This window comes from Carassius gibelio, chromosome A2, assembly GCF_023724105.1.
Source record: "Carassius gibelio isolate Cgi1373 ecotype wild population from Czech Republic chromosome A2, carGib1.2-hapl.c, whole genome shotgun sequence".
Classification (NCBI taxonomy): domain Eukaryota; kingdom Metazoa; phylum Chordata; class Actinopteri; order Cypriniformes; family Cyprinidae; genus Carassius; species Carassius gibelio.
Genome location: NC_068372.1, coordinates 21,799,502 through 21,943,306, shown reverse-complemented (window position 1 = coordinate 21,943,306; position 143,805 = coordinate 21,799,502). Strand labels below are relative to the sequence as shown.

The following is a 143,805-nucleotide window of genomic DNA, read 5'->3' as shown; positions in this document are numbered from 1 at the left end:
AGGTTAAATGCCTTAGAAGAGTTGTATCCATAACTACAAGCTCTACTCTTCTGCACAGTGGTAACGATTCCACTGTGCAATGGAAATGTCAAACGTAACTGAACATTAAACATTAATAGATGCTTCCCTTCACTCAAAAACATAAAGTAGCATTTAATTTCAAAATTTACTCTCCATATCCAGCCATATGCAAAGCATGCTGGGAACTAACAATCACCTCTAAAATAAATTTGCAAAATTGAGCTAATTCACTTAAAATAAATAGGCAGCCTTCTTTCCTTAATTATTTTAGTTTAATCAGTTTCCCAATTCAAGCACCAAAACTGCTTAAGTTTCCTTAAAAAAAATGAGGAAAACGCATCTCTTGGTTTTCTTAGTAAAAAGTCCTCATTATTTTCTATACAACACTGAATCACAATTTCTTTAATGAAATCTACACATTATTTTTAATTATCACCTTAATTTTTTTAATGAAAATTACAAGACCCATGATTCATTTTTTACAGTGAAATATTGTTATACAATATATTGAATGACTTTTAATTATATTAACAGTGGATATTGTTGTCTTCCCAATGGGTACAACACTGTGTCAAGAGGTGGATCTCTAAGATTACTTTGACTTACATTAGTTTGACTTTGCTTATTTTCTAATGTGGAATCATCTCACCATTACTGTGTCAGAGTGTCAACCAACATGTGCCTGCCTGTCTTTCTCATTTTGGTTCTTCATATAGGTGAGTTTTGATTCATTTCTCAAAATCCATGACTTAAATTAATGAATAGATTGTGATCAGTTAAAATACTCTTATTGTCTTATTCAATGTCTTTTTCTTGTTTATTTCATTTAATTATTTTTGATTTCTGATAGGTAACATCCTGACAAACATGATAACGTCCCATGACTCCCAAAAACAAGTTTTAGAAGGTAAAAATGTAATACTCACATGTAACTACAGTGGAGTACCTGTTAATCTCCATTGGTACCGTCAGTATCCCAGATCTTCACCAAAGTTCCTCCTTCACATCTATGAAAGTGGGGTGATGAGTGACAACATACCACAGCGTTTAACTCCAAGAATTAATAAAAACACGAAACGAGTGGATCTGGAGATCTCTTCTGCTGCAGTATCAGACTCTGCTGTATACTACTGCGCCCTGAGGCCCACAGTCACAGGAAACAAAGCTACGCTGTATGAAAACATGAGAAATGTATAACCAGTGAAGTTTTGAGAATATATATATTTTCAGCTTCTTTTGTATATCACAGTTTTAAAGGGTTAGTTCACCCAAAAAGGAAAATTATCTCTCAGTTCCTCCATTGAAAGTGTGTGTACGGTATACTGTCCATGTCCAGAAAGGTAATAAAATCATCTTCAAAGTAGTCCATGTGACATCAGAGGGTCTGTTAGAATTTGTCGAAGCATCGAAAACACATTTTGGTCCAAAAATAGCAAAAACTATGACTTTATTCAGCATTGTCTTCTCTTCCGGTTCTGTTGTGAGCGCATTCACTGCAGTGTAGTGATGTCCGGTTCGAGAACTAACAAATGGTGTTTATAAAAAGTAATCTACTTTTAATACCAAGCTTTGCCTGTAAAATATGAAGATTCGTTTCAAGCTGTTACTGATTTTAAATCTGAGTTTCTGTCTTGTGCTCCTCCTGCTGATTTGGTTCTATTTGACTATTTTACAGAGTTTCCACTGGCCAATGTATGGGCACAGACACTTGTGATGGCTACAATTCTCCACAAGAGAGAGCTCTTCATCTAAATAAAAAAAAAAAAAAAAATCTACAAATGGTAAATAAGGGGAGGAGATTCAAGGCAATTCCTTCAGACATGCAGAGGTTTCAAACATAGTTGCTCATCAGTTCCTTGTCAGTAATGCTATTCCTATTTTGTCTGTGGTTTATCTCCCTCTTTACAGGTAAGATAAATTCAATTAATCAAACAAACACAACTTAAGAACAAAACAATATAACATACTTCACTTCTGTAGTTCTGTTCATCTCCATTCATTATTCCCATCATTCTTCCTCTCTTTCTCTTAGGTGATGCCTCTAGTGAGGGAATAGCACCAGTCTCTCCTAATGAATTTGTCTCAGAAGGGAACACAATCACCCTGTCCTGCAATTACAATGGATCAGCTACTACAGATGCTCTCCATTGGTATCGTCAGTACCCGAGATCCAGACCAGACTTCCTGTTTCTAGTTAATGAAGCTGCATTTAAGCAACCAGCGGATCCTCCAATTCCTGGAATATCTGCTAGATTAAATGAGGAGAAAAATCGTGTGGATCTGGAGATCACTGGCACTGCATCAACTGATTCTGCTCTGTACTACTGTGCCCTGCAGCCCACAGTGACAGGAAAACTTTACACACTGTACAAAAACTTGCCTAGAAAATTCATAAAAAACATGTTTTCCTGGACACATACCTTGTAAACTTCCTTCAACAAGTTAAGATACTGTAACATCTAAGATACAGTGTAACAGCCCTAAAAAGAAAAATATGTAATTATAAAAAAAGTAAAATATCATGATCTATCTTTTTACTAGAATGAATCTGCTATCTATGGTCATTTATGGTTAGTACACTTGCTGGATTACTGGTGAAATATTTATCGTGAAATTTTAATATAGGACTATTATCTACTCAAAAAGTAGTGTGTGTGTGTGTGTCTGTTTCTTTTTAAATAATAGACTGGGAATATAAGTATACAAGTTTTCTTTTGTCTGTAATTTTTGAATGTATGTGTATATTTAAAAATAAAACATCTAAAAATTTTATCTAAAAATCACTTTGTGATTGGGTGTTGAAAACACTGGCAGGGAGCTTCAGTTGTCTGAACGGAGGCTGTTAGAATAGTTCTGCAAAGCTCAGTGAGGATACCATTATTTTAAACAATGAGCTGCTTGCTACTAGTTTTAATGGCATTCATTGGTAAGATTTCAGTTGATTGATGTATTTAATGAATTTCCTTTCGTTACACATTCACAGTGTGTATCTGCTGATAACATTATGCTAACGTTTAGATGCTTTTCAACTTTAGCAAAGTTACTGAACAGAACTGAATCAACATTGAACTGACTCAAGCTGACTAGTGACAGTTTCTTCTGGAGAGTTGCTTACAGTTGAAACAGAAGTCATTTCATAACTGATTCATTTTTGAATGCTGTTATTGTGCTTTTTATTTCTGTTAAGCTGCTTCAAACAATCTGTATTGTACTGTATATTGAGCTATACAAATAAATGTTACTTGATTTGACTTGCTAATGTAACATTCTTCTCAGGTGCCAGTATACAAGACAGCATTACCCCAACATCTCCTGCAATCCATGCAATGGTCAATGAAAAAATTACGATCTCTTGTAAATACCATTACAATCTGTCAATGAATAATCTACAGTGGTATCGACATTATCTCAACTCTGCGCCAGAATTCCTGTTTCTAATCATGGAGTCAGGACAAAATCAAACGGCTACACCTCCTCACCCTCGGCTGACAGCTTCAGCCAATAAAGAAAACAAGGCTGTGAATCTGGAAATCTTTCCTGCAGATGTGAAGGATTCTGCAGTGTATTACTGCACACTGCAGCCCACAGTGGGAGGAAATGCATGTACACCAAACATAAACCTTCTCATAGCTAAACGGAGAAGAAAATGGTTTAAACAACCTACAGTATGAGGCCAAAGAGTCTGCACAAATGCCACAAGGGGGCAGCACTTTTTTACCACACTCAACAACATCAGAAGCATGCAGCGATGTTGACGTGTGACAAGTGGTACTAGACTGCTCAGAAACAAATAGGAACACCAATTGTGAACAGAGACATAGCTGATCAGTAAATTCAGGATGAGAAGATCAGTGGTATTAATTCTCGTAGCTGCGTCAGGTAGGCTATTTTTTTAAATTGATAAAAAAAAATTAAATGAATGCATCATTTCTCAATTTAAAAAACAGATTTTATATTTATGTGAGTCCTCACATACCACTTTTTACTTCCTTTCCAGTTGCTCTTGGTGATCGCATTGTCCCAGATCAAGCTGTTATTATCAGAGATGAAACCGACCGGGTCACATTGAGTTGCTCGTATGAAACAAGCAGTGAATATGTTTACCTTTATTGGTACAGACAGTATCCTAAAAGTGAGCCACAGTACATACTGTGGAAAGGTGCACGATCAAGAGATGGTTGGGGTGATACACCAGATCCTCATTTTGAATCTTCTACAAGCAGAACATCCACTGAACTGATTATTAAAGCAGCTACTCTGAACGATTCAGCTCTCTATTACTGTGCTCTTCGGAAAGACCCAGTGATACAAAGTTTCTGAGAAGCTTTACAAAAACACACATGCTTTGAACTCAAAATCATCAAAGTATTAGCCAAACCAAAATGTATTATCTGCCAAAACCATTACTGTATGTGGGAACACCTGCAACTGATACAGCAGCCAAAACCAAGAGATTCATAAATTAAATGAAGCAGCAATGTGTAGTGCACTGTGACCATGGAAGTGATGAAATGCAGTTTATATATATATATAAACTGATATACATATATCAGTTTATATATATATAAACTGATATATGTATAATATTTGGATTATTAACTCCAATTTTCCTAAAAAAAATCTGTTTAATTACTTAGAAAGATACATCTACTGTACATGTATATATACACATGTATAGTAAATGTATATATATATATATATATATATATATATATATATTACAAAAATCCAAACCATTAAAATCGTTAAAATAATTGTTATTAGCATTAGATATTAAAACCATACTTTAGAGTCTGTCACCAAGTTTAGTAACATTATGTGAATTTTATTCAGTTTTGGTGATGAATTTGGGTTTTGAGTTAAGTCTGATTCTGTTGTATAATAAAATATAATATTCAACCTAAATTTATTATGCTAATATGATCTGTAAATAATTTAGTGGCTTTTGTTTTTTTTTAACTGGACCCCCAATTCTAGACCTAAAGATTCAGATCATATCGAATTCATACGAAATCATCACCTTGTAAAAGTGGTAGGTTTTCCTGTGAGATCAGGTTGGAGATTCTAATCATGTGATGTCAATTTCACACAGACCAGCAAACATTTTACAATTTTTGAATTTTGATGCATACAAATAACATCTAAGTCCTCAATGCAGTACAGTCACCAATGACTTTAGTTTGTAGCTCTTTAAAACTACAGGTGAAGACAAATTTTTTGCATGTGCAGTGTTTTTTTTATATATATTGATCTTCTATGATTCTTGTTTGCTTACACAAAAATATATTGCATGACTTTTAATTATATAAAAAATAGATATTGTTGTCTTCCCAATGGGTACAACACTGTGTCAAGAGGTGGAGCTCTTAGATTACTTTGACTTACAGTAGTTTGACTTTGCTTATTTTCTAATGTGGAATCATCTCACCATCACTGTGTCAGAGTGTCATCCAACATGTGCGTGCCTGTCTTTCTCATTTTGGTTCTTCATATAGGTGAGTTTTGATTCATTTCTCAAAATCCATGACTTAAATTAATGAATAGATTGTGATCAGCAAAAAAATTTTTATTGTCTTATTCAATGTCTTTTTCTTGTTTATTTCATTTATTTATTTTTGATTTCTGATAGGTAACATCCTGACAAACATGATAACGTCCCATGACTCCCATAAACAAGTTTTAGAAGGTAAAAATGTAATACTCACATGTAACTACAGTGGAGTACCTGATAATCTCCATTGGTACCGTCAGTATCCCAGATCTTCACCAAAGTTCCTCCTTCACATCTATGAAAGTGGGGTGATGAGTGACAACATACCACAGCGTTTAACTCCAAGAATTAATAAAAACACGAAACGAGTGGATCTGGAGATCTCTTCTGCTGCAGTATCAGACTCTGCTGTGTACTACTGCGCCCTGAGGCCCACAGTCACAGGAAACAAAGCTACGCTGTATGAAAACATGAGAAATGTATAACCAGTGAAGTGTTGATAATATATTTATTTTTCAGCTTCTTTTATATATCACAGTTTTAAAGGGTTAGTTCACCCAAAAAGGAAAATGATGTCATTAATGACTCACCCTCATGTCATTCCAAACCCGTGAGACCTCCGTTCATCTTCGGAACACAGTTTAAGATATTTTAGATTTAGTCTGAGAGCTCTCAGTCCCTCCATTGAAAGTGTGTGTACGGTATACTGTCCATGTCCAGAAAGGTAAAAAAATCATCTTCAAAGTAGTCCATGTGACATCAGAGGGTCCGTTAGAATTTGTTGAAGCATCGAAAATACATTTTGGTCCAAAAATAGCAAAAACTATGACTTTATTCAGCATTGTCTTCTCTTCCGGGTCTGTTGTGAGCGCGTTCGCTGCAGTGTAGTGATGTCCAGTGTTTATAAAAAGTAATCTACTTGTAATACCAAGCTTTGCCTGTAAAATATGAAGATACGTTTCAAGCTGTTACTGATTTTAAATCTGAGTTTCTGTCTTGTGCTCCTCCTGCTGATTTGGTTCTATTTGACTATTTTACAGAGTTTCCACTGGCCAATGTATGGGCACAGACACTTGTGATGGCTACAATTCTCCACAAGAGAGAGCTCTTCATCTAAATTTTAAAAAAAAATCTACAAATGGTTAATAAGGGGAGGAGATTCAAGGCAATTCCTTCAGACATGCAGAGGTTTCAAACATAGTTGCTCATCAGTTCCTTGTCAGTGATGTTATTCCTATTTTGTCTGTGGTTTATCTCCCTCTTAACAGGTAAGATAAATTCAATTAATCAAACAAACACAACTTAAGAAAAAAACAATATAACATACTTCACTTCTGTAGTTCTGTTCATCTCCATTCATTATTCCCATCATTCTTCCTCTCTTTCTCTTAGGTGATGCCTCTAGTGAGGGAATAGCACCAGTCTCTCCTAATGAATTTGTCTCAGAAGGGAACACAATCACCCTGTCCTGCAATTACAATGGATCAGCTACTACAGATGCTCTCCATTGGTATCGTCAGTACCCGAGATCCAGACCAGACTTCCTGTTTCTAGTTAATGAAGCTGCATTTAAGCAACCAGCGGATCCTCCAATTCCTGGAATATCTGCTAGATTAAATGAGGAGAAAAATCGTGTGGATCTGGAGATCACTGGCACTGCATCAACTGATTCTGCTCTGTACTACTGTGCCCTGCAGCCCACAGTCACAGGAAACACACATGCACTGTACAAAATATCAGACACATTTAAATAGAAGCTGCAATGTCATTTAAGTGCTCACTGGATCATTATGCATTGATTTTGATCCAGCATTTGGGAGCAAAGGATTAAGAATGAGATTTTGAGTTTCATTTGTCTAATCATTGTCTCCTTATCAACTGACCTTATGTTCAAGAAAACAGAATACTAAAATACACAATCAGAATTTAAGGACATGCATCTAGTAAACCACTCTAACAGTTATCATCAGTATACAGTATACATTTTGACACATTTTAGTCCGAATTTTGTCAGCATATCTATTGCATTGCTATCATGTTGTTATGCTGCGCAATAATGCATTTTCTTATTTTTCTCATTACTGCATTTCAGAGTATAAATACAAAATATTAATAAATCATCCATTACTAAAGCATTAACTAAACTGTGATCTAATCACTTCACCTACTCAAGTTTGTTGTCAAGAAGTTGCCATTTTGATATGATGCCAAATTATATTAAACACTTATAAACACTTCATGCATAATAATATAGCATGTCCCATAATTGGATGTGTCATATTCCCAATTCCATACTTTCTGTGTTTCATTTTACATCAAAGATGATTTTCAGTTTTTTCTTTTTTGTTTGTTTGTTTGTTTGTTTGTTTCCATAATGAGAGGTTTAGTTGCTAAATATTCTGTTGCAACAGAGGACACAAATGTAAATTCTTTATTGCAGCCACTTGGTAGCATTATTTCCAGTCGTATATCTCATAAAACAGAAGTCTTGCCGGACTAACAGATTAACAGTGAAAATGCATAGGATTCATCCTGTATAAATTCAAATGACTGCTATGAAATCAGCAAAATCTAAAGTCAAGTATACTGTCTGCATCAGTCCAACTACTTTTCCGTAAACAGCTATTGCATTAGTATTGCAAAGTAATAAGGAAAAAAACATAACAAAATGTACTGCAGATGATTTTATTTATTTATGTGTTTGTTTGTTTGTTTTACTTATTTATTATTTTTTCAGTGGCAAAAAAGAAATGACAGACAATTTCCTCAGATTTCACTTGTAGGAAATCCTTTGGGTGGAGCTTAATGAGAATGGGTACAGCAGAAGTTAGACCTGTCCTCATCTTGTATATGATCTCCCACAGTCATAATGATTTTGTTTTACCTTAATGTTTTGGCACTTCTAACAGGTATGTAAATTTGATATAATCTATATATATATATATATATATATATATATATATATATATATATATATATATATATATATATATATATATATATACATATATATATATATATATATATATATATATATATATGCTAGGAGACTATATACTCCTATAAAAACATATCAATGAACAGATACAATTACTGAAGGTGAACTATTATAACTGTTCTTCGGTTGTCTATATTTTCTCAGAGAATGTTTTTGCGAATGCAATAACACCCCTCTTTACTGAAAAGCATGCTTTTGAAGGAGGCAAAGCGACTGTTTCATGCAACTACAGTGGAAGTAACATAAAGAGTTTTCAGTGGTACAGACAGTATCCCAACACTGTCCCCGAATTTCTCTTGCAAGCTTTTGAAAGTTTGGGTCCAGCGCAGAAGGACCGTCATATTGCTGAAGCTCAAAAAGACAAAAATCATCTGAACCTGGAGATCTCCAAAACTGAGGTGGCAGATACTGCAATATACTACTGTGCCCTGGTGCCCACAGTAACAGGAAACCCTCCAACACTGCACAAAAACCTGAGATGAGGAGGAAAACAGAAAGAAAGAAAGAAAGAAAGAAAGAAAGAAAGAAAGAAAGAAAGAAAGAAAGAAAGAAAGAAAGAAAGAAAGAAAGTTTCTATAGATGTTAAATGCCAATAAAGAACTTTTTAAATGTTCAGCTAAATATTTTGTATTATGAATAATCACATTGTTCTCTCACAGCTGATTGATTGAAATGTATTACTGCAGACACTGGTGGCATTATTAGTATCTCATAACACACTGTAGCATTGTCAGCAGTGATGCTAAGGTTTAATCTACTGACAAAAACTGATATAAATTTATTAAGATCTAAAATCAAACATTCCTTCTACATCATTCAGACTGTACTTGTCCCTAAATAACTACTGCAATTATTAGGGGTGTCACGATTTCGATTTTAAATCGAAATCGATCGAAATTAAGTCACAGTCTCGAACTTCGAATTAAAAAGTGGAATCGTCGATGCTGCCACGCCCCCATGTTGTATGACGGCAAATCAATGACAAAAATAACCGAGCATTCAACTGATGCTGGCGCGCGCGCTATATGGGCTTCCGCGAGAGGAAAACTGAATCGGATGCGAAGAAACGGAAGCCCGCGAGCTCATTTCAAACTCTCTCGCGCGCGTGACATGTATTCTGTGCGCAATAAAAGCCCTCGCGTGCGCATGCTCATTCCCCACATCCTCGCGCTCGATCATCTCACCTCTGCTCGCGCGAACAATTTTATTTTTGTCAGTCGTGGGACGGGGCTTGCTGTTTTAGTTTTTATCTCAAATGTCATTGGTTATTCCCCTTTTCCTAAAGTCAGTATTCGACGCCTGTTAGAAAATGAGTAAAAATTCACTTGACTTGACCCATGACTTCATCAGTGGACCAGATACATGCGAGTAATCATTTCTTTTGCTTGTTTAATTTATTTTTGTCTTTAATGTAATTTAATGCATTGTTTATAGAGTATATCTTTTGTAGATACTTGATTAACTGGAATTCTTCTGATTGCTAGTGATTGCAGTCTTGTAATAAGAGATACACATATTTTACAGACTGTAATGATGCACACACACACAAACATACTGTACATACATACATAATATATATATATATATATATATATATATATATATATATATATATATATATATATATATATATATATATATATAAATGAATGACAGTGAAGTGTTTAACAAGTGTTTTATCTTTAATCTTTTAAATAGATACATCGTAATATTTGAAGGTTAGTTTAGTCATTTTTTATTGTTTTTGTTTGTTTTGTTATGAACTTGAATGTCATCTTTTGTGAAGGCTGCACTTACAAAAGAGAAACTGGATGGCAGTTTATTTTAAGTTTTCAATTGACTAAAGATATAAGTTATTGTTACATTATGTTGTTAATAAAAGTTTTAAATTTGACAGTGTAATGTGGTACATTGCAAATAAAGGTCAGATATTATATTACATAAAAGTCTAGTTTGAAAAATGACAATCTGTGCTTTAAAGAGAATAAATGTAAAAATCGAGAATCGAATCGAACCATGACCTTAGAATCGAAAATGCAATCGAATCGAGGATTTGGAGAATCGTGACACCCCTAGCAATTATAATACAAACTAATTCGTAATCAGTGAAGTAATAGCATAAAATGTACAGCAGATGGCAGTGTTCACTCAAATTACCAAAGACATTTGAATCTTCAGTTAAAGTAACTGTTCAAAAAGGAAATTCAGTCAGAGTCTGTGAGTTATGAAGTTTGAGCTGCTTGTGATGATCCACGATGTTTCTATACAGTGTCTGCTTCATTCTTCTCTTTTCAGGTAAGATATGTGACCTTCATCCTTTTAAATAAACTTCACAAATATACTGTCATCAGACATTAATCATTTGTGTTGAATGGGTATTAAACTGCAATGCTCTGTCTGTTTCAGGTGATGCATGTGGAGAAGGAATAGCTCCTCTCTCCTCGTCTGAACTTGTTACCGATGGTGACTCCATTACTTTGGTCTGCAATTACAATGGGACTTCCAATAGTGATTCTCTCCTGTGGTATCGTCAATTCAGCAGCTCCAAACCAGAGTTTTTGTTTCTGGTTAGTGAAGCCAAATTCGAGCAGCCAGCTGACCCTCAAATACCTGGAGTGTTTGCTAAATTAAATGAGGAGAGAAACCGTGTGGTTCTGGAGATCTCCTCTGCTTCAGTATCAGACTCTGCTCTGTACTACTGTGCCCTGCAGCCCACACTGACAGGAAAACACAAAACACTGTACGAAATTAAGGGGAGAACAACTAAACGAACAATCTGATGAACTACACTAAATAGTAGATTAAACCTCTATATGACTGTGTCTTTATTGCATGATGATCAGGCAGACCATCCACACACTTCTCCTCAATTTACAGGAGACCTTCAAACATATTAAATGGATGCCTTTGCTTGTTTAATAAGTTGTTTGTAATGAACTAAGAAAATAAAATGTAAAATTTCCAATAATATATAGAAAAATGTTTATTTAGTTTTGCTTTATTGTTTTGGTAATTCATTAAGGTATTTACATTTGTTCAAATAAAAATTGTTCATAAATGATGAATAACACTTCTTAATTCAAAGATGCCCTTCATTTTAGTTTTTCGATGTCCAGTAAATACAAGAACATTTTCTAATCATTTTTTTTTTTAAAGAATCTCACAGGGAATATATGTATGTTGTGTGAAATATCTGTGTGCACTATTAATTTTTAAGAGTCAACAGAGTCCCACAATCTTTTGGGTGGAGTTTGGTGAGAATGGGTACAGCAGTGGGAGGCCATGTATCCACAAATCTTATTTTGTATATGATCACTAACAGTCATATAACTGACAGTCATAATGGTTTTGTTTTATCTCACTGTTTTGGCACTTCTTACAGGTATTTACATTTGATATTTATATTTGTTAATATTTCTATAAACCGTATGTCTATGAAAGGATATTAATGAAGATACAATTACTGAATGTGCACTAATTGTTCTGTTGTGATTTCCCAGAGAGTGTTTTTGCGAATGCAATAACAGCCCTGTCTTCCGAAAATAATGCTTTTGAAGGAGGAAAAGCGACTGTTTCATGCAACTACAGTGGAAGTAGCATTCAGAGTTGGCAGTGGTACAGACAGTATCCCAACACTGCCCCTGAATTTCTCTTGCAAGCTTTTGAAAGTTTGGGTCAAGCGCAGAAGGACCGTCATGTTGCTGAAGCTCAAAAAGACAAAAATCATCTGAACCTGGAGATCTCCAAAACTGAGGTGGCAGATACTGCAATATACTACTGTGCCCTGGTGTCCACAGTAACAGGAAACCCTCCAACACTGTACAAAAACATGAGATGAGGAGGAATTCATTTTATTTACATGTTTAGCTAATTTTCTAAAACTTTTAATGATATCCCAAATAATATTCTTCTAATGTCAAAGTGTTCGTCACACAGAGACAGTATTTATCAGAGAAAATGTAGATTTAGAGGGCGGAGCTCTCTCACTAAGATGCTGATTCAAAGTCTCTCTACTTTCACTGACTTCTCTGAAGATCATCCATCATGTTTCTCTTTTGTTGGACAGTTTCATTATTCTTCGGTAAGAGACATTCAAATTTTTTGTGTGATTATGATGCTAAAATCTTTAGTTTAATAATAAAAATAAATATCTTTTTTTACAGGTATTTCTTTTGCGAACACAATAGAACCATTATCCTCTGAAAAGCATGTTTTCAGAGGTGAAAGCGTGGTTCTTTCTTGTAAGTACAGTGGCAACGTAGATAATCTGCAGTGGTATCGTCAATATCCTGGATCTCGACCAGAGCACCTCATTCTCATCACAGAATATTCAGAACCTGATCTTTCACGTCGTCTGTCAGCAAAAGCTACAAAAGACCTAAAACAAGTGAATCTTACAATCTCCTCTGCTGAAGAGACAGATTCTGCTCTGTACTACTGTGCCCTGCAGCCCACAGTGACAGGAAACCTGAAAACACTGTACAAAAACCTTACAATCTTACCTGTACATAAACCTAAAAAATAAATCTGAATCCTCAGCAATGAAAGCTTGATGTTGCATGAAATAAAATACTGAATAACATTTTACAAGTGCAAACATTTGTCCAATGTCTTTCAATCAAACAGCAGCAACAAACTGAACAAAGCAGAGTATCATCTTCACATCGAAGAAACAGTGATATACAGCTGGGGTCTGAGACCACTACTAAAAAAAGCTATTTTTCATATTTGTTTAACTTGTTTTTTTTTTTTTTTTTTTTCATAACATACATATTTATTCATTTCCACCTAACTGTATCATGAAGCTGAAAAGTTTAAAACAGTCATTCAAGTTTGACCCACAAGAGGGTGCTCTTCTGAGCTGAGAAGCTGCTTCACTGTACTACAGTACTAAACTCTTATAAAGATCTTATATATAGTCACCGAAGATACCTGTATTCCTGATAAGCTAAATCTTTCATTAAAGAAAAAGTAATTATGAAAGTATGAATATAACATACTGTAGTAGCCTCAACACAAAGATGTCTGTTGTTGCCCACAGGGTGGAGCTCTGCAGTCTGATGCTCAAGCTCAGACTAAATGTGACTGACACAAGGTTGAGTTTGACACTTCAAGCTTTCTGTCTACTGAACAGTGACCATGTTTACTGTTGTCTTTATTGTATTTCCACTGCTCACTGGTAAGTAATAATTTAACACTCTCTGTTTCATTAACATCAGTACCAGTCGACTGAACATGTTACAGTAACTCTCTTCTGCATCACTATATATTCAGATTTATGTTGAACAAAAATTACTTTTAAACATTTTCTCTCCTCTTCTTTTACAGAAAGTGCTGGTGCATATACAATAGAATCTCTCTTACCAGAAAAGCATGTTTTAGTTGGACAAAATGCTGTTATCTCTTGCAAATACAGTGGCATTGGGCCAAGCTTTAAGTGGTATCGCCAATATCCAAGATCCAGACCAGAGTACCTTACTTATAGCACAGAGACTGTGTTTTCATCCGAACCTACTTTACGTCTCAAAGCAGTGGCTAAAAAAGCAATCACAGAAGTGGAACTGGAGATCTCCTCTGCTGAAGTCAAAGACTCTGCTGTGTATTACTGTGCCCTGGTGCCCACAGTGACAGGAAACCCACTTGCACTGTACAAAAACTCTGATTTCAGTGGAATCATTTTGTATTGTGATGTAACAAGTTTTTTTTTTTCTTCAAAATTGCAAATAAACTAAGATTATTACTTCAGTCTTTCTACTTCAAAGTTTCAATGTGTTGTTTGCTTTATCTTTGTGATTAATTTCTGAAATTTACAAGTAATATCTGAGTGAAAAAAAAATTCTAGACCATTTTTAGTGTGTGTGTTACTACATTTATACTTAAGTTTAAAATTTCCATGTGCAATCCAACTCCATTGTTTCCATTATACAGAAAGCATTTATTTTCTGTTTGATTTCACTTTCTTAAAATGCGATAAATATGTCATATATGTTTGCATTATTAGGTGCTACAGTAATTTCCATGTGCACAACAAAAATTTAAGAAAAATGTCAGTAACTTAATGTTTAAAATTTCTCTCTATAAAGTGATGCCAAAGTATAACCCTACAGAACAGCAATATGACGGATACTTAAGAACCTTCTAACTTGGCAGAAGTAATCATCAGAGGGTAAAAATACAAATACTGTCCAAGTCCTCAGTGATTTGTGAAAGCCTAAATGTGTTTGTTCACCCAGAAGAGGGCGTTCTTCTCTTTTCTGTGACCCTCAACACTTGTCATGAAAGGGCAAATCTTGCCACAGGGTGGAGCTCCAGGCTTCAATCACTGTGTTCCAGTCAGGAAAAAACACATCTGAGTTTGTCATTTCATTCCATCATGCTGCTCTGTGCACTTGTAATATTTTCAGTACTCGCAGGTGAGATTTGTTTATCACGTCCTCTTTTGATTTAAAATGTTAGTATTGCATTTATCTGATCACAACAGTAAATTTAGTATGTCTTTTTTAGGAGACTCTCTTGGTGATCTAATAACATCTCATGGTTCTGAAAAACAAGCTCAAGATGGTAACAGTGTTACTCTCTCCTGCAACTACACTGGCACTGTGTATAATCTACTGTGGTATCGTCAGTATCAAAGATCCAAACCAGAACTCCTTCTGTACATGACTGAATCTGGAGATCCAGTTAAAGAAGATCCATCAGCCCGCTGGTTATCTGCTAAAGTTGACAAACACAGAAAGCTCATGGATCTGAAAATCAGCCCTGCTAAAGTATCAGACTCCGCACAGTATTACTGCGCCCTGAGGCCCACAGTGACAGGAAACACTTTTCCTCTGCACATAATCTTTCTTTATATAACTCATGCTTTGTATTGATGCTTAACAAACATTTTACAGTATGTATTATTTCAGTGACTGAATGAGCCATCAGTAACACAAGCGTCTCTTAATGAATCCTTAAGGATTAATACTACACATATTTCCATAGATACATGTAGGCACAGCTTAATGTGGAATGGAGCAGAAGAGCTCAAAGAGGCTTGATACACACCTAGTCATTGAACATTACATTCAAACTTCATACAACAATGATCATCATCTGCTCTGTTCTAACATTTGTCTTGAGTTAAGGTGAGCCACAGTCTTTTGACACCTTTTACTAATTCTATTATATTAATGTACAACTTTATGATTTTGGTAACACTGAACTGTTCATCTACTTTGCAGGTGAAGCTATAAGAGTCCTATCAGTTCAGATAAAGTATATGTGTCTTTAAACGAAGGCAGTAATGCTACACTGTCCTGTACCTTCGATGAATCAGCTTACCCTCTTCACTGGTATCGACAGAAGACTGGATCAAAGTTAGAGTTTCTGCTGCTAATTGATAAATCCACTAAAGTTGTAGTGCCAGCTAGTCCAGCTCTTCCGCATACAGTATGTCCACTAGCATCCATAACAACAATCAGGTAGATCTGGAGATCACCTCTGCTCTGTATTACTGTGCTCTGCAAACCACAGTGACAGGAAAGTTTCCAACACAGTACAAAAACAATATTTTGATAATTATTTTAAATGAATAAATTACTTGTACTGAGGTTTTGGCTTATATGCAGTCCTCTATGATTCTCTGTTTATACTGCATTTCAGCAATCACAATTTAACTACTCATGACCACCAACAGGACCTGCGGTGTGACATGGTTATCTCCATTAGGGGTGCTCCGATCACGATCGGCCGATCGTTAATGCGCATCTCGTCAATAAAGCCGGTTTTCTAATCAGCGGTTAATTCCATCAGGTGCGTGATTTCACATAGAGCAGCTGTTACTACACAGAGCCGTTGTTAACTGAGAAGATGCACCAAAAAACGCTGAAAATGAAGTGGATTGGCGCATCTTCTCTATTAACAACGGCTCTCTGTAGTAACAGCTGCTCTATGTGAAATCACGCACCTGATGGAATTAACCGCTGATTAGAAAACCGGCTTTATTGACGAGATGCGCATAATGATCGGCCGATCGTGATCGGAGCACCCCTAATCTCCATCTTTAAAAAGTCATATACAGCATTTTATAATTCAAGTGAATACTTATTTTATTCATAGTTATTTAACCTCTAATCAATTGCTATAAAAAATATTAGTTCAAAACTTTATTAAAATTGTAAAGAAAAAAAATGTTGGCCACCTGGTAATTGTGATGAATGACAGAAATGAAATAAGAAAAAATAATACATTTAAAAATAAAATAAAAACGAGCAATTATATCTCCACCGTTTAATGTTTTCAGCTAAAGTTTAAGCATTACAAACTTATTATGCCTTTGCTTTAATATACACTGCTGGAGACTTTGAACCACAGGTCACATTAACTGGTTTAAAGACTAAGGTATAAAAACTAAATAATTTTCCCATAGGGCGGAGCTTAATATCAAGATGTAGAAGCATTTTAATCTGAGGGAGGATGTCAGAATTCAAAGACATCCAGTCTGAATGATACTCAAGTCTCTCAGATTCTTCTTCAGATTTCTGCTGTCATGATTATTTTTATTCTCCTCAGTTTTCTGTGGATGTGTATTGGTAAGATAAAATTCTCTCTAATCTAGACCTGGTACTTTTTTCTTATTTACTACTACTTTTTACCAGGAGTTACTGTTTGATTTATTATTTAGGCTTTTACTCTCCATTAGGTCACACAGAGGCAGACACAATAAAACCCTTGTCACCGAATGTAAATAGACGTGTTGGTGACAGTATTACTCTGTCCTGCAGTTATAAAGACTATACAGCTACTGTAAATAATTTACAATGGTACAGACAATATCCCAGATCCAAACCGGAGTTCCTCCTTTACATCTTCCAACATGGAGCTGTAAGTGACGGCAGACCACCCAGATTTACTGCTGCAGTGAATAAAGACAACAAACAAGTGGATCTGAAGATCTCCTCTGCTGTAGAGACAGATTCTGCCATGTACTACTGTGCCCTGGTGCCCACAGTCACAGGAAACCCCCATGCTCTGTACAAAAACGTAATACCTTAACAGATCTTGCATTAAAAAAAATTTTAAAAAAAAAATGAGACACCAGCTTCTAATCATGCACAATAAATCATCGCTGAACAGTTTTTTTCCCTCTCTAAATCTAATGAAACATTGTATTATATAAATGTACTTTCATTTTGAGAAAGAAAAATAGCCAACCAGGGAAGAAGATAAAGCCTCAGCTGAATTCTAAAGTGGAATGCTTGAAAGCCTGATTCATTTAGAACCATCCTGCTTTGATAGTTTTACGATCACTCTTCATCAGAAACCATTTTTCTGTTTTGTTGGATACCACTGACATTACTCATAGTTAAATATTTATATATATATATATATATATATATATATATATATATATATATATATATATATATATATATATATATATATATATATATATATATATATATATTTTTTTTTTTTTTTTTATGTATTAAAATGTATCACATTGTGAACAAGTTACTTAGCATTAATTAAATTAATACAATTGCATGTATTTTGTCCATACAGGAAATAGTTTTGCTGACACAATACAGCCTTTGTCTTCAGAAAAATAAATTTTCAGAGGTGACAATGTGTCTCTGTCCTGTAACTACAGTGGGTGTTGTATATGACCCTTTTGGGGGATTTCGACCAGAATTTCTGATACTTGTAAATGAAAATTCAGAGGTATCTGAGCCTTCTCTTCGTCTGTCAGCAAAAGACTTAAAAAAGACCTTTACAAAAGACCTTAATTCTTGACAGAAGTAATCATCAGAGGGTAAAAATGTAAATACTGTCAATTTTATCAGTGATCCTCTATGATTCATGACAGTTTAAATGTGTTTTTTTTTTTTGTTGTTTTTTCACCCAAAAGATGGCATTCTTCTCTAGTCTGTATTCCTCATGCACACAATCAGCTCAACACTTGTCATGAAAGGGCAAATCTTGCCACAGGGTGGAGCTCCAGGCTTAAATCACTGTGTTCCAGTCAGGAAAAAACACATCTGAGTTTGTCATTTCATTCCATCATGCTGCTCTGTGCACTCGTAATATTTTCAGTACTCGCAGGTGAGACTCATTTATTTTATCACGTCCTCTTTTGATTTAAAATGTTAGTATTGCATTTATCTGATCACAACAGTGAATTTAGTATGTCTTTTTTCAGGAGACTCTCTTGGTGATCTAATAACATCTCATGGTTCTGAAAAACAAGCTCAAGATGGTAACAGTGTTACTCTCTCCTGCAACTACACTGGCACTGTGTATAATCTACTGTGGTATCGTCAGTATCAAAGATCCAAACCAGAACTCCTTCTGTACATGACTGAATCTGGAGATCCAGTTAAAGAAGATCCATCAGCCCGCTGGTTATCTGCAAAAGTTGACAAACACAGAAAGCTCATGGATCTGGAAATCAGCCCTGCTAAATTATCAGACTCCGCACAGTATTACTGCGCCCTGAGGCCCACAGTGACAGGAAACACTTTTCCACTGCACATAATCTTTCTGTATATTAGTCATGCTTTTTATTGATGCTTAACAAACATTTTACAGTATGTATTATTTCGGATACAACTTAAATCATTTGTGATACTATCCAATATTTGTATTATATAAATATAAGTATAGTATAAAAATAAAAATGGTAAAAAAAACACTTGGGTCTTATTATGAAAATGAAAAAAAATGAAATAAGAAAAATGGCATTAAGAATGTAAAAATAAGCAACTAGATCTCCGATATTCAGTTAGTTCTGTATAGTTATTGTGATTTTGCAATAAAAAACAGATATGTGAGAGAGAAATAACTCTACCAATGAATGTTTTCTGGCAAAGTATTAAAAAGTATTACAATCTTCTCACGTCTTTTCTTTAATACACATTAACAGAGACTTTGACTCACGGGTCACATGAACTGGTTTAAGCATAAAGACTTTTTCCAGTGGGTGGAGCTTAATATCAGGATGATTAGCATTTTAATCTGAGGGAGGATGTCAGAATTTAGAGACATCCAGTCTGAATGATACTCAAGTCTCTCAGATTCTTCTTCAGATTTCTGCTGTCATGATTATTTTCACTCTCCTCAGTTTTATGTGGATGTGTATTGGTAAGATAAAGTTTTATTTTTTCTGTCTAGTCCAGACCAGTTACCTTTTGCTTATTTTCTACTTGCTACATTTTACCATTTAAATTCTGTCTAATTAGGCTTTACTCTCCATTACCAGGTCACACAGAGGCAGACACAATAAAACCCTTGTCACCGAATGTAAATAAACGTGTTGGTGACACTGTTACTCTGTCCTGCAGTTATAAAGACTATTCGGGTACTGTAGATAATTTACAATGGTACAGACAATATCCCAGATCCAAACCGGAGTTCCTCCTTTACATCTTCCCACATGGAGCTGTAAGTGACGGCAGACCACCCAGATTTACTGCTGCAGTGAATAAAGACAACAAACAAGTTGATCTGAAGATCTCCTCTGCTGTAGAGACAGATTCTGCTCTGTACTACTGTGCCCTGGTGCCCACAGTCACAGGAAATCTAACTGCATCATACAAAAACCTCCCATGTCATCATAAAGAAAGATGAAGCCTCAAACACTTAAATCATCCTGTCTCAAAGGCCAGTGCATAATCAACACAATAGTTTGTAATTTTGCTAAAACAAGTCATAACATACAATACAGTCATATAGTGAAAAGTTCTGACTGAAATAGTACTTTTTTGCAGAATGCGGCGCTGTTTTTTCATTCTTACATTTTGCAAGTTTGCATCTTCTGCTGCGTATGAGTTCCATTTCACATTATTATTAGATTAATTTTCTGTCATTTTTGTTATTTCACAGGTCAGATTCTGCCCCTGTATTTACGATTATTATGTATGTTTAAAGTAAGAGTTTGACATTAGTATTGTTAGACAGTAGACAGTACTGTCAGTTTGTTTCAGATTACGTTGGTTAATCTAATTGGTTGTTCCCAAGCTTACTATAAAAAGAGAGCTTGCATCAATTCTGCAGTGTTCTTGTTATTGATAATATTCCAGATACTGCTGAACAATTCTGTGAAGATCATTTCACCTATTGTTCACTTTAACAATCATCGTTTATTTTTCTTTTACATATTCTGCCAGAGGGAGGAGCTATAGGATTCATGTTTTTCATTACCCAGCTCCAGCTTTATTGAATTTTAGGAGGAAATTGATTCTCATAGTAATTTTGTCTTTATATATAAGATGTTGTTCCTGATTTTAATCATTATTTCTCTGCTCAAAGGTCAGTTACTGAATTTTCCCCCACTGTTATTATATATTCAGTGTGAACTACATTTATGCATCCTAATTTAGTCCAAATGAATAATTTATCATTTTTGATTTTTCTTCTACACAGAGAATGCTGATGATAATGCAATAAATCCACTGGTCTCAGAGAAGCACATCACGGCAGGAGACAGTGTTACCCTCTCCTGTGATTACAGTGGAGGTGTTAACACACTGCAGTGGTATCGACAATATCCAGGACCTCAATTTGAGTTCCTTATATTTGTCACAGAGCTCAATGGCCGGTCAGAGCCTGCTTTACGACTTTCATCTGTGGCTGATAAACGTAATAAATGCATGAATCTCAGGCAGAAATGGAAGATTCTGCTTTGTACTACAGTGCCCTGGTGCCCACGGTGACGGGAAACACTGCAACACTGTAAAAAACCTGATATCATTGGCAGTAGACATAGATTCAACATCAGATTTTAACCAATGTTTCAAAATATTTCTACAAATCAAAGTGTGATGACTTCGCTTGAATGAAGCACAAAGGTGATGTTTCAGAGAATAAATATGAGTTTATGCATTGATCAAGCTAGAATTTTCATTACATCGTGTTTGTGACATATGTTTACCTCTGAGTATACAGTGAGTGCTAAATCTCATGTTAAGAGGTTTGAATATAAAGACACCATAAAAAAGCAGGCTAAACTAAATAACTTTCCCATAGGGTGGAGCTTAATATCAGGATGAAGAAGCATTTTAATCTGAGGGAGGATGTCAGAATTTAGACACATCCAGTCTGAATGATACTCAAGTCTCTCAGATTATTCTCCAGATTTCTGCTGTCATGATTATTTTTACTCTCCTCAGTTTTTTGTGGATGTGTATTGGTAAGATAAAGTTGTCAAGTTTTTCCTCCAATCTAGGCTGTTGCTTTTTTACTTATTTACATATGTTTTACCATTTAATTGCTGTCTAATAAGACTTTTACTCTTCATTACCAGGTCACACAGAGGCAGACACAATAAAACCCTTGTCACCGAATGTAAATAGACGTGTTGGTGACAGTATTACTCTGTCCTGCAGTTATAAAGACTATACAGGTGTTGTACAGAATTTACAATGGTACAGACAATATCCCAGATCCAAACCGGAGTTCCTCCTTTACATCTTCCCACATGGAGCTGTAAGTGACGGCAGACCACCCAGATTTACTGCTGCAGTGAATAAAGACAACAAACAAGTGGATCTGAAGATCTCCTCTGCTGTAGAGACAGATTCTGCTCTGTACTACTGTGCCCTGGTGCCCACAGTCACAGGAAATCTAACTGCATCATACAAAAACCTCCCATGTCATCATTAAAGATAGATGAAGCTTCAGTTACATACAGTACTTCATCCTTTCTCAAATACCAAATGCATCACCACAATAGTTCATCCTTTCACTGAAACAAATCACATCATGCTTATTCACACCAAAGTACACATCTCCCCATGACTAAAAATTGTACAGAAAACATTACACTTAACCGTATTTGCCAAGAGGTGGCGCTACATGACTAACCTCCTTGCTTTAAGCGAGTTTATCTTACAAAATAATTGTTGTTTTATTCTATGGGATTTTTTTTTTTTTTTTTTTTTTTTTTTACACAGATTTTGAGCATATAATTTATTATACTTTGCTTAATGGTCAATGATTTAAATATCTGATGTGCAAGATATTTTCAGTTAGTCCAGCATTCTTGAAAACATGTTCCAAAAGGCACAGCAATGCCATTAAAAAATATATTTTTCAGTTCCCCCATTCAGTGAACTGTTCTTAAAATAACTTTTTTATTATTAGTATTGCAAAGAGTATTTTAATAATCCAAGGTAACTTTTTCTTAAAGTAAATTAATACATAAATAAAATAAGTGAAATTGGAATGGGATATCAATGGAATATCACATTTTCATGGAACATCGATTCAAGGACCTTTTTTGAAGATAAAAAAAATACACTCAGTGTAGTCTTATTGCTGAAGGAATTAGTCCGTTTTTTTTTTTTTTTTGTAGTGAAAAAAATCACATAGTTACATCTTAATTACTGAAAGATACATTTGAAAGCTGCTGATTAATTTTTTTTGGATTCCCATCCCCACTGCTTGGAGAAGAATAAAACTTTATATGTAATCCTTCAAAGCTGTCAGAAGGAGGAGCTCTTTGAGAGTGTTTTTCATTTCTGACATCTAAGTGTGCTGTCATTCTGTGACATAAAACAACATCATGTGGCTCTATTTACCGTTGCTCCTTTCAGCACTTGTAGGTGAGAATGTTTTACTTTTCATATTAATTCTTCATGCTAATTTGTCATTCAATAACATTTTAATTATTTAGATTTTAAATATAAATTAATATTTTGTGTGTGTGTGTGTGTGTGTGTGTGTGACAGGAGACTCTCTTGGTGATCTAATAACATCCCATGGTTCTGAAAAACAAGCTCAAGATGGTAACAGTGTTACTCTCTCCTGCAACTACACTGGTTCTGTTTATAATCTACTGTGGTATCGTCAGTATCAAAGATCCAAACCAGAACTCCTTCTGTACATGACTGAATCTGGAGATCCAGTTAAAGAAGATCCATCAGCCCACTGGTTATCTGCTAAAGTTGACAAACACAGAAAGCTCATGGATCTGGAAATCAGCCCTGCTAAAGTATCAGACTCCGCACAGTATTACTGCGCCCTGCAGCCCACAGTGACAGGAAACTCTTTTCCTCTGCACATAATCTTTCTTTATATAACTCATGCTTTTTATTGATGCTTAACAAACATTTTACAGTATGTATTATTTCGGATACAACTAAAATCATTTGTGATACTATCCAATATTTGTATAATATAAATATAAGTATAATATAAAAGTTCAAAAAAAAAAAAAAAATGATTTCTAACACTTGGTTCTTATTATGAAAATGCAAAAAAAAAAAAAATGAAATAAGAAAAATGGCATTAAGAATGTAAAAATAAGCAACTAGATCTCCGATATTCAGTTCGTTCTGTATAGTTATTGTGATTTTGCAATAAAAAACAGATATGTGAGAGAGAAATAACTCTACTAATTAATGTTTTCTGGCAAAGTATTAAAAAGTATTACAATCTTCTCACGTCTTTTCTTTAATACACATTAGCAGAGACTTTGACTCACGGGTCACATGAACTGGATTAAGTATAAAGACTTTTTCCAGTGGGTGGAGCTTAATATCAGGATGATTAGCATTTTAATCTGAGGGAGGATGTCAGAATTTAGAGACATCCAGTCTGAATGATACTCAAGTCTCTCAGATTCTTCTTCAGATTTCTGCTGTCATGATTATTTTCACTCTCCTCAGTTTTATGTGGATGTGTATTGGTAAGATAAAGTTTTACTTTTCTGTCTAGTCCAGACCAGTATACCTTTTGCTTATTTTCTACTTGCTACTTTTTACCATTTAAATTCTGTCTAATTAGGCTTTACTCTCCATTACCAGGTCACACAGAGGCAGACACAATAAAACCCTTGTCACTGAATGTAAATAAACATGTTGGTGACACTGTTACTCTGTCCTGCAGTTATAAAGACTATTCGGGTACTGTAAATAATTTACAATGGTACAGACAATATCCCAGATCCAAACCGGAGTTCCTCCTTTACATCTTCCCACATGGAGCTGTAAGTGACGGCAGACCACCCAGATTTACTGCTGCAGTGAATAAAGACAACAAACAAGTGGATCTGAAGATCTCCTCTGCTGTAGAGACAGATTCTGCTCTGTACTACTGTGCCCTGCAGCCCACAGTCACAGGAAATCTAACTGCATCATACAAAAACCTCCCATGTCATCATAAAGAAAGATAAAGCCTCAAACACTTAAATCATCCTGTCTCAAAGGCCAGTGCATAATCAACACAATAGTTTGTAATTTTGCTAAAACAAGTCATAACATACAATACAGTCATATAGTGAAAAGTTCTGACTGAAATAGTACTTTTTTGCAGAAAGCGGCGCTGTTTTTTCATTCTTACATTTTGCAAGTTTGCATCTTCTGCTGCGTATGAGTTCCATTTCACATTATTATTAGATTAATTTTCTGTCATTTTTGTTATTTCACAGGTCAGATTCTGCCCCTGTATTTACGATAATTATGTATGTTTAAAGTAAGAGTTTGACATTAGTATTGTTAGACAGTAGACAGTACTGTCAGTTTGTTTCAGATTACGTTGGTTAATCTAATTGGTTGTTCCCAAGCTTACTATAAAAAGAGAGCTTGCATCAATGCTGCAGTGTTCTTGTTATTGATAATATTCCAGATACTGCTGAACAATTCTGTGAAGATCATTTCACCTATTGTTCACTTTAACAATCATCGTTTATTTTTATTTTACATATTCTGCCAGAGGGAGGAGCTATAGGATTCATGTTTTTCATTACCCAGCTCCAGCTTTATTGAATTTTAGGAGGAAATTGATTCTCATAGTCATTTGTGTCTCTTTAAGATGTTGTTCCTGATTTTAATCAGTATTCCTCTGCTCAAAGGTCAGTTAATGATTTTTTTCCCCACTGTTATTATATATTCAGCGTGAACTACATGTATGTATCTTAATTTAATGAGTCCAAATGAATAATTTATCATCTTAGATTTTTCTTCTACACAGAGAATGCTGATGCAAATACAATAAACCCACTGGTCTCAGAGAAGCACATCACGGCAGGAGACAGTGTTACCCTCTCCTGTGATTACAGTGGAGGTGTTAACACACTGCAGTGGTATCGACAATATCCAGGACCTCAAATTGAGTTCCTTATATTTGTCACAGAGCTCAATGGCCGGTCAGAGCCTGCAGTACGACTTTCATCTGTGGCTGATAAACGTAATAAACGCATGAATCTCAGGCAGAAATTGAAAGATTCTGCTTTGTACTACAGTGCCCTGGTGCCCACGGTGACGGGAAACACTGCAACACTGTAAAAAACCTGATATCATTGGCAGTAGACATAGATTCAACATCAGATTTTAACCAATTTTTCAAAATATTTCTACAAATCAAAGTGTGATGACTTCGCTTGAATGAAGCACAAAGGTGATGTTTCAGAGAATAAATATGAGTTTATGCATTGATAAAGCTAGAATTTTCATTACATCGTGTTCGTGACATATGTTTACCTCTGAGTATACAGTAACTGCTAAATCTCATGTTAAGAGGTTTGAATATAAAGACACCATAAAAAAAGCAGGCTAAACTAAATAACTTTCCCATAGGGTGGAGCTTAATATCAGGATGAAGAAGCATTTTAATCTGAGGGAGGATGTCAGAATTCAAAGACATCCAGTCTGAATGATACTCAAGTCTCTCAGATTCTTCTTCAGATTTCTGCTGTCATGATTATTTTCACTCTCCTCAGTTTTTTGTGGATGTGTATTGGTAAGATAAAGTTGTCAAATTTTGACTCCAATCTAGGCTGTTGCTTTTTTACTTATTTACATATGTTTTACCATTTAATTGCTGTCTAATAAGACTTTTACTCTTCATTACCAGGTCACACAGAGGCAGACACAATAGAACCCTTGTCACCGAATGTAAATAGACGTGTTGGTGACAGTATTACTCTGTCCTGCAGTTATAAAGACTATTCGGGTAATGTAAATAATTTACAATGGTACAGACAATATCCCAGATCCAAACCGGAGTTCCTCCTTTACATCTTCCCACATGGAGCTGTAAGTGACGGCAGACCACCCAGATTTACTGCTGCAGTGAATAAAGACAACAAACAAGTGGATCTGAAGATCTCCTCTGCTGTAGAGACAGATTCTGCTCTGTACTACTGTGCCCTGGTGCCCACAGTCACAGGAAATCTAACCGCATCATACAAAAACCTCCCATGTCATCATAAAGAAAGATGAAGCTTCAGTTACATACAGTACTTCATCCTTTCTCAAATACCAAATGCATCACCACAATAGTTCATCCTTTCACTGAAACAAATCACATCATGCTTATTCACACCAAAGTACACATCTCCCCATGACTAAAAATTGTACAGAAAACATTACACTTAACCGTATTTGCCAAGAGGTGGCGCTACATGACTAACCTCCTTGCTTTAAGCGAGTTTATCTTACAAAATAATTGTTGTTTTATTCTATGGGATTGTTTTCTTTTTTTTTCTTTTTTTTTTTTTAAACAGATTTTGAGCATATAATTTATTATACTTTGCTTAATGGTCAATGATTTAAATATCTGATGTGCAAGATATTTTCAGTTAGTCCAGCATTCTTGAAAACATGTTCCAAAAGGCACAGCAATGCCATTAAAAAATATATTTTTCAGTTCACTCTTTCAGTGAACTGTTCTTAAAATAACTTTTTTATTATTAGTATTGCAAAGAGTATTTTAATAATCCAAGGTAACTTTTTCTTAAAGTAAATTAATACATAAATAAAATAAGTGAAATTGGAATGGGATATCAATGGACTATCACATTTTCATGGAACATCGATTCAAGGACCTTTTTTGAAGATAAAGTCTTATTGCTGAACGTATTAGTCCGTTTTTTTTTTTTTTTTTTTTTTTGTAGTGAAAAAATCACATAGTTACATCTTAATTACTGAAAGATACATTTGAAAGCTGCTGATGATTTTTTTTTTTTTGATTCCCATCCCCACTGCTTGGAGAAGAATAAAACTTTATATGTAATCCTTCAAAGCTGTCAGAAGGAGGAGCTCTTTGAGAGTGTTTTTCATTTCTGACATCTAAGTGTGCTGTCATTCTGTGACATAAAACAACATCATGTGGCTCTATTTACCGTTGCTCCTTTCAGCACTTGTAGGTGAAAATGTTTTACTTTTCATATTAATTCTTCATGCTAATTTGTCATTCATTAACATTTTAATTATTTAGATTTTAAATATAAATGAATATTTGTGTGTGTGTGTGTGTGTGTGTGTGACAGGAGACTCTATTGGTGATCTAATAACATCTCATGGTTCTGAAAAACAAGCTCAAGATGGTAACAGTGTTACTCTCTCCTGCAACTACACTGGTTCTGTTTATAATCTACTGTGGTATCGTCAGTATCAAAGATCCAAACCAGAACTCCTTCTGTACATGACTGAATCTGGAGATCCAGTTAAAGAAGATCCATCAGCCCGCTGGTTATCTGCAAAAGTTGACAAACACAGAAAGCTCATGGATCTGGAAATCAGCCCTGCTAAAGTATCAGACTCCGCACAGTATTACTGTGCCCTGCAGCCCACAGTGACAGGAAACTCTTTTCCTCTGCACATAATCTTTCTGTATATTAGTCATGCTTTTTATTGATGCTTAACAAACATTTTACAGTATGTATTATTTCGGATACAACTAAAATCATTTGTGATACTATCCAATATTTGTATAATATAAATATAAGTATAATATAAAAGTTCAATAAAAATGGTAAAAAAAAAAAAAAAAAAAGGATTTCTAACACTTGGGTCTTATTATGAAAATGAAAAAAAAAATGAAATAAGAAAAATGGCATTAAGAATGTAAAACTAAGCAACTAGATCTCCGATATTCAGTTAGTTCTGTATCATTATTGTGATTTTGCAATAAAAAATAGATATGTGAGAGAGAAATAACTCTACCAATGAATGTTTTCTGGCAAAGTATTAAAAAGTATTACAATCTTCTCACGTCTTTTCTTTAATACACATTAACAGAGACTTTGACTCACGGGTCACATGAACTGGTTTAAGCATAAAGACTTTTTCCTGTGGGTGGAGCTTAATATCAGAATGATTAGCATTTTAATCTGAGGGAGGATGTCAGAATTTAGAGACATCCAGTCTGAATGATACTCAAGTCTCTCAGATTCTTCTTCAGATTTCTGCTGTCATGATTATTTTCACTCTCCTCAGTTTTATGTGGATGTGTATTGGTAAGATAAAGTTTTATTTTTTGTCTAGTCCAGACCAGTTACCTTTTGCTTATTTTCTACTTGCTACTTTTTACCATTTAAATTCTGTCTAATTAGGCTTTACTCTCCATTACCAGGTCACACAGAGGCAGACACAATAAAACCCTTGTCACCGAATGTAAATAGACATGTTGGTGACAGTATTACTCTGTCCTGCAGTTATAAAGACTATTCGGGTACTGTAAATAATTTACAATGGTACAGACAATATCCCAGATCCAAACCGGAGTTCCTCCTTTACATCTTCCAACATGGAGCTGTAAGTGACGGCAGACCACCCAGATTTACTGCTGCAGTGAATAAAGACAACAAACAAGTGGATCTGAAGATCTCCTCTGCTGTAGAGACAGATTCTGCTCTGTACTACTGTGCCCTGGTGCCCACAGTCACAGGAAATCTAACTGCATCATACAAAAACCTCCCATGTCATCATAAAGAAAGATGAAGCCTCAAACACTTAAATCATCCTGTCTCAAAGGCCAGTGCATAATCAACACAATAGTTAGTTATTTTGCTAAAACAAATCACAACATACAATACAGTCATATAGTGAAAAGTTCTGACTGAAATGATATACTTTTTTCCAGAAGGTGGCGCTGTAGGAATATTGTGAGTTTTTCATTCTTACATTTTGCAAGTTTGCATCTTCTGCTGCGTATGAGTTCCATTTCACATTATTATTAGATTAATTTTCTGTCATTTTTGTTATTTCACAGGTCAGATTTAGCCCCTGTATTTATGATAATTATGTATGTTTAAAGTAAGAGTTTGACATTAGTATTGTTAGACAGTAGACAGTACTGTCAGTTTGTTTCAGATTACGTTGGTTAATCTAATTGGTTGTTCCCAAGCTTAGTATAAAAAGAGAGCTTGCATCAATGCTGCAGTGTTCTTGTTATTGATAATATTCCAGGTGTAATTCCAGTGTACTAGTCAATCTGTCCACTTGCTGTAAAAAGTTTTATGGATAATTTAGCATTTGCTAATTTTTACTTCAGACTCATCCTGAACTGTCTAAAATAACTGAAATACTTCTGTGAAGATCATTTCACCTATTGCTCACTTAAACAATCATCATTTATTTTTATTTTACATATTCTGCCAGAGGGAGGAGCTATAGGATTCATGTTTTTCATTACCCAGCTCCAGCTTTATTGAATTTTAGGAGAAAGTTGATTCTCATAGTAATTTTGTCTTTATATATAAGATGTTGTTCCTGATTTTAATCATTATTTCTCTGCTCAAAGGTCAGTTACTGATTTTTCCCCCTATTATATATTCAGTGTGAACTACATTTATGCATCTTAATTTAATTAGTCCAAATTAATAATTTATCATCTTTGATTTTTCTTCTACACAGAGAATGCTGATGCAAATACAACAAACCCACTGGTCTCAGAGAAGCACATCACGGCAGGAGACAGTGTTACCCTCTCCTGTGATTACAGTGGAGGTGTTAACACACTGCAGTGGTATCGACAATATCCATGGCCCTAAATTGAGTTCCTTACATTTGTCACTGAGCTCAATGGCCGGTCAGAGCCTGCACTACAACTTTTATCTGTGTTTTCAAAGTGTGATGACTTCGCTTGAATAAAGCACAAAAGTGTTTCAGAGAATATATATGTAACAGATATGCAGGTCAGCGATTCATGGGTTAAATTCTGTTTTGTAAATTCAGACTGTTGGTACTAAATACCAGCCTGGCTGGACTTAAATTACTTTACGATACCCATGCGAGCCTCAAAGGATACCTGAAACCAAATTCCTTAACATACACACACACACACACACAAAAAGAAACCTTTCTTTTTGTTCCTTACTTTTGTAAGTCCTTTATTAAATATGTATTTTATATGTTTGTGTATTGCATAAAATGGTTAATCCTGGGTAAATGGTTAAAGTGCTGACTTATAAGTGGAAATGCTTGATTTCAATCTTATACTTTCTCAAAAAGAAATGTTCTGCAACCCCCACACTCCTTGGTAGCTCGTAAAATTTTACGAGCTCACAGGACCACAGGACAGGAAACCTAATCCTTACAAAAGAATGATAGAATGTACTCAAATGTAGTCTTAATGTGTATAGTATTGTTTTTGCGGTACATTAGAGGTTTCCCATATAAATTGGGAATATCTGCAGTGTTATCATGTGTTAAACAAATCTTTAAATGTGTAATTCGATCTAAAAATTAGATCTTTGGTCATATATATATTATGTCTAGTCTTGTTCTAATCGTCATGCTTTGACAGACCCATTTATCTAGAGCAAAGTAATGAAAAATGTATTTAATCTGGAATAATGAACTTGCTTTAATATTCCTGATGAAATCGGACAGGCCCTAAATCATCAGGGGGTTGTCTCAACAGAGACAAAGGAACTTTCCCGCCGCTTCAGATCGCGGATGTTCATTGGGTGGTTCACGCGAAAAGAGGCGTGAACATCTCAAGCTATAAGAGTCGACCGAACAAGGTCCGCCTCTCTCTTGGCTCTTCGCTCTCTTCTTGCTCTTCTTCCCGTTCTCCGTTCTCGGACACGTCACTCCGCGCGGCCTCGGGCCGCGCTCAGTTCTCCTCCCCCCTCAGCACACGGACTGAGGAGAGGAAAGCCATTTTCATGGCTCATTTGGAAACTTTCATTTTCGTTGTTTTGTTTTCTTTTCTTTACTAAGTTTATTCAACTATTCGCCTCTCCACGCAAGGAAGACGAATTCTGGAACAATGTTTGTTGAACCTTTCAAATACCGCGCGAGGACAGAACAAAGGACCACGTGCTCCACGCTCACGCCAAGCGCAGCGTGCATGCGCGTCACATGGCCTCCGTTTCATGGCACATGGCTGTTTCAACGGGAACAGCGCGTAAAGCTCACAAGCTCGACGCCGATCTCACGCCACTCACATGGGACACCTTTTGCAAGTATCACTTTCTCTATGGAGATTTAAATGCTGCTTTAAAGTGTTGTTATGATCTGATTTGTTGTTGGCTTCTAAAAGTTACTGACTATGATTTTCATACCTGAGCTCCTTATGTGATTCCATTCTATTTTCTCTCTCTCTCTCTCTCTCTTTCTCTCTCTTTTATTTGGATTCGTTATGTATTGTATAAAGCTTACTGTTTGTATTGTCGTACGCATATTTACTCTGTGTGATTTGTAGTTTGATGTATTACTAGTTGAATTATTAAAAACCCATATATAAAATGATTGGCTTTGGACTCCACCCCACTCACATTACGAGTCACTGAGATGTGTCTGATCTATAGCTACAAGCTCTAAATTTAGAAACTAAATTTATCATAAGGATAGGATAATATTTTCATGGCCAGAGAATACTTTTCCTTGAATTATAAGGCGTGATAACTTTATTGAAAATTGATAGGTCTACAGTGGTGTGCTGGACATACCACGGTTTGATCTGCAGTAATTTACAGTAAGAGATCACAATAATTGATATGAAGAATGTAATATTGACATATTAATGAGTAAATTACAGTGCCCTGTGATTAGTATTGGTATTGGCAATTGAACTATTTTTCATAATCAATAAAATTAAATGTAACTGTCATCTGAGATATATATTAATCAAATTCTTGATTAATTATTCAAATTCCCTATATATCATTTGAGTTAATTACTATGTAAAACTCATTGTTGTTACATATATGAGTTTATGCACATAATGCACATAACACATAGTTACATCTTAATTACTGAAAGATAAATTTAAAAACTGCTGATGACTTCCTTTTGATTCCCATCCCCACTGTTGGGGGAATAAACTTTATATGTAATCCCTCAAAGTTGTCAGAAGGAGGAGCTCTTTGAGAGTGTTTTTCATTTCTGACATCTAAGTGTGCTGTCATTCTGTGACATAAAACAACATCATGTGGCTCTATTTACCGTTGCTCCTTTCAGCACTTGTAGGTGAGAATGTTTTACTTTCCATATTAATTCTTCATGCTAATTTGTCATTCATTAACATTTTTAATTATTTAGATTTTAAATATAAATGAATATTTTTGTGTGTGTGTGTGTGTGTGTGTGTGTGTGTGTGTGTGTGTGTGTTTGTGACAGGAGACTCTCTTGGTGATCTAATAACATCTCATGTTTCTGAAAAACAAGCTCAAGATGGTAACAGTGTTACTCTCTCCTGCAACTACACTGGTTCTGTTTTTAATCTACTGTGGTATCGTCAGTATCAAAGATCCAAACCAGAACTCCTTCTGTACATGACTGAATCTGGAGATCCAATTAAAGAAGATCCATCAGCCCACTGGTTATCAGCTAAAGTTGACAAACACAGAAAGCTCATGGATCTGGAAATCAGCCCTGCTAAAGTATCAGACTCTTCACAGTATTACTGTGCCCTGCAGCCCACAGTGACAGGAAACACTTTTCTCTTGTACAAAATCTTGCCACTGGTAGAGCATAACATCTAAAAGCTGACAGACTGGCTGACAATGTATTTTACTTTTATTCAACTGTTTTTATTTTTTTTATTTAACTGTAGCCTATTATATATATATATATATATATATATATATATATATATATATATATATATATATATATATATATATATATTTTTTTTTTTTTTTTTTTTTTTTTTTTTTCTCAGTAAGAAATCTGTAGCTTTGACAAAAGTATTACTATATTGTGGGGGCCTGAATTGGTCTGATAAAACAAATGTGAAAAATAAAAACATGTTATGATATGACAGTACTCATCTAAACACATTCAAACAGGGACAGTGTAGAAACTTTTCCTTTTCCTTTTGTCCAAATTGAGCAATGTCAGGACATACAGTGAGCACAGAAAAGACTTCTTCATTTCAGGCTGCAAAGAAACAAAATGTGATTATTTTAAAGGGGGTGATTCTTTTCTATACCCACCATACTATGTGGGAGGAGCTCAGTGTTTGGTAGACTCCAGCAGAACAAACCAAAGATACAACACTGACGTTCCTTCATACAGATCCTGATAGAAACCTGAACAAAAATGTTTCTCATCTATTCTGTTTTAATATTTCTCCTAAGCTACGGTAAGTAATATAACTTATATTCTACATCTCAAATTACTGAAAGAATAAGCTATTTATCAAAGAAGTGTAAATTAAATTTAAAATTAGAACTAAAATGACTTTCTTTGCAGATGGAGTATGTGGGAATGTCATCAGACCAAACCAACCGTCTGTAGTTTTAACTGAAGGAAGAAACACCACTCTGTCCTGTACATATGATGAATCAGCTTACAGTCTCCACTGGTATCGACAGAAGCCTGGATCAAGACCAGAGTTTCTGCTGCTGATCACGAAGTCTTCTAAAACTGTAGTTCCAGCTTCTCCACCGTACCCACATATGTCCATCAGACTCCGTAATAATAATGATGTGGATCTGATCATCTCCTCTGCTGCTGTATCAGATTCTGCTCTGTATTACTGTGCCCTGGAGCCCACAGTGACAGGAAAACCTACTACATTGTACAAAAACTGTTTCCTTTTCCTTGCTATACAGTCCAGTTTCTAAGAACCCTTAATTTACTGGAATATTGAATTACTTTGGATTTATTTATTTATTTATTTTGTATTGAACTAAAAGGCTTTATGGTTACTTTTGGAAAGACATGCAGTCTAATGAAAACATTGTTTTCGTCATTTTACTGCAAAATAACTTTGCAATATAGTTAATCAATACATTTTTGCCCACTTTTGTAATTATAGAAACATTCATGAAAAAGCTGTTAATGTTTAAAATGTGTTTAGTTTGCCTGATTTAAACTAGTGAGCACCAGTTTAACATGCATCTGCCAGAAGATGGAGCTCTAGGTTCAGTCATTTCAAAACCGAGCACAGACATAAACAGACAGAGTTAGCTAAGGAAAGTCACAATTTAAGGCCTTTTTGTTTCTTGCTGGTGTAGATGTTTCTTCTGGTCCTCTTGATACTTTCTCCTCTTAAGGGATGCATTTTCTCTTGTTTGGTGGGTGTGTCAGAACTGCAGTCCAATCAGCAGCAACATGTATATAAAGCACGCGGAATTAAAGTGAACTCGCACAATGGCTTCAAGGAAAATAATGTACTAATGTGTTCGTTGCAGCTCGGTATACGCAACAACTGAGGATGTTAGAAGACATGTTTGTCATAAGTTTTATTGTAAAAATATAGGATATCAACATAATGATGTAGTTGTTTATATTTTAGCTTCATTGCAAGTGAATGACATTTGGTATAGAAATAAACAATGGTAATTAAGTGCTTTTCCTAAAAATGAGAAAGAAAATACAGGGTATTAAAACCGTATGAACTACAAATAAAGTCAGTATGTGAGGCTAAATAGATGGCTCCGAAAATTCTTCACAAAGAACACAAATAATGGCCTTCTCAGCTGCCATAGTTGCAACTCTTGCGTAATCAGAACAGTGTGTTCAACGCATCACCGTTTCTGTTTAAAAAACGTTGTGCAACGTTTTGTTTGGGCTGAACGCAGCCCAGCAGTCACCATCCAGGATAAAAGAAATCCAATGTGTTCCTTAAAATGAAGCTTGGAATAAATTGAAAGTTTGTTTAAGACACATTTCTCTCTGATAAATTACTAGAATGTTCAAATAGGCAGTTTTTTAAATGGCTACAGCACAGATTTATCTCAAATATTTTAAATATATTGCCACAGGAAGGTTATTAGGTTTCTATATACTTGAGGTTTCCAGAGCCCTTGTTACCCACAGAATTATTTTAGATTCACAGTTAAGACCACATCTAGACTACTGAATATATAGTTACATTTTAGTCTGTCACGTTCTACGGTATGGCAGAAAGAGAATGACCAATGGGGTCTCCTTCAGGGAACGAGGGTTACATACATAACCTAGACGTTACTCTATAGATAGATGTGTAATTTGCTAATCATGTTTCTGTAATATAACTTTGGTTGTTTTAATTACATTTGAAAAAGAATTACATACTTAACCAGTGGTTACCACACACATTCTACACAGTCTCAGTGTTTAAAAAAAAAATTTTTTTTATACATATATAATGAAATAAGATTTACATCAGAGAGACCCAGTTATGCATGGCGTTTGCCAGAAGGTGGAGCTCACATTTACATGATTTCAAAACAAAGTGCAAATACAAACTGAGTCAGTTCGGAGGAAACTTGACTCTACAGGCTTTTTGTCTCATTGATGATGTTGCTCCTGATCCTCATGATATTTTCCCATTTTAAGGGTGAGGAATCCATGATAACAATTTCCAGATTATTGATTTTGACTGGCTTAATGTATTAATAAACCAACTATTTTATACTCTTAATTAGATCATGAATTGTAATGGTTTTAATTTGTTTTAAAAAACATTTTTTTTTTAACAGAGAATGCTGATGCTGAAGTGATAACCTCATTCTTCACAAAGCAGCATGTTTTGGCAGGAAGAAATGTTACTCTTTCCTGCAACTACAGTGGCAATGTTCGCAATTTGCAATGGTATCGTCAGTATCCCGGATCCAAACCTGAGAATATAATTTTTTATACTGAGACCAGCAGTCGGTCAGAGTCCAAGCTTCGTCTGTATGCTGTGGCCGATAAAATAAAAAAACGTATGAATCTGAGCATATCTTCTACTCAAATGGATGATTCTGCTCTGTACTACTGTGCCCTGGAGCCCACAGTGACAGAAAACACAACTGCACTGTACAAAAACAGATGATCAGGACACACTTTGTAATTACCAAACATTACCAACATGTACCACAGTGTACAATAATGAAAAGTGAAAGAAAAATGAAGAGAGCTTAAATCAACAAGTTTAAAGCTCTTTGAAACTTGTAGTTACAGTACTTTAAAACTGTATATTTTCCACATACCTGTACAACTGATTTTTTTTTATGAAATCATTATGTATGATTAAACAGCCATACTGTATTTACAAAACATTATTTTTAAGTAGATTAATTAGTAAACCAAACTGTTTTCACATGCAGTCAGTATTTTTTCTAGGGTAAGATGAACAAGGAGGTGCGTGGGAGGAACTCAAGGTTTTGTCAGTTTCAGCAAAAGAAATGATTGAGACAGCACTGACTTTCCTTCATTGTTCAGTCTGAGCTCAAACTACAGAATCATGTTACTCATCTCTTCTGTTTTCATTTTTATCCTCAGTTACTGTAAGTACTGTTAGTCGTACATGTACCATATTTCAGAATATCACTAGAAAAAAAAATTATATATATATATATATATATATATATATATATATATATATATATATATATATATATATATATATATATATATATATATATAAATTTTAATTCATTCTAAACATAATCCATTATATTCCTTTATTCTTTATTATGATTGTAGGTAAAGCGAATGGGAATGTCATCAGACCAAACCAACCGTCTGTAGTTTTAACTGAAGGAAGCAGCACCACTCTGTCCTGTACATATGATGAATCAGCTTACAGTCTCCACTGGTATCGACAGAAGCCTGGATCAAGACCAGAGTTTCTGCTGCTGATTGTTGAGGCTTCTAAGTATGTCACAAGAGCTGACCAACCTCATCCACATATGTCCATCAGACTCCATGAGGACAAACGTGTGGATCTGATCATCTCCTCTACTGCTTTATCAGACTCCGCTCTGTACTACTGTGCTCTGGAGCCCACAGTGACAGAAAAACCTTCTAGACTGTACAAAAACTTGTTTCTTGCATTGTTTAGTCATATATCTAAGCCTGCCCTCAGGCAGTGTCTCAGTATTTTTCAACTTTCCATTCCTTATAAGGTGGTTTTCTCTGAGAATTACTGTACCATTTTAGCAAATGTTATGCACCATTTACTTATTTATTGGTCATTTAAGGCGAGACACTGGAGGTGAAGGGTAAAAAAAATAACTAATAGTTATTGCCTACCCAAATTTAAAACTGCATAAATTTCTAGTACAAAATATAAACACTGGATGATGTCAGTTTCAAAATTCTTGTTTAATTTTTTTTTACATATTAGAGTAAAAAGTTTTTAAAGAGGGAATTTGGGGTATCTAATTTTTGTCACTCCATAATTTAGAAAATACTTAGAACGGACAGAAAACACTATATTTTCGAAACATTGGGGGGAATAAAATGTTGCATGTAATCAAACAAATAATAACAAATCCCTCTGTAAAAACCTTGAAATCAATTGACACAAATAGATAAAATGCTATAAAAGAAACAGTTAACCGTGTCTTTTGGATGTTTTCTTTCCTCTAGTCTAAAAAAAAAACACTTTATGAAAAAACTAAAAGCCCCAAATCTCATACTTGAGAGGTGCGTGAAAAAAACAGTGTTTTTGCCTGCAGTGTCTCCCCTTAAAGCCACTATTACAAGACAAAACATACTATAATTTACAATATGTTAAGCAGTACACCATAGTATGAACACACCTGCTAACATTATGCCAAATTTGGAAGAAAGAAAACTGCATGCAAGCATGAAACTAAATTAGTATTAATTATACAGAAATCAATAAAACAAATAAAAGTTAATTAACGCTTTAGACTAGGGACCAATTCTCACTATTAACTAGTTGCTTAATAGCAAGCATATTACTAGCATACTGGCTGTTTATTAGTACTTAAAAAGCACATATACTCCATATTCTACATGAGACATTGTAGCAAAAGTCCTATTTTATGCTTTCTGCTGCCAGAAGGTGGAGCTCAGGAACCATCCTACTGTAGATCAGTCTCGGTTTAAAAACAGAGCAGACATAAATAGAGTCAGTCCTACTCTAGAAGAGAACTGTTAGTCTTGACTCTCAAAGTCATAGGCTCTCATTAGTGTAAATGTTGCTCCTTGTATTCATTATATTTTCTCTCCAAAAAGGTGTGTGATTCATAACAATTACTGTGGAAATTGTTTAGTTTTTTTCTCCTTTTTATACTGTTTAAAATCTGAATGAATCCATTAGAAATTCTTAATTAAAACTTGCTTTGTTTTTTTAAACAGAGAATGCTGCTGCTGACATCATAAAACCAGTCTTCACAGAGAAGCAGATTTTAGCAGGAAAAGATGTTACATTGATCTGCAACTACAATGGAAATGTTCAGAATTTACAGTGGTACCGTCAGTATCCCGGATCCAAACCTGAGCACCTCATTGTGTTCTTTGAAACCAGCCCTAAATTAGAGCCCGCTCTCCATCTGACCGCTGCGGCTGATAAAGCAGCCAAAACCATGAATCTGACCATCTCTTCTACAGAAGTGAAAGACTCGGCTCTGTACTACTGTGCCCTGCAGCCCACAGTGACAGGAAACACAACTACACTGTACAAAAACTGAATGTGGAATGACATTCAGGATGATGTTCAGTTTAAAAACTTAAATATAGCCATTATATAGCCATTAGAAAGAGCTAATAAACAATATACAGTAATAAAACATGTTCAGTAAGCAAGTATGTAGTACATAAGCAGCACAATTGTAGTACAATTCTTTCTTGTGATAAAGAAAGTTCCAAGTTTGTTCCAATCCCTATTTAAATACAAGAGAAATGAGGTGTCCTCTAGATACAGAACATGTCTTCTCAGCAAATTAAATCTTTACCAAAAACAGTGACTAATCTGTATTCCAAGGATGGTTCTCAGCAAACCCAATGACAGACCTCCTGATACACTGTATGCAGACTATTAAATGGTAAAGCTTTGTACCAAACTCTGTATGAAGGAAGAACATGGAGAACCTCTAAAGTGTGTGAAGGTGTGAAAGTAATATATGAGTTGGAAGGGTGGAGCTAGCTGAGGGGAAAGTCACTGCAAACAAAAGAATGGCACAATGTCTCCGAAGACAGAAGAGGACTTTCAGTGATCTTGAGAAATCTTCACAAAAACGATGTTGTTGCTCTGTCTGTTCATACCTTTCAATTACTTTGGTAAGAAATGAGTTTAAATAGTTTTTTGTTTTAGGGTAAAATGACAAACTACTTCCTGTTTTTTTTCTTTAAAAGCCAAATATTATGTGCTAAATATATGTCTTCACAGGTGAAACTACTGGGTATTCAATCAAACCAGACAAAAACACCACAGAGTTAATGGAGGATACAAACATTACACTGTCATGCATATATGAAGGCTCAACAGACAGTTTGCACTGGTACAAACAAAAACCTGGATCAAGACCAGAGCTTCTAATAATGATTGATGAAGATACTGAATATGTGACAAAACCCAATCCACCTGTCCCACGTCTGTCAATCAATCTTGATAAAGTACAGAAACGTGTTCATCTGGAAATCTCCTCTGCAGCAGTTACGGATTCCACTATGTATTACTGTGCTTTGAGGCCCACAGTAACAGGAAACACACGTACACTGTACAAAAACCCTTATGGAATTCAGAGTGACTGTGCATTTGAAATGTAAACATTTCTCTGTTTATTTTGTGACGTTGACTTCAGTCTTTTCAGTGTCTGTAAGGGTACGATTTCCAAGATGCACTACTTTGGTGTCCAGAGGGGAACTTCAGCATGGAAGACACATTCCATGGATGAATAAGACCAACAATACAACCTCAGTCTCAAACGCAACATCTTCAGATATTAATATCCTGGAAAGTCCTGTAAGAAGTGGCAGCAGCCACAACGAGTGCACGAAAGTGTCCAAAATTTTGGCAAATGATTTAGAACCACATCGGGGAAAGGGAATTATTATTACTCCAAGCTTACACCCCTTGTCTTATATACTGAAAAGAACCCTGAGGTTTTTACTAACCACAAAGTATGCATTTAGCACTATGCAGAACCCACAGGATGAGCATACTCTGGCTTTGTTTTCGGAGACAGTCACAGTTTTTGATTTCCTGAAAAAAAAGCCCTTGTCCATTTGTTTGTGTGCATAAAGAGACAGTTTGTGTTGTGTTTAAGGGAAAACTTGAATAAAGATGGTAAGATTATTTATTTCACTGAAAAAAAAAAACTAATTTAAGTTAAGTTCACGTGATTACACGCACTTCAGAAATGAACCTACAGCTGTGGAGAACGTGTAGCATCAGCTCCAGCGGAAGACATGACAGAAACCTAAACCTTGATGACACCGAGCTCACATCTCCATCTCTGCAACCGACTGAACTTGACTGTTGAATCTGAATATTTAGTCCTACACCACCATCTTGCGTTCAGAATGCTTAAGTGCAAGGTTATTTCTCAAATTGCCAATAAACAAATACTATATTCTGTTCTTTTAACAGAAATGTGGGATGCATTGCAATCAGCACAATAATAGTTTACTAATAATAATGTAATAATTAACCACATTGTTAATGCTAATTAATTGATTGAATGTATTACAGTACAGTTACAGTTTTGTGTGACGTCATGACTTTATCTATCTATCTATCTATCTATCTATCTATCTATCTATCTATCTATCTATCTATCTATCTGTCTGTCTATCTATCTAGCTAGCTAGCTTATCTAGCTACCGTAAATATTCTGTTTGTAAGACACACTCGTACATTCAGGATCATGTCATACCAGATCCTCAGTTCTCAATCTCCTCTCAATCTACTAAATATGTCTGCTGCCTTCTGCACAGCTACTTACCAGATCTTTACTTTCACTTTTTTTTTTTTTTTTTTAAATCTACAGTAATTAGCCTAAATATCAAATTATTATTATATGTCTCCCTCTGCTGGCTGTCAACCTAGCTGCCTGCATCAACTTCACTCACACTTATCGATCTATATGTAAGCCTCACATATAGATCTATCACTGCATTTGAACTTACAAACTAAACCTCCTGCAAGTCTCTCGTATTGATGCTGTGATTTTGGTTTTAGGTGAAGTTTATTTTACAAATTAAAAATGTATTCTAAATAATCATGTCAAGTCTAGTCGCCTTTATTTATATAGCGCTTTAAAGAAAACAGATTGTGTCAAAGCAACTGAACAACATTAATTAGGAAAACAGTGTTAATAATGCAAAATGACAGTTAAAGGCAGTTCATCATTGAATTCAGTGACGTCATCATTCAGCTCAGTTCAGTTTAAATAGTATCTGTGTAATCATTTGCAATCATGTCAACAATATCGCTGTAAAGGAAGTGTTCCCAACTAAGCAAGCCAGAGGTGACAGAAGCACAGAACCAAAACTCCATCAGTGACGGAATGGAGAAAAAACCTTGGGAGAAACCAGGCTCAGTCAGGGGCCAAGTTTTCCTCTGGCCAGAAGGAAGTTCAATTCCAAGCTGCAACAAAGTCACATTGTGCAGAGGACTCAACAGGTTCCTGTGGTCTTGTCTCGGTGGTCTTTACAGGGGATCTGTATCTGGGGCTCTAGTTGTCCTGGTCTCTGCTGCCTTTCAGGGCTGTAGTAGAGATAGGCTGGATACGTACTGGATCTGGGTGACTGCAGTGACCCTCTGATTTGGATACAGACTGGATCTGGTGACCTTGGAATAAGAGAGAAACAAACTAATATTAGCATAGTTGCCATTCTTCTAACAATTTAGCAAGTACATCGGATGTTATGGGAAGTGTTCCCGGTTCTGGTTTACCATAATTAATGATACAACCACAATCAGATGATAAGATCAGGGCATTTGTAAATCTAATTAGAGGAGTCTCAGTACTATGATACGTACTTGAAATCATCAAAATTGTCTCTAAGAAGGAATGTAATAGGATGCTACATTTTCTAGTATATTGGACGGAAAAGGGAGATTCAAGATCTAGTATAACACACACACACACACACCTGCCACTTTATTAGGTTCACCTGGTCAATTGCTTGGATAACACAAATTGCTAAACAGCCAATCACATGGCATAATCTAGATGTTGTGAAGACGACTGGCTGTAGTTCAAATTGAGCATCAGAATGTGGAAGAAAGAGGATTTAAGTGACTTTAAACGTGGAATGGTTGTTGGTGTCAGACGGGCTGGTCTGAGTATTTCAAAAACTGCTGATCTACTGGAATTTTCACTCACAACCATCTCCAGGGTTTAAAAGAGAATGGTCAGAAAAAGAGAAAATATCCAGTGAGCAGCAGTTGTGTGGACGAAAATGCCTTGTTGATGTCAGAGGTCAGAGGAGAATGGGCAGTCTGGTTAGAGATGATAGAAAGGCAACAGTAACTCAACCAATCGTTACAACCAAGGTATGCAGAATACCATCTTTAAATGCACAACACATTGAAAGGGAGTTAAATGGTTAACTGACATTCGGGAGCAGGGCCACACCACAAACGATCATCTGACTTCCCGAAACCTCCATATATCGTGCCACCTCATACCATACTGTTTGTCTATTTCTCTCGAACCCACCCTTAACTGCCTTTCTCATCCATTCAGCCAACCTTATCCCACATTCTCTTTCTTTCAGGTTTTATCGGGGGATCCTAATTGTCTGGCCTAAATATATGATCTACTGTAGATGGTACCCCCACCCCAGGGCTCTCTGAGCCATCAATTCTAGATGCCCTGATTGACCGTCATCCCATTCCCTCTACTCCTTCATTCTCTTTGTACTCTACCCCAACACTGTTAGACTAACTGTTCCATAGCTTATTTGTGGCGTGGGCCTGGCTAGTGAACCCTGAAGCAGATGGGCTACAGCAGCAGAAGACCACACCGGGTGCTGCTCCTGTCAGCTAAGAACAGGAAACGGAGGCTACAATTTGAACAGGAACACCAAAATAGGACAATAGAAAATTGGAAAAATGTTGCCTGGTCTTATGAGTCTCGATTTCTGCTGCAACATTCAGATGGTGGGGTCAGAATTTGGTGTAAAGAAAATGAAATCATGGATCCATCCTCAACGGTTCAGGCTGGTGGTGGTGGTAATTGGTGTGGGGGATATTCTCTTGACACACTTTGGGCACCTTAGTACCAATTGAGGATCATTTAAACTCCACACCATACCTGAGTATTGTTGTTGCCCATGTCCATCCCTTATGAATACAGTGTACCTCATAATGGCTTCCAGAAGGATAATGCATCATGTCACAAAAGCTCAAATCATCTCAGACTGGTTTCTTTAACATGACAATCAAATCAAAGATTTAAGTAATTTGATTAAAGATCTCAATCAAATAGAGCAGCTTCGGGATGTGGTGGAACGGGAGATTTGCATCTTGGATGTACAGCCAACATATCTGTAGCAACTGCGTGATGCTATGATGTCAATATGGACTAAAATCTCTGAGAAATGTTTCCAACACCTTGTTGAATCTATGCCATGAAGAATTAAGGCAGTTCTGAAGGCAGTCCAACCTAGTACTAACAAGGTGTAGTTAATAAAGTTGCCCGTGAGTGTCTATACATATGCATTTTAAGATATATACTAGGGATGCACGATAATATCGGCACAACATCGGTATCGGCTGATAAAAGCTTAAAATGACCATTATCGGTATCGGCCGATATGAATATTTCTGCCGATGAGCCAAACCGATATTCTCCAAGTGAAATAATTGACCTGTTTTTCAGATGTGAATGTCTGTCTACATTTGTAAAATAATAAATTTATGGTAGAATCAGTACAGAAGAGATACATGGATTTCTCTTCAGTAAAATTAAAGTTTAAATTTATCAGTATATATTTGTATATATATCGGTATCGGCATCGGCCAAAATTATTTAGAAAATATCGGCATATCGAATATCGGCCAAAATCCAATATCGTGCATCCCTAATATATACTGTAATATATATGTTTGTTTGTATACATACATACAGTACATACATAGGCTATAAATAAAATACAAAAATATTTATAAGTGTGTGTAATTTATGTTGTAGAACAAAATGTGAGTCACTTTTGTGATCTTAACTACAGATCTTACAATATAATACAATATACAAGATATATACTGTAGCTTAATATATATGTGTTTGGTAGTATAGATAAATACAAAAACAACTGCATGAATGTGATGTGATACACTCACAAAAACAAAAACAAAACAAAAACAATTGGTGCTCCAGCTGTATATACAGCTTCTACTGTATAAAGAAACTGTTAAGCCCTTTAATAGTTCTTTAAAGGTTCTCTAACTCTCTGGTCTCTTTGTTTAGTTGGGGAAAGGATTACGAAATAACTCAACCTTTTTGCCCCCCAAGCCCCACCTATTAGGAAATATTGCAAGGCACCAACAAGAGACTTTTTGACATCAGAAAAGCATATAAAAGTGATTCAAAACAGCTTTTGCCAATGTAGTAATTTGGCATTCATAGCAAACATATAAACACATAAGAGAGTGGAGTAACATATCTAAAATCTAAGGAGAAGAATGGGGTTCCTCTTATGATACATAAAACCATTTGACTAAGGTGCTGTATAGCACTTAACGTGGCTGCATATGATTACAAGCCAATGAACCACTTTTAGTGCTATTACTGTAGGTAATTTTTTTTGGAATGTAAGCACTGTTAAATCTATAGAAAGCTGTTCTCATTACACAATGTTTCTTAATGGTGAGAATTAGAGATTGGTGGAATTGCGTTATATATAGAGGGTGATTTAAACAATACTAATCATAAAAAGCAGCAAGCAAATGTATATAACATTAATAAATTGTGTTATATTAAATAGCTGAAAATACAAGACTAAATAAGAACATAAAGCATTTTCACACAATGACAATATCAACTGTAAGCCTAAGCAAATCTTTCAGGAAAACCAAGTGACTTTAACACACGTATGATAAATGATGCAATGGCGTCATCTAGTGTGTATTTTTAAGCACAACATGTAGTTGTAAGCACAGAACTGCAGATTACAATAATGACAATAGGTGGCAGTAGGTACTTAGTTTTGGTTTGTAGGATTCTCCTGCTGTAGGCCCTCTGTTGGAGGCTTCTGTCACTGTCTTAACATCAGAAGTCCTGCAGATTTGCTGAGGAATTAGTCCAAACCACTGACGCCTGATGGCAGTTTAGAGGTCTGGTTATCTGTACAAGGCTTCATGAAAGTGTTTTGCTCATGAATGCGCATGCACATACACATATCATGACATATTGATGCATATATTACATACTAATGATTAAAAAAAATATACAAACTAATAGATATCTTTAAAATACAGACTATTATTTTGTATAAAACACAATGTAAATTTCAATACAAAATGAGAATAAATAAATAAATAATTGAAAACCGTAACACAGTTTATTTTTATTATTATTGTTTTTTTCCGCACTTCTGCATGGGTAAATCTTATAAAGGGTACTTATTAAACTGAAATGGGCAAAATGTTGATCATGAATCACACTTTCATGAAAAGCATAAGGGTTAAGCGTTGGAAAAAATCTGTCACAGAAATGATAAATCATTCTTTCTGTTTTGCAGTGTCTTTTATATGTGAAGTACATTTGATGTACTTTTATGACTAATCACACCCCCTGTTTCAGTTATCAATAATGGTAATGAACAATACACAGAATATATACAGTATATGGAATAGTGTAAATGCTTTAATGACAGAGGAAATGTGTATTTTAACTCAATATTTGTAGGTAAACTAGGCCTACATGATTGCAGATTATAAGGTTCATATTATAGACTAAAGTCATGCATGTGCTACATTTCTTCTCTGCAAGCTGCAAAATGTGCATGCATCAGTCTTCCTGTCCTCATTTCTGTCACCCACCCACACACACATGCGCAAACACACACACATCCTGTCTTGCTTGTCTCACAGAAGAGAAAAACAACCACACACATCTGTGACGTAGGCAGGAAGTTAGGCATCATGTCTTATTTCTGCACAGCACCCACTTCCTGTGGAAAATAATACTAACCCTTGATTCAAATCATCCTACTTACCTACTTTCAAAATGATGCCAAGGTTAGCTTTAGTTAACTTTATAATAATTATGCTGAAGTAGTTTTTGTTTTTTATCACTTTATTTCTACATAATTTATAGCTTGACTTTTTGCATTACAACACTATCGTCATGAAAAAATATTATGCTTGTGCAAAGTAAAATAATCATGATATGAACTGCACAATGAAAACAACATTATATCAAATGCTGCAGTTTTACACATTCACTTGAAAGAAATGACAAATTTCATCATACGTTTCATGCTGCAATTAATTTTTGAAGCATTCAGGTCAAAACAACGTGGATGCAATTTTCAAAGACACATCTAAGAATAAACATATTAAATGCATATTCAAAAGTGTCAACTTTTTTATGTTTTACAACAGTTAGGGGTTGATCGTATCAAGACACAAATTTCCATTTAGCTTTTCTCTGTAAGTTTTGGAAAAAGAGTGTAAGATTTTTCCATGGGGTTGTTCACTAACTGCATTTATTTTTTATACATTGCTTTGTTCAATGCCCCTTTCACATATATAACCAGGTTGCTGGAATTCACCTGTAGTACTTGGAAGTTTCATACTTTGACTGTTTTTAACTTTAAAACTATGCTGTATATGCATGTAAAAGGAAGCAGTAACATTATGTAATAATATAATATTGCTTTTAAAAAATGTTTAAAATAAATAAAATACTTAAAAACAAATCCTTCATAATCCCTCTTACTTACTTTCAAAATGATGCTAGAGGTATTTTAAGTGTGTATGAGGTGACCTTTAAAAATAATTATAATTATGTTGTTTATCACTTTTATTTAGCATTATTTCTAGCTGCATCATCATGATAAAGGACTACACATACAAACATTTATGTATGCAACTGAAGATGAAGTAATGCTGCAGTATTAAACATAATTTTTAATTAGTGTTTCAAATATTCTATTTTCAAACATACAAAACCTTCTGCTCGGTCTTAATTAAGAAGGACCTGTCAAAAATCGCTAAAAAGGTCAAAAGACCATGAATAACCTAGTTATTAACCTAGTTCTTTGGGATTTATATTTTCTATTAACAAACACTACAGCTCTAAATGTAATTTTTTATGCTGAAAAATTGTTTTTGGTTGTGAAAAATAAATAAATATGATTTTATGATTCTTTTGATTTATATCTAGTAAGCAGTGCTGTTGTTGTCTTTTCTGCCAAAACTTTCAATTACCAGCAAATCAATACAATGTACAAGTAATTTTAATTTATTTTTTTTACAATTGTTCACAACTCGTTCCTTTTAATTTGCATATTAACTTGCAATTACTTTCAAATCTTTTCTAGGTGTTATTACTCTTGTAGTAAATGTTTCTTAACTCGTTCCCCTGATCTGAGAAAATGCCAGTCGAGGGGCTTACAGCAGTATTATTTATTTTGATTAAAGCTTGTAATTAAAGAGATGTCGGTTTGCTCAAAGTCGAACAAAATGAGGATAGGTTGTTGTGAATAATTTGTGACTTGATCAAAGATAGTAATTGGCCAGACGTTTTACAGCCACTGCTTAAGGATCATCATTGTCCTGCCCCTAAAATGTAAACATGAATGTTTTTTATTTTTTGTAGTAGTTTTTTTTTTTTTTTTTTTGCAAAAGACGCAATGAGCTCATCCTGACCTCATGCACTGTATTTAAGGTCACAAGGCTGTTGTGCTCAACTGTCTGTGTACTAATGGGACATACCTTATAAAACAGAATGACAACAGACACAATCTCCTTGATGAGATAGAAAATAATGAAACTGAGTTACAGTGCGGGTCTGTCCTTATTCTGACAATCTTGTCTTCAACTATCTGCTACATTTTGTTACTGAAAATAGCCTACAAAAAATAGCTGGACTATAATAATAATAATAATAATAATAATAATTTTAAAAATAATATTTGACATTGCATAGTGTGTTACATTAATAAAATGTTATTCTCAGAAACTAATTTTTAAAAGGTAGCACATCTTTTAGACTGCTGCACAAAGCAGATAAACATAAAAAAATACATAAGATTAAATAAAAAGGCTTTACCGACCTTTAACTGCATGCTTATATCTTTCATTGCAATATGCTAATGTATTTACATTCAAATTTTAGTATTTATTATGTAATCCTCAACTGAAGATGACACAGAAAAACATCAACAGGAAGTGTGAGTGATTTTGTTTGTGTGGAAAACAGGTGCTGTGGATGTGGGCTTAATGTCTGTGAGGGGTTTACAGGCATAGATCTGACAGCTGGTCTATCTCGAGAGCTCGGTTTTCCGCTTCACACAGCTCTGGTTTTAAACCATGGAAAACACAACACACTTCCCGGATGATGTGGACAAGTTTAGAAATTTGGGCGTGCACGATTTTTTTGCCCGTTATTAACAGATGTTGCTTTTTTTTTTTAATTAAGCATACAGTATATTCTTAGTTTTGCGGAACTAATTTAGTTGTGTATTTCAACACTCCAAAAGTTGTGATATCTTTAACATTTTTATACTTTTAAAAGCATTTTCACAATCTCTATATTGTACTTTTGCATGTAACATGTTGTATACACAGTGTACAAATGTTAACATTATTCCAGCTATGCATCATTCTGTAATTTTCATGCTTTTTTTTTACATAGGGTAGTAAAATTCAGACTAAATCGGAACCTGAATCTGAAACCTGTTCTCAACACACCAATATATCAGAGCATTGATCTCAGAATATTGAGAACATAAATAATATAGATTTGTCTGTTTTACATGTGTCCTTATATTATGTATTATTCTCATTATTTACAAAAAAAGTGCATTTATGAAGTTCCCCCATGTTGCATGCTATTCTCTTTTACATTTAAAGTTTTCTTCACGAATATGCAAGACTCAAGATTGTATGTCCAATAGGTAAAAAGGAGGGCAGAATAACCTACTGTAGTTAATGTTCTGTGTCATTCGTATTACTAAAACTCTATAATTATTTGTATCAAGTTCATAATATCACATTTTTGTGATATTATTACTGTGCATTTATTTCTGGTGTGATCATGAAACATTTAGCCATTAAGACTAACAGACGCAGAAACACACACATGTGAGAGAAAAGTGAGTGAGAGACCTGTGAGCAACAGGTTTGAGTGTGAGGCATCAGTCCGGGAGCTCAGCATGATAACAATCTGCTCCCGTCGGTCATCAGATCACTTACAGCAAGTCAACTTCACTCACTGACATGCTGCCAGTCCTGTCATGGAAACATGCAAATTTAGAAATCAAATGTAATACATTATCTTATTTAATGATTTACTGCTCAGTAATGAAAAGAATAAAAAATAGACAAATGAAAGAAATTAAAATACAAACCTTCATACCATATAACTGAAACTGAACATCATATAAATAATAATAATAACAATCTATGATGTTATTCTGTATGTACACAAAATAAATGCTATTTTTATTTACTTAATGTATGTATGTACTTTTTTTCAAACCCTCCTTTTTATTTGGGCCTAAAATGATATATGTTTTGTATGGCAAAACATAGCCTGTCCATGTTTGTCACAACAGGTCTCATGCAGACACCTGTAATCATCATCATGAAGGCAAACAGGGGAGGCCCCACCACTAGTCCCATGTGAAGGGACTCTTGAAGCGACCTCAAGTCACCTTTCGACAGTTATCAATGCTACTGTGTAAATACACTGTTCACTGTGAGCCACAATTGGGTCATTTATAAAATATGGTAGCAAGCGTGTCACTTGACTTCTCTGTTAAGAAAATAATTTCAAATACTTAATAATAATAATAAACATTTTATAAAACAATATATATATATATATATATATATATATATATATATATATATATATATATATATATATATATATATATATATATATATATATATATATATTACACATTTCTTTTAAAGTGTCTGAAATGTATTTAATGTATTTGTATTTCAATGCTAAAACTAATTAGTTAGTGGAGTTTCATGACTTGTTCATTTCTAGAACAGCTTGATACACAAAAGAGTGTTTTAATCTCACACAATTCAATCTTGGGACCTTAGCGCCACGATTAGCACGATGTAGCACATGATTTGAGTCAGAAACAATGTTTTTAGCAAAAATATATTTCATATACCATTTCAAGAGGCTGCCCTTTGACCTTTGAGCAATTTTTTTGTCTGGTTCAACAGTTTTGTTTTCAACCTATCAGAAAAGCTCATGTATCAAACTGAATCATAGTACTGTAGAACACTCCTGATCACAGTCATAAAGATTAGCAAAATCATCTTCTTTTTTTTGCGCCCCAAAGGACCTAAGATAGCAAAGAAGACTCTCTGCTTTGCCTTTTTACACATACTATCTACAAGGTCTTTCCACAACAACATATATCATAACTCCTAGATACTTTTTTATGTTCCTACCTGTCCAATATATTTATTATTAAAGCAAAAGTAAATAAGTAATTAAAAATTTAAATTATTTAAAAGGAATGCTTGTGCCTCCTAGTAATTGAAAGAGTTAGAAATATTAAAACCAAAATACACTTCCAAGGTCTAAGTTTAAAGGAAAAAACTGTTCAAATGTGACTGTTTAAATGTGCAGTTTCATATTTATTTTTTCATCACTGCATACTGACCTAGTGAAATCATTCCACAAGCAAAGGTGTTCAAAAGGCTTTTAAAAAACTTTTTATTTTGACAAAACAAGATCTGTAACTACATCCCAGACTGACTTACAGTATAAATAAGTGGAGCTGGTGCATTTACAGACTGAGTGGATGTGAATCAAAAGAGAAATTAATACAACTTAGTGTCTGAACTGACCACTCAAATTCAAAGTGTGCATGAAGGTAACTGAGATAAACTTAGTATTGTTTGGCTGGTGATGTGATGTAAACATGTCAAGATATGAGTTCAGAATCAGAATGAATCAGAATCAGAATGAACTTTATTGCCAAGTATGTTTACACATACGAGGAATTTGTTTTAGTGTCAGAAGCTCCGCAGTGCAAGAGAATGACAGCAACAGAACAAAAAACGCATAATAAAAGAATTAATAATACAAATAAGTAGGTAAGGAATGACAATAAACAAATTAACAATTGTATGTGCAGGTATATTACAATGAGCAGTTATGTATGTACAGGTATATTATATGCAAAAATGTAAGTGTACACTAAGTATGTGTGTTAGATAAATAAGTGTATGTGTATATAAATATAAATATAAATAGTGTAGTGTGTTTCACAGTTATTATCAAGTGTTCATTAGATGGATTGCCTGAGGGAAGAAACTGTCCCTGTGTCTGGTCTTTCTGGTGCTCAGTGCTCTGTAACGTTGACCGAATGACAACAGTTAAAAGAGGGAGTGTGCTGGATGCGAAGGGTCCAGAGTGATTTTGCCAGCCCTTTTGCTTACTCTGGATAGGTACAGTATTTGAATAGAAGTGAGGGTTGTACCGATTATTCGATCAGCAGTTCGGATTACCCTCTGTAGCAGTTCAGATTACCCTCTGTAGTCTTCTAAGGTCAGATTTAGAAGCTGAGCTAAACCAGACAGTTACTGAAGTGCAGACGATGGATTCAGTGATGGTGGAGTAGAACTGTATCAGGAGCTCCTGTGGCAGGTTAAACTTCCTCAGCTGGCGAAGGAAGTACAGCCTCTGCTTGGACTTTTTCACAATGGAGGCAATCTGATTGTCCCACTTCAGGTCATGAGAGATAGTGGTGCCCAGGAACCTGAATGACTCCACTGCAGTTACAGGGCTGTTCATGGGAGAGTAGGGGGGTTCTCTCGGAATCCACGTTCCACTCTTTTGATTGTGCTTTGTTCCTTGCTGTTTAGAGTGCACCAGACAGCCTTGTCTTTAACCTACTGTCTGTAAGTTGACTCGTCTACTCGACTAAAGGATTATTAGGTTCAATTTCTCATTAATGCAATTATCTAATCAACCAATCACATGGCAGTTGCTTCAATGCATTTAGGGGTGTGGTCCTGGTCAAGACAATCTCCTGAACTCCAAACTGAATGTCAGAATGGGAAAGAAAGGTGATTTAAGCAAATTTGAGCGTGGCATGGTTGTTGGTGCCAGACAGGCCGATCTGAGTATTTCACAATCTGCTCAGTTACTGGGATTTTCAAGCACAACAATTTCTAGGGTTTAAAAAGAATGGTGTGAAAAGGGAAAAACATCCAGTATGTGGCAGTCCTGTGGGCGAAAATGTCTTGTTGATGATAGAGGTCAGAGGAGAATGGGCCGACTGATTCAAGCTGATAGAAGAGCAACTTTGACTGAAATAATCACTCGTTACAACCGAGGTATGCAGCAAAGCATTTGTGAAGCCACAGCACGCACAACCTTGAGGTGGATGGGCTACAACAGCAGAAGACCCCACCGGGTACCACTCATCTCCACTACAAATAGGAAAAAGAGGCTACAATTTGCATGAGCTCACCAAAATTGGACAGTTGAATACTGGAAAAATGTTGCCTGGTTTGATGAGTCTCGATTTCTGTTGAGTCATTCAGATGGTATAGTCAGAATTTAGCGTAAACAGAATGAGAACATTGATCCACCATGCGGGTGGTGGTGGTGTAATAGTGTGGGGGATGTTTTCTTGGCACACTTTAGGTCCCTTAGTGCTAATTGGGCATCTTTTGAATGCCACGACCTTCCTGAGCATTGTTTCAGACCATGTCCATCCCTTAATGACCACCATGAACCCATCCTCTGATGGCTACTTCCAGCAGGATAATGCACCATGTCACAAAGCTCGAATCATTTCAAATTGGTTCCTTAAACATGACAATGAGTTCACTGTACTAAAATGGCCCCCACAGTCACCAGATCTCAACCCAATAGAGTATCTTTGGGATGTGGTGGAACGGGAGCTTCGTGCCCTGGATGTGCATCCCACAAATCTCCATCAACTGCAAGATGCTATCCTATCAATATGGGCCAACATTTCTAAAGAATGCTTTCAGCACCTTGTTGAATCAATGCCACGTAAAAATTAAGGCAGTTCTGAAGGCGAAAGGGGGTCAAACACCGTATTTGTATTGTGTTCCTAATAATCCTTTAGGTGAGTGTAGACCAAGGGCACTGTTTCAGAGACTACAAGTAAGGACTTCCTTATAACTGAAATCAAATTCCTGTCCTATTCATTATTCTGTTAATAACTGAAAAATGTTACATTCTCAGACATAAATAAGCTAGAGTTGGATGTTTTGTAGTAGGCCAAACTAATTTTTAGATTTAACATTGTTGACTCCAGGCAGCTTGCTTCCTCTCAGCCTGTGGTTTTGCAAGCATTTGAAACCAGTTACCAGAGTGATCTTGTCTGCAAAGATGCACAGTCATTTGTATAAATTTGGAGCATGCTTAAGACAGAGAGACACTAGTCTCTGTGCTGCATCAATAATAAGATGGTGGCTTTTCACCCCTAATATTTGCTAAACCTAATTATGTATGTATGAGCTCCAGGAGTGTAACAAGGACGATCTTTAATAGTGCAGTCAGAGCTTGGTCTGTTTTAATGCACTACTTAGCGGCTTACACAGTGTGACCATGTTGCAAATGTGTTGCGATACCTTGTGACATTATCATTATGCTAAGCAGCAATGTTCACTCAGCATCAAAAAGACTGGGTTGAAGCCAAGGACCTGGTGTTTTGTGCATCAGTCCTGAATAATAGCAATAGCTTACAAATAATGTCAACAGAAGCAATCAAACGAATCAGACAAAAGAGCAACAATATGTAAGTGCTGTGATAAATAAAAAGAATAAAAAGTACAGTAGATGGAGTAAAACAGAAAGAGCTAGTGTTAGAGGGTCAAGTTATTTTTAATAATAAATAAAAAGACTAAGAATAGACAACACTAGTGTTTGAAGGCCAAGACTTTTTTAATAAATAAAAAGAAAACAAGTATATATTAGAAATAGAATAGAGAGTGCAAGAGTTAGAGGGTCCGTGGTCAGGAGGTGTGTTGCATAAAATTTATATTGTTGCATTTTGCATTAAGTTGTGTTTATTGCTGGTTAGACTCAAAAATATGTTTGTTCAATGAATTTCACCTCAATTAACTTTTCTGCACACCCATTTTAGGTTTGTACAACAAGAACAAGTCAATGTAAACAAATAATGTTTTGTTTAATTCATTTAAAACATAAAACATTTAAAACCTATTTCTTGTCAGATAACCGTACTTAAAAATGATTTTTCAATCTTGTTCAATATAATTAAAAATAGAAAAAGTTACACAATTCTTAGACATTTTGTCACAATTCCAGTTCATTTGGAAAATGAGTCATTTTTTGCATGAATAATTTTTTGTTTTAATTTTTTGAATCATTTCTGCCTAGACAGTTTCCAACATGCTTTGCATGATAGGGGTAATGTTAACAGTCAAATGTGTTTTTTTGCTAGAGGAAAGACTCATTAATGTACATGTTTACTGGAGATTTAGAAGACACTATGTTATTAATTTGATGTGGTTACCGTTCTGCCGAAGAGAACTGAGCTTATGCGTAGGTTATGGACAGCTACATTTGCAGCTCTGGCACATATTGGTTTACTCAAAACACAAAAGCTGTGTCAACACTAGCTCAGGAACCAGGCTTATCTTATTTGCTCAAACCCCATGGTACGTTTAATAGAAAGATAAATGCAACGGTAGCGTGTCTGACTCCAGATCAGAAGGTTGCGTGTTCAAATCCCGTCAGGGTAAAGTCATCTCTTCTAGAGGAAGTTGTGGCCTAATGGTTGGAGATACAGCCTCCTAAGTCAAAGGTTGTGAGTTCAAGTCTCGGGCCGGCCGGAATTGTAGGTGGGGATAGTAAATGTACAGTGCTCTCTCTTCACCTTCAATACCATGACTGAGGTGCCCTTGAGCAAGGCACCGAACCCCCAACTGCTCCCTGGATGCCGCAGCATAAATGGCTGCCCACTGCTCCGGGTGTGTGTTCACTGCTGTGTGTGTGCACTTTGGATGGGTTAAATGCCATACTTGGCTGTATGTCACGTCACTTTACTTCACCATATTTAGCATGTTGTCAAGCTAGTCCACTCAAAACACAGTTGTTTGGCTTCACTTGTGGACACTGCAAATGCGCTTACTTAACAAAAAAACTACCATATAGACATACGTAGACTAAAATCACAAATCAAATATTATTTTCAGTACACCTAGTAAGTGTTTCATAAATACTTACAGTACATTTAAATTCATTGCCTTTCATAATGCAATTAACATAAACTTTTCATTTTAATCTGTTTATCTCATTCATTATAATACATGTGACTCTGATTTAATGCATCTGACCATGATGGTAAATAATCATTCCTTTTAGTATGTCTATACATTTTCCAGTTTGTAAAGTATTGCAGCCTTTGTATTGCTGCCGATTACCCAACATGCTTTGTGACTGGTCGCAATCAAATACTCACAAAGATTGTGGAGTCTAGGGGACAAGATGTCAGATGTTGTGATGTCTACATGTTAGGACTGAAATTACCCAAGCCCTGGTCTGAATAATGGAAGTATACATGTTTGATAGGTTTTTTTTTTGTGAAGTTGGTGGAAAGATGAAAATGGGGAAGACATTAATATGTTCCGGCATTTGGAGATTTAGATGAGTTGTTATATATTTTGAGTTTTGGGGTTACCATTGAGCTCATGTTTATGTAGGGTAGCTGGTGTATGATGCTTTTAACAAGCAGTTACTATGCAAAAACTAGTATGTTGACCAATCATCTAATCCCGCAATTAATAATGAAAATTGCATTTTTTTAAAACTGTTTATCAAATCTATTGATTTCAATAATCATAAAGTAATTTTCAATAAATAAACACAATACATTTAATCTTAAATTCAATTTTAAGTCATCAGTTGCATCCCAAATGATGAACTACACACTTATACACTGTGTACTTATGTTCTCAACCATATAGTATATAAACGTTTTGTCATTCAACATCAGTGTCTGATAGCCCCCCCACAATGCAATAAAAAATGTGACAGTTGAGTGCATGAAGTGTTCAGCATTCCATACTTATTTTTTTTTTTTTTTTTTTTTGGTTAAGTGAATTATTTGGGTATGTAAAGTGCACCTTTCAGTGTGAATGCATTAATCAAACTATTATAACTACAAAAGAGCATACAATAGTACACAAGTACACCTATTGTCTTTTCAATACACTAAAAACATTCACTGTAACATGGAGTATACCAATAGACCTTCATCTTGTTAGATTTTGTGCTTGTGATTAAAAAAAAAAAACTCGGTTTGGTCATTTATGCAATTTATTTTCATATTTTTTTGCGCAATACACAGCCATTACTGAAAGTCATTACTGATTATTGTCAAAAAGAAGCAAAAGTCAATGTGATTGTGAAAGCAAATATGTTGCAAAAGCTATATAGAAAACTCTTCAGATGTAATACATCCTCAAAGTAAAAAAAAAAAAAAAAGATATGATATGATATGTAGAAATCATTAAAATACAGAGACATGAAACATGAGCTATGTCTAAATTAGAAACAATTACATGGTGTTATATTATACTTCTACTGTATCCTAAACTAGAATAGATGGGCCAAAATTATAAAAGCCTATATAAGCACAACATTCAGACGACATTCAAATAGAGTAAATAATTCTTAAAACCATAAGCAATATAGCATAACTGAGATAGGTTTCATAATTCAGTGATCATCGTGTGACAAGAACAGTGCCATTCTGATGGCTGTCGAATGTGATGTTTTGTCTTGGTTGAAGCCACTGAAAATCCAACTGATGAAAAATGATGGGGATTTTTGCGACATCTGAAAAACAAATAATGCACTGTAATTCTTCATACAAAAAAGCACATAATTTGTAAAGTTTGCTAATAAAACATTGGGTCTCATTCACTAATAATTGCATATAAGTTGCATACTTACTGTATGTTTGTAGAAAAAAATTCTGAGAGCATTTGCGGCAAAATCTTCAAGCCAAGCGTGCCATTCACAACCAGGTTGACACTCATCAGATATCTTTTAAATAGACCAAGACTACATGCGAGTGACTATCTTTAGAACCTATGCCATTTTGCAAACCATTTTTGTTAAATGATTGTAAAACAGTCTGCTAGGAGTCTTTTTTTTTTTTTTTTTTTTTTTTTGTATGTGTGGTTTCAGTTGGTTCTAAATATTACCCTGCCAACCTATTAATAAATCTTGATTTCTGTATGAAAATATTTGGTCACACTTTATTTTAGGGTCCAATTCTCACTATTGACTAACCATTAACTATGACTTTTGCCTCAATTAACTCCTTATTTGCTGCTTATTAATAGTTTATAAGGTAGTTGTTAAATTTAGGGTATTGCGTAGGATTATGGATGTCATGCATTATATGTACTTTATAAGCACTAATAAACAGCCAATATGCTAATAATAGACATGCTAATAAGCAACTACGTATTAGTGTGAATTGGACACTATACTAAAGTGAAAATATTTTTAGACACAAATGTGTTAACATGCAGTTAGTGAATGAGACCCACTGTCACAAGATATAACATTTCACTCACGTTAGTTCATCCATGCTTTGAAAGTCATCAGGACATTGAACACCACAGTCTTCAGAAAGAGAATTCTCAGCCAATAGAGGCCCAGTGACATGTAGTTGGTTTTTTCATCTGCGGAATAAAAATGCAATTACTGTATGTCTACTGGTTTTAGCATGAATTTTGTGGTATAATCCAGCACTTGAATGTGTTTAAGTTTTTTTTTTTTGTTTTTTTTTTGTTTCACAGTCTAAAATCTATTTGAGTGTGGTCAATGTTTGACAGTGCTGGATGTTGCTGTTCAAGTAAAAGACTAGTAGTAATAGACTGCAAATGAAATGAAATGCACAGCAGACTATAAATGTGCAAATAAAAGCACACTTACCTGATTCAAATTTATTATTTCCACTGGATGATCCTTGCTGACAGGCTGAAAGTGGAATAAAGATGATTAATTTATTGCAACCAATTATTTTTGGAATTAATCTGGAAAGGTTTTTTTTATTATTTATTTTTATTTTTATGGTTACTGATAATTCCTACCTTTCTCCGCGCATTCTTCTGAATGATTAAAGGTGAAGCTGCTGTAGTAACTCCGTTCTGCATATCGCACTGGTGTAGCGTTTACGAATTTCACAGCAGTATAGTTTGTGAAGTCGGTCGCCAAACACGAATTGTCAAATTTGTAATAGACAGGATCTTCTACTTTCTCTGTAAAATATAAGAAGAAAAAACAAAATACATTAGTTTCATAAACAAAAAGCATATGTGTTTAATACAGATGAAAATGAGCTAATTACATTTCATATTATGCAATTAGCTTTTATGGATTAGCAAGTACATTCATAGACAATAAACCTTATGTGTATCCAAATAATTTTCAAGATAATTCAAAGGCATTTAAAAATATATATATATGTTTGTTTATTTTTTGTTTTGTTTTTTACATTTTTACACTTTTTTTTTTAATGAAAAAAAAAAAAATCTTAGTCCTGATTCTTGGATAAAACTTGAATATTATCTTAGAAAATATTTGGCTCAGATCAGTGACACCAAAGTCATTTTAATAAATGAATATTTAAAATATAAGAAATATGACAAATTCTTACCCTACTTCAAAAGTAACTGATTTTTCTAGGCCCACAGGCCGATACCTCATCTCAAAAACTCAGTCACACCTTCGCTATGTCTATATTTCATTGTTTTCCAGAGCAAGGCAATAATTCATAATATTATGAAATGTAATTGTTATTTTCGCAATGTAACATGGGGGAAACATATATTTTCATATATTTTAGAATCTATTAGCTTTCTGTTAATTGTATTAATAAATGTCATTAATGTAACACTTGTTTATATCGGAAAATCCATGTCAATAAATCTGTATACTAATCTAAATGTAATGCTATGAGCAAAATCTGTTGCTACTTACTTGGGTGGACAGATAAGTGCGTCCCTTTCCCAAATATAATTTTGTTAGCATTGTTAGTCACACAATGATTTGCACACATATAATAATACTCTACATGTGGCCAATATTACACATGTTCAATGTCACATTTTTAATGAAATCAAAATATATCAATATCAAATTGTATTTATTTTTAAATACAAAAAACCTGACATTCGGCAGTATTTAGACACTTATCAAATTAACCAATTTATAAGATGGTTGGTATTCAGTGGTGCCAAAAATAAATAAATGGACTATAATCCGTTGAATCATTTAGAACAATAGGAATGAAATATGAGCAATCAATATTGCTTTTAATTTATTACAAAGTAAATTATTACTGAAAGTAAATTTTTGTTGGTGAATCTAGTCAAAATTGCAGCTGATTGATTACAGTGCAAACAATGCTGACAAAATTTGAATTGAATTGAGTTACTACCAAAGGTTACTTGGTAAAATATTAATTATTGTTGTTCATTCAAACATTACTTGATTTTTAACAAGTATATTTGTTTGTGCAGATTATTTTTAAAATGTTGTTTGAAGGAGTGGCCTGACACATTTTGGTAGAATATGAATTTACGAGTAAAGTAAAATGATTATTTTCATACTTTTTCCATTGCTTTCTTAAACTTTCAAATCAATCGAGACACTTAAAAAAACTTTGATTGTACTGTTAATTTTGTCCCTCCTCCAAAGGTAATTGTAACACTAGAAGTCACACAGACTAATATAGGAGTACAAGAAACATTTGGATGGAATAGAATAGATTAGAATAGATTAAATATTTAATTAATTGTACATTTATATTAAACTGTATCTGTCGATGAGTCAACCTTGCACATCATAAGATATGGTTTTATTTTGACAGTTATTCTTGAATGAACAATTCTTAACATTGTACCATCTTGCAAACAGAAGTAAACTGCAATTTCCCAGTTGTTTCTGTGTTCACTTTTCTTAACATAAAATAAAAGCTATGCATTATTTAGGTATAAAATCTGATGTTAATATCTTTATATAATTATTACATATTTATTTGGACTATGTGTAACAAAGGTGGACAGTCCTAGTTCTACTTAAAGCTCATTTCCTTTGTTTTTATTTGATTTTCAGATTAATTATTTCCCAATGTAATTACGTTTTTACTTACTTGTCTGTATAAACAAATGAGTTCCCTTCGCAAATAAAAGTTTCCCAAAGTTATCAGTCACACAGTGACTCCCAGTGTTATAAATACTTAAAAAAAAAAAGTTTGAGTCAAAACTTCAGCTTGCGTTTTGATGTTAAAGCCACTCAACAATGCAGTTCAAATATTTATGTCATTTTAATAATATAGATTACAATTTTAGAAAACTATATAAATTACATAAAATAAAAAGAGTGAAAATCTCATGCAGGCAACTACTTGTCCTATCAGTGGATTATAGAACTGTAATATCAATTAGAGTAAACTTAAGACAAATCGAACCATAACTTACTCGATAGCACAATGAGCTGAGTCCCCTGACCAAATATCAGTTTGTTACGATTTTGAGTCACACAATTACAAACCCCAATACACAAATATAAAAGCATAATCTTTCCTATGACATGTATAAATGACATGAGTGGTAAATTCTATGAATAATTAGATTAATTACTAATGTCTGTGACATTACCCAGGACAATGAGTTATTTGTTTTTAAACTTTAGAAAAATTCAGATATTTTATGGTACAAAAATTTGTATAATAAATGACTTGTTTTTAAAATTAAACACCTAATTTTATGAAAATTATATGTTATTATTATTATTAGAGGGCTGTACTCACTTGGTTGTACATACAGTTGTGTCCCCTTCCCAAATATTATTTTACCAGTATTTGTATTCACACTGTGGTTCATAGTGGAAGGATAACTTCCATGAGTACCAAGGGCACTTTCCATCATGTTAGATTTAACACATAATGATTTAAATATAAAATAAAAAAGTATTAAGAATAAAAATTCTAATATAATTAAATTACATATATTAATTAGTTATAGATATGATGATTTTCATCTCTATGAAAAGGGATTTATCAAGGGAAAAATTATGGACAGGTAGCACAAGTGCAACTTTGATATAAATGTACATTAATGTAGTTTAAATACATATACACTTCTGTCGCAACAATTTTGTCAGCAGCCAAAATTATTTATATAATAAACAAGTAAAGATTAAGATAAAACAACTTACTGGAATTGATTATTGTTTTGGTGCCTGCCCCAAATATGACTTTGTTGGTGAACCCAGTATTCACACAATGGTTTTGATTGGTACTTTATCCTTTACATGCAAGGCCTTTATATTTGTCTGTTTTTGTTGTTGTTGTTGTTGTTACTCCAAAGTCCAAAAAACAGAATTTTTGGTACAACTTTAGAATAGGGAACACTTATTCACTATTAACTACGACTTTTCACTCAATAAATTCATAATGTGCTGCTTATTAAGAGTTAGTAAGGCTGTTAAGTTTCGGTTTTGGATGGATGCAGAATAAGGCATTAATATGTGCTTAATTACTACTAATAAATGGCTAATATTCTAGTAATATGCATGCTAATTATCAACTAGTTAAGCGACCCTAAAATAAAGTGTTACCAAATTTTTACATGATAAATAGTTTGCATGATAAATATATGCATGGCATTTTGTTTTTATTGTGAAAAAAAAGTAACTCCCACCTTACAATATAGTCATAGTCACAGTTGGTTGATGAAATTATGGGTTTATTACAGAATAAACTCAATACTAAAATTAAAATACAACTTACTAATTTGAACAAGAAGTTTTGTCCCCTTCCCAAAGAAAATTTTACTTCCAGTATTCACACAGCCATCGGCCATATACTAAAAACTAGCAATACCCTGATAACAAAGGCATTAATCAGTTTATATTAAAGTTTAGGGGTTAGAATTAAAAATTAGCTATTATGATTATTATGATTCTATAACAAAATAGTTGTTGTTCTTCCTCTATTACAGCTCAAACACTTTCTTGTAATACTATACTTAATTCCCAGGAAGATACCTTCAAATCTTTTAAGAAATTACCATTGATTCATTGTTCTGATAATTATTGTTCTGATGATCATCATTAAAAGTGCATAATTTATGTATGTAATGTAATAGTATGTCATGTTTGTGAGATCTGAGCTGCACTTACTTGAAAACACATTTAGCTTAGTGCCTTTTCCAAATATAATTTTAAATCCACTTTGAGTCACACAGCTGTTGACCATATACACATAACTGTGGCTAATCATATAATCATTCCAGATAAAGTATGTTTTTATTTCTTTGGTTGGGATAAAAAGTTATTATTATCACCTAAATTCTAGTTTAGAAAATGTTATAAATTATCAGTTAAACATCAGTTATATGCGATTATTACAAAGATTTTATAGATTTTTGTGGATGTACTACAAAAAAGATGATTGATGATCCCAGATTCAAAGTTTCGTACTGGAGTTAAGCTGATGGAAATCCTAAAAACTAGTTTTTCATTTGTTGTTCGTTTTACACAGATCAGTCTAAGATGATTTAAAAAAATAACAATTATTCTCTCAAATTGGCATTTTTTCCAAATCCTTGCAAATCAGTAACTACACACAGAATGGTATTTTCCTTTATACTGTATTTTTAAATAAAGGATAAAACATTACAGTAATGATGATAATGTCTATAAAAATATTTGTTCATATTCATACATATTATTACATTGTAAGTTTTTCAATACATGCACTAGAATTTAAAGGTACAGCACGCACATCCTAAACCTTAAAACTGGGTGATGGGCAGGCAAGTAGTTGCAAAGGTAAACAATGAGTCCGCACACCAGAAAATGCTCCTTAGCAATTTTAATGATGGCTCACCATGTGTAACGTTTCGGGTCCAAGCCCTTCATCAGTTTTTCAATACAGCCATCGAATATACTATTTTAAGTTAAATACATGTGAGTATTTACAGTAAATACATGAGTGAATGAGTATAAAAATTTTAAAGATATGACTTACTGTCTTGTACTTTAAGTTTGGTCCCCTCGCCAAAGACAATCTTAAATTGGTTATTCACACAGTTATTGACTCTGTACCAAATACCAACATCCTTCTAATCTACATGGATTTCTGTCTTCTAAAAAAAGGACTAAAACTATTTTTAGTCTTTTATCATGAGCCTAAGAACTAAATTTTATTTCAGCAGTTTAGAAAGTTTAGTCTAAGGTTAGTCAAAGTATTAAATATCTTTGGACTAAGAGTACATTACAAGTACTAAAAACATGTTTTATTACAGGATACATACTACACGTATTACTTGATTAATTACTCACAAACAGCTTTTATTTGTGATAGCTTTTATTTGTGTTTCTAAATAAACTTAAAGAAAATGGTCCTATGGTCATTGTAAAAAGCAATGAACTTACGTGAATTTACTGTTAGTTTGGTGCCTGTCCCAAATATGATCTTGTTGCCCCCAGGATTCACACATTAATACAGCACAGTACATTTATTGCAAGGACAGCCCAAGCCAATATGAACAGTAGGGTTCAATACTGAACTGTTAAAATATTATATTATTATATTACATATTATTATATGTATATTAAATATTATTATAATATTAATATTACTCGCTTTTTACAATTAAACACAAAAAAAGGGCTGAGCTTTCAGCAAACCTTGTAAAGTTCTATTGAGTTGAATTATTTGATATTATGTTGACAGCATATTTTTGGTTGTTGCTGATTGATTGTTTGTTTTTGTTTGTTTTTGCAAATTACAAAGTATTTGTTGTGCTCTCCATTATTATTATAAAAAACATGTCTACTTGACATTATTAACTATGTATTGGACTGAATAATAGATATTGCAACTTACTTGACTGTATAATGAGTTTTGTTCCTTTGCCAAATGATATTCTAATTTGATCATTCACACAGTCATTCACCATGTATAAAAAAGTACTGACATCCTCATAGTGCTGAACAGCTTTGAGAAGCTAGCATTTGACAACACTGGAGTGAAGAGTCACTTTATAATGTCAATAACTGATTTTTTAACACAATTTTTAGGGTATTTTTTGTTGTTGTTTACTATTACAAAAAGTATTTTGATAACTAAGAATCTATCAGTGTATAACATTTTATACAATTAGTATGTTACAACTGTAAAATAGACTTGACATCTTGCCATGATATAAGTGATTTACACTACTAATATTTTGGTCAGTTTCATCAATTAATTTAAATCAGAACATTTTTCCTGTTTAAATGTTCTAGGAATATTAATTACTCAGAAACCACTTAACAAAAAAAGGAACATGGTTTAAAATGGCATCAAAAAAGGAACAATTTAAAATTTTACATTGTTTAAAAAGACCCAATCAGGGAAACAAGCTTGATCTACACTTACTTGAAAGCACAGTGAGTTGAGTCCCTTTCCCAAAGATAATTTTGTTAACCCCTTGAGTCACACAGTGGTTGATGTGACCACATAAACATAGACTTTGCTCACTGTGAAGCCTAACATTGAGGACAATTATGTATTAATTCATTCATTATGAATACTGTATTTGGGATCTGTTTCAGTATCAAAATAAATAGTTATCTATTATTAAAATTAATTTATAAAGAAAGTTCGTTTTAGTGCATTTCTCTGAAGTGAACAGTTCATTGAGAGAGTTGGTGAAGTATTAATGGTATTTTAAGTTATAGTTATTTTTAGGTCATATATGTGACCAGGGACCACAAAACCAGTCTTAAGTGTCAGTTTTCTGAAATGTAGATTTATGCATCATCTGAAAGCTGAAAAAAATATTTCCATTGATTTATGGTTTATTAGGATCTGACAATATTTGGCTGAGATACAAATATTTGAATATCTGGAATCTGAGGGAGCAAAAAAATCTAAATCCTAAGAAAATCGCCTTTGAACTTGTCCAAATGAATTCTTAACAATGACTATTACTAATCAAAAATTAAGTTTTGATATATTTATGATAGGAAATTTACAAAATATCTTCATCAAACATGATCTTTACTTAATATCCTAATTATTTTTGTCATAAAAGAAAAATCTATAATTTTGACATAGCGTATACAATTTTTTCATTTTTTTTATTTTTTTACTATTGCTACAAATGTACCCCAGTGATTTAAGACTGGCTTTGTGTCCAGGGTCATATATAAAAGGTTTTTATTTATTATTTAAGCAGCGGTAAACTTACTTGAATCAATTGTTAGTCTGGTGCCTTTTGCAACTATGATCTTGTCATAGCCTGCTTTCACACATTAGTACAGCATTGTACATTTACCCAGAACTTTAGCCAATCTCTTTTTTGGTGTATGACATATTTCATAGTGAATTTTAAACATGACTGTACAAAATTACATTTTTGTATATGGTTTAATAACAGTAATTAATATGATATGATTTATTGTGATGACCTACACTAGCAATTTTTCCAACTAAACTGCATAAAATGAATTAATTAACACTAAGATTTGGAAAAACATTTACTTACTTGATTGTACTATGACTTTGGTCCCGTTACCAAACAAAATCTTATATCCATCATTCACACAATCATTTATCATACACCGAAAACTAGTAGCAGTCTGTTAACACTCCAAGAATCATATTCATCAATTCATTAAACACTTTAAATCCTATTATAATATAATGCAGTATATTAATATTATTACTGTAGCTGGTAGAACCTTTACATTTGTAAAATGTATGGTATACTTTTCAAATATTTATACTTTAGTGAAAGTCACCACTAAACTCTCGAATTATTGAATACTTTGAATATCACTTTGATTTATGTAAATATTGATTATCAAGTTTTGTGCTTGATTAACTTTTATATTCATCTATTTTTAGGTTTTAATGAAATATTTTGAGGATCATAATTTCTTTATTACTATTTTTTATGATAAAATATCTTACTTGAAGTAACAATGAGACTGGTGCCGGTTCCAAATATGATCTTGTTGTCCGCTCTATTCACACATCAGTATATTATTGTACATTTACCCTCAGTACATGTTAGGTCTTTTTGTCATTATATTGTATTTTAAGATATTACTTCTTTGATTAATTTAAAACATTCTGTAAGATAGAAAATAACGTAAGTGATTAAGATAATGATAAGCAATAACTAATCACCTATAAATATAATATATTTGATACATACATTTTTTTTTAAATAAAACTTACTTGTTTGTATTCTAAGATTGGTTCCCTCACCAAAGACAATCTTAAATTGATTATTCACACAGTTATTGACACCAAATACCAGCAGCATCCTACCAGTCTACCTACTCTTTACATGTTTTGTCTGAACATTGTCAAACAGATGTTCAGAATATCCTGTTATTATTTTGTGAAAGCTGACCCTGATTAAAGCTCATTTTGAGAGCTATGTGAATAAAATATCACATTATTTTAACAATACTCATTTCAAGTAAGGTCTAATATTACCGGTTACTTTCTCTAGTATTAAATTTTAAATATTTAAATTAACATTGTTAAGCAATACCACCCATTAAATGCCAAATAAGCTCCATTGAAGAATATGGTCCTATGGTCATTGTAAAAAGCAACAAACTCACTTGAATTTACTGTTAGTTCGGTGCCTGTCCCAAATATGATCTTGGTGACTCCAGGATTCACACATTAATACAGCACAGTACATTTATTCTAAGGACAGCTCTAACCAATATATAATAAGATGTTGATTCAACATTGAGAAATTTTTGCAGCTTTAGCTTTAACCAAACCTTATAAAGCTCTATTGAGTTGGATTATTTTGTATTATTTTGACAACATGTTTTTGGTTGTTGGTTATCTGTTTGATTGTATTCTGACAAAACATTAATTGTGCTCACCAGCAGTATTATCAGAGAAACATTTACAGTACATTACATTATTAGCTAAATACTGGTATAAATATTGATTATTGCAACTTACTTGACTGTATAATGAGTTTTGTTCCTTTGCCAAATGATATTCTAATTTGATCATTCACACAGTCATTCACCATGTATAAAAAAGTACTGACATCCTCATAGTGCTGAACAGCATTGAGAAGCTAGCATTTGACAACACTGGAACGAAGAATCACTTTAATATTTAAATAACTGATTGTTGTTCATGTTTTAACACAATATTTAGAATATTTTTTCATTTACTATTACAAAAATTATTTTGATGACAATTGTGACTATGTTCTGTTACTAATAACACATTTCTTGTGGTCAATTTATCAATTTAGTTGAATAATAAAAAAAAAATGTAATAATGGCATCAAATTCCTATGAAAGCATGTAACCTCTTTTTTGGTGTATGACTTTCATAGTGCATTTTAAACATGATTGTGCAAAATAAAATGTTTAATATATATATACATTGTAATAGTATTGAAATTGAAGGTATATGCCTCTATTTGATACTATTTGAACTGCCTAATATTTGGCAAAAATTAAAGGGATAAGTTTTAATAGCTAAATATTTTATTCCAATAATAGGGTTAATGTATACTATTTATTGTGATGAACTTGTTGAGCATTTATTTTTCCAGCCAAACTGAATAAAATTAAGTAATTAACTGTAATATTTGGAAAACATTAACTTACTTGATTGCACTATGACTTTGGTCCCTTTACCAAAGAAAATCTTACGTCCATCATTCACACAGTCATTTATCATACACTGAAAACTAGTAGCAGTGGTAACACTAAAAGAATCGTATGCATCTTAAGCAATTCATTAACCCTATTGTATGTAATATATTAATGTTATTATATTATTATTATTAGGCTGATAATGTCTCAAATTTTTTTGATATTACTTATTTGATTAGTTTGGGACATTTTGTAAGATAGAAAAGAATAATGGAAGTGATTAAGATAATGATAAGCAATAACTTATAATAATAACTAATCATTAGCAATTGTACTTTTTGTGAAACTTAAAGAATTCCTGATCTTTGTCAACATCACAGATACTTTTTTTATAGTTTTTTTTTTATTTAAGTTTGGCGAATGATAATATTCAATTTTAAATATGTGTAAATATCACAACAAAGATTTTAACTTTTTTTGGACATCAATAAGATCAGATCTCTAAGAGGTTACTATTTGTTAAATGCTGTCAGAAATATATTACTTACTTGTTTGAACAACAAGTTTGGTTCCTTTGGCGAAGATAATCTTATTCACATTCACACACTCTTGGAGCATGTGCCAAAAACTAATGCCTTCCAGCTATTTCACATACTTTATGGAGTTATAGGCAACTATTTATTTTAGTAACTATAGCAACTAAAATCTAGCAAATTAATTCACTAATGACATCTGCACTATTTCAATATAAGCATTTATATAAAGCTAGATTATGATAAGTAATTTCAAACTGACTTGTTTCAAGCAACAGTTTAGTTTCTTCTCTAAACATGCTTTTCACTGTGTTGATGTCAAACTATTCCTACTGTTTCATATATGCATTTAATTAAAATGAATATATTGATAAAGTGCTTATGAAAGTGTCAGAGTAATGGTTTACCAAACTGAAGTTTTAGATGAAGCTATTGTGTCAAGTTAATTTAGCTATGATATAATTGTAAGTTTTAAATCTTGAAACATTCAACATAAATTTCAGTGTAACATTAGCAATGACACTGATAATATGAGCTTACTTGTTTGCGTTATTAGTCTTGTTCCATTTCCAAATATAATCTTGTTGCCAACATTCACACAAGAGCTGACTCCATCACAAAAACCTCATTGTCTAATTGTGATTTACTTAATATTGAAAACATAAAGAGTTAAACATTTCTTGCATTGCATTGTATTTTAGGGTTATATTCTATGTAAGAAAGATACATTTTAAGCATTTGTATGATTTTGATGTTCAGTGAGAAGGGGTTAATTTTTTCTCTCTATTCTTTAAAATCACATTAGTTTTAATTTGCTATAAATGTACTCAATTTTCTCAAGTGGCAGTGTAAGTCTTATGTCACACAATGACAAATTACATAATGGATTATGATGAATGATATACATGAAGACACATTTAAAATAATTTAACAAGGCAAGTTTTAAACAAGCTAAATTTAAAGGATAAAGTCAAATATATCTCAGGTAACTTACCATTTTCTACGATAAGTTTTGTTCCTGTTGCAAATATCATTTTGTTTGCCATAGTCACACAAAGACAGGCTCGGTTACAAAAACGTTTGACCTAATCTTTCTTGTGAAACTGATGTGAAAATGAGAAATAACTGGTCTTATAATGTAACATTTCCTTCTATATTCTTTTAACACTGCATATTCTCATTCTAATTTCAATTTTGCATTCAATTTATTACTAGATTATATTTTCATATTAGTGTCCAAGAAAAAAAAAACTGACTATACAAATTAAACAGACCATAAACAATTTTTTTTTAGAAGTATGTTGTTTTTTTTACTATTTAAATAAGATTTAAATCAAAATATACTGTGAATAAACTGCAATGTGAAACTACATAGCACTTATTACAAAACATTATTGAGCATAACATCAAGTTCTTTTGCATTAGTCAGTTTTGAGAATCAGTGTTTTTATTATTTTTATTTTAAATTTAATTTTAATTGATTTAGAAATGCAAACCTTACTTGTTTCTACAGTGAGTACCGTCCCAGTCCCAAATATTATCTTTTGAGTAGTAGTCACACATGTGTTGGATCCTTAACAAAAACCTTATGTATAGTGTGGTGAGGTTTAAATTTGATTGTTTTTATAAAATACTTTATAAAATAAATAAATGCAAGTATTTGGTGTTGTTTTCTCTAACTAATTTCAAACTGACTTGTTTTTAATTTAGTTCCTTCTCTAATTTTGTGTTGTTCTTTTTTACTTTAAAAGCTTTTTATTGATCTAGAAAGGCAAACTTACTTGTTTCTACCGTGAGTACCGTCCCTGTCCCAAAGATTATCTTTTGAGCATTAGTCACACATATGTTGGATCCTTAACAAAAACCTTATGTATAGTGTGGTGAGGTTTAAATTTGATTGTTTTTATAAAATACTTTATAAAATAAATAAATGCAAGTATTTGGGGTTGTTTTCTCCAACTAATTTCAAACTGACTTGTTTTTAATTTAGTTCCTTCTCTAATTTTGTGTTGTTCTTTTTTACTTTAAAAGCTTTTTATTGATCTAGAAAGGCAAACTTACTTGTTTCTACCGTGAGTACCGTCCCCGTCCCAAAGATTATCTTTTGAGCATTAGTCACACATGTGTTGGATCTGTAACGAAAACCCTCTAGCCTTGTTTATAGTGTGGTGAGTTTTATTTTATTTTACATTTTTTCTGTTTGTTTTAATATTTTACTAAATAAATTAATTAAATGCAAATACTTTAACAATTGTTAGTTTATTTTGTTGTTGTTTTGTCGAAATAATTGAATACTGAACTGATTCAAATGTCAGTTAGTTAGTTCCTTTTCTAAAAAACACTGTTTTATATATGCATTTAACTATAATGAACATATTAAGTTATTGTTAATTTAGGAAATACAAACTTACTTGTTTCTACAGTGAGTACTGTCCCCTTCCCAAAAATTATCTTGTCAGTATTAGTCACACATGTGTTTAGTCTATAACAAAAACCACCTAGTTTTGTATGTATTGAGGTGATTTTTAAGTTATTTTTTATTTTATTAATTAAATCCAAGTACTTTATGTTAGATGTAATTACATTGCCGGTTACAAATAGGACTCCGTAGCCAAATAATTTAATCCAACAATACAGTAATGAATATTATACTATTTGTTGTGATGAACTTCACTCACATTTTTTTTATTTAGTCAAACTGCATGAAATTAACTGTAAGATGATAAATGTTAACTTACTTGATTGTACTATGACTTCGGTCCCCTTACCAAAGAAAATCTTAAATCCAGCATTCACACATCCATTTATCATACGCCCAAAACTAGTAGCAGTCTATTAACACTTAAAAAATTATAATTTATAATTTATAATATAATTATAATAAACCCTATAATTACAGTATATAATGTAATATATTAATATCATTACTGTGGTTGGCATTAACTTTATTCTTGTACAATTTATATTATACTTGTGAAAATTAACACTAAATGGTGGAATTATTGAACATTTACATTTGGGAAGCAATAAATGTTTTGGGATTTAGGCAAAAAATTATCATGTTACCACATTTTTTACAACCCAAAAATCTTACTTGAAGTAACAATGAGACTGGTGCCGGTTCCTAATATGATCGTGTTGCCCGCTCTATTCACACATCAGTATATTATGGTACATTTACCCTCAGTACATGTTAGGCTGATGAGATCTCATCTTTTTTGTGGGTCATAATATTTTATTTTTATGTGTTCGGTTGCAAAGTTTTGTTGGCTGGAAAATAACAACACAAGTGATCATGATAATTATCACTAATCATTAGCAAATTCCCGATCTTGGGAGTTTGTCAACATCAAATACACTTTTACAATATCACAAACAGTTTGTTGAATGATTCCGTTCAATTTTAGATAAGTAAAAACATGTAAATACCACAACACAGCTTTTATATATGATCAGATCTCTAAGAGGTTAGTATTTGTTAATGTTGACTCTGTCAGAAATGTATTACTTACTTGTTTGAACAACAAGTTTGGTTCCTTTGGCGAAGATAATCTTATTCACATTCACACACTCTTGGAGCATGTGCCAAAAACTAATGCCTTCCAGCTATTTCACATACTTTATGGAGTTATAGGCTAGTATTAATTGTAATACATTTGACCTATTGTATATTTCAATGTAACATTAACACCAACAGCGACATTGATAACATGAGCTTACTTGTTTGTGTTATTAGTCTTGTTCCACTTCCAAATATAATCTTGTTGCCAGCATTCACACAAGTGCTGACTCCATCACAAAAACCTCATTGTCTAATGGGTTAATCTAACTGTGACGTACTTAATATAAAAATTTAAGCATTTGTATGGTGTTGATGGGCAGAGTGAAGGGGTTCAATTATATTTTGATAATGAAAATGGTTCTCTTTTAGAAGGATGTCATTTGTTTTTTTATTACATTAGATTTAATCAAAATATGTGTTTAAACTGCAATGAGAAAACGTTATAATACTAATGACAAAGCATCAAGTACTTTTGCATTCGTCAGTTTTATTAAGTATTTATCTTTTGTGTTTTAAAGGGTTTTCATTGATTTAGAAATGCAAACTTACTTGCTTCTACAGCGAGTACTGTCCCCATCCCAAAGATGATCTTTTGAGCATTATTCACACATATGTTGGATCCATAACAAAAACCATCTAGCCTTGTTTGGAGTGTTGTGAGTTTTAAGTTATTTTTTCTTATTTTATTAAATAAATGAAATAAATTCAAATACTTTAACAATCTTTGCTAAATGTAATCACACTGATGGTTTTGTTGTTGTTTTGCAACAATATTTAACTTTTAAAACAGTTCTCTGCTAAACAGTGACTATTTTCTTTAGTACTATTTGTATTAAAGTGCAATATAAAATATTGGTGACAAAAAAATAACTCACTTGAATTAATAGTTAATTTTGTCCCAGAACCAAATGTCAGCTTGCCATATCCTTGATTCACACAGCATATAAACTCACTACAGTAACTCGTGTATGCTAATGCTAAGGAATGTTGTAGGAGCCTATTATATTTATGTAATACTGTTTTTTAATGAACTTTCGACTGTGCAGTTGTGCATTAATGCAAGCTACTTTTCCCTCAGTACAAAATAATTGAACTGGCAATAATATTATGCAAACATGAAAGATTAACTATTACATTAATGTTTTTCTAAAGAATGACAGTATAATTTTGGCAATAACTACAGTATGATTATCAGCCATAACAAACTACCCAAAAGCATTTTCAAGACTTACTTGCTTCTATGTTGAGTTTTGTCCCTTTACCAAAGACAATCCTATTAGCAGTATTCACACAGCCACTGAGCGTGCACCAAAAACTTGTATTTCAAAAAGGCCATCATTAACATTGGGCAGTACATAGGGTATATTATTTAATATTATAAAAACACAACATAAATGTTTCAAATATCTTTACTGTGTTTTTTTGTTTATTTTTTTGTGTTAGTAATGCTGGATCATATTATATTAGGGGACAGAACAAAAATGTATTATTATGGATATTATTTTTGTATTATATTATTATGGATATTATTATTAATTACTTATTACTTACTTGATTGTATTACAAGATAGGTTCCACTACCAAAGAAAATCTTATATCCAGTATTCACACAGCATTTAGACATGCACTAAAAACTCTTGGTTGCTCAGTCAATTAAAATTGGACAAATTTGCATTAGTCTAAAAGTAATCACAAAACTGCTGATCAGGAATCACAATGCCAAACTACATCTCAAATAAAGTCAGTAACTAATAGATAAAATCCTATGATTTAAAAAAAAAAATACTCCAGTAGTTGACAGCTATGTGCTCGCAAACTCACATAAAACTAACATATTTCTATAATATTTAATCTAATCTAAAGCGAGAGCTGAGAAAAATAAATTAATACATTTTTCAATGCTTTGACTTATACTCACTTTTTTCAACTCTCAGTTTAATTCCTGAACCAAAAATGACCTTCCAGTTTGTTGTCGCACAATGAAAGAACTGTGCACAAAAATTTTACTATTAAATTGCTGTATAAATAATTTTGTTGAAATTTATTTTCTTTATGTTTAGATTTTTGGATTGATTGGAAAAAGAATAAAGCTAATTAAAAAACAAAACTATTGACAAAAGAATGTATATATTTAAAAAAAAATGATAGATTGCAGAATGGACTCCATTTGTTTGAAAAAGTTCACTTTAAGCTGGAAAAATTCAAACTTACTCTCTTGTATTGTGAGGTCTGTTCCTTTGCCAAATATTATTCTGACTCCATCAGTCACACATCATCTGATCCCATTACAAATAGCTAATGCTAACTTTTTTTCATTAATTATAAAAAATTACAATAAAAGAAATATGCTTATTCTAAATATGTTTTATGATAATAAGAAGAATAGAAAGATATAGCCTAACAGAAATAAAAACATTTTTACAAGTAGTTCAGCAATTTAATATTATAACTATATATTTTCATAATACTCTTAGTAAAATGAAATAACTTACTTGACTGAACAATTAATTTTGTCCCAGAGCCAAATGTGATCTTTCCAAATCCATCATTCACACAGTATATGCAGTTACTACATTAACTAGTGTACTATTGCTAAGATGAAGTGAACATAATTTCTTCATTATATTTAACATAACTTTGCTCTCATTATATTAAGATTTACACTGAATTTATCAGATCATACCAGGTTAATCAGTAGGATCTATATCTCCCATTTCATTAATAAATAACTTGTTTTGCACTGATAACTTGTTTTAAACTTGGTTCATATGAAAAAATGCTTAGGAATAAAATAGATTTGTTTCCCCTATTCCCTTTTATTGGATGTATTGTAGATTCTGTTTTGAATTTTGTAGAAATGTTTGCAAATTTTTTTTAATGGACTATTTTTTTTAGTAACTACAGACTAAGAGTCAGATATCAGAAGACAAAAAAATATAACTTACGTGCAGTAACAACTAATTGTGTCCCTCTTCCAAATATAATCTTATTGCCGGTATACACACAGCAGTTAATCACAGAACAAAAACCAAATGTGCTATGAATGCGCCATTGTGCCATCAGTGCCAAAACCATACAACAGAAATGCTTAGCACATTATGTCTAGGTAAATATAATACAAATATGCATCATAATACTTTATATAGGTGCACTTTTAAAATACTTTACATACGGTGCATTATTTTTGCTATACTGAGTGTTTTTTCAGTGATTCTATATTAGATTCTATATTTGTAGTGATTCTGTACGAGTGTTTTTATATTAAATTATTAGTAATTGGACGTTATAAATAAAATTATTTACAAAAATAATGAGATGTATGGTTATCATTTGAATTTAAATTAATTAAATTTAGCCACTAAGTTAATTCGATGGTGAAAAAAAAAAATGTTTCTTACTGGATTCCACTGAGAGCAAAGTTCCACTTCCAAAAATGAGTTTGTACATCCCGTCATACACACATTGCTGAAGTTCTCAACAAAAAGGGCATCCCAAGAGTCCAAAAAACCCCAAAACATTCCAAGTTCCAAATCTATTTTGTTATATATGGGGATGTATTATATTAACAGGCTTAAATGTTTAATGGGGTAAAGTGTGTAATTTCAGAATTTTCAATTCAATAATGACTGTTTCCAAACAGGTTTCATGAACATTCCCCATCATTTGCTGTTGTTATACAAAGCATGTTTCTAAATGTTTCACCTTTAGATAAAACAAAAATCCGTATTTAATTGAGTTAATTGTTTCTAAAACAACAAACAAAGAAAATAAATGGGCAAGTATAAAAAAAAAAGTAGTAGTTAAAATATACATGTACAATGCCAACAATCTTTTATGACGAGATTTCGCCAAAATATAGATGCGTTGGATATACATTTTTGTTTTACGTATGTTCTCTCTCTATACTGTAGAAAGCTCGATAGATTTCCTACTCAAACAGTAGAGCATGTCGCATAAAATTATCATCCAAATGCATATGTATATATAAGATATATATTCAAGCCTTTTTTTTTTTTTTTTTAACAAAAATCATGCAACAGTATAATATGTATTATATAGTCATGGTAAGTCTGTATCACTCACTTGCTTCAACGTGCACTTGTGTTCCTCTCCCAAAGATTAATTTGTAATTATTATTCACACAGACAGTAACTGCATATCAAAAACTCCACAACTAACTGCAAATAATTGCACTCACAAGTGCAGGTCCACTATTGCCTTTTCTCAGCTTTTTTAGTTAACTGAGATTAATAATATGATGTACTTCCCTTACTAATGTGTACATGCAATTAATAAAACATCAGTGTAATTAAAGGGAATATAACAGTCCTAATGGAACATTATTCCGATGACTGAAATATGTTAATACTCACTGGCTACAACTGTAAGTTTAGTTCCTTCTCCAAAAATGATCTTTCTTGCTGTATTTGTCACACATTGCTATAACCTTAGGCAATAACCTGTCCATCCCGAGTTAATTGTGCCTGTTTTTGGAGTCTGATATCAAGCGTAATGCAATTTTACAATTATATTTCAGTTTCAATTAGTGTCTTAACATGCCTACATAGTACTTACACTGAAATTTAAACATACATTTTGGATTGTCTTTATAAAATATAAATTAATCAAATTCATGATTATTAGTTTGATTAAATAAATTCACTTACTCGACTCAACAATAAGTTTTGTACCACTTCCAAATATTATCTTTACTCCAGATGTCACACAGTTATCTGGTTAACTACAAAAACGTGATACATATCTTGGAAAAGTTTGTGTATTACTTCTGAGAACATTGCTTCTATAAATTGTCAAATTACTTTTAATTATAAGATTTAATGCGGCATCAATTATTGTATTAATATGATTAATTAATAGAAAGAAATTGGTCTTACGAGATTCCACAATTAGCCTTGTTCCAGCTCCAAAAACTATCTTGTTATAATTCACACACTAACAAAATCCTCTGCAAAAACTCTTTAAGCACATTAAAAGAGCCGTGATATGGTCAGTTTTGATTATCTTACTGATAAACTTTTAAACTGCGCAAATTATGATTCGTTAGATTCACTAATATCGTTTTTTATTTATTTATGACCTTGCGCATTGAATGTGACTTACAGCAGAGCACATCATAAACAGTAATGGATGTTATTCATACTTTTAATAAAGACACTATAATGGACACATTATAGAAATGCCATTTGCTTTTTTAATAATTTTACACTCCACTGTTTTAAGCTTAAATACAATTAAAATATTTTATTTAAAAATATATATTTAATAATTATACATTTATTACAGATTTATTAATATAAATGTATCTTATCACTCAAAAAATTGCACTGTACTTACTGGAGTAAACATGAAGCTGTGTTCCCTGACCAAATATGATCTTGTTGCCATAATTCACACTGTGTTGAAATCCAGAGCAACAACGTCTCGATTCAACGGCATTGTCTAGGCACTCATTATTTTTTACTAATATTCTAGCCTTAAAATGTGATATCCTATGAATTAATTTACAATCTACATATGTTGTCCTCTAGACGCAAACAGAAATGTAAAGTAAGAAATAATGATCAGCCTCTTACTTGTTTCTACATGTAACATCGTCCCTTCTCCAAAGATGATCTTATTTGCACCAAAAGTCACACAATATAAAGAACCCTCACAAAAAGTACCTTTGTGTAGTTCGGCTATTTACATCAAATAAAAAACAGCTCCTTCAAAACTTCAATTAAAGTTGAATTACATGCTCAATTGTTTTAGTTGTAAAAACAATATTATTAAATATTTATTTAAAATTCATTACTTTGACTTAAGATAAGACAGATAGCCTACTTAGTGGTAAACTCAGATATTATTCTGATAAGAGTAACTGATGCAGAATCTAGGGTCTGTTTTGCACATCTATGATATTCTGATTAATAAAATTTGTCTTACGAGATTCAACAGTCAGTGTTGTTCCACTTCCAAAAAGGATCTTGTTTTTCCCATAATTCACACAGAAACTAACACACAAAATGTTCTTGGATAGCCCTTTCATTAAGTACAGTACAGTACAGTACAGTACAATTATGTGTGTATGTGTGCGTGATGAAAGACTTGATTACATCTTGATGGCCTTGTAATAATTTAATATCATTTTATACATTTGTTTTTGAAGTTTCTACTATTTCAACGTCAATGTTTCAGTGGCAGTATTTTTTATATATATATATTTCTTTTTATAAAACTGTGGTATTAATTGCATCTCCTTATTGCTGAATTTATGTTAAAAACAACAACAATTTGAAGACTCTTACTTGATATAACTATTAAAGTTGTTCCTTGACCAAAAATGATCTTTCTCCCTCCAGCAGTATCCACACAACAGAAATAGTGATGACAAAAATGGGACCAGTTTACCAGGAATTGGGGCTAAAATATATATGATGATGTATGTACTGACAATAAACTGTATTTTTTTTTTACTGTAATTATATTTTAGTGAATGAGATTTATTACTGGACTTAGATTTATACGGGATACTCAAAAATACTGAGAATGCCATTAATCAATATCCAATAAATGTACTTACTGTAATAGACATGCGTCCGTGTTCCCTGACCAAATATGATTTTTCACATTATTTGCCGATATGCTTGTCATACATCATTAATGTGAATATTAATGTGAATATTAATGTGAATCTTACTTGTTTCTACATGCAGCATTGTCCCTTCTCCAAACAAGATCCTGCCAGCCCCCGTATTCACACAATATTAATATCCCTCACAAAAACAAACTCACTGAAGCCTCAGTAATATTCATCTTTCTATGTACAATCAATGCTGTCCTATTAGTTAAGACTACGTAACAGCAATCATCTAAATAGAAAAAAAAATCAAGATAGATGTTTGTACTCACTGGTTTCAACATTTAGCTTTGTCCCTGTTGCGAATATGATCTTAAGGTTTGATTTCACACATTGCTTAGACCCTCAACAAATTCATGTTCCTCATTTTGGACTGCTGCCATGGACATTGTTTGATTAATGAAGTATATTATTAAGAAATTGCTGTGAAAATGTAAGGAGTACTATAAAAGAATATAAAACAGAACAAAAGATTATCCTACTTGGTTCAATGAACAGTTTTGTCCCTGATCCAAAGATGATCTTTAATGTTCCATCATTCACACAGTAACAAACTTCTCTTCAAAAAACTCTTCCTCTGAGGCAACAAGGACTGTTTTTACTTTAAAAGCCTTAGAATTGTTTAGTTTGATAAACTTGTAGGTCAAATTGTGTTGCTATAAATGTTGCCATCTATGTACATGTGATGAAAAGACTTATTGATAAAGACTTGAACTCAATCTTAAATAACATTTTGGATAGTCTTAATAAAATAGAAATGGAACGAATAAGGTTAAAAGGTGGAACGAGTTTGATTGAATAAATACACTTACTTGACTCGATAATAAGTTGTGTACCACTTCCAAATATTATCTTTAGTCCAGATGTCACACAGTTATCTAGTTACCTACAAAAACGTGGTACATAACTTAAAAAGCTTCTGTATTACTTCTTGGAATATTATTATTATAAATTATGTCTGAATAATTTTGATTATAAATAAAACCTACAGATTATATTAGTGTTTATTAATTAACATGACTAAAACATACAAATTTAAATGTCAAATTACAAAAGATGTTTTGCTATTCCATTATATCATACATGGCAGCCATGAACTTTTTACCATCACTCTTGTTCTGTCTGTTATTATTCATTCTTTTGCAAAGTTGTCTTGTTTAAGAGAATATGCAAAACTTTTACGTTTTATTCTTGGACTGTTTATACATTTCAGCTTTTAAGTTAAATGCAAAGCAAAAAAAATAAATATTTTGAGAGGAGTAAACATTGTATTAATTACTGTATGACTTAATACTGTATTAATTATTTTATTAATAAGAGGAATTCAAAGAAAAACATAGTTTGGTCTTACGAGATTCCACAATTAGCCTTGTTCCAGCTCCAAAAATGATCTTGTCGTAATTCACACACTAATAAAAGCCTCAGCAGAAACTCTCTAAGCACCTGCTGTGATATGGTCAGTTTTGATTATCTTATTGAAAGACTTATGAAATTCATAAATAAGTTTGTTTTGTTTCTTCTTTATGGTTCGTCAGATTCAATTTTATTTTTTATTGCTCTTGGACACAAAATGTCCATTTATTATTGTAATTATTTCACACTTCACTGTTTTATGCTTCCATTGAATTAACAAATATTTTAGAATTATACATAAATTAATATAACAACAAACAATTTGTAATTTCTTATCACGCAAAAAAATAACACTGTACTTACCAGAGTAAGCATGAAGCTGTGTTCCCTGACCAAATATGATATTGATGCTGTAATTCAAACTGGATTCAACCGCATTGTCTAGGCGCTCATTATTTATTTTTGCTCTAAAATCTCATATGTAATAGTGATCATAGTAATCATAAATAGCCTCTTACTTGTTTCTACACGTAACATTGTCCCTTCTCCAAAGATGATCTTGTTTGCACCAGTAGTCACACAATATAAAGAGCCCTCACAAAAACTACATTTGTTATGGTTTGGCTAAATATATTACAAACAGCTCCTTCGTGAAAACTTTAACTACATGTTCAACTGCTTTAATTGTAAACAGAAAAATATTATAAAATAGATTTGATCAGTGTTTACATACCAACAAAAGTTAGTAAACGGCTACTATTTTCAACCACTGGTTAAGCAGAAAATATAATAACATTTGTATATAATATAATAATATATATAATATATTATAATATATAATAATACTTTTTCGTTCCTGTTTTTACTCACTTTGGCTAAATATTTAATGGTAAACTAAGACATTATTGTAATAATGGTAATTGAAGATTTTAGTGTCTGTTTTGCACATCTATGATATACTGATGAAAAAATATATATATATCTTACGAGATTCAACAGTCAGTGTTGTTCCACTTCCAAAAATGATCTTGTTGTTCCCATAATTCACACAGTAACAAACACTCAGACAAAATGTTCTTGGATAGGCCTTTCATTGAGTACAGTACAGTAAACTACAATTATGTGTATGTGATAATATAATTGATTATCTTGGTGACTTACTAGGAAGTAAATATAGTTTTATGAATTTTGTAAGTTTATAATGTGTCAATGACAATGGTTCAATGGAACTTTTTTTTTCTTCATTTAACCGTGTTAATCACATCTCATTATCGTAAAATGTACATAAAAAGCAATTTGAAGGAAATTCTTACTTGATTGAACTATTAAAGTTGTTCCTTGACCAAAAATGATCTTTGTCCCCCCAGCAGTATTCACACAACAGAAACCATCACAACAAAAATTTGACCGGTTTACCAGGAATTGGGGCTAAAATATGTATTATGATGCAAGTGCTAATAACAAACTCTTTTTATTTTAGGGAATGAGATCTATTTTAACAGTATTTATTTAGTAATTTTAGCTATAATTATCTTGTTTACTCCCGAGTAAACAGTCAAAAACATGTCTGTTTGGATGTTTATTTGAATGGTCAAATACTGCTCATATTTTGACTACAACTGCAACATTACCTTTACCTGTAAATTAAATATTAATGTATTTTCAATAGAAACATATGATACTCATAAATACCGAGAAAGCCATTAATCAATATCAAACAAATGAACATACTGGAATAAACATGTATCTAGACATGTATCTGTGTTCCCTGACCAAATATGAGTTTGTCATACTTAATGTACTGTATTAAATACCAGATTAATAATCTTTCCTAAGCTACCTAAAAACAATTTTAATGTGAATCTTACTTGTTTCTACATGCAGCATTGTCCCTTCTCCAAACAAGATCCTGCCAGCCCCCATATTCACACAATATTAATATCCCTCACAAAAACAAACTCACTGAAGCCTCAGTAATATTCATCTTTCTATGTATAATCATTGCTGTTCCATTAGTTTAAATAGAAAAAAATCAAGATAGAGGTTAGTACTCACTGGTTTCAACATTTAACTTTGTCCCTGTTGTGAATATGATCTTAAGGTTTGATTTCACACATTGCTCTTAGACCCTCAACAAATTAACGTTCCCCATTTTGGACTGCTGCCATGGACATTGTTTGATTATTGAATTACATCAATTAGAAATAGGTATTTTCACATTAAAGAGTACTATAAAAGTATATTGAACAGAACAAAATATTATCCTACTTGGTTCTATGAACAGTTTTGTCCCTGATCCAAAGATGATCTTTCGTGTTCCATCATTCACACAGTCACAAACATCTCTTCAATAAGCTCTTCCTCAGAGACAAGTACTTTGTTGTACATCATATTTGCAACAAAATCTGAAGCTTTGATCAGTTGCACATTTTGTTTTTTCCCCCCACTTATCTATCACTGTTGATGATATTGTAAAAGCCTTAGATTTGTTTAGTTGTGATAGTCTTGGATGCCAAATTGCATTGCTATTAATGTTGAAATAATGTTAATGTTAATAAAGTATTTTTATTAAACTGGTCTCTTAGGAAATGTAAAAGTGGCTTTAAAATAAGAAAACCGAAAGTCTCTTACTTGATTCAACTGTTAAAGTTGTTCCTTGACCAAAAATGATCTTCGTCCCAGAACCATCCACACAACAGAAACCATCACAACAAATACATGGCCAGTTTACCATAAACTTCTACTAATGTGTTTGATTTGTATGCTGATTATAAACACAAGAATATATTTTATAAAATAATATATATTTTAGGATTTGAATATTCATTTGAGATTACTTTTCGTAATTTTAGTTACTTTTAAACATTAAGCCTATACTGTTGAATTTTGTTTTAAAGTAATTGTAAACTATTGTCCCTTCTCCATATTGTATTTTATAGCATATTTCTCTACTAAAAAAAAGCAATAAGTTTCTTACTTGACTTTACATACAAAGTTGTCCCTTTTCCAAAATGAATCTTCCAAGACCCATCATTCACACAGTACCCGACCTCGCAGCAAAAACTGTTGCATTCTCAAATTAGTTTTTAACCTAGAAATATTTAAATAATTAATTTGAATTGTAAAGAAAAATCTATATATAGCCTACATCTACACTGTTTCACTGTCAACATTTTTATTTACTTTTATTTACAAAGCTGAATGTTTTATTAACATTCAGCTTTGTGCCTTGATCAAATATAATTTTGTCAGAGAGTGTCACAGTTTTGTCAATATAATATGGCCTTTTAATTTAATTTGATTAATTTTGACACAATTATGTTATAGACCATTTGTATTTAAAATAATTTTTGAAATCTTGATTTGTCAATGCATACAAATCCATACATTTCGTAAAGTATTTTACTGTCCTAGAATAACTATACTGTATAGTACTTTGGTAACACTTCCCGCCCTCCTGAATCACATTGTGAAAAGATGTAGAGAACAAATTTACTTATATAAACTCGACTGTGAGATAAATAAAGCTTTTTACTTTGACAGTTAATTGTAATAGCTTCTGTATACTGTACTTACTTGAATGAACAGTCAATGATGTTCCAGAGGCAAAGAGTATTTTGTCTCCTGAATAAGTCACACAGTAGCTAATGCCCCGGCAATTACTTAGAGTGCTTTAGAATTATCTATAGTAAAACATCTACACACAAAAGCAAGTAATACAAAAAATAAATAAAATAACTGTAAATAAAACAAAGAGTAGGAACACATTTTACAGGAAACTATGTATCTTCTTTATATTAGTGACGTTTACCAACTGAAAATTGTTTCTACACCAATTTTTTTTTCAGTGTTTTAGTTTGTGCCAAATGTTAACATTAACATTAATGTTAAATAAAAGGATTATGAAAAACAGAACTGCCACTTTTTTTATAAAATGAAAATGCTGTAATGATAGATTTGAACTGTACCTGAAACAACAGTAAGTTTTGTTCCTTTCCCAAATATTATACGTCCTATGTTGTTAGACACACAGAGTTACACCGCTTTACAAAAACTTAAGATCATTAATAAAGAAATGAGTATGACTGTTTAAACACATCTGCCGCTGATTTAGGAAAACCTATAAGAATGCATACAATTTGATGTTGAGAATACAAGAGTTTTTTATTTATAGAATTTTAAAGCAACTTTGAAACTTAATTTAAAAGTTTTCTTTTCTTTTTGCGTTTGTGTGTGTGGGGGTGGTAGTTGATTTTTTTTAATGTTATTGTTGTTGTTTTTATGAAAATGAATCACTACCTGAGTTGATGGTAAGTTTTGTTCCTTTTCCAAATATTACTTTCCATCCTCCTGCATCAGTCACACAGTTTGACATGGCAGCACTAAAACATCCTAACTACTACTGGAAAACATCCTAAACTTTAGACATCATGAAGATTTATGCTTTTTACTGAGTCCTTCAAATCAGGACAAATGTTTTTAATCTTTTTTTTTTTTTTAAACAGAAATCAAAACAAAAACAAAACAAAGCAAACTTACTTTTTTCAATGATTACTTTTGTTCCCGTAGCAAAGATAATTTTGTTTGCTCCACTTCCATAAGTCACACATTATTTCACTGCACAGCAAAATCTATCAGACCTGACAAATAGGTCTTTCAGAACTTTAAAGATCCAAAACTCAATTATATTACAGGACAACACTATACTTATTTTGAATGGCTTAATGATGTATAAAGATAATTTTTAATGGTATTTAAATGTGTGAAAATGACAACAGACACTTTACATCAGATGATAAATAATTAATTCAGATTGGTTTGTTTCTACTTACTTGAATTTATGATGACCTTTGTTCCTTGACCAAAAATGATCTTATCAGAATATGACACACAGTGTTAGCAACCATACAAATTACCACTTTTGAATATTTCTACATTGTACTGCCTGCGTAAAGGATTATTTGTAAGTTTTGCCATCAAAATAAAATGATTTTTAACAATGCAATTTTGCAATTGAGTTTGTTTAGCTGTATATTTTTTGCATTTTTATTTTTTTAATCTCAGAATTGAAATTAAAGTACAACAATCTTTGGCAAGTTTTAAACCTTTAAGTATTTGCATTTTATCTGCAAACCTGATACAAAACTACTTATGGAAAAAAATGTTAAACTTCCGACATCATGTATTCTACTTAGAACCTAAAATATGATATCTAAAATAATATTGTGATGAAATGGACTTTGTGCCTGTCTCAAAGATGATTTTGTTAATTACACTTCTGTGTTTGTTAATGTATTTAAAACTTACTTGTTTCAACGTTAAGTTTAGTTCCAGAACCAAAATAGATTCTGTAGTTTCCACCAGCAGTCACACACTGCAGATCCTCATTGCAATTACTCTTCACCCACAAAACACTTCGTATATATTCTAATAGACTGTGAGGATTCTACTTTTTTGTAATAACAAAAGATATATATAGAGTACTTTTGTTTACTTACAGTACAGCGTTTCTAAATACTGCTGAATTTGTATAACTTTTCTCATTTAAATGTAGAAATTAATTGCAAGAATTATTATTGACTCACTTGTCTCAACAGTAAGTCTGGTTCCAGAGCCAAAGATTATTTTACGGTCTGCAGTTACAGTCACACACTGCAATTCCTCTTAGCAATTAATCTACACACTGATGTTTTTTTTTTTTTTTTCAAATATTTGTACTACGGTATTCAAAATTTCGCAATTGCACTTAGAAAATATTGCAAAATTGCAGATCTTTAAAATAATAAGTCTTGTAATATAGATTTATAAACATGGCACAAAAAAAGTTTGAAACAACGTATACAATTAAAATACATGATAAAATAGATACAGATCTGGATACTCACTTGTGTGAATTTCTAATTTTGTGCCAGACCCAAAGATTATCTTTCCAAATGAACCTCCAGAAGTCACACAGTGCTAAACCTGAGAACTACAACTCCTTACAGTGGACGGTTTGACTCTTACCAAAACATTTAGCAAATATGTTCATATTTACAGCCCATGACACTTAAGCAAAAATCTACCCTCAACTATACTTCAAATAAAATTACCTGGATTCATTATTTAATGAAAATGTATAGCTTTTTTTCAGAGGCTGTTAGCTGTAATTTAATTAGCTTTTAATTTGTTTTTACTACTTCTATCATGAACTTTTAAAATGCATTCTATATGTACTATTCATATCCAATAAGGCATGTATTAATATTGCAATCCATAAAAACAAAAACACTTACTTGTATCAACAAGCAGAATTGTACCTTGACCAAAAATGAGTTTCCCTCCATAGTTACCAGACACACAATGCTAAACTTCATAACATTTTCTGGCTGCTCTTCCATCGTTCTCTCAATCACCAAGACCAGAGGTCAGTGTCCAACTACACTGAGCTTTTAAAGGACAGTTCTACAATACAGCTATCTGTCAATCAATCTGATTTGAGGAGTGGGATTGTAGATACTTACTAGAGTAAACATGTAATTGTGTGCCAGACCCAAAAATCAGCTTTCCAAATCCAGCATCCACACAATGCTCAACCTCATACTTCTTACTCTCTCGCTATGTGGTTTACCTGAGCATTTGTATTAAGAGTATGAATCATTTTGTTTTTAAACATTTTTGACAATGAATATATATCCACAATATCCATTATTGTGAATCACAAATCAACAAAATTTTGTTTTACACTAAATTCCATATTATTGACATTCTTACTTTTTGTATATTTTGTGATATTTTAGAAATAATAAATTATTGTGCCATACCTGACTGTACTGTGAGCTTTGTTCCAAGCCCAAATATAACTTTACCACCTCCAGTGTTAGTCACACAGGATTATATAGCTGCACAAAAACATCTCTGACTTCAAGAAAAATAAATAAATAAAGTATGTTCCTGCCACATGCTAGCTTAAAGTGCACTCAATACTAATTCACATTTTAATAAATTATTGTTTTTATTATATGTTTTATTCAATTATTGTTTTAAGACGATGAGGGAATTGTGTGCACTAATATGTGTAGATTTACCCATCAGGTTTAAAATCATTAACTTTCAGAATACACTTGAATAAAAGTAAATAGGCTCGTTTTCTTTCTTACTTGTTCCGATGATCAATTGTGTGCCTGTCCCGAAGAATAGTTTATTGGCATTAGCTCCAGAAGCCACACACTATGTGACCACAGAGCAAAAACTAAGTTAAATTAAAAATGAGGATCAGATGCAGCTGCATCAAAACAGGGGAAGATTCTGAGGTCCATATTAACGTTATTTAATGAAGGCATGCCAGAAACTACTATGCTGGACGACAGACAATAAATCATAAATATCTCCTTGAATGTGGTTTAACATCATTTAACTTGAGACAAATGTACCTTGAGAAAGTGTCCAGCAAAAAAGACTAGCAAAGTTTCAATGATAAACAACTGTGTGATAAATGAATCTTTTTACTATGTCAATTAATTCTAAAAATATATACACTTACTTGAATGAACAGTCAATGATGTTCCAGAGGCAAATGTTATTTTGCCCCCTGAATAAGTCACACAGTAGCTAATGTCCCAGCAATTACTTAGAGTGCTTTAGAATTATTAAAATCTATAGTAAAACATCTGTGCAGCCCAATCCCAAAAGTCATGGGTTCGGTTCTCAGAGGACGCAAGAACTGATGTATATATATTTTATATATTCAATACAATGTCAAATACTTTGAATAAATGTGCTTGCTAACTTTCTTTATGAAATACTAAATGTTTAACTGAATGTTTTATATTTGGAACAGGATACTATGCATGTTGATCTACATTAATTGATGCGTATGTCTGCAGTATACATTGGTAAAGCTTGAAAAATTCAAGAATATCTAGTGTTATTTATTTAATTTTGTATTTTGGTTCAAATCAGACAACACTGATTTAGTGCACTTACTTGGCTCAATTAGTAATTGTGTGCCTTTCCCAAAAATAATCTTATTCACTCCCACAGTCACACAACAGGAAAAATAATTTCAAAAATCTCAAGAGAAAGGTTTTTAGAGATGTCTGGAGACCAATGTCGGATTAATCAAGCAAAACTTCTCAGTAGGCAATACACTTACGTGAATTTGCTATCAATTTTGATGCTGTTCCAAAGATAATCTTCTCAAATCCTCCAGTTTTCACACAACCAGTAACTTCATAACAAAAACTATCCAGAATGAGAATGTAGATGTGATTTTTTTTTTAAATGACTAAAGAAAAAATTACTAAAAACTGCCATTTTACATAAATAGATAAAATAATAAAATGAAAATGCTGTAATGATAGACTTTAACTATACCTGAATCAACATTAAGGTTTGTCCCTTTCCCAAATATTATACGTCCTGCGGTGTTAATCACACAGAGTTACACTGCTTTACAAAAACCTAAGATTATTCATGAGTGCTGCTGTTTGATTTAGTAAAACCTATAACTAGTCACAAATGTTGATGTTGCACTATTCAGAACTTAAGACATTTTATTTACAGAATATTAAATCAACTTATATGAGTTGAATGATATGAAAAATATGATCTAATATTATACTATCTTAACTTCAATAAACAGCAAGATTGTTCACTTACGTGTTGCAACTATCAGTTTTGTTCCTGTTCCAAAGATAATCTTGCCATTTCCCACATTATTCACACAATGAAAAACCTCGCAACAAAAACGTCAAATTAGAGACTGGCCAGATTAAATTATTCAGGTTAATTGAATAATAATTACTAACTGGTTAAGCAATCAATTTGGTTCCAAAACATATACTTTAAAATTCAACAGAGAAAAGCAATTAAAATATATTAATCTATAGAGCAAATTGCAAAAAGGACACTATAAATGCTCTTATGATGTCAGTCTTTCTAGTTTGAAAATAGACACTTCGCTGTGAACTAAATATTTCAAATTAGTTTGTTTACTTATTTTACTGGAATATTGTTAGCAATCATATAATTAACTTTGGTGATTATCAGATTGTTTAGCAGTTTTGAAGTTTTGCAGGCAAATTACAAATATTTTAATAGTGCATTTTTGAGGTTTTGTGTGTATGCGCAGATGTTTTTGTTTATTTTTATGTTTATTTTCAGAAATATGACTGAAAATGCTAAAATCCTTGGATTGTGTCAAGTATTTATGTTTGCTGTTGTTGTTGTTTAATATTGGTGTATGAAAATAACCAATTTGTGAAAATTAAGCACTACCTGAGTTGATGTTAAGTTTTGTTCCTTTTCCAAATATTAATTTCCTTCCTCCTGCATCAGTCACACAGTTTAACATGGCAGCACTAAAACATCCTAACTACTAATGGGAAACATTCCTAAGCTTTAGACATCATGTAAATAAATGCTTTATTTTATTTTAAATGTCAGGTTAATTTTTTTGGTAACACATTAGTTAACCAATTTCACTATTATCTTGGTTAGAAACATGCCTTTTATTAACATATTGACTGTTTATTAGTGCTTATAAATATATTCTGCATGACCATATTCTACGTGCCTAATCCTACCCAATACATAAAATAAACAACTACCTTACTAACTATTAATAAATTACTTAATTACCAATAACTAATAAACAGAAATTTAGGAGTTTACTGAGGCAAAGTTCAAAGTTAATAGTTTGTTAACAGCTAGAATTGGACCTTAAAATAAAGAGTGACCGTATTTTTTAACATTTCTCAACAAAAATTAAAACAAACTTACTAGTTTCTATGATTAATTTTGTTCCTGTCCCAAAGATAATTTTGTTTCCTCCACTTGCATATGTCACACAATATTACACTGCACAGCAAAATCTATCAGACTACACATCAAACGATAAATTAATAATTCAGGTTTGTTTCTACTTACTTTAATTTACATAAACATAAGTTATCTTTATTAGCAGAATAGGACACAGTGTTAGCAAATATAAAAATGACCTCTTTTGATTATTTCTACATTGTACTTCATAGAAATTAGTTTATTTTAAAGGAACAAAAAAATAATTTTCATCAGTACAATTTTTTCCAATAATATAAGTGAAGCACTAAAATCTTTGGGAAAATTATATAAAGAATTAACAATGTTAAATTTTTTACAAACTTCTACTAATTATTTATGGGGAACTTCAGACATCGCGTGGATATGATATCTAAAATAATATTGTGATGAAAAGGTCTTAAACGTTGAGTAAAAAAGCTTTTAAAAATTTTTTGCCAGCAACTTATTTCAATTATCAACTTTGTGCCTGACCCAAAGAAAATTTTGTTAATTTATCACTTACTTGTTTCAACATGAAGTTTAGTTCCAGAACCAAAATACATTTTATAGTTTCCACCAGCAGTCACACACTGCAGATCCTCATTGCAATTACTCTTCACCCACAAAATACTTCAATAAATATTCTAATAGACTGCGGATTTTACATTTTTTGCAATTACACTACAAAAAATTCAAGACTTTTTCTTCTATTAAAAAACAACACAGTTATTTATATTTTATATATATTTTATGATGTGTGCTAGATTTGAGTATACTTCTAAGCACTGCTGAATTTGTACAAGGTCCCTTTCTCATTTCAGTTTAAAACTTCATCATTAAAGGTATTACTGACTTACTTGTCTCAACAGTAAGTCTGGTTCCAAAGCCAAAAATTATTTTCCAGTTTCCAGTTCCAGTCACACACTGCATTTCCTCTTAGCAATTACTCTATGCTCACATAAACACCCATATTCTACAAACATTCGTATAGGAATTCTACATTTTGCACTTGAAAAAAAAAATATTTTTTACTATAAACTAACCTGATGGTTAAGGATTTTGTAATAGAGCAAATAATCACAAATAATCTTTTGTAATCTTGTTTTTTGTAACGCAAGAAGTTTGAAATAAAATACGAATAGATACAGATCTGGATACTCACTTGTGTGAATTTCTAATTTTGTGCCAGACCCAAAGATTATCTTTCCATATGCACTTCCAGAAGTCACACAGTGCTAAACCTGAGAACTACAACTCCCTACAGTGGACGGTTTGACTCTTACCAAAACATTTAGCAAAATGTTTACAAATTATGCATTTCATGCATTTCATTTAATGTTTTTAACATTACAGGACATCTACCGGGGTAGAAAAGGCAATTATCGACCGTCTATTAAACTTCAAATAACTTGATTTGGATTAATCATCATATGATAATTTATAGCTTTTTAGTGGCCATTAACTAATTTGATTTGCTAGTATAACTGTCCTTTCTGCATTCTTGTCAAATGTTCTTGTCAAATTAAAACAATTTTTACCTACTTCCATAATATTGCAATCCAAAAAAAAAAAAAACTCGTGACAACTTGCAGAATTGTACCTTGACCAAAAATGAGTTTCCCTCCAAAGGTATCAGACACACAGTGCTAAACTTTATAAAATTTTCTGTCTGCTCTTCCATTGTTCTCTCAATCACCAAGTCCAACTACACTGAGCTTTTAAAGGACAGTTCTGCAATATGGCTTTATCTGAGTAAAGTGGATGATTAACTTTTCTTTTTTTTATGATGATTAATCAACTCTGCTTCTCCCAAAAATAAACTTGTATACACCAGATTTATTTACAATGCATTTCTTAGTTTTTAAGATTTTTATATTCTTTGAGAATGCATGTATATCCACATATATATTATCCACTATTGTTGTTGACTTTGGATTTCAGTTTTAAAAAAATATGATTGTTTATTGACATTATTAAAGCAGGCACTTACTTGTATCAACAAGTAGGTTTGTGCCTTCACCAAGTATAAATTTCCCTCCATAGTTTTTTGAGACAGTGCTGAGCTTCATAACGTTTTCCATTTTCATGGAATTTCCATGTCATTCTGCTTTTCCTGGATTGTTTTTAAATATGTATATTTCTTTGAATTTACTTTTTTTTACTTTTTTAAGTATCAATTTCACTTTAATTCTGAAACTAGGACATCTAACAGGATATTAAGATAAGAAAAAAAAATTGGGGAATAAATTATTGTGCCATACCTGACTGTACTATGAGCTTTGTTCCAGTCCCAAATATAATTTTACCAACTCCAGTGTTAGTCACACAGCATTATATAGCTGCACAAAAACATCTCTGACTTCAAACCTCTGTAGATTTATTTTTTTTACCACATTCTAGCATAAAGTATATCAATAACTCTGTAAAAAAAAAAAAAAACTATTTCCATACCTAAGGGACCCATTAGAGTCATAAAAATCAACAACTTTCCTAATATAATTAAAAATAAAATAACTTCTCTTCCTTCTTACTTGTTCCGATGATCAGTTTTGTGCCTGTCCCGAAGAATAGTTTATTAACATTAACTCCAGTAGACACACAGTATGTGACCACAGAGCAAAAACTACACAGCCTTAGAAACACAAGACTATTAAGGTCAATGATCACTGTTTATGTCTTACTCTAAAGGTATTTTGCAAATTATGTAAACACTGGATTAATGTGGGTTTGTTAAAATAACACTGCATAAATGGGAAGACTGATCACTTTTTGAGGGTCATATTAATATTAATTAATGAAGACATGCCAGAAACTGCTATGCTGCACCATATAAAAATAAATCACAAAGAAAAATAAATCTCAGAAGTCAAATCTGCACAAATACTATGCAACTGTACCAATAAATATAATAACAGAATAAAACTTACTTGTCTGAATTTCTAGTTTTGTGCCTGTTCCAAAAATAATCTTTTGTCCACCTCCAAGATTCACACAGTACGAAACAACATGACAAAATCCCTCAAACTATAACAACTATAAGACTCTAGTCTAAACAAAATAATACAAATCTTCATGCATACTATCTTCTCCAATATTATTAATCTGTTTCAAGTCATAGCTCAAATGTTATGATCCAGTATGATTTACATCTCATTATCATATTACGCTGGTATTTCTATACTACTTTAAATAATACTGCGTTATTTACCAGTCAATATTTTGGAGGAAATAATCGTTTTCCAACAAATGTTTTACTTTTTTTTTTACAATTCACTTACTACTTTCAACGGTCAGTTTGGTTCCAGAGCCAAAATGGATTTTCCTGGCTCCACTTTGAGACACACAGTATATTTCATCTCTACACTAACTTCCTCAACAATATGTTGTAACTCTGCAACTGAAATGATAAACGAAAGCTTATAAATGTTATTTAATCTAAATGTTGTATTCATTCCTTAAAGTAAGGCAATTACCATCCTTCTCATATGACCATCCCAGTACTAACTGAAAAGATTATTGATGCCATGTTAAATGACCGATCACAGATCAATTAGAGATTTACAGTTATTATTGCTTTTGTTATTTCAGAAACATTCTCTCCGGAACAAAGAATCAAGATTAAATGGCGTCAAAAAGGAATCGCAACACATTAATTAGCACTGATCATCATGAGCTTACTTGTTTCAACTATCAGTTGTGTGCCTTTCCCAAAGATAAGCTTGAGTCCACTTCCAGAAGTCACACAACATATGAGAACTAAGCAAAAACTACCTGACCTGAAACTTAATGCTCCTCAACCTTAATGACTAATATGACAACTTGTAATTGATAAGGTGTATTAAAAATGCATTTTAAAGCACAGTAATGAATGACTATTAGTAAATGGCATGTTGTTAAATAAGCATTTTGCTGGTATATATATATATATATATATATATATATATATATATATATATATATATATATATATATATATATATATATATCAGGAATGCAAATGTCTTGTTTCAAACCTCTTTACTAATCTAAAAGAAAACACTACTATTTATAAAAATGTGTTTTATACCTCTTTATTAAAAATCACTTACTTGTTTCAACTATCAACTTTGTGCCTGTCCCAAAGAAAAGCTTGTAAGCTCCACTTCCAGAAGACACACAACATTAGACCACTAAGCAAAAACTACCTGAAAGACTTTTTAAGGCAGCCAAAGATTAATGTTACAAATTGTGGTGGATAAAAGATATTAAATATAGATTTCAAAGTGCATGACATTTGATATATATATGCATTAGTTTCTCTTCAGAACTACGTATGATTAACTTTTTTTCTTATGTTAATATGCATTACTGATTTATAAACACTCACTTGTTCGAACAATCAGTTTGGTTCCAGAGCCAAAATAGATTTGCCTGACACCAGCTGAAGTCACACAATAGTGTTTACCAAACCAATAACTTATAAAGATCAAAACAAACAAACAAACAAACAAAAAACTAAAACTAAGTTCCCTTAGTATATAAGAAAGAAACTATACTATAAAAAAATAACCTAACAGGACATTTCACATACTTTTACAGTAAAATACTGTTTTTGGAAGTGAAAAAATCAATTTATATTTTACAGTGAAACATTTATATTGGCAACCCCAGAATACCATGTGAGACACTTCACGTGTAATGGTTTTTCATTGTTTCTTTTTAGCTTTTCTCATATACATAATTTAACAATAATGAACATTAGGATTATATTTTAAATCTTATATTGTGTATGTTTTGTTTTGAGTGCTACACCATGCACCTTCTGTATATTAGTATTTACTTAACTTGTGGAAAAGCAACTCTTTTTTGTGTAAATTAAAGTCCGTAACACTTGAAATGTTGCTATAGTATTTTTACTGTAAAGTCGGAGCCTTTTTTTTTTTAAATGGCTGGGTACAAGGAAGCAAATAACAACTCATAATAATAATCTAATAAAATTATATATATATAGCTGAGCATACCACTACCATTAATAAACTTACTTGTTTCAATGATCAGGTTTGTACCTGCCCCAAAGAGTATCTTATCTCCAGTTCTAGTCACACAATATAAAACCACATGCCTAAAACCTTCCAACACAAGTACCACCACTCTGATTTTATGAATCTGCTTTAAGACTTTTTACAGTTTAATTAAAAAATAAATAATATTTTATCACAAGCTATAATATTTCGTTCACATTTTTATTTTATTTTTCGCAAAAGTGAGTCAATGTTTGTTTTTGTGCTATTGTTAAAAAATAAGAAAAGGTTTTACCTGAATTTACAAAAAGCCTTGTGCCTTTCCCAAATATGACTTTCTTTACTCCAGTGTTAGTCACACACAGTTATATAGCAACACAAGAACATGCTGCTTTAGGGACACATCAGTTCAACACAGAATTAAATTTAAATATACTGTATGGAGCTTTAGTTCAAAAATAATTCATTTTTATTGCTAACAGATCTTGTCCTATTAATTATTTAAAGTTTCATCCTAGTTAAGAAAAAAATAAGGCTTTTCGCAATGTCATGTCAGTGGTACTTTAGGAGTGCAGTAAGGAATATTTAACTTACTTGTTTCAATAATCAGATGTGTGCCGGTACCAAATATAAGCTTACTGAATCCACCGGCAGTCACACACTACAAAACCAAACACCAAAAACTAGGGATCCTCAAGATCCTTTAGATCACTCTGTAAAACTCAAAACTACTGTTTCCAGTTGAAGGGTACTTTGTACTAAAGTTTAAAATCTCCTCTGATAGTAAAACAGATGTTTGACCAACAAGAACAGAATCAGAATGTAGATCATATTAGGTTTTGGATTTAGGTGTAATGTGTAAAAAATACATTTTGACAATATGATCTAATATTCCCACTGGGTCTAAAGTCAAAATGAATTCTCTACTTATGCTGTTGTATTACTTAAACATTCATTAAATATTTTTTTCTTTTAATACAGATATCAAAAACGATAAATTCATGATGAACCTACCTGTTTCAACTATCAATTTTGTGCCTTTCCCAAAAATAATCTTGTAGTTTCCACCTCCATAAGTCACACAATGTAAGACGACCAAACAAAAACTATTTGGTCTGAGTGGCTCAATCAATCTTTCATAAATCAATAATTAGCAATGATCAGTTCTAACTTCACATGAAGTGAAAATTCAGCATTTTTACGATCATACTAAGCTATCAAATATTGAAGCGCTCCACGATTTTGTTGGCATATTTTAGATATGTGTTAGTTTAGTTTATTTGGAGAATTAAGCTGTCAAAATTACTTATGAAGTTGTCACAATTTTTTTGTTTCCTCTGTAAATGTTAGTATCCGCTACGTTTTTTTTTTTTTTTTTTTTTGGATCACAAGTAACATAATAAAAAATAACATAATAAATAGCAATTGATATGTATAAATTTATATGGCTGAGAATACCACAAACATTAATAAACTTACTTGTTTCAATTATCAGGTTTGTACCTGCCCCAAAAGTTATCTTATATCCAGTTCCAGTCACACAATATAAGACCACATGCCTAAAACCTATTTAAGAATCTGCTTTAAGGAAATGTAAAGTTTAATTAAAAAATAAATAAAGTTTTATGACCTGCTTATATATTTAATGTATTCTATTTTGTGGGCCATTTTCCATTTTTATGCCATATGAACAACAGTAGTAATAACAAAACGTGTATACTCACTTCTATTAACATGTAATTGGGTGCCAGAGCCAAAAACTAGCTCTTGTAAAAAGAGAGAGGAATTTTACCTGAATTTACAAAGAGTTTTGTGCCTTTCCCAAATATCACTTTCCTTACTCCAGTGTCAGTCACACACAGTTATTTAGCTACACAAATACATGCTGACTGCTTAAGGGAAACACAAATTCAATATAGAATTTAATACAAAAAAATATAGCGCTTTAGTAATTATTAGTTTATGCTTTAAAGCAGTGTTATGCTGTCATGTTAACAGAATCTGTCCTATTAAGTGTTTAAAGTGTTATCCTACGAAAAATTTTTTTCCAAACATATCAAACAACTTCTGGTGTACAGTAAGTAATACATATCTTACTTGTTTCGATAATCAAATTTGTGCCTGTCCCAAATATAAGCTTATTGAATCCATCTCCAATCACACATTACATAACCAAACACCAAAAACTAGGGATACCCAAGATGCTTCAAACTCAGCTGTTGGACTGTATATGTACTACTGTTTCCAGATAAAGGGATCTTTTGCTGAAATTTTCAACTGCTTCTGATAATAAAATAGATGATTGACCAACAAAGACACAATCAGAATGTAAAATGTATTATAATGCTGGTTTTAGATCAAATGTGTAAAAAATATTTTACAGATCCAACATCTCCTTTGGGTCTGAAGTCAAAATGAATTCTCTTTTAACGCTCTAGCACTCTTTAAACATTCATGATACAGTATCTGACCTAAAGATTACATACTTACAAGCATATATCAATTTCAAATATGATGAATTAATGACACAGAATACTGATAAGCATGAACTTACTTGTTTCAACTATTAGTTTTGTGCCTTTCCCAAAGATAATTTTGTTCCCTCCACCTCCATAAGTCACACAATGTAAGATCAACGAACAAAAACTATTCGGTCTGAGTGTCTACAAAGTGAAAACTACCTGACCTAAATCTTAATTCTCCTCAATGAATCTGATTAATATGAGCAATTTTGATTGGAAATGTATATTAAATATGCATTTTAAATGGTGAATTGAGATGTTAATGGATTACCATTTGTGAATAGCACATTAGTACCTTTTTACTAACATAAATAAAAAACTTACTTGTTTCAACTATCAACTTTGTGCCTGTCCCAAAGAAAAGCTTGTCAACTCCACTTCCAGAAGACACACAACATTAGACCACTAAGCAAAAACTACCTGAAAGACTTAGTCTGTCTTTGATAAAAAAGAATAAATAAGCAAGTCAAAGCATATACTTGGTATAAAAGTGCATTACTAAAGAACCATTTTGTCTTTAGGATATAAATGTATGATTAATTATACATTAGTTTATCTTGTGGACTACACATGATTAACTTATTTTTAATGTATATCTTAATATATATTTGTGTTATACGTAAAAAATAGTTTATATCTTTACTAGCCTCTAAAACACTTACTTGTTTGAACATTCAGTGTAGTACCAGAGCCGAAATAGATTTGGTCGAAACCAGATGAAGTCACACAATGCAGTTTACCAAAGCAATAACTTTATGCTACTGTAAAAACCTGTCCATTGTTTTTTATTTATTTATTTATTTTATTAAAAACTGTAATGATTACATCCTTACAAGCATCCTATGGCTTTTTATTATATCCTGTCAAATTAACGGCTTCCTTTGCGGGATTTATTTTTTCATATCAAGTTCATTGCCATACTATCCCTTAATGGTGTAAAATGTTTGCTTCAGATTGATAACAATTAAAAAGGAACAATATTAAATACAACGAATTCACACACAATACCACATGAACTTACTTGTTTCAACTATCAATTGTGTTCCTTTCCCAAAGATAATCTTGTATCTGCCACCTCCAGAAGTCACACAATGTAAGACCACCAGACAAATACTATCTGGTCTGAGTGGCTCAATCAGCCTTTCATAAATTAACAATTAACAATGATCAGCTTTCATGTCACAAGAAAGCATTTTTTTTATATTATTAAGCTATCCAGTATTGAAGCGCTGTCCAAGTACATGCACTAATCTGGCATACTTCATATACGAGTTAGTTTCTCTTAAGAACTGCATTTTAAAATATACTTCATAGACATGTAAAAACCAAATATATATAATATATCATGATCTGGATACCTGATATGTAGGAAAGTCTATACTAATGATTTTGACTTGAAATTGAGAGAATATGTCTAAAATATCTAAATTCTTTGTTAGGATCTGCAAGTTTAGTGGTATGCCCATTTTCTCTTAAGAATGTTATAAGAATGGGAAACATATTGTTTACCTGCATTCACTGTGAGCTTTGTGCCTTTCCCAAATATTACTTTCTGTAGTCCTGTCACACATTGTTATACAGCTACACAAAAACATGCTGGAAATGATGCATGTTGTAATTACAGATTTACAGCCGTATTACTTTTATGTTTTAAGAAACATTCATTCTGGATCAAGGGAACAAGATTATTTAGTGACAAAAAAGAAATCAGAACACATTGAATAGAACTGATAATCAAACTTACTTGTTTCAACTATCAATTGCGTGCCTTTACCAAAGATAAGCTTGTTTAGTCCACTACCAGAAGTCACACATTATAAGACCACTAAACAAAAACTACCTGACCTGAATCTTAATTCTCCTCAATTAATCTCATTAATATGACAACTTGTAACTGATAAGGTATATAAAATATACATTTTAAATCACACTATGAACTGCCATTAGTGAACAGCACACTAGTAAATAACACTTTTGATTTTTCTTGAGGACTGTATTAAAATATGACGAACAAATATGCATATTGATATGCATTCCTGATATATAATTTCTCTCTTGAGAACATTAGTGCAAAATTAAATCAATTTTACCTGCATTTACAGTGACTTTTGTGCCTTTCCCAAATATTATTTTCTGCAACCCAGTACCAGTCACACACTGTTAAATTGCCACACAAAACATGCTGACTGCTTTTAGTTTACCTATAAAATACTCAAAAGTTTAAACTAGTTAATAATTACATTTCCCAAAAGGCCTTTCTTAATTTACCAAAACTGCGACAGTGTTAACACCAGGAATTAGCTGTACACTGTTTGAAGATAATTATAATTAAACTACTTGTGTCATTGAGCAGCTTTGTGCTAATAAGACAAATTACACTTGCATGTGATCAAGCAGAAAAGTGTCCTTGTGTTGATCTTTTTATATGGCAAAGGGCATGATTGGGATTGATGAAAGAAAAACTACTCCTTAACACAAATGCCTCAGTTTTAATGTTCAAAGGATCTAAGAGGTACTAGATAAAGTGTTCACAGCGATGTAAGTAGTGCCAAACATAATGAACTTACTTGAATCAACTGTTAATTATGTGCCTCTCCCGAAAATAACTTTTCCTGCACCTCCGGTATACACACAGTGTCACACCACATATCAAAATCTCTTGTCAAATACAACACAGACCTATAGGTTTTGTTGAAAAACACACAATTATAATAGTGTGTTTTGTCAAAACTCTATATACACAATTCTATTTAAACCTCAATTATAAACTGATTATAAAATTACTTAATTACTTTTTTTGCATACATTGCCAATGTTGTGCCAGATGAATTGCTCCTTTTATGCTTACATAGTATTAACTTCCTAAAAAAATCGCTTAATCTTCAGCAATTTCTAAATTGGCAAAACACTTACTGTTTTCAACTGTCAGTATGGTTCCAGAGCCAAAAATGATTTTCAAGCCTCCAGTTTGTGTCACACACAATATTTTGCCTCTACAGAAACCTTGTCAATGCTACTACATGAACTATAAAAGAAAGCTGTAACACTTTATGTTAAGGTTCAATCTGCATTAATTTATGCAATAGCTAACATTTAATAGAGGAAAAAATTGCTTTTACAGCATTTATTAATCTAGGTTTATGCTAACTTCTACTAATATATTTGAACTAATTTAACCTCAAGTGTTACCAAGCAAGCTTCACATTTTCCAATAGCATTCAACCTGCAGACAAGGTGTATTACCAAGTAATAGTGACAGATTCCCTCTCTAGTTTGTCATCGATATTAAATTAGACATTTGACACTGAACTGCAATATTAAATTAGAAGTCATGGATAGATTGAATTATAGATTTCTTGATAAGCCATGATATTTGAATCATGGCATTTCACACAAAATAAATAAATAAGAATAAAATGAAGAATTTAGCACACAGCAATGATATTCCAATATAAACAAACTTACTGTTTTCAACTATTAACTTTGTGCCTGCCCCAAAAAATATCTTGTAGCCTCCAGCTCCAGAAGTCACACAATAACAGATCACTGAACATAAACTGTCCTGCAAGGCTAAAATCAACTCACCTGTCATAACCTATTAATGGCAAAGTGAAAATGAATTATTTCTAATTAAAAGCATTTTAATAAAGGTGCTTAAAACAATGTATATCTAAATAAAATAAACAGTAGCGCTGTGGCACTGAGTCTATGAGTATGTCTAAATCAGATTAATTTCTCATTAATATCATGATCTGGATCCCAAATGATGTTTTTCAATTTTCAATAGACACTTACGTGTTTCAATTATCAGTTTGGTTCCAGAGCCAAAATAGATCTGATAGAGGCCAGATGAAGTCACACAATGCAGTTTACCATCACAATAACTTTCAACTTTTAAATCAATGATTTATGTAGCATGAAGAAGTGAATCAAAACTAGTGACTAAGATTTCAAATATGTTCCCCGTGTTACTAATAACAGTGTGAGGTTATAGGGATATGGACTACGATAAACCAAAATTATAAGACATTTCCATTAAAACAACACTGGATCCACTGCAACACTATTTTATGGATCAACTTCATTTATCACAAAATGCACTAAAGTGTTACATTAAATTTTAAAGTGTTCAGTGTCTAGGTAAAGACATTGGTAATGTACAAACAAACAATAGCTCTGTAAGCAAATATGATAAATATGAAAAAGAATGTAAGTACGTGCAGTTTTAATGCACTGTTGAAATGAATAAACTTACTTGTGTCAATTATTAACTTTGTTCCTGGCCCAAAGATGATCTTATATCCTCCTCCAGTAGTCACACAACATGACACCACACAACCAAAACCTTCCAACACAACAGCCACTAATCTGCTATTTGATTAAGCTGATTTCACATATTAAAAATTATAAAGTCAGTTATTGCTCGAGTTTTATGACCTGTCATTCTTTTCCACAATCAAACTGTCCATTTTACAGTCAATTTGGGAAAGTTGGTAACAGTAGAAAAAAAAAAGGTAAACTGTGTTTGATTCTGCATACTCACTTGTACTAACTTGTAATTTTGTGCCAGAACCAAAGATCACTTTTCCATATCCATCAGTCACACTATGTGAAGTATCATAACTATAACTGATTACAGCTCACTGGCTGAGTATTTGACTGTAACAGTCAACAGTATAAACACAATAGATATATATAACTAATTTAAACACACAGTTTATAAATGTATTTTTACATACATTTTTACGTTACTAAATTTACAGTTTTTTCACAGGCTTTACCTAAATTTAACCTCCAAATAAAGTTACCCTGCACTATACATAATAACACAATTGGAAACATGATTGCTGTTTGCATGTTAGTTTGAGTAAGAGATTTGATCTAAATCTAATGTGTAAAAAAAAAAAATTTACCTGCATTTACACTGAGCTTTGTCCCTGTTCCAAATAATAATTTCTGCGTTCCAGAATAAGTCACACACAGTTATAAAGCTACACAAAAACATGCTGAATGTTTGAGGGAAACCAAACAGAGAATGGTCTATAAACATACATACAACGTAAATGTTGAATAATCAAGATAATAAAACAAATGTCCTAACATGTCACTCTCTCCTGAGGACTACATCAATAGAATAAACCTTATTGAAATATTCCTTTGAAGTAAACAGGGCCGAGAATAATAAACGTACTGCCATTGACTGTTAGTTTAGTGCCTCTCCCAAAAATAATCTTCAGTCCACTTGTAGTCATACAATAACAACCCATCACAAGCACTTGGTTCTCTTATGTCTTACTATTTTCTACCTCCATTTTAGTTAAAACAAGCCCAATTCTTAATCTAGAAAATACTAAATGAAATTATAAAATTAAACATCAATGATCCTTATGAACTTACTGCTTTGGATCATCAGTTTTGTGCCTGTTCCAAAGAACACCTTTCCTGCCACTCCAGCATTCACACAGTATCAGACTACAAATCAAAAACCCTATAACTTTAGACATTCTAATCTATAGGGAAGTCTATATGTTTTGGTAAACACGGAAAAAGGAAATAAATAAAATTGCAATAATTTTCACTTATATATATATATATATATATATATATATATATATATATATATATATATATATATATATATATATATATATATATATATATATATATATATATATATATATATATATATATATATATATATATATATAGCTTAACACTGAGCATACTGGCATACTCAGAAACATGTACAGCAAGACATAATATTTAAAGTAATAACACTAATATGTTATGCATTAATGCAAATCTATACAAAGCACTTACTGGTTCCAATTGTCAGTTTAGTTCCAGAGCCAAAATAGACTTTGAAGTCTCCACTAGACACACACCAATTTTTTCTTTAGCAATAACTCCTCTCAAATATAACCCTCATCAATCCTCTGTGAAATACACCCAACAGTACATAAATGTTCTAATTCTATCTAATAATCTAACTATATCTACTAATATCTATCTAATCTATTTATATTTATTAGGAATGTCATAAATCCATGGAAAGCAAACTTGTCAACAGTTTTGATTTCACAAATGGATTAATCTAATACGAGTTGGTATGTAACAAAAGGACAGCAGGAATTTTATTTTATTTTTTCTTCGTTGTTCTCAACGTATCCCTCTAGAAGAGAATTGTTTTATTGCAATGCATATGTTGTATAAATAAAGATTTAAATAGGAATACTCATACTAACCTTCTCTTAGCACATGACTAACCAATTTAAACAATAGACCTGGTGTATAAGGCAAAGCTTTTTAAAAGTGTAACTTTCTAAAATAAATACTTGCCTGGTTTAACAATGAGTTTTGTTCCACTGCCAAATATAATTTTATAATTTCCTGTATTCACACAGAGCTACAATCTATACCAAATACCCCATGCATATCTCTATTTGCAGTGAACTGCTGTTCACATTTAGAAGTGTTTTATTTTTAAAAATGTAAAGAAAGTATAATCATTCCTTTTAAATATGTCATGTTCTGCATATGCATAGTTCTTGTATGGGCATTTGTTATGCATATTAAAAGCAGTTAAACCATTTTAGCAATGGTCAAGATGTTATTCTTCACCTGTTCAGATGGTCTAACTTACTAAAAATGAATAAAAGGTGGATTTCAACAGAAATTTTGCTGTAAATTGTTCCCCCTTTTTCACAAACAAAACAGGTTAGTTTCTTCTAGGCACACAATGTGAAGACTTTGAAAACTACTTACCTGAGGCAATAATTTATTTATCATTATATATTCTAGATGTTTAAAAAAACACATATTTTTATGATTTTAAGCAATCAGTTATTTTTTACATTGCAATATTGTCTAAAGGTGTCATGAGACTGGGTATGTTTGTTTCATACCTGAATTTATTGTGAGTTTTGTTCCTTTTCCAAAAAGAATCTTCCTTGTGGCTCCACTACTAGACACACAGTGTTTTGTGTGCTAACAAATACAAGGCCACTTTCATGGTATAAACATTAATATTCATTACCCTTTACCAGAACCTTTAGTTCTCAGTCACTAAACTTATGCAACTTTAGAAAGCAAAATAAGAAGATAAAGTAAATATATTGTATGTACATGATGATGTCATGCAATCTTCACTCAATTATTATCACTACAATTATTTGGAGACCTTTTATAATAAACCATTGAACTACAATATGAACAAATAACTTTTTTAAGAGTTTATATCCATTCACATCAAAGATGCATTGGATGACCATACTGTACTATAAATCAAATTAGATTTACATGCCAAAGATCTAATGAGATAAATACTCTTATGGTGTGAGCTTGCCTGTACAACATCACTTAATTCAGTGACACAACATGCACATACAAGTTAATTACTAAAATACTCAAATACAAATACCTGATTCAACAATGAGCCGTGATCCACTTCCAAAAAACAACTTGTCGGTATTTGCATCCACACAGTACTACAACCTGCATCAAATACTCAATGCACTACTTGTCATATCAGAAATATTTAGATATTAGAAAGATTTAGACTTTAAAGGTAGAATTTTTAAAACTGATGTAGGAAATTGTATTTTTTTTTTTTACATTAAAGTGTTGTGTAATACAGTGTTGATGTTCTTTTAACTATCACATTTTCAGTCCAATAACCAAAACAATGACCATCAAATCTGACCAGATGGGAAAGAAATACACCTACTTTTTTTCTAGAACAAGCTTTGTGCCACTTCCCAAATGTTACTGTAAACAGTTCCATGTCCATTTACAAACCTCATTATTATTTCCTCAATGGATATTTTTACAGGTATATTCAGTGCTTAATTGATTCAAAGATATTGCAAGTGTACACAGATGATAATAACCTTGGTAAAAACAAAACATTTTAGCAAATCCATATAGTTAACTCATTTACTTTTAATTCAGTTTTCTAAGTTTTTCATCTGTTTCTGTAACATACATAATCTTTTACTTACTTGATTCAACGAAGAGTTTGGTCCCTTGACCAAATATCAGCTTATTTCCACCACCAACATTCACACAGTTGACTACCCCACTACAATAACCATTTCTTTTTTACGATTAATGTATGAAGCTAAACCAATGCAGAAATGCATCCACCTTTATTTTTTAGGATTTCAAATGAAGAATATCACTATGCATCTTTGTAGTACGATACAATAATAATATAATCCTTTTATAATTCTTTTTAAAAGCATAGATTTAGAATCTAAAATGTAAGACTTTAAAATAAAAAATGTCTTTAATAATTGGGCATGTTTAAAATAATTCAAATTTCATATATAAGATGCAAATGCTTTTTGGTGCATTTGTTTCATGAACAGAGAGCAACTCATAATTTCTCTAGGACTTTCTTTCAGCAACCTTTTAGTTTTTGAACCACTTTCATATAGTTTCAACATTTCTTAATTTCTTAAAGCAATACTACCACCAAAGTCACAGAACCTTCTCAAGATTTAATGTAAAAAAATAAATAATATATATATATATATATATATATATATATATATATATATATATATATATATATATATATATATATATATATACACTGTAAAAAAAATGCACAACTCTGAAGATGTTTCAAACTTACTTGAATGGATGAAAAGTTTGGTTCCTTTACCAAAGATCATCTTTCCAAGGCTGCCAGTATTCACACATGGCTATACATCCATACATTAACCTATGCATCAGAGACAATCTCTAAAACTACATGCTACCAGAGGAGATCTCACTAGGCATATTTATTTACTTTAAAATATTTGGTTAGATTTGTTTGTTCAAAAAAATGTGCCATGTTGTATGTAGCATTTAGACTGTTTTAATTCTACCTCTGAAAATAGCCAGGCAATGCCATTAGGAATTCTGTGCTTGTAGGACAAATGTATTAACATAATCACAAACATTAAATGTTTAATTATGCAATATGTAAATATGCTTTGAATAACTGTGACAAAAAATAAGTAGATTTAAAATGCACACAATATATATGTTGTAGTATATACTTAAAAGTCTATGATAAACATTTTTAGTGATTTTAAGATTAGAGAGAGCAGAAACTTACTTCCACAATTAGTTTCATGTTATACGCAAAAATAAGCTTTTCATTCCCTCTAGTCACACAAAGTTATACACCATAACAGAAACTTCCTGTAACTGCCTCAAACCCATCATACAGAAATACTCAATACAGTAAACTGAATACTAAACACTTTAAGCTAATGCAGCTACTGTATGCAGTTGCATCTTTTAATGTCAGTGGACCTTCAATCAGTTTCATGTGTAATCTTCTGAATTTAGAGACTTATTTTCTACTTACTTGATTCCACAATGAATCTGGTATCATGGCCACATACGACCTGGTTCACCCCATTGCACTCTCACAGTGCTCCGCTTAACAAAAGCATTATGATCACCAATGTATCCAATTTTAAGGAGTGATACTGTATTAGATCTAATTTTATATTCTCAAAAATATTTTCTAGGCAATTCCCACTGCTTGTTGTCATTTAAAATATTTTACTAATTAAAAAATAATAATAATGAAACATTTATTATGTGCTATGTTAGTCATTTTGTAAGTCAAACATTGTATTTGCAACTAATATACTATCAAATGCAAGCAGAAAGATGTTTGTACTTTTCCATACTTTCAAAATAAAAATAAAATTGTTTGTGAAGCTGTATTATAATTGGAGTAGTAGATGAATGTCACTTTCTCGCTTTACAGAAAACTTAAATGCAATAAAGAATGATAAATCTCACCTGATTCCACTATACAGTAAGTTTCGCACCAGAGCTGAAGATTAAGATTATTGATTGCCTGGTCATTCACACAACACTAAACACCATCTCAAATTTCCTTTAAGGCAAACAACTTCAACTGTTCTACTTTTGTCAAAACGAAGCATTTAAGTTATATGCTTTGAATTATCACAAGTGATGATGATACGAAAGTCATCATCACTAATTTCACTACCCTTAAAAAAAAATAAATAAAAAATTTACAAGTAGTTTCAAGCCATTATTTCATGTTATAAAGCAACAATGAAAGCTATTTAAAATAATACTCACTGGGCTGCACAATTAACTTTGCTCCAGATCCCATTAAGAACTTAGAGCCAGAACCAGACGTCCACAGTGCTGCACTCTCCGACATAAAACCTCTGCACACAAGATACAGATACAGATAGTTTAAAATCTTCATTTACCAAATATTCAAGATCAATGATCATATCTTAAAATGCTCAATAGTCTTCTATTTTTGTATATGACTGTATCTGAATGTTGGCATGTACATATCTTTTATTAAATCCATGAAATTTGATGCAGATTGAACATGGTATGTTTGAGTTAGTGTAAAACATGAAGGTGGCACTATAAATTATAACTGAATATTGGCATTTAAATGTTTTCAGGCCAGGACTCTTACCAAATATGTAACGTTAGGGGCAGATCGGACATTGCATGTTTAAGTTTGTGTGAAACAAGTCATTTCCTTTTGCCAGCAGGTGGCGCTATAATTATAACTGAATATTGGCCTTTAGATGTGTTCAGGCCACGTTATAGAACATGTGCAGTAGATTGGGCATTGAAAGTCTTGACATTTGCCAAGTATATGGTAACCCATAATTGGAATTGGTGCTCTGCATTTAACCCAACCAAGTGTGCACACACACAGCAGTGAGAAGTGAACACACACCCGGAGCAGTGGGCAGATATGTATGCAGCAACTAGAGCAACTGGGGGTTCAGTGCCTTGCTCAAGGGGCACTTCAGCCATGAGTATTGAGGGTGGAAGAGATCGCTGTTCATTCACACCCCCCCACCTACAAGTCCTGCAAGCACCGAGACTCGGACCAGTGACCTTTGGCTAGCTAGTCCAACTCGCTAACCATTAGGCCACTGCAGCTGAATGCATGAGATACAACAGGTTCCTGTTTCATGGCATTACTAGCATGCTTTAGCACCTAGTAACTGTTGCTAGCATGTCTGAGCATGTTTCTAACATGTTTAGCACCCAATGGCATGTTATACTGTGTTGCAAATAGTGCATCACAGTGTTAAACATGCCACTTCCTATTGAAAGTAGGTGGCGCTATGACTATAACTGAATCTTGGCATGTCGATGTGTTCAGGCCAGGGCCTGTATTCACAAAACATCTAAAGCCTAAAAGTAGCTCTTAAAATAATGGGTGTGTCAATCCTAAATTTAGGACTTCCAAATTTTTGCTCTAAGAGTATTTTGCAAAGCGTTTAAGCACTAAAAGTAGCTCCTAAATCTGTGAAGCGTTAGGAGTAATGAAGAGGACACCTAAGACCAAGCCACAAACTATTCCTAAAATGGCTGTTCTCAGCAGTCTGCCTCTGAAAATAAACATTTTAGAAACATTTGATGATAATGAATTTTAAAAAGATATCGCCTTTGGATTTCGAGGTTACCCCAACTCCTAATTCTTCTTGGATTATTTCCTTGTTTTCATTAACCAGTTGCGCATTAAGTAACCGCTTGCCAGGATTTTTTTTTTTTTTTTATGTTTGCATATATTACTATCAGCCATGATTATTCTACTCTGTTAATTAAAAAGCTGTTTATATACATATCCGCTAGTTGTTTTTGAGAAGTATACATGTAAGAGGCTGACAGTAAGCTGAACATACACTTATCCTGCATTTTAAAATCTTTATTTGTAAAGCCCTAAATGTTTTTACTACGCCCTCTACGAATCATCGAGTTTTCATGCGCATTAAAATGATTTCGATTAGTACTGCAGATTTGCTCTCCATGCATCCAACATCTACTTCCACTGTCATTCACTGCCTACGAGACCCCCAATTGAGGCTTGTACTTCTGATTTGACATGTAAACTGGCCAAACAGCAAGAAAAATTCACAGCAACTGCTTCAGGTGTCTTATCGCTGTAATACTGATTTTGTTATTCTTGAAATTAGGCTATTTGTTACTGAACACTGTCACTGTAGATATTTAATCAAACACCCTGTAGATATTTTATCATATAATAATATGCTGTCGTGTCTTCCTGGGACATGCAAATCTGCACCAGGGCAACAATTTAATGAACAAAAAATAAATATATATCTTAGTTAGCACATCCAATATATTTTGACACACACATGTGTGCATGGATGTCTGTGGGCTAAGCCCCAGATATTTAGTCACACCAGACCTGCCCCTGGTCTCACACCATCAGTACTTGGGCACTGATAATATCATGCATCAATGATCATGATGCCAAAACCTCTCTAATACATTTAAACGTGAAATTGTGGTGTAACAATTTTGATATTCATTCAATTCTGAAACAGTTTAAATCCTTACCTTAGCGTCCCTACTCCCAATTTATATCGGATGCTGGAATATGTTTGCACGACTAGGGGAAGTCGTGGCCTAATGGTTAGAGAGTCAGTCCGACAATTGGGAGTCCCCCAATTGAAGGGTTGTGGGTTCTAGTCTCGGGCCGGACGGAATTGTGGGTGGGGGAGTGCATGAACAGCTCTCTCTCCACCTTCAATACCACGACTTAGGTGCCCTTGAGCAAGGCATCGAACCCCCAACTGCTCCCCGGGCGCCGCAGCATAAATGGCTGCCCACTGCTCCGGGTGTGTGCTCACAGTGTTTGTGTGTGTGTTCACTGCTCTGTGTGTGTGCGCATTTCGGATGGGTTAAATGCAGAGCACAAATTCTGAGTATGGGTCACCATACTTGGCTGAATGTCACTTCACTTTCTTTCACTTTTTTCACTTACTCTGTAAGAAACAGTGTATTAAATGTATCAGTGGGTTTACCTGCATGTCAATCTTTGCAGATTCATCAATCCAAACCAGAGAATTAAAATGACACCTGCCCAGCAGAACATTTTACTTTAGGTGAAGACAATCATTCAAATGAGCATTAAATGGTAACTCACCTCTTCATATAGACATCGGTGTTCTACTGGCCTAGTTGTAATGTAAAACATGGCCTTATTTATTCTTAATTTCTTTTAACCTAGACACAATGTCTGAAATAATAGGCTAATATTTACAAATGCTTAACACGGTTTTGTTTTGTCAACGCAAAGTAAAACTAAATGACATAGTAAAAATGTATATTGTATTTTAAGCTCTAAATTAACATTTGTGCTTGACCAAAACACTTAATATTGAGTGCCGCTTTGTATTCAATGGAGCTAAAATAAACCTTTAGGATAGTTTAGGACACTGACATAGAACATAGAAGACACGATTTATTCTGTGATCTAAAGTGTCTTCTAACAGCGGGGTAAAGCCAGACTGATACGGGACATGAGCCACAACGACTCGAGCCATGTTTCCCTTGAGCCAACAGCTTTTGCAAATCTTGCCCTAAACGGGGAGACTGCAGACCTGGAGCATGCAGGTCTAGGGCCCAGACAGATTTACGGCACTGTTGTTCAAATGGACAATGTAATGATCATGATCTGCTGTAGCCTAATTATATTCACTTGAAGTGTTCATATATACAGGAGACAGAGTGATATATTATGTTGTTGTGAATTTATATATAAATTTACATTCAGATATTAGCCATATTTAGCCCATCAGACATACAGTGTAATCTTATGGACAATCGACAATCGAATATTTATTTATGCTTTAGTATTCAATATTGGTTGCCATACAGCAACTGAACAAAGCATTTTATGAAGACAAACACAATTCTCCCCTTTCTAAAATTCTAAGGGTCATTTAGCCTTCTGAGAAGAAAAAGACAACTTTTTGTGTACAAAAATATTATTTATCAACCCCATTTATTAAAAATGTGAACTAGGATGTCTCCCGTTAATGACTCTCTTTTAATTGTTGTTCAGTCCTCCTGTTAAAATTCTCCCACTCACTGATAAAAAATAAAATAAAAGATGGATAGTTGTAGAAAGAAATGGTTGTTTGTCCTCCAGGGTGGACTACTGTAATCTCTGTATCTTGGTGTGGCTAAGTCCTCTCTATCTCTACTTCAGTTGGTACAAAAATGTTGCCACCAGGTTTTCTTACTGGAGCTAGAAAGAGGGAACACATCTTGTCTGTTCTGGCTTCCATTTATAGGCTGCCAGTTGAATACAGTGTTAAATTGAAGGTTTTATTGTATGTGTATATAAGGGTCTAAATGTCCAGGCTCCACAATACATCTTATTGTTCACCAGAAATGTTCTAGACCTTTAAGGTCCTCAAACAGTTTTTTGCTGACTGTCCCATTGGCACGTTTAAAGTTAAAGGGGTCATATGATGTGATTTAAAGTTTTCCTTTTCTCTTTCGAGTGTTACAAGCTCTTGATGCATAAAGGAGATCTGTAAAGTTGCAAAGACTAAAGTCTCTTTATAAAAGTTCTAGGATTCATCCACGCCCCCCTAAAACGCTTCTTTTAAACATGCCCCCCACATGTCTATGTCACAATGTGGGAAGATTTGCATAACACCACCCAAATGTTTATTAATGTGTGCGAGACATGAATTTAAATTGTTTTTTTGTTTAGAGAGATATATGATGTCACACTGCGCAGTGCAAATCCATGAATGAATGTTACAAAGTGAGGTAAACTTCAACAGATTTCCCCTGCTCAGAGAGTAGTGAGCAATGAACACTATAGGGACCATGTCAATGGGAGCACAGTCCATGCACGGAGCACACTTCTAACAAGCTGATTATCTGAATCAGGTGCGTTAACAAAGAGAAATGTGCAAAATAAACAGAGCTGGGAGACGCAAGGACTGGAATTGAGAACCTCTGGTGTAGAGTAGTGCTTGTTGTTTGTTGTTGTTTCTCCAATCTCAAATGAATACATGGTTTTATGTTTAAGCAGCGCGATGCAATGCAACATGTAAAAACACAGCATGAGACATTATAATCCATTATGTCCCCACTGGATGCAACATATGGCTCGTTTGTAATGGATTTTAATGTTTCTGTCTTGCCGCAACGGTGTTCTGACCGGGACAGGCATCACAGTATGTTAAGGGTCATAACATTTCTGTCACACGCTTGAGGTATTCTGCCAATCACAAAGCATTGGTTAGCTGGCCAATCAGAGCACACCTCGGCCTTCAGAACGATGAGCCTTGTAAAAAATTACGCATTTCAGAAAAATGCAAGCATAGAGGAGAAACAATAATGTGCAGTTTATGGAAAATAATGTTTTTAACCTTAAACTGCATAAACAAATTTCATTACACCAAATACACAAATACATAATGTTCTTTTTAGCAACATCATATGACCCCTTTAAGAGGATATTGTGCTTTCTCTGTGGCAGCTCCACTACTGTGGAACAATCTGCTGGTACACATCAGGCTTTCATCACATGATGAGTGTTTTAAATCTTCGCAGAAAACATACCTTTTCTCTCTGGCTTTTGGATCAATGTAATTTTATTCATCAGGATGTCCACTTGCTAGTTTATCTTTTTTATTGTATTGTATTGTATTTTGTGTGTGTGTGTATTTGATCATTTTACGCTTTTAGATTGTACAGCACATTGGTCAGCAGCTGCTGTTTTAAATGTGCTCTAGAAATAAAAATGCCTTGCCTTATTTGTGAATAATGGCAGGCTGTCATGTCTGACATGTTTCCTTTATAGGATCCTTACAGTACCTTTTGTAAGTTGTTCTCCTCAGCCTCCAGGATGGACAGATTTTTCACAAAAGCCAGGGCACAGATAAAGGACTCTACCAGAGAAAGAATTGAGATTGATCACACACCCCAACTAGCCAAGTATTATTTAGCTTTTAACAACAAAACACAAAGTGCCTCTTCTATGATAACCACAAAAAAACATTATTATTAGAGCATAGGTCTCACATTATGGTTAAACTAATTGACATTAAAAACAATGTGAATCTGACATCATGCAGAGCACAGCTAACACATGACACATACCTCTGGAAAAAATGACATCCATGATGAATTTGATCAGGTCACTGTGGGTGTGCTGTCCAGAACTGAAGTCAGGTGAGAGTGGATCGGATCTGTCTGCTCCTGATCTTCAGTGGAAAAAGTGTAAAGCCACTTTGAATTCTTTTGGCTGCTGCCTTACCTTTCGAAAAGAAGGAAAACATTTTTATTTGATGAAACCACCCCAAATACGACAACTCTTTACTGACAATAAACAGGCAGAATCATAATTAGATCATTACAATGTTTTAGTTTCATTTAAATTGTTTAAATGTAGTTTATCAAGAATCTCTTAGCTTCTGTACCTACAGTATAAGGATGAATAAACAATGGTTATGGCCAAGGAGTGTAAAAAAGTGTTATGACAATCCATTTCACATTTGTATTATCTTTGCCTTATGATATTGGGGTAAAATCACCCTCTATAAAACCAGCATAAAATAACAAAAAACACAAGGTTAAATAATTACTATATTCTTATGAGCTATACCATGTAAAGCCTTACACATAACGAAAAATGATTAGTTTGAGCTTGTGTTCATGCATCCTTCATGAAAGCAAAGACAATAGAATACCCTTAAAGGGACTTTGAAGAAAAAATTATCCTATAAAAATAGATAAATAATTAAATGAAAAAACATAACACCAATAAAGAATACATTTTATTTTACTTCTGAGTTATGGTAGATAACAAATAGTATGATTTATGCATTCTGGAGAGTAGGCTAGAGGATTGTGGCAATAACATGCATGTTGGCAGGGTATATGTCTTTTTCCTGTGAGAGTAAAGGGAAAAAACTATTACCAGACTACCACTTACCATTCAAATATGACATGATGAAACTCTCTAAAGAGGTCTCAATTAACTACAGCTGATATAAAATAATATGAAAAAGATTTATATGTGCTCAAACCTCTTCACAGACGAGTTTCATGCAGGCATTTCCAATCTGCAAGAGAAACAATCAAAATATCTTGCACACACACAAAAGTCTAAGCTCTTTAAACAAAGAAAACAACGTTACATGCAAATGTTACTACTTACATCTACCTCACTGTCAATAAATATATTTATAAACCTATTAACATAATAATTTTAATTGACATAGACGCTTAGCTAATCATGAAACCATAAATGTTGCAACGTTTCTTGACTGCTGAACAATAATAACTTCTCAACATACCTCTAATTTATATAACCTCTAGTGTCTCTTCTTGACTTTGTCTGTTCTGAATAGCTCATACTGTAGCCTACAGGCGCCCCCTGCTGGATGCTTGAGGAATAACAGGGGCTTAAAACTGTCTGGGCCCTAGATCTGCCTGCTCCTACCCCAATTCTATCTTGCATGTTCACACACAGTCAAAAAACATGGAATAAGCGGAATCACACTGGATGCGTAGGCTCATTCGGCCACTAGAGGTCACTCAAGTCCGCCTGTTAGGTTAAAACAAACGCTAAAGCTACAAGAGGGCAGTTACACTTAATTTCATAATCTTAGATGAGTAGCAAGCTCAGCTCACCATTTTATTGAAAGAGAGTGAAAACATCTCACTAAATATTCATTAATAAATAAATAATAAATTAAGTGATTTATAAATGCATCTAAAGAAAAATGTGCTCTCAATACACTTAGTAACTTATTTTTCATAAATGTCATTATCAAAACAGTGGTTTGACAAACTATTTTGTAGAATAAAACTTTTATATAAAAGTTAAATAATAAAATGACCACCAAAACGGTAGCTGTAAGACTTTCTCTCTCTAAGACTTTCTGAGGTGAAAAAAACGCAGCGACAAAACACAGTAATTCTTGGAACCCAAAGCGAGCAGTTGATCTGTATCTGATGCTGTGGTTAGACTCTGCCTCCAGTGCAAATATGCTGTTAAAACTGTGGTTTAGACATACTCACATGAAACTTCTCTTTTATCAAGACATTTTATTATTTTGCATATTTGTGAAAAATAATAGTACATGCAAAGATCAGAGTCTCAATAGTTAAGTCAAATAGTTAGCAGTTACACAATTAGACAATGTAACAGTCTTAAACAATGCACTACTGTATTGTTAACAAAAAAAAAAAAAAAAAAAAAAAAATCTTTAAAAAGTATTACAAAATTAACCTGCACTTATCTGCAAATAAAGCTGAAAATACACACACTATAGCAGAGCAATACGAACATTATACCAAAGAATTCAAAAATGTTTCTAAAAGTTAACAATAAAGTTTTATCGATATTCTTTAAAATTTGAAATACATTGTCAACAATTTATATTTTTCATTCCATGTAACATTATTAGTTAAAATAAACACTGCCGTTCAAAAGTTTGGGAACAGTAAGACTTGTTTTTTTCATCATTGCTGCATTTATTTAAACAAAATTAGCCCCCAAAAAATGTTATTACAATGTAAAATAATGTTTTCTATTTTCATTTCTAATTTATTTCTGTTATGCATAGCTGAATTTCCATCGCCCATTACTCCAGTATAAAGTGTCTCATGATCCTTAAGAAATTATTCTAATGTGCTGATTTATTATTAGAATTATCAATGTTAGCAACAGTTGTGTTGCCAAACACTTTTTGGGGAAACTGCTATACTTTTTTCAGGATTCTTTGATGAATAAAAAATTTAATAGAACAGCATTTATTTCAAAATATAAATCTCTTCTAATAATATAAATCTTTGCTATCATTTCCTAACAATTTAATAAATCATTGTTGAATAAAAGTTTAAATTTTTTTCAGAAAAGAACAAACAAAAATTTACTTTTCCCAAAATTGAGTGTAGTGTATATTGTTATAAAAGATTTATATTTTAAATAAATGCTCTTCTTTTTAAACGTTTTATTCATCAAAGAATCCTGTAAAAAAGTATCACAGGTTCCAAAAAAAAATGTTAAGCAGCATATCAGTTTCCAGCACTGATAATAAATCAGCAAATTATTAGAATGATTTCTGAAGGATCGTGTGACACTGAAGACTGAAGATATGATGCTGAAACTTCAGCTTTGCTTCACAGCAATAAATTATTTTAATGTATATTAAAATAGAGAAAAAATGTTATTTTACATCATAATAATATTTCACAATATTATTTATTTTTTGATCAAATAAATGCAGCCTTGATGAGCATGAGAAACTCCTGTAAAAAAACATAAAAAATCGTTCTGATCCCAAAGTTTTGACTGGTAGTGTATAAACAGTGACCTTGTGGCTGACTATAATCACTTTTGTCTGTTTGGCATGAATATTTGATCAAGATACAGTTGCAATTTTTGATTATTCAGATGATTTGTCTGAATTGAACCTTTAAAATATGAACGCCTTGACAGTCATCAATGCATTAACTGCAACACATTTAGCAAGCAGAATTCTCAGACCTGACACAAGAAGATTCATGGAGTTCATTTTTGGAACACCTGAAAAAAAAAAAAATAATAATCATCCTTTGATATTACATTTATTTAAATCTTGTAAATCATAACATAATGTAGATCAATTCACAAATGCAAGATATACATGAAGAATATCTTATGTATTTTATTACTAACCAGTGTCTATGAACTCTGAGGCACCAAGACTAGTTGGACAAAACTGAGTCGGTATTGGGGGTATTTCTGCAGAATAAATATAAAGAAGAACAAAACAAATATATATATATATATATCATACATACAATACTTTAAAAAAAAATCAAGTTTAAGAAAAATTGTAAAAGAAACTATAATCATCCATTTAAGAAGTACAAACCTGTTGTTTCAGGAACGTCAACACTTTTGTCTACTGTTCGTCCATCCATTTCACATTTTTGCACTTCATCATATTTCATCGATTCATCATCTTTACTGAATCCAGCATAATAATAGGTTGAATGAAACAAGGGTGCTTCGCTGGTGTTAAGTTTCACCGGGCTTTTACCTTCCACAGTCAAAATCATAGTCTTATCCGCAGGAAAGAACCCGGCGGCCAGGCAAATATCCGGTCCATTGCCCCCCAAAGGGGACAAAATGGACAGTAATGGAGGAGTTGCCAATTGATTTTCTGAACAAAGAAAAATATGCGGTTTTCATCAGAATTTCAATCATTTGGTAAGACCATACTTTCTACACGTGGCATTTGCAAAACTATGCTCATGATGTCAGTGAAAAAGTTTTGCAATCATCTATTCATGCACAAAATAAATCCATAGCCTTAAGAACAAATAACTCCACTAGAAATGTTTGAGTAACATCCCAAGTCCTCAAACATAATGTGATCAGAAGCAGAACGCAACATATCGGCACAACCAACTAACCAACTGTTTCAAGCTATATTGTGGGGTTTTTCACTATTTTCTACAGCACATATGTTGGTGTAAACGCTTGGAACAGTTAAAAAAATATACTTACTTGGTACGACCTTGAGGGTTATCGGCTTTCCGAATGTTAAGGTGTCAGTAGCTGAAAATGCACCGCTACCGTAACCCTTACAAAAACGCTCCTGACCCTACACTAGCTTTTGGACTGACGAACTGACCTAACTGAGCCCTGGTAACTACAACTAACTGACCAACGTTCACGTTTTCACAAAATCATGGTATGGTTTGGAAAACTGCATTATAATAACATTGAAAGTGGATTTACTTACTTGGTTTGACCGTGAGACGGATGGGATTCCCAAAGGTTAGTGGCTCGGCACACTTCAGTCAGCCCTCTGACAATATCCTTTGGTAATGGAAAGTATCCTAACATCTTAAGAAATACACTATAGACTCATCTGGACTTATGATGTGAAATATCCAGTCAAAGAAATCCAGTTTGATATTCTTTCGAAGGCAATTCCATATGTCGGTCCATCCTCATGATATATCCATGTCTGCGCCATTCACATACAAACAAGTGGCTGGAAGAAAAGCCTTCAAGTCAAAAGCAACAAAACTGAGAGAACAGGTCTGTGATAGTTCAGTCTTTCAGTCAGATATTGGTTTAAATTTATCAATACAGTTTATACACAGAAATAACAGTGATATGAGATTTTGTACAGCACCTAATGAAGAATGTATCACTGTGGTACTCCCAACACGGTGAAAAACCTCAGTACAAAAACTATGGCTTCTGTTGAGGGGCTGTCTCATATGGAAGAGAGAGAAATGCTGTCATCTCTACAATCTTCTCAACAGACATATTTGAATTAATCTGCTGTTAATGTAAAAAATCCATATCCATGAGATGAAAAAAAAGCTGCAGTGGAAGTGTTCACATCTATGATGACAGTACAGCCTCGGAAGAATTACTCAGTTGCAGCAAATCAATCTCTGTGAGGTTTTTGTATGAGGCAAAACCAGAAATGAATCACTGTGGTACCCCAGTCCACAATGACACAACTCGAAACAAAAACCATCCTCCTTGGTGTGATAGAATCACTTCAGAATAACTAAGCACAAATACATGGAGAAATTGGCACCTAAAAGACCACCTCAAAGAAAACTGTTTAGAAACAGAGCATTCATTTAAATAATTGGAATTACCTTACAGTAGGGCTTTTGTGACAATGTATCCAGCTTAAGAAAAAAGTAAGTGAGAACTTTACTATTGAACATATACTTGACATATTATAATTACTACGTAATATTAATTATTAACGTAATAGTGACACAGGCACTATAATCTGTTGTTAGATTAATTTTAAGTATTTATTTTTTGAGTTGACTAATATATCAGTATATAAATACAGTACACATGTTACACAAGATTAGAGGTGCACGATATATATCGGCCGATAATTAATGCGCATCTCCTCAGTAACTCCAGTTCTCTAATCAGCAGTAAATTCAGTCAGGTGCGTGATTTCACATAGCTGTTACTACACGGAAGCTGCAGTTAACTGACAAGCTGCGCAAATCCACATTCATTTTCAGCTTGGATTTGCGCAGCTTGTCAGTTACATTTCAAGTTCTTGAATTTAGTACCTTAAATTCATTATATATGAACAAAAAATGAATGGATTTACCTTTACTATTGAGAAAATAAAGTTTGTGATCAAAAATGTAGTAGAAAATAATAAAATACAATATAATATATTAGTACTTACTTAGACTTAGTTCCTCCCATGCTATGTAGCATATTTGGTAGCGATCATTGGGTCCTTTCGCGAGAGCTTCAGCATCGTCCCATGCTGTGTTAAGCGTCTTCAGATCTTGTATGAACATTCTTCGCCAGGTCATCTTTTGTCATCAAGGGGGACCCATTGCATTGCCATCTTGTTGATCCAGTTGTGTTCCGTATGAAGGATGTTGCCGGCCAGTTGGAGTCTTCTACGGGCCAAGGTGTTATGAAGTTGGCATGTGCCACTCCTTCAATGTACCTCTTCATTGGTGATGTGATCATAAAATTGTATGTATCTTCAGAATTCGGTGCAGGCACCTCTGCTGGAAGACGTTTAGCTTGTTGTTGATGCTTCTTGATGCCTACCAGGTCTAACTGGCGTAGACGGCTGTCGGGACCACGATTGAGGTGAATAGATGAAGCTTGATCTTCAGCGACATGGACGGCGAGGAGGCAACTTCTCTACTTCCTCCAATTGCGGTGGCCCGACTGTGACTCACCATGTCTTGACTGTGTTGATAACATGCATGATCTTGGACTTCTTGGAGCTGATCCTGAGGCCAACTTTGCCTACTTCTCCTTCCAGTGTGGCCGTGGCATAATGCAGCTTTGGTTTATCTTCTTCAATGAGGGCAATGAAGTTGGTGAAATCCAGGTCGCTGAGACCTAACGTGTGCTTCGCATGATGTAGTCGAGGGTGACGAGGAAGAGGAGGGAGGACAGGATTAATCCTTGCCTCGAAGAAGTCTTTGTGGCCATTTTCGGTTTTGAGCATAGGTACAGGTCCTTGAAGATGGTGACAAAGGCCTCCGGTACCCCGTACAAGCACAGGATCCGCCAAAGGGACTCGCGTTGTATGCTGTCAAAGGCTTTCTTGAAGTCTATGAAGTTGATGGCTAGCGGATGCCAGTATTCAACGCACTGCTCAATGTTACGGAGAACGAATTTGCTCACTGCGTGACATTCAGCCACTGAAACTGCCTTGCCCTCCATACCTCAAGAATTCCACCATTATATCATCCAAGCCAGCCGCCTTGTTGTTCTTTAGGCTTTTGATTGTGATCTTCACTTCCTCGATGGTGATGTCACCAGTGTTCACCTTAAGCTCCTCCTGGGCATACTCCACATTGAAATTGTGTGTGGTTGTCGGATCTGGTTAATTGAATGTCTCACGGAAATGTTCCATCGATCACTTTTTCTGCTCATCTTGGGCAATCAAAGCTTCCCGTTTTTTTCCTTGATTGGAACGCTGAAGTTACTCTTTGTTCCAGTCAGTTCATGGATTATGGGTTGCAAGGTCTTGGAGTCATTTCCGTCAGCAGCTTCCTGCTCTTCTCCACCCTTATGCTCTAGCCATTATTTCTTATCCTTTCGCTTTTCTTCACAGGTCTGTCCAGCCCGGCATATCTTCGGATTGCTTCTTCCATCTCACCATTGTTTTGGCCTGGTCCCTTTTAAGTTTTGCAGCTTTTCTATCATCGATCAACTTCCACGATCAATCTTGGATCAACTGTTCCTTCAATCTTTCTAGACGTCTCTCCGCGACGTTTGGGTGCACTCTGTGGTAGTATATCTGAGGTTTCCCCAGAGGTCTTCTACATCCGCCATCTCTTTAAGAGTTGCTCAGTTCCAGGGTGAAAGCATCTGTGACGGAGGGGTCTTTGAACTATAGCAAACGGTCTCTTTGGTATGGGATGCCTTTGGTTAAAGAGCTTGAGCTTGATATCTGCCCTGACTAGGTAACGATCAGATCCAACGTCTGCTTCTCTGTAGACCCTTGTATCGTGCTGTGATGACCTCAACTTTTGGCAGACGCATATGAAGTCGATCTTGTTGACATTTCGCCCGTCTGATGATTGCCAGGTCTCCCCATTCCCCATTGTTACTGATGAGAGCAGATGACGCATGGTCACCGATCATGGTTTCGAGCCAATCTTCAGGTCGTGATTCGGGATGTTGTAGAAGATGTCTTGGAGTTTTTCATAAAAGTTGTCCTTTGCGGTGTCATCCGCACTGTCCATAGGTGCATAAACTCGCACCATGGGCACTTTGGCATGTCCATGGGCAAAACGGGCTGTGATGATCCGATCATTAATGAGCTTCCAGCCGAGGAGTGCTTTCATCACTCGTTTGCGGAGGATAAGACCTACTCCACGTTAGTGCCGTTCTTCATGACCCACATACAAGATGGTCTTGCCGTCACTGCTAATTCGGCCAATTGTCATCCATCTAACCTCGCTGATGCCAAGGATGTCCAGCCATAGTCATCAAATGCCCATAGTAACTGAGCGAGTCAACCACAGTCAACCATATATAGAGTTCTGACATTTGTATAACATTACATAACATAATCCCAAGGCTTCGCAAATTACAAAAACATAATGATGTTCAAATGAATTCAGTGCAGTAGAAACCAGAGCAGATGCATGTTCACATTGATTGATCCTTATTTATCTCATTGACTGATTAGTTCCTTATTTCTAAAACAGGAAAATTATAGGAAAATAAAAACAAAGTATGTTATAATTTAAATATAATAAATACATTTTCTTCTCTTATGCACATTATATTATATATATATGATATATATTGGGGTTCTTTCATTACCCTTCATAAACATAGCTCTGTGTTGCAGTCTAACACATCTACATCTGCAAACTAATCTATGTAATTAAGCAAATGATAAAAAAAAAGAAAACTATAAAACAAACAAACAAACCTGAGTCTAGAAAATGCTTCTTCTTTACATCCTCTTTGCATATTGTGAATAAGGCACTTTTAGGAAGAACACATTACAAAATATGCATTCTTCTGTTAACTGGGTTCATAATTTAATTGTTAAAATTAACAATACAGATAGAGTGCACTTAACCTGGTGAAACTGTGACTACTACCGCATACAGATATACAGTTACATATACAATGCTTGTAATTCATACATGTTAATTATTGCATTGAATAATTTAAAAATGTATAGTACTATGTATTACAGCCTCTAGTTAACAGTGTAGGAATCTGTGATTTTATCTTTTAATCAACAACCTAGAGATAAAGTATATATTAGTTTGAATTCAAAGACAGATTCTGGCTCTGAATGTAGCTTTTAGAATAAATATTAATATTACAATTTATACTATTTTTATATTACAGACAGTTTGACAATTTGGTAGTGATTTGTGGTAGCGTGTTAAGGGCCATCAGGCCAAGACTGAGGGTGTGGTTTAACTGAAGCTAACAGCATAGGAAACAGACACGCATTTAGAAATAAAATGACATGTGAGTTTTTGCAGGGGCTTGTCAAAGATTTACTCAACGTGGCCCCGAGTACACACTGAAATATTCTGTGGCAAAAACGGTTTAATAGAACTTGCATTAAGGAGAGAGATGATATGGCAGCTGGTGTGTGTGGTAAGATGATCTTCAACCACTCTGGTTTCCTCTCAGGAAGTGGGTGAGGAGCTGAGAGATGTTCCTTCAATTTCTAGACAGCATCAAGTTCACGGTTCATTCCTCTGTGATTTACAGTAAAACCCATTTCCCCCTCAAGTAAGTCAATATTATACCAAATCAAATGTACAATAATTAACTGGATAGTGATCAAATAAAATGGTAATGCTTAAATATAGGGTTATGTCTACATTAACTTAATGTTCATTAGTTAATTCATTAATTAGTTGTCAAATATGTTAAAATAGCAAATCAATATGTAACTTTCCACACAAATTTAAACTCTCTTATGAAAAAAAAATTAAATACATTTATGAATTTAACCAAAACATTTATAAACTTCAACCAATATGAACACTATAATTCATGATAACTAATGAATTAAATCAACTATGTAGTTTTGTGCATTTTTATGACTTTGAAGCCCCCTACAGTTAAGTTTGTGGAATTCACTTGTAAATATAATCACAGTTGCAAGTACTGTGGATTTGTTGCTGCAATAAAGCGATCAATCATTTTCCAGAATGCACCATAAAACCAATGTGCAAAGACCAGAGATTTTCTTACAGAGTTCAGAAATGAAACAGTGATTAAGTTTATTTCATACTAGAAGATTTTTAATGGCTGCTATAAAGGATATCGGGTCATGACGTAATACTAGCTGTTTAAACACATGCAGCTTTTAGTTATGTTGTGGTTAACAGTCATCCGTGTCCCTGACATGCACTTGTCTGTGATTCAAGGTAGGAGGAGGAACTTCGAGGTATGAGAAAGTGTGAGGTACAGAAAAGACTCAAGTCCGACTATGAGGACATGGTTTATTTTATTAAAGGCATAGCTGATTCCAGTTTACAAGTGTCCACAAAGAGACAAGAACACAATAAATCAAGCCCATTATAGAAGGAGATATCCTCACCCCCAACTATTCCCTGACAAAATCCTCTTAAAAAAAAAAAAAAAAAAAAAAAAAAAAATCCCTTGACTGGATATCTCCCTCATCCAAAATACAAGGCATTCTGAAATATGGATTTCATGCAGAATCAGTGACAGACTGAATTTAGGGTCGGGACAAACTGTCTTAGTGGTAATTTGAATGTAAAAAGCTGGCTGTTATATTTTCTTTTAGCTTTACTATTGGAATGTTATATTACGGCCCAGAGGCACAAGGCTGTTGTCCTGTGATCAGCATTGTAATGTACGTCACTACAGAAGCCACAATAAAAAAAAAAAAAAGGAATACTGAACAACAGGGGAAAAATCCACATTTACAATGCATTGAGATAGAGGGTATCGAAAAAAGCACATCCACACAAGACCGTGCACCAAAAGTCATCCAAAATAAAAGAATATAAGAATATTGGGCATCCACAGCAACCAATCAGAGCACTGGCTTCTGAAACTTGCTGAACGATTTTAATAGGAAAACAAAAGATGAACAAAATGGGGCACACGGCTCCCACTGAAACTTTGCTTGTAGATTCTTCCGCAGATGATACTTAGACTGAACTCAACTTTTATGGTTCCATTTAATCATTTATTCCTCTATTTTTTTTATACAATTTTAAATGCAACAAGAGAAGCACAATCACACAGCAAATAGACACATCATTTAAAGTTCGTCTTTAATAAAATGTTCTCTACTCAAAAATAAAAACACGCTTTATTCTCATCATACGAGAGAGTATGTCTTTCATATAACCTTCGCCGAACAAAAACATCTTACTTAACCAGGAAGAAATGACCACTGTGAATGCTTTCTAGATATTTCAGCCTATCCAACGCAAACCCCTGGCCCCAGAACATCTCTACCAAAGAGAGTGGCACCCACACAAGGTCTCAAAGGCCTACTCAGTGCTATATCCTCTACTAAAAAGAGAACAGTTACAATATTTGCTTTTTACTTCGAAGAAAAAACCAAACAGGCTGCGAACAGGGCGTCTATGACGACTTGTCCCTTTTCTAGCTTGAGAAACATGGCCATGTGACGCTAACCCAAGGCAACCGATCATATACGTAACAAGATTTCAGAATGAAGCAGTAATCGGGCTTGACGCTCTTCCTCAGAGACGACTTTTTAGTGCTAAGTGTAACGGGAGCTGAGGGTCTTTTCGGAGGTACGTTCTGTGGTTTTAAACCGAGTACAGTGGCTGTGGGAAATTGAGTTTCACCGGTTCACATCCCTTTCTGCCGAGCTAACAAGCGTCACAGCTAGCCCCGTTCTCCTCACCCCTACAGTGCCAACTGTGATTCCGATGCTAACGATTCCTTAAAACAAAAATAGAGAAAGAACAAAAAAAGGAAGAGCAAAAACACAGACCAGGCACAAAGAGAGCTGATAAAGCTTAAAACTATTAATAAAAAGGCAGAACAAGAACAAAAGAAGCCGTTATGCATTTAAGCTAGAGAATAAAGTAATGAGGAGAGGAGGGAAAAGGGGAAGCACACATTTATAGCGAATGAACTCCCCCGTTAGCAGTAAACTATTCAACATATTTACTGAATAATATTTCAGAGAGCTAAAACTGCTACAGAACAAGTCACAAAATACAGTATTGTTAATAAATGCAGTCTCTATTGCAGCTAATGATACTACATCCTACATCTATAGTCTAACCCCCAACTCCGCTTGATACTGATCGAGCTATAATGTCGCTATGAGCTTCATAATGGTTCGAACTTTAGAGACGTTCCCTGTCCCGTTCTGCGAACTCTTCTTACAAAACAACAGACTGTACATGACAACACCATGATCCATGCCTGTGTCAATCTAATATCCGAGCACATTCTCTAGAAGTGCACTTTCATGCTGTTCGCATCATCCTTCATTCATTTTTTTATTTATTTATTTTTTATTCTGAACACAGCGACAGGAATCCCTCTGAGAAAATGAATCCAGACTTGGAATAAAAACACAAAACCAGTCCTTCTTGCTTTTTTTGTCCCTCGTATTACCACGTCTGCCGTCAATAAACATCCCTTTCTGACACGCACACACCCAACTCCTTAACGTACGGCGAGCCGGTCACAGAGAGAGATTTAAGCAGGGGGCATGAGGGTGTCTAGTCCAGAGTCTTAAGTCCAGATGAGACAGGAGAATGACCTTTGACCCCCCCCCAGAGGAAGAGAGGTGTTGCAATCAGAGAGAGTTTGTCCCCCTCAGAGTCAGTGTTCTGCAGCGGCTACGTGCGGAGCAGCGTGACGGGTCAGGTGCTTGCACGCCCTCACAGGGAGAGAGACAGAGTGAGTGAGAGAGATAGAGGAGAGGAGAGGGCTGCACGTCCCTCGTCGGTCAGGCGAGCGGTTCGTTTTGAGCCTGTCGCTTCACATCGTTTGCCGTCTCCAGCTTCTGCGCGCAGGTAATGCCGGAAATTTCCGATTGGAGCTTGTGGTGTTTCACCTCTTTTGTTGAATCATGTTTCACACATGTGCGTCTTCCTGTGGACTCTCAGTGTGGCGGGTTCATGTTGCCATGACCGCGCTGCTGCTTCTGTTTCTGCTGCATCAGGAGCTGCTCCAGAGCAGACGGACCGGGCTGCATCATAGAGCTCGACCAGATTGACTACACAAAAAGGGATAGAAGAAAGGGAATATGGAGGCTAATTAAGACTAAAGTAAAATGATAAAATATATAACAACTCTGTTGTTGGCCAGTGAATGTGTAGAAAACAGTACACACTAAATATTAGACAGAACATCCCATGCTACCTTGAAACTGTCAAGGAGGACAGTGGAGGAGTCCTCCATTGGCATGTCCTGGGCTGCCCAGCTGCTGGTTTGCGCCCCCTGGTGCCAGCTGTTGGTATCGGTCACAGAGGAGGACGAGGCAGAAGGCAGGTAGTCCAACCCAAAGCCGCTCACACCTGAAAGACAGTATATGATTAACAGTTTATTAACTACTACTTGTGGTCAATCAGGCCATTTCATTTTAAGAATGTAAATAATACAAGCATAACAACTGCTATTAAATGTATATTCATTCTACATAACATTTACTAAAACATACAAATAATTTAAAATGAAACAAAGTGGGTGGGGGGGGGGGGGGGTTGAACTTGTAAAATGAACAGACTTTCTACTTCTTTATTCTATAATCATGTTGTAGTATAAAGAAAGTAAATACCATAGCCTACAGTGCAGTCTGACACTGGTCAGTGGTAATAAAGTTGACTAAAAGAAGAGACACATAAACCAAAGGAGCACACTCTCTGCATGGGAATAACCAATATTACCAGTTTTCTCAGCCTTCCAGCGATCGGTACCACGGCGGTCTCTGCTGTCTGGCGTCCCAATGGGGCCGAAGTTGGAAAAGGGCAGAGAGCCATGGCTGTGGGTGGGAGGGGAGGAAGGCAGGCTGCTTGGGTTGGAAGAGTGAGGGGACTGACTGGCTGGTGTAGAATGATCTAGAACAACAAAAGATAGGAACAAATCATTAACAAACTGATCCCCTGTACAATCTAAAATTACGGCTATGAACAAAATTAAACATCGTTAAATGATTTCTATAATTGATCCTATTCTACAGTAGATCAAAATTACAACATGGTACCTGAGCTAGCAGGAATGGAAGGGGACCATGGATTTCCTTCAAACAGGGAGTAGAGTGAAGGCTCCTGGTGCATCATGGGTATGTCCGGCTTAGACACAGGAGCCATATTTTTACCATAGGCTTCGCTAAAAATGCTGTTCTGGTAGGAGTTCTCCTGTAAACAACAACAAAAGCTATTTAATCAATATTTTCTTTTCTTTTTGCCTTTTTGCGACTAGCTTTGATAGATATACCGGAGTTAGGTCAGAAAACGGGGAGAATACTATCTGGAAAATATTGGGTTATTGCACTTCATAATTTTTTATTAAAAAAGATTTGTATTTTCATTACCAGTCAAAGCATGTTTGGAAAGTAAGAATATAGCAACACCCAGCCCAAAAAAAGCACAAAAACTGGTTATGTTTAGAATGAAAACACTGCCACCTGGTGATTTTTGATTTAAAATGCAAGACTAAAGTGATTGTTTGAGAAAGAGAAAAGCAGTTTTAGGCTACCTGAATGGAAAATCGGGGGAGAAGAGAGGATTGACCAATCACATCAGCTCCACTGTCTAGTCGGGACTGATTTGGCAGCTACAGAGAGAGAGAAGCAAAAAAGATGAGAACTCCGCAATAGACATGCAAGTTCCAACACCGATCAATCATTTCCAACAGACCACAGTAGTAGGAAAAAATATATATTTCCAGAAAGCCAAACATTATTTATAACAAATAATTTGTATAAAATTAATAAACAAAAATAAATTATACCAATACATTAATTTAAATCTGAATAGCCTTCTTCAATATGGTTTTAAAAGTATTCCAGGATGTGCCTCGAAGTTACATGTGTCCCATACATTTATAATTCCTTAGTTTCAATTACTTTTATTATTTGTGTATTCCAATATGTGGAAAACGGTAATAACAATTTAGTAGTTATTACCAAACTGCTATTGGACACAGGAAACAGATTTTTTGTTTTTGTTTTTGTCCACAGAAGCATATATGTAATTTCTATATCCACTCCAGCCTGACGACATGATAGGAAGAGAACTACATACAAACATGTTCCTTCCAGGAGCAGAATTAAGAGGGCCAGCCAAGGCCTGGTAGAAATCATGAGGTTTAGTAAAGAGCAGCTCCTCCTCCTCCTCAAAGTCCGCCAGAGTCTTTAACAGGTCTGGGGGCAGAAGAGGGGAGCTCTTGTTGTCCTAGTGAAAGACGAGGCACAAAGGGGAAGGAAGGAGAGACAGAGGGAGGGAGGGAAAGGGATGAGAGAAACAGGATGTAAGAAAAAAGGAAGCAGCCTGTCATAGCTGAGAAAAACAGCAGCCTGTGAAGATTAGTGCGATTCTCAACCTGATTTCTGTTTGCGACCTGTGATAAAGCTGTTTGACTTACTCAAAAGTAAAATAGTCTTTCAAACAACACAGAAACGCATCTCAGAATGCTTCAGAGCAGTTAAACAGCTAGAGGTGGAAACGTGAAAGAGATGAAAAATTAGAAAGCATGCGCGGAGATCAAGTTTCAATAAAACAAAGTATGGCTGTAAATGATCCCCAGCTAAAGCCGGAAAACTATGATAATCATAGTCATAACAGATATTGTACAGATGCTAAGCCCGTAGAAACCAAAGGGCAAGTGGAAGCAAGTGACTGAGAATAAGCACTGAAGCTGTGTTCGGAAAGGAATGCTTGCTTACTAATTAGGGAACACTGCGCCAAGCAGTACACTATTAATAAATAACATGAACACATTATGAAAAGATGAACGTTTAAAGCATTTATGAACTATATTGCATGTTTAACCTCATGTTGTCCTTTTTAAATTCATGAATGATGAAAGTTATTAATTTGGAAATCAAATATTTAAAATCCAAATCTGTTTAAAACGTCTTGCCACTTGGCCGTCTGAAATAAAATATCGCATTCAATTACATTATGCAATTAGTTTCCACAAAAATATTAGGCAGCACATAATGGTAAGAAATATTTCTGGAGCAGCAAATCAGCGTATTAGAATGATTTCTGAAGGATAGCGAGACGCTGAAGACTGGAGTAAATGGCAGTTGGAAATCTTTGCCATCAATAAATTACATTTGAAAATATATCAAAATGTCATAAGCGAACCTTCCGGTGAAAAACAGCCGACTTCTCTCAGGTGATGTATACAGGACTTAAATCATTGAAACCCTGCCTTTTGCATGATCATTTTGCACCATTTGTGAGTGCAATGGCCACATCTCAAAATACAATCCACAGCCCAAAGAACAATCCATTTTACAATCCAAAGAACCATGTTCCCATTTATTTTCTTTATGATGATGCGTTACTCTCAGATGTGCGTCACAACACAGAAGAAATTACTTCCGTTTTCACAATATGATTGTTTTTGTACACACAGTATGCATCCTAAATATTGAGTAATAGGATATAATGCTATTATCAAATCATGTTAATATTACCGTATTTTTCGGACTCTAAGTAGAAGTCGCATCAGTCCAAAAATACGTCATGACAAGGAAAAAAAACAAAAGTTGCACTGGACTATAAGTCGCATTTGTTTAGAACCAAGAACCAAGAGAAAACATTACCGACTATAGCCACAAGAGGGAGCTCTATGTTGCTCAGTGTAGACTACAAGAGCAGTGAGCAGCATAGAGCGCACTCTCGAGGCTGTAGACGGTAATGTTTTCTCTTGGTTCATGTCAAATTAATTTTGATAAATAAGTCGCACCTGACTATAAGTCGCAGGACCAGCCAAATTATGAAAAAAAGTGCGACTTATAGTCCCGAAAATACGGTATGTTAAGCCCGTCTGTAACATAACTACATTTGTCTAAACAGAGAAGACAAAGAATGCTAACTTCATATGGAGGGCCTCTGGGCATGTTCTCCTGGTCAGGGCAGAAGACTCCAGGCTGACGTTTGCTCATCCTGTCCCCCATTCCACTCCTGCCCTCTCCTCCCATATGGTAAGAAGGCTCCCAGTAGAAATCTTGCATTTTGACCTCTGGAAACTTCATCTTCTTGTCCATGCTGGGCTGAGGAGGCTGCATGCTCATGGGGTGCTCAAAGAGTTTCATTGGGTCCTGGCTGGGCATGAAGAAAGGCTGTTTGACTGGAATCTGCATGGGCATCTTCTGCATGGTGGGCTGAGTTTGGTGCTGGTTCCACATTTGACCAGGCTGTTCAGGCACCTGCATGTAAGACTGCAAGAACAAAATAAAATTAGAGAAAATAGAGACATTACCCAACAAGGTCAGTAACATGCATGTTTCTAAGTAGTTGCCATGGTAATCGGACTTGTCATAGAAACAGCAGAGCAGATATTGAACCTCAGCACCACGAGAGCCAATGAAATGGGCATAATAAGCCAAACAGAAGCGTCACGTTACCTGTTGCATGCTGTGATGATGTGGTGGACTTTTTCCAAGCTGGGAGCTCTGCTTTGTGGGCGACTGCTGCTGCTGCTGTTGTTGTTGTTGTACTTGAAGCTGTACAGATTGTTGCAAGGCCTGCTGGGATTGCTGTGTAGGGGAAGGCTGTGGAGGGCCTTGGTTTAGGGCTCCAGGACCCGAGGGTCTCTGCTGGCTGTAGGGAATGTGTGAGGGTTTGCCCGTCTGGACCGGATTGGCAGATTGAGGGTGGGAAGCAGTCTGGAGGAAGGGTGCGGGTACGGATACACCTGTTGGGAAGGTAAACCCTGGGCTCAGGGAGAATGCCACAGGAGGAGGGATCACATATGCTGGTGGGGGGAAACCTGAAGAAGAAGAAAAAAGAAAAAGGAAGTGAGGAAGTGAACAGCCCATGTGTTAATAATGTTCAGGTGTGGAATGTAGGAAGTGTGTGAGGGTACCTGGTCTGCTGGGAAGAGGGGGGAAAGCTCCTGGGTGATGGATGGGGATAAACTGTGAAGAGCATGTTGTTTGAGTCTGTGTGACTGGAGTCTTCCTCGCCTCAGACACTGGAGTCTTCCTCATCTCAGTCTGAGTCTTCACCTTGCAGCAAATCAAAGCGGAGATCAGGAGGTGTTGACACATTTGAAAAAGAATTACAACAAAATAAGGCTCTCTCTTACCTGTTTCCCAACCTCTGTTGTTTTATCATGACTGTTTTTCTTCACCTCGCTCTTTCTCTTGCCCTCTTTCTTCTGCTCGTTCTTCCCTTGTATTCCATTTCCTTTATTAAATCCAGCTCTGTCCTTCCCTGCATCCCTCTGGTTCTGGATCGGTTCTCTACTCTGCTCTCGAGGTTTGATGTTCTCTTTGAAGGTGACCACAGGTCTCTCACTGCCATCCAGCCCACTGTTCTGATTCTTTCCCGCCGAGAGGACCGACTTCAGGCCCTGGGTGCTGTCGTTCGGGGTCTGCTCACCATTAGAGGACTCCTGGAGGACAGGCGAGTCTTTTTCCTGTGGCTCTTCCACTACCATCTCAGGGATATCAGTGATGAAGAGCAGAAGGCCATCACTTATGCGACACTGGATCAACCTGTTGATGCCAAAAGTAAAAATTACGTTTTTGCACACACACACAAGGAAATGCAACAAATCAAAAAAGGGGATCAAATGCAAATAAAAGCAAAGAAAAATTAAGATGACAGACGTCAAGAAAGTCCTAGAAAGCCATAGAAATGATGAATAGAAAATGAAACAACAGCTTACCGTGGTTGGTTGTCAGCCACCCACTTGCCTACGCTGATGAGTCTCTGGTGTCGGGAATGAATTAACAGGCTCTCTTTGCCAACCACGATACTCTGATGCCCTTTAGAGAAGTCCAGCATTCTGAAACCATTAAATAACAGCCTTAAGAGAACAAATACAGCTAAAATAGTCATGTGTGTGAAATAAGGAGTTAAAACAAGAACAGCGATCAATTAATCATGAAGAATTACCGCAGAGCAGGCCGAAGGGCTAGAAAGCCCTGCAGTTCAAACTCCTCGGGAAGTGGAATCACTGTGAAACAAACAATCATGGCTATTAACAAAAAGAAAAGAAACGTTCATGAGCAAATTCCAGCATGTGATGCAGTGCTCACTACCTGACACATTTGACACATCCTCCTCCTTAGGCTGAAAGCTGTTCAGAATGGACACCAGCCATGGCCAGATGCTGTGAGATGCCAAAGATGTGTCATCTTAACAGTATTCAATACCTCAAAATCTTCACTCAAGCAGAATCATTTTAAAAAGACAAAAACAGACATTCTGTGCAATGGATGGTGGGTATTGTTGCTGGGATTATGCAAATAGTGGATTAAAGAGACCCGGGCTATTTAGAAACTACCTCAAGTTCCCCAACAAATATAAACACATTCAAATGCTAAATCAACTATCTTCGGTTTTGAAATAGTGTTCAGTACTATGGTCACAGGAGAAAAAGAAGCCTTTCTTACTACTGTTGTTTGTCCAGAGCACTTTCATTAAACACACTGGGTCGAAGCCTCAGCCAGTCCAGAGACACTTTGATGGCAGGAAGAGGGCACTCCCCCATGATCTCCTCTCGGTTCTTATTGAGTAAAGCTCGGCTTAGCATCACACCCAGGAAAGACACTAGGGAAAGACATTAACATTATAGCATTGCACCAACTAGAGTTACAAGTTTTATTTGCAGAATCGATCACCACATTTTAAACATTTTGCACAATGACATTATATAATTAAATTTTTCTTCAATGGTCCCAATAATAATCAATCATGGGTAGTCAGTTTTCAACATTTCACACTATATTTCTATATTTATTAGGTCAATAAACCAGCGAAACAACCAAAAACATTTAGAGCTAAAAGTGGTATAACATTAGCGTAATACGATTATTTTTTATCACTCATTCATCAAGGATGCATTAAGTTTCAAAAGTCAAAGTAATGCCATTTATTACATTACAAAAGATTTACATTTAAAACATTAGAAAAATTACTTTGATTTGTAATAATATTCACAATATTACCGCACTTTTAACTGTATTTTTGATCAAATAAATAGAAACTTAAGAAATTACCCCCCTTAAACTTTTGAATGGTGTGTTTTAGTGTCTTTCAAAATTACAAGCGGTAATGTACTTAACCCAGAATTTAAAAAGACCATAAGACTTGGCTTGAGAACAGTGTGAAAAGAAACCATACTGAAGAGGCCGAGGAGCTGAATCCAGCTGATCTGCTCATCCGAGCTGTAGCTGTGCTCATCTGCCTCATTGCTGAAGTCTCGGAGGTGGTGCAGTTCAAACAGGTTTATCACTGTGATGTGGACCAGCTGCTGGGAGCTGAAGGCTTTCTGCAAAATCAGCCTCTGTGGAGCGCATTAGTAGGGAGATTAAGGAGCATGCAAATTCAAACTAAGACAGACTAATGAGACAGAAATCTGTCAAATATCTGCCACCTTACATTAATGGGGAAAAATGACATGAAGTGCAACAGCCGGTGGTTTTGGCCATACCTGGAACTGCTCCTCTAGTTTCTCTCTCAGGGTGTTCAACTTATCCAGGCTTTTGCAGAGATAAACATGGCCGTGGAACTTGATGAAGGCCTTAATAAAATCAGACACGCTCCATTTTGTTTTGACCTCATCCCGGCTGTGGATTAAACAGACACAAGAGAATTAAGCACTAGTTTCCTACTTACATATGATAGTGTGAGCAAAACTTTATGATCCAATAAATATAAATATTCTGACCTTTCTAGGGCCTTGGAAAGAGCTTTCTGTAGGTTGGTGGAGGCAGCTGGAAAGGGAAATTTGACAGCAATGCTTCTGCAGTAGTAGAAGATTGTTGTGAGGTGGTCTCCTTTAGAGGAAGCCAGGATGGCCAGCTGATTGTAAGGTTGACCTGAGAGCAGAGGGGAAAATATCACTTTTAATTCATTCGTTTTATATATATATATTCACATGTCAGTGGCGTGCTTGAGAATATGAAAACAAACCAACCATTTGAGGGAACAAGTTGAGCTGCATGTCTGTAGTACGACTCAGCCTGGCTGGTTTGGTTCCGATAACGTGCTGTGGATTGCGTAAAATAAACCACAACCAATTAAATCCTCCCATTCTTTCATATTCATAAAAGCAGCAAAGCAGTTTCCTGGTGTTCTCGGGAAAGTGGCTACAAGAAATCTGAGTGAGCTCACCAATGTCTCCAAGATGGACAAGACAGTGCTGGCAGATGTAGGAACAGGAGCTGGGTTGGGGCTTCACTATGGCACTGGTGCTGCTCTGTTTATTGCTGATGATGCCAAGCTGAGATGACTTCACACGGCAAGGCAAGTCCACATTAAACACCGTGCACAGCTCCTGCAACAGCTAAGGATCAAGAGAGAGAGATTTTTTTTATATATATATAAAAGTAGGGCTGGACGATATGACCAAAAATCAAGGCCTTGATTAAATAAACGATTATTTTGTTTTTGTTTGTTAGCCCTCACAGTTCACTGACAAGGTTTGTACTGTAAATATGTTCAAATATTAAATGTGGGATTTTTTTTCTAATAAAAGAGTGCATTTCTTATCTTTGTGATTTGAAAATAATTAAAGGAAACACATTATTTATGGTTATGATTTCCACTATCGAGTTAAGACCGGCCGTGCTAGTGCGTGCCAGGGCCAGTCGCGTTTCCACTGTCACTTCCGGGGCTTGATCGTGCCTCGCCGGAGCTTCCTCGGGGCCAACGGCCAGGGTTTTTTGGCCCGACGAAAACCTTGGGCCAAAGCGGGCCAGCTGGGGCTAGAGGGGGGGTTATGAACAAAGGCGGAGCTTCTCCGTGTCTAGAGAGTGTCAGCGCGGATCATTTCAGAAAGATAACAGCTTTGACACCAGCATTAAAGACGTTTTAAAATAAGTTGAGCTCAAAACTCACTCTTAGTTAGCAGCAAGTGTTCGAAATAACTTGATCCGATGTGGATTATAATCACTAAACAAGGCAGAAATATTTATAAATATTTATATATATAAAAGACTATGCACGCTAAACATTAACGTTACCATAGTAAACATGGTAAATATGACCGCTTGGATAAATCAGACGTCAGCTTCTTATTCTCTATTACAATTGTGTATTTATTAAGTAACATTTTATCTGTCGTCTCGTTTCGTGAGTTTAGCTCAACGTTGCATATCATCAAAATATAATAATGATTTTTATTTGGGAGCTTTTATAAAAATAGAGAGTCTGCGCTGAGGATCATTTCAGAAAGATAACAGCTTTAACACCAGCATTAAACACTTTTTTCGAGTGTCGAGCTCAAAACTCTCTTTCAGTCTGCAGCGAGTGTTTGAAATAACTTGATTCAATGTGGATTATAATCACCAAGACTGAAATATTTATAAGCGATGAAAAAGATATGCACGCTAAACATGTTACCACAGTAAACATGGTAAAATATGACCGCTTTAAGAAATCAGACGTCAGCTCCTTATTCTCTATCACAATCGTGTATTTATTAAGTAACTTATATTATCTGTCACAAGCCTCGTCTCAAGGGTTTTTCTCACGTTGCCTATCATAAAAGAATATAGCCTAATAATGTTTTTATGTTCGGGAGCTTTTATAAAAATAGCGATATTATCATTCATTCTAAATGTGACGGCTACTGTGGCTAATAAACAGAAACAGACTCGACTGAATAAGCAGGCTATTTTCATGAGCGTTAAAAATAAATAAATAAAATAGAAATAAGTGTATTTATGTGTGATTAATTTTGAGTCCTGATAAATTAAATCAATATGATCAATGTATCACTTATTCTATAGTAACATCGATGGTTTTGAATTTGAATATATAACAAAGCATGCAAACAAACGGCCGCTTTTATCGTGTTCGTTTTGTGATCGCGCATGTTCCAGTGACTTATTTCGTAGTTCTCTGATAACTTCTCTTTGTTGGTGAAATGATGGGGTTGCGTGACGTTGTCCTGAGAGGCGTGTAAAGGGCATGTTTTAGTGACGTGCAGCGGTGCTTCAAGCTCCACTGTGGAAACCCTGCGCTATTCTGGCCTCGGTGCTACTGGCCCGGGGCTATGAGCCCCGCCCGGCAAGCTTTAAGCCCTGGCACGCACTGGCCCGACAGTGGAAATGCGGCTATTGAGTATTTAGAATAGAACAAACATTGCTTAAAATGAAAAGTATTATGAAAAAAAAGTACAATTTCAGTTGTAATGTAAAAAGCAAGTTTCCTAAAAAGGTAGAAAATAAATAACTTTCTTTTTCTTTTTTCAAAAAATAAATAAATGAGTTTAAATACTGCCATATCAAAAGTAGAAAATAACCAGCATCTCTTGCAAACTTGCAAACAAAATACATTTTAAATATTGTCATGGGAATAGTAGAAAATAATAACTTGCATCTCCATTAAACAAATATTTTAAATAATGCCATGTGCAAAAATGTAAATAGAACACTGCTGATTAAGAGCAAGAGCAGAGCAAGAGCAGGACATGGCAGCTCTAATGGCTCAGCAGGCTGCATCTCCTGTGATCTCATAACGTTATAGATGAGAATCTGACTCATGATCACTGCTGCATGTGATCTTCATTTCAGGGATTTTGTCCGGTCACTCCATATGCAGATTAAGTATGTAATCTAGTTTCTTACTGGCCTTCCACATAGAAGGCATCTTTGGACCTAAAAACGCAAAACAAAGCGCTCAGGAATGTAAAAAAAACTACAAAAAAAAAAACAGTGCAGACTGCCTCCTCCGCCATGTTGCCATAGCAACTTGCAACTGTAAACAGAAGGTCACAATGCTTCTATGCCCAGCCTCCACGGTCTTCTGATTGGTCCACTGTTTTGGAAATGACATTGATGAGTGGAGGATTAACTTGACACCGCATCTTAAAAAAAAAAAGCACACTCGTGCGAAATGCTGCAAAAGACGCAGGTCGGTTAAAGGTTCTGAATTTCGGTTTTGATTAGGGCTGTCACTTTTGTAAAAAAAATCATTTTCGATTTTTAAGACATAAGTGTTCATTGAATCGATTGTAAAATCGATTTTTCATGTCTAAAAAAGGGCGTTTCCTTTTTCAACGTCAAATAACGGACGAACGTAAAGAGAGCGCTGGAAACGCACAAGTCAGCAATATTTCTTATTTATTGGCATGAAGTTTCATGCAGACAGCAACAGGAGTGCAACATTCTCAAAAAAATATATATGCACAGTGGACGGCTGCCATAACAAAAGAAAAACATCACTGCAGACTTCAACCCGGCTGCATTTATGATTTAGGCAATTCAAAAATCAACAAGATTATTTTAAATAATGATTCAATGCATTTCAAACAACTGCTCAAAAAATGAAACTTTAAATGGACTTGAGAACAGGCCATGTGTGTTTTTTTATTGAACGTAAACGACACCTTAGGCTAGGCGGCACTAGGCAGGCATAATTGAAGGCTAGGGCCATTACAATTTTATTGGACAGGAAAACAAGTCAATCAACATTTTCGGGGTCCAGAGCAGAGCGTTTTTTATTCACTATATGTCCAGCTGTTGAGAAGACGCGCTTCGACCGCATTGATGTCCCAGGTACACTCAGGTACAGCTGCGCAAGGTGGGGGTATTACTGCCTATTTTCCACCACAAAAGCCGGTCGCTGTCAGCTTGCAATGGTCCTTTTCATAACTCATGAGGCGAATTCGCGTCTACCGCGCCGCGAGACCTCCAGACGCGAGTAAACACATCTTTACATTGACTTAACATTGAAATCATTTGCGCCAGACGCTCTATTCGCATTTGGTGCGACGTCACTGGGTCTTGTGGGCGCGTAAAAAATTGCTGGTATTTTCTGTCTAGCTTTCGCATGGCATTCAGCACTTTCGGATTTCTTTATTTTCTTTTTCTTCTTGTTTGTGAGTTTTGTTACATCTATATTTTTTAATTGTTTAATCATTTTAAAAATAATAGTGTACATATTTGGTTAAAATCGTTTCCTTATTTACGTTTTCGAAACTTTTTGGGTTGGTCCGATCGATTGTGCAATCGATTTTCGAACTAAAAGTGACAGCCCTAGTTTCGATTACTTTTAGATTAATCGTCCAGCTCTTTATAAAAGGCACTAAGACTCTGTTCTCAACAAAGAACAGCAGACTGGCATAACAATTTGTCATGTGACAAAAATCTGGTCTTTGGTTAACAATGAGCATAACAATGAGCACTGCACAATAACGCATCTTACTTGTGTGTAGAATCCACTAGCTGCCTCAAGAAACAGGGAGAGATTGGCCTGAACTTCACTTCGATTGGGATTGGCCCTGTTCTTAGCTTGACTCTGTAGTGTGGTTATTTGATTCTTAAAAGCATGGTTCCAGCTAAAACAAAAGTGAGACAAGATGATAGTCAATCAGATATTTTCAACAAAATACACAAAACCAGGATTTCTGCATGTCAATTACATATAGCATTGTTATTGGTTTTCTTACAGATCTTGTTCCACTTTCTTGTCCAGGGCATACTCCAGGTCTGTAACCAGCATTTTCTGGTACAAGTCCTGAAGAGCCTGCCTTGACGTCCAGACCTCTGCGGCACCAAGCTTTGAATCTGCATGACACACGGAGTGGAACATGTTAAACAGCTAACACTGCAGCCGCACTGTAGGACGTGACTGACGGAGTCTAATAGCGCCTTTCTGTTCATTTGGACAAAGACCTGCACGTCTTAGTAACCACATTCAATGCCATGGTTACCAGAGTGACAGTGATAAGATGACAAATGCAAAATATAGCAATAGACTCTAAGCAACCTCATACATCACATCAATAATTTTAATAATATGTGCAACTTACAACCAACGCACTCATATTATCAATATTTTAAAGATTACACATTAGATAAACATCTAAATACCATGATATAAGTCCTAACTAAATTGGAATAAACTAGCACATACCTGTCATGTCAGCCTTCAGGGCCTCTGCCTGCCTGCTCAAAACAAGAAATGAATGTGTTAATTAATGAGGAGATGGTTGAAGAGAGAATCATTGAGCAAGGTCTGGTGAACACAGCTCTGGAGTGAACAGGAAAGCATCACAGTTCAGGGCTTCATTATTATACATTCCTCAAGCTCAAGTGCATTTTGGGATATTTTTTTATATTTGTCAAGCACATAGTTCAAGTGATTCGTGATAACATACGATTATATTCTAATTTAAAAGGCATAATTTCAGTTAGGGGGGAAAAAAAACTTTTGGCTTCTCTCCTGAGGCCACAAGAGGACTCATCGTGCAAAATATTATGCAGCACGTTTCTTCAAAGTGGAATAAAATAACAGCTATCTTTGAAAAAAAAGGGCATAATGTTTAAAATAAAGTTTATAAACCATAAATAATTAATAAAGCTGCTTAAACAATTAGAAGAAAAAAAACAGCACCATGCATGTATGCATAGTTTAATACAAAGTAGTGGTCGACCGATATTGGAATTTTGACAGACGATGCCGATATAGCAGGGGCCGATATAAACCTATATATATATATATATATATATATATATATATATATATATATATATATATATATATATATATATATATATATATACACACTATTAGTAGTAGTAGTATTTAAGAAATTTAAAATTATTTGACAAAGGATTAAACAAATGCTGTACAAACGCTGATAGATGTCCCTCTAGCAGAAGTGAGGAAAAAAAAAGTTTTTATTATGTTTGAAATCTCAATATTTATCTTACACAAACGCATGGATTCGCTATGGGGGGGGGGGCTTTATTCACACCCCGGTGCCGTGTGAGGGATGCTTTATTACAGATGTGTGCACTTTATTTCACATCTTCTGAACTGTTGACAACAATCACATGCTTACCCCACTGAAAGACTTGGAAGAGCAAGGAGAATTTTTAACATAACTCGGATTGGATTATTCTGAAAACTGGTAAGCATTTTTCTTTTGCCTTGTAAACTGGCCGAGACTTCAGACCTCTACTTCTCTCTAACACACGTCTCATTCACACCGGTTAAATAGTGCTTGTACTGCTCAATATTTTAAGTAATTCCCGCAGGTATCGCGCTTACACCAAAAGCGCACGCACCACCACTGATCTATATTAGTGGAGCGCACAAGCCACACTCAGACTGAGTGGCTAACTGCACTAAAACGTAAAACAGTAAGTTTTGGAATGTTAAATAGTTGTTAAAGAGAATGCAAAAAAAAAAAGGAAATCGGCAAAGAAAATTGCAATCAGTGCATCTCTAGAATTAATGTATACAAAAAGTATTATAACGATTGCTTATATTATTAGTAACAGAAAGGCAAACATCATAATGCTTTCTTGTTTGCTGTCAACATTAAGAAAATACAAATTTATATTATTTAAACAAATCTTTAAATGGCTAATGAACATTTCATTTCTCAAACCATCAAACTTAGTCAAAGTCAGCGGTGAGATCTTGTGAAGTGTGCATTTTTATCAAGCATGATCATGTGTTCAGTGTGTGACAGTCGGTCCATGTGTATTTAATGCTTTAAGCTTTAAACTCGTGATTTCAAATAATGCTGTGCTTTATGCATTTGTGTACTGTCATATTCATGTCATTTTCTCTGTGTGCTGTATGTAAAATGAGTGTTACCCTGGCTTTATTTGAAAAATATGATTCCCAACACACACAAACGAAATTTAAACATCAAACAAGTATCTACAAAGGACGGGAAGTCGTATAAACGAGGATTTTCGAAGACATGGTATGAGGGGAGTAAAAGGCTAATAGGCTGCGAAGTAGCTGACGCTTTATTTCCGTTGCATTTTGTTCCATTGCGAGAGCATGACAAACATCTCATGGACAACTACAGGTGTCACCGAAATGCATCATCTCTCGGAGAAGGTGAAAAAACACGAAAGAGCAAAGATTCATATCGATAATAGGGAGCATTGTAATATAAGTCAGTAATTTAAGTAAGCAGTGTATTCTAAGTGAAGAACGTGATATAAATGAGCAGTGTAATATAAGTGAGTTGTGTAAACAGTGATTTATGTGACTTTTAAAATATAATAATTATGTGAATTATTCCTTATTAAGCTGAAACCGAAGTAAAAAGTTTTTTTGGAAAAACCACATCCTGGCGTAAGTCTTCATTTGCTGCTGTTAACACGCATATAGAAACATAACGAGAACAAGAGATTGATTCCTAATGTCCGTTTATTTATTTTTTTATGAATCCTATAGTAGTTCAGTTCCCTTTACATCTTTAAGGAGCCGTTAATTTATCAATTGAATGGGTGACTTTTCCTCATTAATCGAGCCGCCACTATATATAGGTTTAGAATTTTAATTAATTCTTGCACATGTATCCAAGACCATCAAAAAACCCAGTTTGATAAGATGGTAACATTTAGAGCAGCAACAACAATGTACAAAATTTTATAGAAAATATCATACAAAGCTAAATGTTCTGTAAGGCATAAAAAAAACATGTCGGATGTACAAGAGCATTGAAATATAAAATGTTGTGACTGTAGCACTGGACCAGTTGAGCAAGTGACGATTCAAACAGCTGGCTTGAAAGTCTCTTAACAATCGACTACAACTTGACTGCTGACTTCATAAAGTGATCTGATTACATTAAAGCATAACAACATACAGCTTTTCTGTTGTCCGTTTCAGCAAGTACAAACCATAGTACTAAAGACATGTTCTCAACTCACTGTCAGTTTGGAGCAGAAATGTGCATCATCAGAGCACCATCATTCCTTCACAACACTCCTCAACAACAAACGCATCCACTCAGCACACTGCTGACAACCTTTCACGTTCAAATGGCCTGGATTTGTCATTACCAGCCACTAATTTCATTTACAAACTCCCTTGGTCGATTCATGTCACAGACACTGTTTTGAACCAACTCAAGGTTACTGAAGCATGTTAGATGCAAAAACAATGACTTGCATACCTGAAATTCTCACAGATAAGGTCTCAAAAAGTCTAAAGAAAACTCTTAAGAAATTCATGTTGATTTTGTTCCGAATCTAAACGTTATTGGTCCAAATCGATACGTCCTACAGCTAAAACGATCGAGCGACACACTAAAACAAGGTCAAACACACTTGTAAACCACATAAATAAATAAAAAAAAAACATTAAATAACATAACAGCTTTATTAAAACGTATTACATCAGTTCACTGTCACCATTGGCTCATCACTGTAATGTATTATTCAACCTGAAATGAAAGGAAACCTGTGTACAGCAGATACGTAACAAATGAAGTCTTGTTTTTTAGGTATATTTTGAAGATGACTAGTCACCCGATGCTTTAATGTGACTAATGTAGCGAGCATGTGTGACTGTTTTCTGACTTCATCCAGTGGTATGTTTGTAGCTAACGCGGGCTAACACAGCACAGCACTTAGCATGCCCTCCCACAACAGCTGCCATTTAGACACGAGTTATCGTTAACGTTACATCAAGTAAATGTCGCGATTTGTCGAACCGCCCATCTTTCAATCCTTTTTTGCAATTTTTAGGTCTAAATGTCAGCAGCTTCTTTCTGTATTCAGTTTCGTGTCTCGTTTACAGGTTCGCATGCTAACTAGCCTAGCGTCTAGCACTCCCAGCCAATGGTAGCCGAGCAACATTCCGATGAACCACATTGGGCCTCAACGATAGAAACACGGACTCGGTCGTCAATTCGAGTAATAGAATCTCCGGATTTTACTTACCGTAAGTATTGGGCGCAGAGGTTCATCCTGTCGGATCACCAGTCTTTTAGACAACGACAGGTTCACAAGCTAAATCTACTCCCGGCGCCATATTGTCCATCACATCGTCATTGGTAGAAACGGACCAGACGTACACACAGGAGCGCGCTGAACCACGTCACAGACCCCGCCCCCTCGCTTTTCATAGCTTGTCCAAATCCAGACTGTGCGTGCATCGTAGCGAGGCTAAATACTTTAAAGGGTCCATACAGTTTGACCTCTTATTAAACTAAATCTACGGGGTAGGTATAAATCTGGTGTGCTACACTGCAAGCAATACAAATCTGCTACTGTTATTAAATGTTTCCTGCTAAGCTTTAACATCATTATATATTTTAAAGCGCAATCTCGGTTTAAAAATAAAAAAGTGTGTCAAATAAAAGAATTGGCAACTGGCACTGACAAATTAAACAGCCACAAAACCTTTTCCCTGATTGTGGTGCCCTGGTTGGAGGCAC

The 143,805-nt window shown here is 34.1% G+C and overlaps 2 protein-coding genes, 2 long non-coding RNA genes and 5 gene segments (V, D, J or C); 6 read left to right on the top strand and 3 right to left on the bottom strand.

Annotated features, from left to right (window-relative positions):
- The first annotated feature begins 1,790 nt into the window (after positions 1 to 1,790).
- LOC128031098 (T cell receptor alpha variable 14/delta variable 4-like) lies at positions 1,791 to 7,604 on the top strand. The segment is given in 2 exon segments: positions 1,791 to 1,929; positions 6,905 to 7,604. Coding segments are annotated over 2 exon segments (405 nt in total).
- On the top strand, positions 5,471 to 6,010 carry LOC128031114 (T cell receptor alpha variable 26-2-like). The segment is given in 2 exon segments: positions 5,471 to 5,516; positions 5,651 to 6,010. Coding segments are annotated over 2 exon segments (387 nt in total).
- Positions 7,605 to 10,727: 3,123 nt separating the features above from the next.
- LOC128031085 (T cell receptor alpha variable 4-like) lies at positions 10,728 to 11,358 on the top strand. The segment is given in 2 exon segments: positions 10,728 to 10,805; positions 10,917 to 11,358. Coding segments are annotated over 2 exon segments (414 nt in total).
- A 315-nt stretch (positions 11,359 to 11,673) lies between these two features.
- LOC128031142 (uncharacterized) lies at positions 11,674 to 12,956 on the top strand. Its single transcript, XR_008188050.1, has 3 exons — positions 11,674 to 11,892; positions 12,011 to 12,591; positions 12,674 to 12,956. It is a non-coding gene; the product is annotated as an uncharacterized LOC128031142 (long non-coding RNA).
- Positions 12,957 to 14,829: 1,873 nt separating this feature from the next.
- LOC128031091 (T cell receptor alpha variable 12-3-like) lies at positions 14,830 to 15,582 on the top strand. The segment is given in 2 exon segments: positions 14,830 to 14,923; positions 15,015 to 15,582. Coding segments are annotated over 2 exon segments (408 nt in total).
- Positions 15,583 to 38,586: 23,004 nt separating this feature from the next.
- On the top strand, positions 38,587 to 39,081 carry LOC128022755 (T cell receptor alpha variable 25-like). The segment is given in 2 exon segments: positions 38,587 to 38,626; positions 38,750 to 39,081. Coding segments are annotated over 2 exon segments (372 nt in total).
- A 2,532-nt stretch (positions 39,082 to 41,613) lies between these two features.
- On the bottom strand, positions 41,614 to 45,681 carry LOC128031148 (uncharacterized). Its single transcript, XR_008188057.1, has 2 exons — positions 45,545 to 45,681; positions 41,614 to 42,185 (listed from the first exon to the last, which is right to left on the bottom strand). It is a non-coding gene; the product is annotated as an uncharacterized LOC128031148 (long non-coding RNA).
- An 11,175-nt stretch (positions 45,682 to 56,856) lies between these two features.
- On the bottom strand, positions 56,857 to 118,921 carry LOC128031071 (M1-specific T cell receptor alpha chain). Of its 3 annotated transcripts, none has more exons than XM_052619290.1 (6): positions 110,483 to 111,271; positions 107,751 to 107,842; positions 58,665 to 58,832; positions 58,507 to 58,551; positions 58,146 to 58,253; positions 56,857 to 57,396 (listed from the first exon to the last, which is right to left on the bottom strand). In XM_052619290.1, exons 1-5 carry the CDS (start codon positions 110,551 to 110,553, stop codon positions 58,147 to 58,149), a joined length of 483 nt encoding a protein of 160 aa, XP_052475250.1. In that variant the 5' UTR covers positions 110,554 to 111,271; the 3' UTR covers positions 56,857 to 57,396; position 58,146. The 3 variants fall into 3 exon arrangements, 2 of the variants coding, with proteins under 2 accessions (XP_052475250.1, XP_052475258.1); XR_008188039.1 differs by lacking the exons at positions 56,857 to 57,396; positions 58,146 to 58,253; positions 58,507 to 58,551; positions 107,751 to 107,842; positions 110,483 to 111,271 and adding exons at positions 113,301 to 113,374; positions 113,586 to 117,021; positions 117,154 to 117,219; positions 117,353 to 117,643; positions 118,229 to 118,921 and having other exon boundaries at positions 58,696 to 58,832; XM_052619298.1 differs by lacking the exons at positions 107,751 to 107,842; positions 110,483 to 111,271 and adding an exon at positions 90,967 to 91,054.
- A 5,015-nt stretch (positions 118,922 to 123,936) lies between these two features.
- On the bottom strand, positions 123,937 to 143,456 carry smg7 (SMG7 nonsense mediated mRNA decay factor). Of its 4 annotated transcripts, none has more exons than XM_052619196.1 (23): positions 143,309 to 143,456; positions 139,527 to 139,558; positions 139,060 to 139,177; positions 138,816 to 138,948; positions 134,778 to 134,949; positions 134,581 to 134,652; positions 134,332 to 134,482; positions 134,095 to 134,230; positions 133,785 to 133,947; positions 133,055 to 133,211; positions 132,701 to 132,771; positions 132,555 to 132,615; positions 132,325 to 132,444; positions 131,740 to 132,151; positions 131,518 to 131,653; positions 131,057 to 131,421; positions 130,526 to 130,870; positions 128,721 to 128,870; positions 128,173 to 128,250; positions 127,679 to 127,832; positions 127,362 to 127,532; positions 126,838 to 126,992; positions 123,937 to 126,691 (listed from the first exon to the last, which is right to left on the bottom strand). In XM_052619196.1, exons 1-23 carry the CDS (start codon positions 143,332 to 143,334, stop codon positions 126,578 to 126,580), a joined length of 3,492 nt encoding a protein of 1,163 aa, XP_052475156.1. In that variant the 5' UTR covers positions 143,335 to 143,456; the 3' UTR covers positions 123,937 to 126,577. The 4 variants fall into 4 exon arrangements, with proteins under 4 accessions (XP_052475156.1, XP_052475147.1, XP_052475163.1 ...); XM_052619187.1 differs by having other exon boundaries at positions 131,518 to 131,659; positions 143,309 to 143,454; XM_052619203.1 differs by lacking the exon at positions 128,721 to 128,870 and having other exon boundaries at positions 131,518 to 131,659; positions 143,309 to 143,453.
- Positions 143,457 to 143,805: the final 349 nt, after the last annotated feature.

Bases quoted from the DNA above. Each gene is read 5' to 3' on its own strand.
- LOC128031071 (XM_052619290.1), bottom strand. From the start codon at position 110,553: ATGTTCTGCTGGGCAGGTGTCATTTTAATTCTCTGGTTTGGATTGATG. The intron at 107,843-110,482 runs GTAAACCCACTG...TCTTGTGTGCAG, and splicing joins CTGCAAAGATTGACATGCAG to AGGTTTTATGTCGGAGAGTG. The intron at 58,552-58,664 runs GTAGGAATTATC...TTCCACTTTCAG, and splicing joins AGAAGAATGCGCGGAGAAAG to CCTGTCAGCAAGGATCATCC.
- smg7 (XM_052619187.1), bottom strand. From the start codon at position 143,334: ATGAACCTCTGCGCCCAATACTTACG. The intron at 134,653-134,777 runs GTGAGCTCACTC...CGCAATCCACAG, and splicing joins TGTCCATCTTGGAGACATTG to CACGTTATCGGAACCAAACC. The intron at 132,445-132,554 runs GTAATTCTTCAT...TAATGGTTTCAG, and splicing joins GCCCTTCGGCCTGCTCTGCG to AATGCTGGACTTCTCTAAAG.